Source organism: Leptopilina boulardi, unplaced genomic scaffold (assembly GCF_019393585.1).
Source record: "Leptopilina boulardi isolate dan_hultmark-lab unplaced genomic scaffold, ZJU_Lbou_2.1 LbouV2_121, whole genome shotgun sequence".
Classification (NCBI taxonomy): domain Eukaryota; kingdom Metazoa; phylum Arthropoda; class Insecta; order Hymenoptera; family Figitidae; genus Leptopilina; species Leptopilina boulardi.
In genome coordinates this window covers 1,797,244-1,921,489 of record NW_026137665.1, presented here as the reverse complement: position 1 = coordinate 1,921,489, position 124,246 = coordinate 1,797,244, and the positions used below count along the sequence as shown (strand labels likewise).

Genomic DNA, 124,246 nt, shown 5'->3' with positions numbered 1-124,246 from the left:
TTATTACCTTAATATTACAGTAATAATAATGCCTTAATAGTACCATGTAATATTAAAGTAACATTATCTGGTAATATTACCATGAGGCGGACATTTTAATATCACTGTAATATTACAGTAATGTTACCTGGTAATATTGCTGTAATATTACGTGCTACTTGGGTTGTTATCAAACGTCATAACCTAAAAATCCTAAACTTATAAATTCATGCAATAGCAAGAAATAAATGTATTATTAAAATTTGTATATAATAATTTTCAAAAAAATTTTATTATCGAATATTGTAATTAAATACCAAAGTAAAATAGTGTAAACTTTTATAAAAAATCAGCATTGTATTTGAATAATAATAATAATAATTATATAACTTTGTTTTGTGAAGAACATTTTTCTTCGATTAACGAAAAAATAGAAATGATCCATTGTAAACAGTAATCCATTATTGGCCATTCTCCCCTACTTGAATCTTTTTACATAATTACGGTTGAATTTTCATGCAAAAACAAAAAATGTAAAAATTAAAGTATATACAATTATAATATTATTTTTTTATATATACAAAATCTAGAGAAAAAATAATACACTAAAAATACACAGCTTATTCAAAAAAAAAAAAAAATTATATCTTTCAAATATAAAAAATGGTAGATCGAATATACATGGCGAGGATGAATTTCTAAAAAATATTGGATTTTTAAAAATTCAAAATAACAAATTCAATATGGCATTAATAATGAAAGTTTACATTTTTTTTATTTTATTTTTTGCTATTATTTTTCAGTTTAAAATAGATAATGATAAAAAAAAAAATAAATTATTTGCCAATTAAATAAAAATTTAAAAATGTTGAAATCGTCATTCTTTTCACATCTCTGAATAAAAATTAATATTGATTGTCGATTATTTACAAACTCTCATTGAAAAGTTAACCTAAAATATATGAAAAACAATTTTTGACAATTCTTACAAGAGATTTTTGATATTTAAAATATTCTATTTTTTTTTCTTATTTTTATTACTTTTAAAAAGGTTATGTTTGTTAATAGAAAAGAAAATTATTTGCCATCATTCAAGTTCAAATGACGTAAAGATGATTTTTACTAAAAAAAAATACCGGCGCCAAATTTTAACCTCTTTGTCATTTTCTGTAAATGTTAATTTAAAAATATACTTTTTAAAAGCTAAAACGCAAAACGCTGCCATGGGACTGCAGCCTAAGGAGTATTTTGTGAGAATCATCCATAATATAAGTTAAAGGTAAAATTAAATTCAAATGTTGTACAATATCTTTATTTATTGCTTCAATTTGAAAAATATAAAACATAAGTAATGAAATTCAACTTTTGTCAACAGAGTAAATTTCACAAAAAATATTAAACAATTTTTATCAACGTTGGAAAATTTTGTTATGTATATAAAAATGAAAAATAATGTAAATCAAAAACAAAAAAAAAACATGAAATTTAACTAGACTGGAAAAAAATTTATTTGATTTAAATAATCGTTTACTTGACTATTAATAAATAAATATTTACTAGAACAAAATAATTTTTATTTGAATTAAATAAATTGTATTTAATCCAATAATTTCTGTATTTAAAACAAATAACATTGAACTTAAATAATAATTATTTTAAAAAATAAATATTTGTAAATTAATATTAATTTGTTAGAAAAAAATAATTATTTGATAATAGTCAAGTAACCGAATACTTAAATCAAATAAAATTTTTTTTTTCCAGTGTTTAATCAGAAATTCATAGTTTTAAATATTTATAAATAATGAGTTATTTATTCAATGTATATTTCAGAATCATGTAATTAACGAAAATAAAATTTTACTTTTTTTCTACAAAACTGAAAGCAGATTTTTTTTCTTAAAAAAAAGAAACTAAATGTTTGTACCTACCGGCGGGTCAACATAACCTCAAAAACCTGTGAAAACTAAAAAATTGTTTTTAACGCAAACAAAAATATAATAAATATTAATTTCAAACAATTTTAGAAGATCTAGATTTATTAAAAATTGCAATTTTTGTCTGATTTAAAAGAAAAAAAAACTAAATGTTAAAATAATAATCATTGACAAAATATTTTGGAAAAAAATAATTTTTTTCGAAAGGAGTAAATCTAGATCTTCTAAAATTGTTTGAAATTAATATTTATTATATTTTTGTTTGCGTTAAAAACAATTTTTTAATTTTGACAGGTTTTTGAGGTTATGTTGACCCGCCACCCTCTTTAATTACATGATATATCGACAAAATACGAAAAAGTACTTTCTGCACTTTTTTATTTTTATATATATATTATATTTTTTTATATATTACATGCAATTTTTAAATAATTATTCTTTTTTAAATAATACTTTAGAAACATAAATGTAATTTAAAAAAATATTTTTTTTAAATTAAAAAAAAAATTGTTTTGTTCAAAAATATAAAATGAAATTTAACTTTTGCGATTGATATTAATTTTTTTGATACTAAAAATGTTTTTAGTAATTTTTGAAATATATTTTATAGAAATATTGTATAATATAAAGTAATATTATATATAATAGATAATAAATATATTATATATTTGATATATAATAATATTAATTAGAAAAAATATTGTTTTATATTAAATCTACAATAATATATAACTTATAACCAAATGTCACAACAGTAACAGCAATTGTATACCGGCCAATTTTGATCATTATATTCAAGAATTATTGAATTAATTAAACAATCTTTCTCGTGATTAGTTTTTGAAAGTATGTCTTTAAAATTTTTTTCACAATATTGACAAGAAAAGTTTTCACATTTTACAATTTCAATCTTTTTTTTGTTATTACATTTATGAGAAAACTTATGATGTCCAAATGTCTGATATCCACAGTAGCAACAATTATAAATCCAGTATTTTTTATTTTTTTCAATTATTACTGGATTTAGTATGCATTCCGATTCATGATGAGTTTTTGCAAATATTTTTTCAAATTCCTCTTCGCAATATTGACAAAAAATATTTTCATCTTGATTTTCATCTTTTTCAATTTTACGTTGTAGTGGGAGTTTCATTTTTTTTAAAAAGGAATAACTTTTAAATTTTTTATCTGAAACAAGTAAAACGTTATATTTTTGTTATTATAATAGTATTGTTAAAAATGGCATTTTTTATTTAAATTGAGTACATTGTACAAAAATAGAAGTTGCCGATAGTAAAAAAAAAAAAAATTTAAACAGAAACAGAACGAGACATTACAAATTTGTGATAACAAAAACAATACGTTAGCTTTTCCAAAACCACATAAAGAAAAAATACACAAACAAAAAGTAACACAAATATTTTGAAAAGAAAAAATTTAGTTTTCTTTCAATAAACTGGTTTTGAACGTTGTGGTGGAAAATAAAAAATTTAATCAATTGAAAGTAAATTTTAATGAGACAATAATTATTATATTATTCCATGCTTTTAAATCTCAATTAAGGAATAATAGCTAATTTAAATTAGTTATTCACTTTTTGCTTTTCAATTAGTAAACTTTAATTAATTAATGGTAAAATAATTTTTTTTCTATCGAATTAGTAAAATTAATAATAAAAAAAATGTTTACTATCGAATTAATAAAATTTAACTAATTCAAAAACAAAAAATGCGTCACTAATACAAATCAGTCAAAAAAAATTTTTAATAATACAAATTTAGATAAGGGCCAATAAGATTTAATAGAAAAAAAAATTAGGAAAAAATAATTAAAATTAACATTACATAAAAATAAATAAATAAAATCCAAATGTTTATACAAAATATTTTTATTTATTGCTTCAAATTTTTAAAAAATAAAATACAAATTACAATATGTATATCAAAATTTTGTTAATAGTCAAAATTTTTCTCAAACGAAAAATTTTTGTTGAAAAATTTTTTTTATATAAAACATTTTTTCAAATTTTTAATTTATAAAATATTAATAAAAAGCAGCATGCACATTCATAGGTCTTATTATTATTATTTTTATTTAAATAATAATTATTGTTACATTATTTAATTATTATTTAAATAAAAAGTTATTAAATAATTTTTTTTTATTTGCGTTTAATTTTTTTCACAACGGTTTTATATTCAGAAACTTATACAATGTAAACAATTTTTAAATTTTTAATAAGGACATAATATTTAAATAAATGTTTTATAATTAAACAATTTAAAAAAACTGTTAAAAACGAAAATTTTTTAAACAAATTATTTTTAAATCATACGTTCCAAGTCGAGAAAAACCTATATTTTAATTTTTGGGGCGCATGATTATTCCATAAAAATCATTAGTTAAAATTTTCATTTTAAAGAATTTTATTAGATAGAATTATTTTTTAGACGAATTTTTTATTTTTCCAATTAACATTTTATAGAATTACTTTTTAAACAAAATTTTTACTTAACATAATTCTTATATATATCGAAATTTTATTTGGCAGAATTCTTAAAACGCCGAATTTTCATTTGTCCGAAATTGCAAAAATGTCCGAACAAACAGACAGAAAGATTTCGTTGCGATTTTTAAAATCAACCAATCAAAAATTATCCATAAAATTGTGATTGGTTGATTTTAAAAATCGCGCCAAAATCGATTGTTTGTTCGGTCATTTGCAATTTCGGACAAATGAAAATTCGGCGTTTTAAGAATCCTATGCCAAATACAATTTCGGTTCCTAAGCATTCTGTTAATTAAAAATTCTTTAAAAAAGAAATTCTAATAAATGTTAATTTGAAAAATGAAAATTCGTGTAAAAAATAATTATATGTAATGAAATTGTTGAAAATGAAAATTCTCACTAATAATTTTTATGGGATAATCATGCACCCCTGGTTTTTTTTATCAACTGGATCACGAGAAAAAATTTTTTTTTTTTATTTAATTACGTTCAACCTTTAATTTTGAATTAAAATTTTTTGTTAAACACTAATTTCACCAATTTTAAACAAAAATATAAAAAATGAAATAATTATTATTTAACAACAAATTTTTGCACAAAATATATTTTGAAAATCATACTTTCAAAATTTGATAAAATTAATTTTATTCATGTAGTTTTATTTGTTGTTAAAAACAACTTTTTTGTTTTGGGCTAAGCTCCCTTAAGAAAGCTAAACATTTCAATTGTTTGTAAATTTAACAAATATTTTTTTAATATTTATATTATTTTTTGCTAAAAGTAAAAAAAAAATTAACAGTGAAAATTAAATTTTCTAATTTTAAATGATCCGTTTGAGAAATTTTGATCTACATACATTAAGTTATTATTAATAATCATAAATATAATAAATATTTAAAATCATTAAACGCAATTAAATATTAACAAAATGTAATAAGATTTTTTTTTTAAATTAATATTTAGAATAATATTATTAAAAAAAAAAATTCTCTTCACTCTTTTTTGTTATTGTTGCACTTACAATAAGCAAATTTATCACAAACAAATGTGGAAAGACCACAATCGAAGCAACTGTATATCCAATATTTCTTACTTTTTTCGACAATTTTTGGATTCAATGAACATTCCTCCTCGTGTTGGGTTTTTGCAATTTTTTCATTGAATTTTTTTTTGCAATATTGACAAATTACAAATTCAAGTACTTCATTAATTTTTTTTGATACTGCTGGGAGAAGTTTAATTTTCATAAAATGTGGTAAAGTTGGTAATTTTTTATCTGAAACAAATGAAATGTTATATTTTGTTATTGCAATGTTAAATGAAGTTTTTTTTGTAAATTTTATTGTAATTATTGTATTTTATTTATTTATAAAAAAAAGTTTCCGTTGAAAAAAAATTATTTTATTTAAATAATCGGTTACTTGACTATTATCAAATAAATATTTACTTGAACCAAATAATTTTTATTTAAGTCAATTAAATTTTATTTCAAATATAGAAATTATTGGATTAAATATGGTTTATTTGATTCAAATAAAAATTGTTTGATACAAATATGTAAATATTTATTTGATAAAGTAAAAATTAATTTTAAGTTATTTTAATTTATTATTTAAATGAAATAAATTTTTTTCAATGTATATAATAAAATTGTTCTGTAGGTATATACATTAAGACATTCCAAATTTGTTAAAACAATACCTACTTTAGCCTTTCTTCCAAAACCACAGAGAGAATAAAAAAAAACACAAATTCACAAAACAAAAACAAAAAAAAGAAACGAATATTTGGAAGAAAATTTTTTATTTCCTTTTAATTTAATGCATTTTTGAATTTTGTAGGAAATAAAAAATTTTAACAAAAGTAAATTTCGTTGAGACTTGCACAAATATTTAAGGAAAAAATAAATTAAATCCAAAAGTTGTATAATATATTTATATATTGTTCCAAATTAAAACACGAGGAAACAAAAATTAAACATAAGTGTAATACAATAAAAAAAAATAATCAAATTTAGTCAACAGACTAAATTTTAACAAAAAAAATTAGTAAATTTTTATCGAACCTTTTTTAAATTATAAGTATATAAAACAAATAATAAGTAATTTAAATCAAAACAGACAAATATATGTTCGTCTTACATTTTTTTAATCCTGTGATTTAACAAAAAAAAAAAAAAAAAAAATTATTCTTTACTCAGTATAACTAAAATCTTTGTTTTTTTTTTACTAAATGGAAACTAAAAATTAAATCGATAAAATATAATAAAGTTAAATCAACAGAATATAATAAAGTATTTTTTGAAATTAAACATATATAAAATGTTTAGAAGATTATTAATAAAAAAAAATTGTTTCTATTCACGGTTTTTTTTGGTTATTTTAAACCTGAAATATATAATGTTATTTTTTACCAATCACTAAATTACTGAAAAAAATAATCCATTTTTATCAACATTGGTAAAGAATAATAATATGGGGCATTTCATGTGAAATTTTTATTCAAAATTTCGTTTTTCGAAATTTCCATGAAAAAAAAGAAAATGTATTTTTTATTACTTTATTTAATAATTATATTATAAAAAAATAAATAAATAATAATAATTTTTATAAAATAAAGAAATATGTATTTTCTTAATTTTCATAAAGATTTCGAAAAGAATGTTTCAGTAAAAAAAAAATGTTTGAATGAAAATCTCACGTTGAATGTCCCATAATGTAGAAAAATAGTAGAATTACAAATATACGAACCGTTGAATTCTATTTGTAAAAAATTGTATGTCTATTTCAAATAGTAATTATTATTAATAATGAGAATAAATCTCATGTAATATTTTTTCTTTTTCAAATATTAGTTTAGAATTACATGTAATTCAATAATAAAATAAAATAATACCTTTTTTTCTATAAAACTAAAATCTAACTTTTTTTTTCTTACAAAAAGAAACTATGGACGTGAAATTTACCTATGAATTTTTAAATTCAGATAAATATTTTATTTATTTTTTTTACCAAATTTTTAAGTTATGAATTTTTTAAAATCTGGGTTTTTCGAGGTTTTTTTTTAAAGTAAACCTATTTTCAATGACATTGTAACTAAAAGTATTGAACTTAAAAATTTTTGCCAAGAAAAAAAAAGTTTCAATTTTACTTCAAATTTTTAAATACCTATGTTAACGAAAAAATTTTTTTGAATTTTTATATAAGAAATAACATTTTTTCATAAACGAATTAATTTTTTTTTTCTATGGACCCAAATTTCTTTTAATTTTTTTTTAATTTTTACATACCTTGAAGTACTAACAAATTTTCAAATGGGACCTGATCATCCTTTTTGTTAAAAAAAATATTTTTTTTTTAAATTTTCAAAATAAAAAGTTTTTTTTGGCACTTCAGTTTACTCACAGAAGAGTAAACTAAAAAAACATTTTGTTTTACAAAATGAAAAACGAAGAAAAAAAAATGTTTTTTAAAAAAATTCTTTAAACAAGAAGGATCATTTAGGCACTTATAAAAAAAAATTTTTAAAAAATGAATACAATTTTTTTCTGTAAAGTACGAAAAAATATATATTAATCCAAATTTAGAAAATCATTGATAAATTTCACGTTAAATCGCATATTAATTATTACATAAAACGAGTTATCGAAAAAAAAAAAATTACAAACTGCGTTTTGTTTTTTTTTTCTTAACAATTGGTGAATTTAATTTGCATTTCATTTCGTGATTAGTTTTTAATAATCTATTATTGAATTTTTTTTTGCAATATCGACAAGAAATATTTTCACTTTCTTTAATTTCAAATTTTTTTTTTTTGTTTCTACACGTAGAATGAATTTTACTACTACGACCAAATGCGGAAAAACCACAGTAACAGCAATTGTAAATCCAATAATTCTTTCTTTTTTCTATAACTATTGGATTTACCAAACATTCTATTTCGTGAATTTTTTTTTCCAAATCATAGTTAAATTTCTTTTTGCAAAATTCACAAATAATATCATCTTCTGTCTTGATTTCTCGTTTTATTGGAAGAAGCTTATTTTTTTTAAAAGGTGGTAAAGTTGAATTTTTTTCGCCTGGAACAAAAATAAAATATTAAATTTTGTTATTATTAAAATTTAATTTAAAAAAATTTTTTTCCCCAACATATTAGAACGAGACAATACAATTTTTTAAAAAACAATACTATTAATTTTTTCTCCAAAACCACATAAAGAAAAAAAAAGAGAGAAAAAAATAACACAAATATTTTTGAAAACAAAATTTAATAATAAACGAGTTTTAAACATTGTAAGAAAAAATCAAATTCCAATCAATTTAAAGTAAATTTTGATAAGAAATTTATGAGACACATATTTGAATGGGAAATTGAGGAAAAAAGTAACAATAAAAATATATATTAATTAAATTCAAAAGTTGTACAATATTTTTATTAACAAAAAAAATATATATATATATTATAAAAAAGCATACATGTAATATAGAATTATGCAAAATGATAAATTTTTATTACAGTTTGTTTTAAACAAAAACTGAATAATTTTTATTAACTCTGGTGCAACGCAGTCTGAAGAAATCTAAGAAACAAAAAATTATAGGTTATGTTTATGATAAGTTTTATCATTGATTAAAAGTTTCGTTTTAATTATATAAAATCAAAATTAATTTTCATCGAATATTTTGTTTGTAATTAAAACTGAAACGTCAATGATTTGATTAATTTTCACTTAAAATTATATCATAAACATAACCTATAATTTTTTCCTTCTAAGGTTCCTTTTCTTTAGCGCACGTCACATATTATGTAATTATGTATATATATAATATATAATTATATTATATTTGACAGAATTTAATTTTAAAATTTTCTTTTTTTTCGAATTATTATTTAACCGAATTTCTATATTACAAAATTATTATTTAAATTAAATTTTCATTTTACAGACCTTTCAATTCTTTGAATTTGATAAAATTATTATTTGCTTAATTTTTATTTTTACAGAATTGTCGCAATTAAAAGAATTATTTTACAAAATAAATATTAGAAATAAAATTATTTTCTAGTCGAATTTTTATTTTATTTTATTTCTACCAGATATTTATTCGTACAAAGTTCTGTTAAATAAATATTCGGTATTTTAATAATTCTTCCAAAATTTAAATTCAATGAAATAAAAAATTCTTGTAAAATGAAAATTCGTTTATTTTAAATGTAATTTCTTAAGTAATAAGAAATAATAATAATAATAATAATTCGAAGAAATAAAAATTCTAAAACTAAATTCTAGGTAACGAAATTCTAACAAATTCGCTTTAGACCTTATTAATTATTATTTATTTTTTTTTTATAAAAACAATTATCCTGAGAATTATAAATAGTACTGAGAAAAAAAATTTATTTGAATCAACCAAAAATTTATTTAGTTTAAAATATTTTTCGAAATTTTTTTTAGAAAATAAACTAAACGCTTCTTCAGACCAAATATAAATATTTATTTGTATCAAACAAATATTTTTAAATAACCAAAAAAAAAAATTGTATTAATATATAAAAAACAAAAAAAAAATTTTCTTTGAATGTAAAAAGAAATTTACTTTGATTTACATTTTTTTTCACAAGTTTTCTTACGATAATGCGCCTGTAAACTTTGTAGACGAAAAAAAGTTTCTTTACATTTATAGCAAATATGTGTTATACCACATTCATTTTTCTTATGAGAATTCAATGAATACTGAGAACCAAATGTTAATGCACAATTATTACAATTAAACATAAGTCCACTTTTTCTATTACATTGTGGATTTCTGGGACATTTATTTTCATGTAAATTTTTTCCAAATAATGTTGGAAATTTAAATTTACAATATTGACAAAAATTGTTTTTAATATCTTTAGTAAATTTTTTTAAATTTTTTGGATTCAATGAGCATTTTCTTTCGTGAACAGCTTTTCCACGTGATGTTTCATATTTTAATTTACAATATTGACAAATTGCACTTTTAACAATTGGCATTGATTGAAGTTCCTCAATTCTTCGGACAAATAATTGTGGCAATTTTGTATCACATTCATCTGTAACAAATGGAATTTTTTTTTATTAATATTGCAACAAGAATTGGGAATTTTTTTTTTTATATATGAAAATTAAGTGCAACATAAAATTTGTTAATGACTAGTTTTTTTTTTTTTTTTGCAAACTCACGAGGACATAATTAGAGATAAAACGTCACAAATATTTATTGTATTGTTCTTATTTTTATATTTCCAGTTGTGTTTTTATTTAATTTTCATACACATTGAAATTTTCTTGTATTTAAAATTTTAAATAATTGGAAAATAAGGAAAATAATTACACTAAAGCGTCAATCGAGAACACGTCAGTCGAAAACAGTGCTTTGGCACACTTGTGGGGAAGCGGGTAGAACTTAGGTTATGACTGACGCCAGTGTCGTACTTGTGATTTTTAAATTTAAGGTGTATTCAGTGCCCTGCTAGTGAAAATTCCCTAGATAAAGTTCACATTGTTGCGCAAGGCACTTCATACGGCCCTGAGTGTTTTTAATTTTTGAGCGATAAAAATCGCGTCAATCGAGAACAGCACTACTTACACATTCGTCTGTTCTCGATTGACGTTTTAGTGTATTTATTATAATATTATAGAGTTTTTTTTTATTATATTTCGATAAAAGTCGTTTCTAAATAATGTATAAAAAATTATTATACTTTTTGCAAACGTTGTTGAAGTTCACAAAATTTATGTGATCAAAAAAATATAAATTTTCCATTTAGAAAATAATAATTAATTTTTTGCCTAAAAATTTTTATTTCAAAAATTGTTGATCGAGAAACTTTGCAAAAAATTTTTTAGACAAAAAAATTTCAAGTAAAAATTATACAAGAAAAATATTTTTTTTTTTAGTCAGCACACACACAGAGAAAAGATTTCTTTGATTTAAAGAAACCAGTTTCAAAAATTCAAAAATAGCTTCTTAGTTTCAAAGAAAATTTCTTTGATTCAAAAAAATTTTCTTTGAATGAAAGAAAGAAATTTATGCATTAAATCGAAGAAATTCTAACATTGATATAGAGTCAAAGACACATTTATTTGAATTAAATAACAAATTTCTTTGAAACGAAGATAATTTTTTTTTTTTTGAATCAAAGATAATTTGTTTGAAACAAAAGAAAATAATTTCTTTGAAACAAAAGAAAATGATTTCTTTGAATCAAAGAAATATTTTCTCTCGGTGCAGAAATCATTTTAAAAATATTCAACCCATTAACATAACCTCAAACTCAAAATATAATTAAAATTGATTTCATCCAAATTTGAAAATTCCAGTTGTATAATTTAAAAAAAAAAATAATAATTTTAAGTTAAACTTTGTTGTTAAACAATAATTAATAAACATTTTGTGTTTTTTCTTAAAAGTTAGTAAACAATTACAATTTTTATAAACAATGGCTCATTTTAATCTCTTAAAGATTATCTACAATTCTGTTCGTTTTATTTGGTTAATAAATATTTTGTTAACAAATTGTTAAATAAATTTTATTTATTTAATAACTTTTGAACAACATTTTTTTAAATAAAATTCAACAAACATGATTGTAGAAATTTTCAAAGAATAAATGTGTATTATTAATTTATTTATTTATTATTATTTATTTATATTACCTTCTATTGTTTATAAAAATTGGATAAAAATTAGGTTCATTAACTTTAAAAAAAACGAAATATTTATTAATTATTATTTAACAACAAATTTTAATACAAAATATTTTTTTTTGAAAATTGTACTTTCAAATTTGGGTAAAATCAATGTTAAATATATTTTTAATTCTGTTAAAAACTATTTTTTAGTTTGAGGTTATGTTAATGGGTTGAACTTTCTTAATACAAATATTAAAAAGCAATTTTTTTAAACAAAAAATTAGTGATATTTGTTCAGAATGGATAAATTTAATATTATTGATTTAATAAGTAATTTAGGATAAAGTAAATAAAATATATTTTCAACGCTCACCTGTCAAATAATTGAGTTTTCCAATTTTTGTGAATTAATTATTAGAAAGTGGAATAAGAAATAAATTAAAAACTTACCAAATCTGGAGTAATTGCAATGTACTTACAGAATTTCTTAACACTTTTTTAATATTAATTTTGAAATATAAAAACTTTTTAATTGAAAATTGCCGCATCAATCGATTTTCAAAACGTTAAAAACTTTTTCTTTGAGAGAAAAACGGAAAATTGTAACACTTGGAAATTATTATTTTATTTTGTTTTTAATAAATAAACACTCACTAGAAAGTATATATTTATATTTTATCACTTATACTTTTCTTTTTAGGTTAATTTTTTGAAAATTGAAATTGATGGTTAATCATAGTGTGGTCAATAATTTTAACTGGACTGGAATTACATGTGTTAATCTGAAAAGAAAAATCGAGAAAAATAGAATTTTTAAACTCATATCTAAAATACACTAAAAGAAAAATACTTATATATTTATCTCAGAGATAAATTTAGGATCTCTATAAGGTAAATAATAATATTTACTTGTTCCGTCTGCAGGGACGTAGGAATGGATTTTTTTCTGAGGGGACAAAACCTGTATACATTTTGCATGTATATTTTTTTAAAGACTGGGGGGAAATTTATTTATTTATACATTACATAATTACGTAAATATTTTCCAAGTGTTAAACTTCTCCGTTGTTTTTCCAAAGAAAAGTTATTATAACATGTTTAAAAATTGGAAAAGGATTAGAATTTCTCAAATTAGATCACCTCAAATTTTCAAAAAGTATAAATAATTTTCAATGTTAATTCTTTTTTTTTTATATTCTACTGTAATCAAAATAAGTTTTTGAAAATATTATAGCAACAAAAAATGTTATGTGGTCACTCCTCTTAAATAAAAAAAAAAAAACATTTGACGAATTTAAAATCAAAATAATAGGTTTTTTACGTCTTTGGAACGTGGTATTTAAAAATATATAATTATTTTTTTAAAATTTTATTTAAATTTTTTATTTATAAAATATTAATAGAAAATTTTGTTCTTTATGTTCTATGTAAAATTTAAAAATTGTTTTAAAATTTGAAAAATTGTTTCTAATAAAAAAAATTTTATATTTAAGACAGCTAAAAATTTCAATTATTTATAACTTTAACAAATAATTTCTTTTTTGTTCTAATATTTTCAAAAATTCGATTTTATCACAGTAGGAGTAAAAAAAAACATATTCATTGAAAATTTAATTTGTTAATTTCAGGTGATTCGTTTGAGAAATTTTGATCCAAAAATAAAGTCAAAATTTTGAACTAAAAAGTTTTTATGGTAATATAAAGTTCAAATTAAAAAAAAAGTAAAAAAGTAGGTTATTTGTCAGGGGAAATAATTAATTTTTAGTCATTCTGAACAAATAACAATTTATTTTTTTGTACTTTTAAGAATTTATTTTTTTCGAATAATTTTACTATGGCTAAAAAAGTGAGTTTTACACCTTTTCTTTTTTTTTAAATTTATATTTAACAAAAAATGATAAAACAATTTTTTTTTAAATTAATTCTTTTTATTTTATATTCATAGAACCATAATATAGAATATTTCCTGTAAAGTATCATAATTTCTTTAAAATATTAGTGGAAAAAAGTTTTCGCATCACTTTTACGGAAATTACTTTTGCAATATCGACATAGACACCTGTCTTCTGTAATGACCTCTGGTGATTGATGCATCTCTAAACTTTAAACTGATATAGAGTTGTCAATTTGATTTATTACAAATTTGTTGTATATTTTATATATATATTTTTTTAATTATAATAAATAATTTTAATAATTAATTATAATATAATAAATATAATTATAATAAAATGTCATTTTTTAATTTTAGGTTGAATATATAAAACAATCAGTGTTATATATATATATATAATTTCACATTAGTGAAGAAAGATTTCTATTTATTTGAATAAATTTTATAATAGTCCATACATGTAATATATTATTTTTTTAAATATTATTTTTTACAGAATATAAATTTTTTTTATAATCACAGATAATAACAATAATGTTAAAATTATCTTAATAATAGTTAATTAGGGTCAGTTGAGGTAAATGGGGCCAAAATCGCTATTTTTCACAAATTACGTAAGTTTCTTCCTTTAAGGGTATGTGGGCAAAGGACGTTTTTTTGAGGTATATTAAGTTGGCGCAACCACATTATCGAAATTACTTTTTACCTATGCCATAATTAAGTGCTCATTTAGTGCTAATTTAATGCTGTACATTTTTTTTAAAAAAAACCGTGGTGGCGCCAGCTTAAAGTTAAGGTAGCGCCACCACATAAAAAAAAGCTGCAAAAAATTTTCTTATTGATACCATAATTTAGTGCTCATTTAGTGCTCTCCAAATATTATGTTCTTAATTAAAAATATGAGATTTTAAATGTTAGATTTGTCCAAAATCAAGTTTCAGACAAAAACAAGTTTAACCACTTACATTTTTTTAATTTAAAAATTTACAAATTAATCGATTGACTTGATACCAGTTACACGGGGGTTTTCGGGGTCGCTGATTAGGAATCCGGTATCATTTTTTCAAAATTTAAAATGGCGGAACCAATATGGCGGATGACAAAATTAAAAATTGACCGAATACGTTTGAAACTCGTTACTTGGAGGTTTTCTGGGTCGCTCATTACGAATCCGATGTTAAAAGTTAAAAGTCTTCACGACAGTACCGAAGGTGGATCAAAGGGCTCCCAAGAAGAGTTGACGGGTTTTAGTGGGTCGGGGCTGGTAGTAGTTCGCCAGCTTATTTTTGTTTATTGTTCTCCTTTTTTTTTACCAACCCCACATAACCTTGGCATGCGGAAGCCAAGGTATCTGTATACAGATTTTCCCAATAGTCCCTAAGCAAAACAAAAAAAAAAAAAAAAAAAAAAAAAACTCATCCTCTTTGCACAAAGAAAGATTTCTACTTGTGGAGCAAAAAATTTAAAATGGAGAAAAATTTATTGGCAAAAAATCTCCATTCTCTCTTTAGGGGATGGGAGTAATCATTTTTAAATTAAAAAATTTGATTTTCTTTTCGTTTTGAATTTTTTAGGACACAAGTAGCAACCTTTTCATCTGTAGAGAGGAGAAGTTTAAATCTTAATTTTTATTGGCAAAAAAAATTATTAGTAATACTAATTACTTTTTACCTATACCATAATTAAGTGCTCATTGAGTGCTAATTTAATTCCAAAAGCACAAATTTAATGCTGCACCCAGAGAATAGATTACTTTGATTTAAAGAAATCAGTTTCTTTGACTTGTTTTATTTCATTCAAAATAAAATTTTCTTTGAAACAAAAAAAAATTCTTATTTTAAAGGAAAATTTCTTTAATTCAAAAAAAATTTCTTTGAAAGAAGTTTGTGCATGAAATCAAAGAAATTATAACGTTGATAATTGGTCAAAGAAACATTTATTTGAATGAAATAAAATATTTCTTTGAAACAAAGATAATTTCTTTAAATCAAAAATAATTTGTTTGAAACAAATAAATTTAGTTCGAATCAAAGAAAAATTTTTCATAGAAATTGATTTCTTTACATCAAAGAAACCTTTTTTCTGTGTGTATATAGATATAAGATATCTCAAATTTTATATATGCAAATATTTATCAACATTTTTTTGGATAAAGGCGCATATTTTGAAATTGGTTTAGTAAGTATAATGTACTAAAATTTGTCTTTTCTGTCATAAATTTTAGGCACATTTGTATTTATGGAGATGGAGAAAGCGGAAGAAAAAATTAACATTGATAAAATTCCTACAAGCTTTCCTGATTTCGTTGAAAACACGGAAGATGAATACATTTTATTAGGAATTATAAGATTTATAAACGCAGCTTTAGATATGAAGGGTAATGCTGAAAAAAATAAAGAAAATATAAAAAATGTAATGGGTCATTATACGGCCATTTGCAAGCGTCAAAATAGTTGGGTTGAATTTGACGACATTAATGGTACCCAACGAAACTTGAAAAGTAAGGCAGCAAAATCTATATATGTTGCCTTACTTATTTATGCCAAAGTACCAAAAAAATAATAATTTTGCCAAAACAACCGAAAGGTTATAAAAAAATTTAAATCTTATTTAAACTTATTATAAATTTTATTTATAAAAAAATATATAATATAAAAATTTAATATAAATCTCCTATAATAATCTGCATTTTCATTCAATCTGTTCGCATTTAATGTTAATCAATTTTACGTATACATTGTTAGCCTATGTATAGTGCACATAAATGGCAGATTTCTCTCAATTACATATAAAATTTACTATAGATTTTTTAAACTAGTATAATACAGATATATATTTATAGGATTTTAAACTAATAAAATCAACAACATTTACCGTTTCGTTTAAGAGATATAAGAGTTTAAAAATTATTAATTTTGAGTTTGATGCATTGTAAGATTAGGGGAATCACTACTAACACTAGCATCAGCACGTGTATGTATAGAGGCGAACGATGTATTTAGTACAGTCAGGCAACAAAATTTGAAGCGACAAAGCTATAGTTACCCTAAACTTTTTTATAAAAGTTTTTTTTGTTTCAAAGAAAATTTTATTTTGAATGAAATAAAACAAGTCAAAGAAACTGATTTCTTTAAGAGCATTTGAACCTTCGTGACGTCACAAATCATGGCGCATGACACGCAAACTTCTCAGGTATGTGAAAAGCACAATTTTGAATATTTTTTAAAAAAACCTTTTGGAAAATGTTCAGAATAACATAGACTCTGTCTGTTATGTGCGGAAAATTCAAAATTTTGCGTTTAAAACGTTTTTTAAACAATGTTAAGGTCACAAATCATGGCGCATGACACGCAAACTTCTCAGGTATGTGAAAAACACAATTTTGAATATTTTTTAAAAAAACCTTTTGGAAAATGTTCAGAGAAACATAGACTATGTCTGTTATGTGCGAAAAATTCAAAATTTTGCGTTTAAAACGTTTTTTAAACAATGCCTACATATAAGCAATTCGTGTATTTTTCCTTACTTGTGACAACCAACTTAAACATTGTTTAAAAAACGTTTTATACGCAAAATTTTGAATTTTTCGCACATAACAGACATAGTCTATGTTTCTCTGAACATTTTCCAAAAGGTTTTTTTAAAAAATATTCAAAATTCTGTTTTTCACATACCTGAGAAGTTTGCGTGTCATGCGCCATGATTTGTGACCTTAACATTGTTTAAAAAACGTTTTAAACGCAAAATTTTGAATTTTCCGCACATAACAGACAGAGTCTATGTTATTCTGAACATTTTCCAAAAGGTTTTTTTAAAAAATATTCAAAATTGTGCTTTTCACATACCTGAGAAGTTTGCGTGTCATGCGCCATGATTTGTGACGTCACAAAGGTTCAAATGCTCTTAAATCAAAGTAATCTATTCTCTGGGTGCAGCATTAAATTTGTGCTATTGGCATTAAATTAGCACTCAATGAGCACTAAATTATGGCATAAATCAGAAAATTTTTTAGAGATTTTTTCTATGTGTTGGCGCTACCTTAACGTTAAGCTGGCGCCACGATGATTTTTTTTTAAAATGTACACCATTAAATTTGTGCTATTCGCATTAAAATGCACTAAATGAGTACTTAATTATGGTATAGGTAAAAAGTAATTAGTATTACCAATAATTTTTTTTTGCCAATAAAAATTAAGATTTAAACTTCTCCTCTCTACAGATGAAAAGGTTGCTACTTGTGTCCTAAAAAATTCAAAATGAAAAGAAAATCAAATTTTTTAATTTAACAATGATTACTTCCATCCCCTAAAGAGAGAATGGAGATTTTTTGCCAATAAATTTTTCTCCATTTTAAATTTTTTGCTCCACAAGTAGAAATCTTTCTTTGTGCAAAGAGGATGAGTTTATATCTTTTTTTAATTTCAAAATTTTTATTCGTGAAAAATTTAACATCGGATTCGTAATGAGCGACCCAGAAAACCTCCAAGTAACGAGTTTCAAACGTATTCGGTCAATTTTTAATTTTGTCATCCGCCATATTGGTTCCGCCATTTTAAATTTTGAAAAAATGATACCGGATTCCTAATCAGCGACCCCGAAAACCCCCGTGTAACTGGTATCAAGTCAATCGATTAATTTGTAAATTTTTAAATTAAAAAAATGTAAGTGGTTAAACTTGTTTTTGTCCGAAACTTGATTTTGGACAAATCTAACATTTATAATCTTATATTTTTAATTAAGAGCATAATATTTGGAGAGCAGTGTTGCCAATTACATGGAAATTTCCCGGAATACGGGAAATTTTGACAGCATTGGGAAATTTTACGGGAAATGAATAAATTACGGGAAATACTCTAATAATGCACAAATTCAATAGATTTTTAACTATAACTCAAGTTTTTTAACAGAATAAATTTTAAAAAAGTTTTAATGATTTATAAAACGATAATTAATTCAAAAATTAAAAATAAAATACAGAAAAACTCAATATAAATAGTAACAATAGCAATACAAATAATAATAATCTTTTATCAGAGCTTATATATTATATTATAATTCTAATAAATTACAATTTTATATGGTGGGAAATTTCATGGAAATTTAAGAAATTTTTCCGGGAAAAATCGGGAATTGTATACTAGACTGACGGGAAGTTGAGGGCGCTCACTCTGGCAACACTGTTGGAGAGCACTAAATTATGGTATCAATAAGAAAATTTTTTGCAGCTTTTTTTTATGTGGTGGCGCCACCACGGTTTTTTTTTTAAATATACAGCATTAAATTTGTGCTTTTGGCATTAAATTAGCACTTAATGAGCACTTAATTATAGCATAGGTAAAAAGTAATTTCGATAATGTGGTTTGAAACTTTCTCTGAAATAAAAAATGATTTCGGGTTAAAATTTTGGACAAATGATTTTGTTTGGTACAAGGAATCTCGCTGTTCTACTCATTTACCATAAGTTAAGGGCAAAAATTATAAAAATAAAGCATGCAATAAATAGTAAAATAATGTAGTGCGATTCCAGGTGAGATGTTGACTTTTTCGGAGTAGGTTAACCGATTGCAATGAAACTTTGGAATTTTGATATACATAATAAGACTAATCTTTAACGTAAATTGCAGCATAAAATATTTCTTTGTTTACGAGATTTGCAATAATAACAAAAAATTTTAAACTGCTATATCTTCCGTTCTAATAATCGGATTGAGGTCTACTTTTTTTTAAAATGTCAAGGAAAATGAGAGGAATAAATCTCTTTCAGAACAAATTTTTATAATTTTACAACTAAAAAAATTATTAAATAATAATTGAATAAATTTCACGCGACAATCTAAAATTCAATCACTTAAACGCTAAAATGATCTTAGAAGTGTTTTCTTTAATGTTCCAAAGGAATTCAATTGTAAATACAAGTTTAACTTGGTTAATTTTAATAATTTTCGAGTATAAACAATTGCAATTTCTGCTAGTTGACGTGCAGACGACATTGCGCACGCAGCATTCTCCCGTAGCCAATTTAGTCTACGAATCAGGTCAGCTGGTTACAGGAGAATGCTGCGTGCGCAATGTCGTCTGCACGTCAACTAGCAGAAAACGCAATTGTTTATATTCGTAAATTATTAAAATTAACCAAGTTAAACTTGTATTTACAATTGAATTCCTTTGGAACATTAAAGAAAACACTTCTAAGATCATTTTAGCGTTTAAGTGATTGAATTTTAGATTGTCGCGTGAAATTTATTTAATTATTATTTAATAATTTTTTTAGTTGTAAAATTATAAAAAATTGTTCTGAAAGAGATTTATTCCTCTCATTTTCCTTGACATTTTAAAAAAAAGTAGACCTCAATCTAGGTCACGTGGGAGGTTCTCATATACTCTTAAAAGGTAATATTTGCGGGTTTATTTTTTTTTAAGTTGTTATTTACATTTCCAGGATTAATTTTATGCAGCAGAAAAAAATTTAGATAATCTTTAAACGCATGAAACTGATTGTCCCCATTTACCCCAAAATTAAGAAAATTTCATAAAATTTGGGGTAAATGGAGACAGCATAGTTTCTAAGAAAGTTTTAAGAAAAAAGTTTCCTTAAGTATATTACTGTATTAAGGAATGAAAAAACTTGAAAAAAATTTGTAGTAAATATATAATAGTTGAACCAATTGAAATTTTTTTATTTTTTTTTATTTCAGTATTTTGTCTCGCATATGAATAAAAACAGACTTAAAAATCATACCAATTTTTTTCTTATTCCTTATGACTCCCATAACAGAAATTCAGTTGAATTTTTGATTTTTGTTAATTTGGTTAATAATGACAAGCTGTCCCCATTTACCCCAAAAATTTGAAAACTCAGGGTTAATGGGGACAGCTTATCATTATTCAACAAATTGATAAAAATCAAAAATTCAAGTGAATTTCTGTTATAGGAGTCATAAGGAATAAGAAAAAAATTTGGTATGATTTTTAAGTCTGTTTTTTTAGAAATGCTCGACAAAATACTGAAACAGTTTGATTTTCAAGTTTTGATGCATTGAGCGATAACTTTTTTTATCTTGCTGCTAATTATCAAGATAAAAGCTTGGCAATACTCAAAACCTTTTGCAGGTGATCTGAGGTTAAAATATTGACGTTGAACTTAATTTTAAAACTGTAAATTAAGCTCCAAAACCTCTTGTCCCCATTTACCCCAACTGACCCAATGTTTTAATATTAATAACGAGTTTTTTAAACTCTGTCGCAAAAAATTCTTTGGAATAAAATTTAAATGCATTTTTTTTTGCAATATTTATAACGAGTAAAATAATAAAAAAATATTATCAAATAAATATTTATTTATATCAAATAATTATTATTTGACTGAAATAACTATATTGACTCAAATAAAAATTATTTGAAAAGAAAAATTATTCGGTGTAACAATAAATATTTATTCGATAATATTAGTCATATGTAAACTTATGATTATTTGAAGCAAACAAAAATTATTTTCACTGATTTAACTGTGAACACATACTTTTACGTAAATGTTGTCGTAAATTATTTGAGTCAGAATATATTTTAAAACATATATGACATTTGTGAATGAAACCACAGTCAATTTTTTTATGCCTTCGAAAATTGTATTTACTACTGAAACTCGCGCCACATTCAGCACAATTAAATAATGAATTTTGTTTAATAATTCGAGGATTAAGAAAGCAACTATTATTTTCGTGACGTGTTTTAGCGTGACGTTTACTAAAAATTTTTGTACAAAATTGACATTTATATTCAATAGTTTCCACACGTCCTTCTTTATTAATTGTTAGAAGTCTTTTGATGTTTTTAACACTTAATTTTGGTAAATCTGCGTTGCATAAACTTTCTGTAACAAAAAGATTATAATTTCATTAATATAATAATAATTTATTTAAAATTTACAAAAACAATATTGTTTGAACTAATAAAAAAAAGAACATCAAGAATTTTTTTTATAATTTTTTTGTATATTTTAAATATAATGTAGCGAGCAAAACAAATTTCTAGGTACATATATGTATATATTTTTATATAATTATATATAATATGTAATATGCTTATTGGAATATAATTGTATAGCATCTACAATAAAAGCATCATTATAATTATGATATAAAGCACTTATTTGCAATTTATATGTGTAATTAATCATAAAATAAAATCATAAAACTGAATATTTTGCAAATTAAGGAGGTTCAACCCATTAACACAAAATAAAAAGTATTTTTTAACAGAACTAAAAATATATTTTCGAAAGAACAATTTTCCAAAAAAAAAAATATTTTTAATGAAAATTTGTTGTTAAATAATAATTAATAAATATTTTGTGTTTTTTTTTTTAAAGTTAGTGAACCTAATTTTTATCCAATTTTTATTAACAGCAGCTCATTTTATTCTTTGAAAAATTTTCTACAATGTTTGTTGAATTTTATTTAAAAACTGTTGTTCAAAGGTTATTAAATAAATAAAATTTGTTTATTTAACAATTTGTTAATAAAATATTTATTAACCAAATGAAACAAACAGAATTGTAGATATAATCTTTAAGAGATTAAAATGAGCCATTGTTCATAAAAATTGAATAAAAATTAGAATTGTTCACTAACTTTTCAGAAAAAATACAAAATGTTTATTTATTATTATTTAACAACAAATTTTAACTCAAAATAATTTTTTTCCAAAATTGTACAATTCAATTTGTTGAATTTGAGTGTAATAAATTTTATATATATTTTTAGTTCTGTTAAAAACTACATTTTAGTTTGAGGTTATGTTAATGGGTTGAACCTCCTTAATTAAACGAAGTACAATAATTCTTAATATTATCAAGATTTATTTTTATTAAAAGACCGGAGGCTTTAACTTAACCTCAAAACTGAAAATCGGTTTTTAATGCAATTAATACTTTAATAAAAATTATATTCAAATAATTTTAGAGAATTTAGTTTTATACACATTTTTAACCCAGTAAAAAAAAAAGTATAGACAGTAAGGAAAAAGTATAGACTCATAGCTTAGTGGCTATACCGTTCGGCATGTAATGACGGTATAGAGACGTTACGGTGTATACTTTTTTCTTACCGTGAATACGGTTCACCTGGATTGTTTGAATTGATGTGTATTAACGCGATTTGACATTGTCAATGAAAAAGCCGATTGTTTTGAAGTGTAATAATGCCGATTACGAGGAGGAGCGACGAAATTTTATCTAAAAGTTAAAAAGGTAAATGTGACAGGCACGAGACCTGCGAGAGTTGTTACCACTGGATTGAGGAAATGCATCATTACTGACAAAAAGTATTCGACAGAAACTTACCGACTGAAAGTTACTAGGAAGAGCGGCAAATTCAAATGGTCAAATTAAATTCGAATGAATATATACATAATTTAATGTAGTTTTTTTATTTTAAATCAAGTATAGTATTTTAAATAATTAAATACCGATATTAAATAATTAATGTTTATTATAAAAATTGACATATAGACATGAAAATTTTTTCATTTTTAGCATTTAAATCTGTGAAATAATGAAATATTGTAATTTTATTTTTTAATTTCATAAAATTTTTATTTTTTATTAATTATTAATAATTAAATTTTTTTCATAAAAATAAAAATGTACTGCAAAGAATATGTTTTATGCATTGAAAAATAAAAATTTGTTAAAATATATTATTTCTATATTTTGTAAATAAAGTTATTTATTAAAATAATTTTTTTATTTATAAAATTGAAATAGATTAAAAAATTAATGTTTTAAATTAAAAATTTTTTATTTGAATTAATATATGTAATTAACTATTATGAAAATTAATTAGTCGTTAAAATTTTTTTTTTTTTTTAATAATAACTAATGTTTTTTTACCTATAAACAAATTTAATTTTATTTTGAACAAAATTATATTTTTAATGATAAAAACTTTGTTATTTTACATAGAGACGAATAATATTATACTTTTTTTATTTGTGAGTGAGAAGTGACCAAAACCAAATAATTGTAAATCATCGTAAAAATATTTTAAAAGGGATAGAAACAAAACAATACATTTTAAAATTATACAACACAAGAATACTCGCAAATGCGATTGTAAAACGAAAAGTACGAAAGTAATATAATTTTAGGTTTATTACATCCTGCAGCCGTTAGGTGGCAGAAGCATGCAGGGAGCACAATGTCGCAGCTGTCATTATATTACTTTCGTACTTTTCGTTTTACAATCGCATTTTTGTATAGATTTGCACAATCTTTCGGATTTAAGAAATTTATAAGATAAGGATCCTTGGTATTTTTTCCGATTTTGAAAAAAGTGTCCGCGTTTTGAGAAAAAAGTATTTTAAACTCAATGTTTATCATTTTCACGTTCAGTGCCGTTTTTATAGGGCGATTATTGAATGCCAAAGAATTTCAGAGACCGTTCGACACTCTTAAACGATATTTTTTTATTTGTGAATTTCTTTTATATTTAAACGCATTCTTTTATCCTACAATAATTTTTAATGCTTATAATTTGTTTCATACGCGTATATGCGATTTGCGAGTATTCTTGTGTTGTATAATTTTAAAATGTATTGTTTTGTTTCTATCCCTTTTAAAATATTTTTACGATGATTTACAATTATTTGGTTTTGGTCACTTCTCACTCACAAATAAAAAAAGTATAATATTATTCGTCTCTATGTAAAATAACAAAGTTTTTATCATTAAAAATATAATTTTGTTCAAAATAAAATTAAATTTGTTTATAGGTAAAAAAACATTAGTTATTATTAAAAAAAAAAAAAAATTTTAACGACTAATTAATTTTCATAATAGTTAATTACATATATTAATTCAAATAAAAAATTTTTAATTTAAAACATTAATTTTTTAATCTATTTCAATTTTATAAATAAAAAAATTATTTTAATAAATAACTTTATTTACAAAATATAGAAATAATATATTTTAACAAATTTTTATTTTTCAATGCATAAAACATATTCTTTGCAGTACATTTTTATTTTTATGAAAAAAATTTAATTATTAATAATTAATAAAAAATAATAATTTTTTGTAATTAAAAAATAAAATTACAATATTTCATTATTTCACAGATTTAAATGCTAAAAATGAAAAAATTTTCATGTCTATATGTCAATTTTTATAATAAACATTAATTATTTAATATCGGTATTTAATTATTTAAAATACTATACTTGATTTAAAATAAAAAAACTACATTAAATTATGTATATATTCATTCGAATTTAATTTGACCATTTGAATTTGCCGCTCTTCCTAGTAACTTTCTGTCGGTAAGTTTCTGTCGAATACTTTTTGTCAGTAATGATGCATTTCCTCAATCCAGTGGTAACAACTCTCGCAGGTCTCGTGCCTGTCACATTTACCTTTTTAACTTTTAGATAAAATTTCGTCGCTCCTCCTCGTAATCGGCATTATTACACTTCAAAACAATCGGCTTTTTCATTGACAATGTCAAATCGCGTTAATACACATCAATTCAAACAATCCAGGTGAACCGTATTCACGGTAAGAAAAAAGTATACACCGTAACGTCTCTATACCGTCATTACATGCCGAACGGTATAGCCACTAAGCTATGAGTCTATACTTTTTCCTTACTGTCTATACTTTTTTTTTTACTGGGAACTCAATATAAATTTTTTCGAAAAGTCCAAAATTTTCCAAAGTCCAATCTTCCAAAATTGCGTTTGTAATTAATTTTTATTAAAATTTTTTTTCCATTGAAATCCATTTTTCAGTTTTGAGGTTATGTTCGGGTCTTTATATCCTCTTTAAGGGCATGTGATAGAAATAAAAATTCGTCTAAAAATAAATTCTAAAGGCACTCTCACAGCTTTTTGGCTGCCTGCCTGCAGGTTACCATGGCAACGTACGAGTGTGAGTGAGACAGAAAATTTGAATATTCAAATTTTTTAATTTTCTGTCGCACCCACTCTCATGCGTTGCCATGGTAACCGGCAGGCAGCCAAAAAGGTGTGAGAGTGCCTTAAGTAATGAAATTCCATTAAATGAAAATTCTAACAAATTAATTACAGAGCTTATTTATGCTTCCCTCATTTTTGAGGGGGGAAATTTTTTTAAAAGTATGAAATTAGATGACAGGGAGACTTTATACTAATTTTCATATCAATGAAATTTCATCTAAATTCATCGCAAGTATTTTTATGAGAAAATTTACGGAGAATATTTATATTTAAAATCACGTGACCTAATAAACACGCATGCCCTTAATAAGTTTTCTTTTTAATATTAGAAAACGAAATATTGCCATAATTCTTAATATTATTAAATCTTCTCGTTAAGAAGTTTTTTTTTGTAAATTATAATATTTATAAAATTTATATTATAATTATAGTAATAATATAAATTGATTAATATATTATAATACGAATTAATTTTCAATATTAAATTTTCTCCACATTAATACAAGTTTCTTGACGTATGTGCTTTAAAAGTTGACATGCATTTTCAAATATTTTATTGCATTTTTGGCATTTGCGAATTATTATATTATTTTGTTTATGTCTATTTATATCTTCTTGACGATTGAAACTGGAATTACAATCCTCGCAATGATGTGATAGCCATGGTCTTGATTTATAATTATTTGGATTTGAGTAGCATCTTAGTCTTTCATGTCTTTTTATCGAATTTAATGTATCAGAAAGTTTAAAACAAAATTTACATTTAAAATTTTTCGTATTTTCAGCAGCATTATCGATTGGAATAATTTTTTCCTTATTTTTTTCAATTGACAAATTCTGAATCTTGGTACTTTTTTTCTTATTTTTCCTCTTTTTCACTGATAAACTCTTCAACTCTGTAACAACAAATATTTGTATGTAAAAAAAAAATTAAATAAAAAAACAAGTATACCAGCAAAAAAATTCATAGGAAAGAAGCAGAGAATAGATTTTTTTTTATTATTGCACACTATATTGTATGAGAATTAGTTTATATTTTAATTACAAAAGCACATTATATTATATATATATATATATATATATATATATATATATATTAATCACATACAAATATAGCAAGTACATTCAATAAAATTACCATGTTTTGACAATGTAGGAAAAAAAATAATATCTAGCATTAAAAATAAAAACAAGAAATGATAAAGAATTTAAAGGAATTATTTTTTTTATATTTTAAAAATATTCTATTAAAAAAAATTTATTTATTAAAAATTATAAAAATTTAGGAAAATTTCGCCTGTAATACATCGACTAAAATGATTTTGATGCAGTTTCCCAAATATATTTTTCAAAAAAAAAAATTTTTTTTTGTTTTTTTTTAGAAATGAAACGAAAATTCAAAATAGAAGATTTATTTTAGCCTCATGCAGAGGAAAGAGTAGAAAAAAAATTAATAAACGAAATACAATAATTCTCAATATTATATTAAGGAGGTTTAATACTGAAACATAATCTTAAACTAAAAATATTTTTCTATATATATATATTCTATATATATATATATATATATATATATATATATATTAATCACATACAAATATAGCAAGTACATTCAATAAAATTACCATGTTTTGACAATGTAGGAAAAAAAATAATATCTAGCATTAAAAATAAAAACAAGAAATGATAAAGAATTTAAAGGAATTATTTTTTTTATATTTTAAAAATATTCTATTAAAAAAAATTTATTTATTAAAAATTATAAAGATTTAGGAAAATTTCGCCTGTAATACATCGACTAAAATGATTTTGATGCAGTTTCCTAAATATATTTTTCCAAAAAAAAATTTTTTTTTTGTTTCTTTTTTTTTAGAAATAAAACGAAAATTCAAAATAGAAGATTTATTTTAGCCTCATGCAGAGGAAAGAGTACAAAAAAAATTAATAAACGAAATACAATAATTCTCAATATTATATTAAGGAGGTTTAATACTGAAACATAATATTAAACTAAAAATATTTTTCTATTGAAAAATAAACAAAAATAAAAACATAAATCCGAAAAAATTGTGCGAATCGATACAAAAAAGCGATTGTAAAACAGAAAGTAATAAGTAACTTTATGCTCCCTGCATGCTTCTGCCATCTGACGGCGGCAGGCCGTAATGAAGCTGTCATTATAAATTACTTTCCTACTTTTCGTTTTTCAATCGCGTTTTTGTATGGATTTGCAAAATCTTTCGGATTTATGTTAATTTTAATAAATTACGAAATAACTATCAATTCGATTCAAAAAACAATATTCATTCAAATTAATATTATTGTAATAATTCTACACAATTTTGCTCGTTTCATTTTTTTTTTTTTTTTAATCTTCTCTTTAAAAATATTAAACATAACAAAAAATTATCTCTTTTACGTTGAATATTATTTAAATAAATTATTTTCAACAAAATATATAACAATATGAACAATATTAGTAAATTTTTATTAATATGCAACCCATGATTATTTCATAAAACTTATTAGTTAAAACTTTCATTATAAAGAATTCTTTTAGATAAAATTATTTTTTAGACGAATTATTATTTTTCGAATTAACATCTGACAAAATTTCTTTTTAAATAAATTTTTACTTTACAGAATTTATATTTCACAGAAGTTTTCTTTAGCAAAATTTTTATTTAAAAACAAAATTCTTATTTAACCGAATTTTAATTCACTAAAATTCTATCCAAATTACAATTTGTGAAAATAAAAATTCGATGAAATGGAAATTCTGACATTTAAAAATTTAAATCACTTCAAATTCTTTTTGAATAAGAATTATGCTAAATTAAAATTCGATTAAATTAAAAAAATTTTTTTTTAAATAAAGAATTGGGTAAAGAAAAATTTTGTAAAATAAAAATTAAATTAAATAAATTAAATAAATTAAAAATAAACTCTGTAATGACAAATAATTATATTAAAAAAATTTAAACAAGTTTAAATGAAAAAAATAGAATCAAATATTTATTTATGGAATTGATATGGAATTGACGCAGATGAATAGAATGAATATTTTTATTATTCACTGATTTACCAAGGGAATTAGTTTATTTTATAATTAAATAAATAATAAATATAAATTTTTTTCGTAAAAAAATTTTTGTCAATTTTTAAATCAATATTTATACCATTTTTTCTGTAAAGAATGAAAAAAAATATAATAATATTATAAACAAAAATTCAAATATTTATTTAAGCCACTGTTAAAAAATAATATTTATTTAACATTGTTTAGTACAAATTTTATTTCTGTTTTTGTTAGAAGATTCCCATTTGTTGTAACATCTGTTTTACGCACAATTTTTCATTTTGTTTTTTAATACTGAAAAACAATTTTTTTTTTAAGGTAAAATTGAAGTAGCTTCTAATCTTTAAATGATAATAAATATTGTCCAATAATTCTGCAACAGAATAAAAGCAACAATTAGAAAAATATTTCGAAAATAACATTTAAAAAAAATATTTCTCATTTAAATGCTTTACATAAAATAAAATTTTTATTATAGTCAATAATTTAAAAATATAAACAACGTTTATGATCAACGATTTGAAAACATATTTTTTAAGACGAAAAAGTTTTAAAAATTTCTATCTTAAAAAATATTTTTTTAATAATTTTTTTGTCTTTTTTTTTATCAAAAATATTTAATTGTAAAAAATATTTTTAAGAGAAAAATTCAAAGAATTTTTCCTTAAAAAAATATTTCTTTAAAAATCGTTGATCATAAACGTTGTGAATTTTAACATCGTAAATAAATTGTTTTCAAGAAGTAAATAAAACAAACATTTCAATTTATTTGCATTTATTTCGTACAAACAGTTTAATCACATGAAAAATTAATTCGTTTCTCAATTATCTCATTAAGTTAAAACGAAAATTAATTTTTTTTTTTTTATTTCAATTTTTCCAATAAAATTTTGTTTCTTTATACATATTTCTGAAATATGTAATTAGATATTCTTGTTCATTACAAAATGAGATAATTAATAATAATTTATATTGGTTACTTCAATATATTAAATGTTACGTGTCATCACTGTTAGTATAGATGTGTCTATATTGAATGAAAAAATATTAATATTATTATACGAATAATAAATAGTAAAACATGGAGTTTATTTCTAAAATTCTTAAACTATGATTCCTTATAAGAAAATTGATTAAATTAAAATTTAAAATAAATTCAAATTTTCAAGAGCATTGAGAACTCTTTTTAATTTTCTATAAGATTTTTCATATCTTTTTTGAAGTAGAACAGCTCCTAAAAATGTAAAAGCAACTTTTGCCTCAGATGCATAAGAAAGATTAAAAACCCAATAAACTGCCTGTAAATATAGCAGGCCGTCTATTGGTGTTCCGGTGAATTCAATTTTTCCATCAATATAAATTGAAACCAACAATGATGTTGAATCTTCAGCTCCAATGGCAATTAAACGTGGTGGATCTTGAATTCTTGGAAGTGCTACATCAAAAGATGTTCCGTCCTAAAAATAAAAAAAAATAAAATAAAAAAGAATTTTCAGTCTTAAATAATTTTCTTACGTTGATAAAAAAATATTCTTCACTTTAAGAGGATTCCTCTTCTTTTTCCTATTATTACTATCCTCAAAAATGGAAAGGAAAATGCAAAATATTATCAGTTTCTGGACTAATACTTTATATAATTTCAAATAGAAAATTGTCAAATTTTAGATAAAAAAAAAAAACGCATTTCAAATGAAGAATATTTTTTTTCGATGCAATTTTTAAGAATATATTTTATTGTAATATAAAATTATTTTTTATACATATATAATATACCTCAAATATTTCTATGATGTGTCTACTTCTATTTTCTTGTCCAAATCTAGCCTTGAAGTGAGTAGAAATTAATTGCAATGCTTGAACAGATAATTGACTTATTGTTTTATTCAGCCAAGTATTATCGTTTGGAGCAAAATAGTTCACCAATTTTGGTACAGCAATAGACCATCGATCTCTAAGCTCTGGCAGTGATAAGCCCACTATTGCTTCAAATTCATTAAGAACCTAAAAAAAAAAAACAAAAATTGATATAGAATATAAAGAATTTGGTTTTTTTTTATTAAATTTTTTATGTGAGTAGTGAAAGTAAAAGAAAAAAGAATTTAAAAAAAAATTGTAAATAATATATTAAAAAATAAAAAGAATTGACCTACCAATTGTTGAAATTTAAGAGCTGGATAATCTCGCAAATGCATTTCCACAGACGATGCACGTTTAGCATCCTCTTGTCTTTTTTTTCTACAACGAATAAGAAGATTTTTGAGAATATTTATCGATGGTGATTGTTTTGCCATTTCTTGATGCATCATTTTAATAATTTTTTCATGACATTTGGCTGGTGTATCTTCTGCAGACATTTTTCTTCTTTGCAATTTTAAATAATGAACATGATTTTTAGAGCATCTTTTCATTTGACTGACTAACGTTTCCTAAAAATAATTTTTACAAACATTAAATAAAATTTCAAAGAAATAATCGTTTTATTAATTTTATTTTTTTAATATAAAAGAGGAAAATAATAGTTTAATTCAAGTACAGAAAAGGATTTTAGAAGAATGAAGAAGAATATTTTTTTCTATACTGAGAATTACAAGTGAAATTATTCAGAATTTTTTTTTTAAACATTTTTTTCGAAATATTTTTATTAAAAATAAGAAAATATGTATTTTGTTATTTTTTATAAATATTTCGAAAAAAAATGTTCAAAAAAAAATTCTGAATACATAATTTCACCTGGAATGCTTCATATATCAAAGGGTGATTCTCCGCGTAGCGCACAACTTGCTTTTTTTCATGTTATGAAAGAAAAATTACAAATAATGTTCACATAATATTTCGATTCCAATGTAAAAAGGTAATTTCTGAGATTACAAATAAAAACCAATAGTTACTTTTGTTTTTAACATTATACATTATACAGAATTTCCACCGTCACTAGTGCAAGTTTAATACACAATGAAACAAACAAAATTAAAAATATTTATTATAAACTATCATAGCTCCGGTAAGTTTACTATAACTTACCAAATAAATTTCCATAAATTACCAAAATAAAATTTTTAATTGTCGTTCGCGCTATATATATTTTTGTAAATTACCGCGAAAATTTTCATAAATTACCGAAATTAAAAATTTTAATTGCGATTTATGCTTTACATATTTTTATGAATTATAGCCAAAATTTCTATAAATGACCGTATAAATTTCCATAAATTACCGAAATAAAATTTTTAATTGTCGTTCGCGCTATATGTATGTCTTTGTAAATTACCGCGGAAATTTCCGTAAATTACCAAAATTATAATTTTTAATTGTGATTCATGCTTTACATATTTTTATGAATTTTAGACAAATTTTTTATAAATTACCGCATAAATTTCCATGAATTAGCTCGAAAATTTCCGTAAATTACCGAAATAAAATTTTTAATTGTCGTTCGCGCTATATGTTTTTAGGGTTTCGTGGCCCATGGCCGAAAGCCTTATAGTTTCACTTTGGCGTCCGTCTGTCCGTAGTATATTTTGGGGCACCACAGCTCCCAAAATCAAATTTTAGGGCACAGATCCCAAATTAAAATTTTGGGGCACCACAGATCCCAAATTCAAATTTGTCTCAGTAATTGACATGTCCCAATAGCTGACATGTCCCAATAGTTGACATGTCCATATAGTTGACATGTCCCAGTAGTTGACATGTCCAAGAGTTGACATGTCTTAATAGTGGACATTATCGAATGGACATTTTCAAAAAAAGATAAATGATTAATTAATTTATAATAAAAATTTTGCTAAATAAATAAAATTTAATAGTACATAAAATTTATAAAATAAATTTTATTATTTATTTTTAAATTATTTATTTTTGATTTATTTTGTTTTTAATTAAAATTTAAAGCGCCACGAAACCCTAGATGTAGGTGCAATTGCGCCTAGTTCTTTTCCTATTTTTGTAAATTACCGCGAAAATTTCCATAAATTACCGCGGAAATTTCCGTAAATTACCAAAATAATATTTTTTAATTGTGATTTATGCTTTACATATTTTTATGAATTTTAGACAAAATTTCTATAAATTACAGCATAAATTTCCATAAATTACCTCGAAAATTTTCGTAAATTACCGAAATAAAAATTTTTAATTATCGTTCGCGCTATATATATATTTTTGTGAATTACGCCAATTCAAAAAGCAAAGAATTTTATTTTAATTTGTTTAAAAAAATTAAAAAATTATAAAAAAATTTTCCGGCCCACCATTGATATTTATTTCTTGACACTTTATCTTCAAAAATATGTATTGATATTTATAATTTCGATAAAAAAATATTTTTTAAGTTTCAGATACCAAATCATGCGCTACGCGGAGAATCACCGATAAATATAATATTTATAAACAATACTTACAACTCCAGCGGCAGTTCTCAATTCTAAAATAGGAAATTTTTGAAGAGCTCTTTGAGCAACATCACAATAATCAGCATCTTGCATTAAACCATTGTCTTCCATGCGTCTGACAATTTTTCTTATAATTTCATTTCTCATTTTATCGTCAGGTTTTACACCTTCATTGATGACTACCTGAATATCTTCCGGCCACGATAATGGGAAACAATTTTCAATTTTATTTGCCTGAAAGAATAATGAAATTGATGTAAAAAAAAAAATTATAAATATAAATAATTTTTTCTATTTTTTAAAAATAACTATATTCAATTTTTATTGTTTCATGAATAATTTTACATATATATCTATATATAATAAAGATATAATAATATTTAAATTAAATATATAAAATTATTAATACAACACGTACCCTTACAAATATATGACTTTCGGTAAAAAGTGATAAATCTTCTGTGGACGTTGAAGGAGTTGCATAATCAATAATACCGGTACTAACAAACATGGGAAATTGTAGAGTTTCCAAATTTTTAACTGATAATGTTGGATGTTCCCTACTACGTGAATCTTCTGAATCTATAACAAATGAAAAAAAAAAATTTATTTATTGGTAACAAATTGAAAAAAAAAGAAATATACAATAATCAAATGAATATGAAAGCAAAATTTACTTATTATTGCTGCGTGGTATTATTATAATAATTAAAAAATATTATCTAATACAAATTATTGCATATTATACAATATTATTTCTTTGAAAATTTATATTTTTTCATTAATTTATATAACAAATTAATCTGTTTAATATTTATTTCATTCAAAAAGCATACAAATAAATATACAATTTTATTTTCTTTTATATTAAAAAAATACTCGGTATAGAGTATTTCAACATATTATCCTCAATCTATAATGAAAAAATTTACATCAAGAATATATTTTTCTTATTATAAATAGAATTGTATCTGGATTAATTATTATTCTTGATTCAAGAATATTTTTTTTTTAGTGAAGTTAAAAATTATTTTTTTTAGAAATTTTTTTTTTTCTTAATTTATATATTAACTTTAATTTTTTTTTATGTAAATTTAATAATTTTTCTATCAATTTATTTAAAATGGGCACATTTTTGTTTCAAGGTTTCAAAGGTGAATTATTTTTCTTTATTGAGTACAATAATTTTTTATTATAATGTAGATGATTATAATAGTAAAAACGCGTTATTTATTGTAAATAAATATATCCATGATTAATATAATCATTTTAAATTATTACATGTAAATCTTATAATCAATTACAAAAGCGATATAAAATTATGAGAAGCTTGTGAATGAGCTCTTAAAATTAATTTGTTAGAATTTTCATTTTCCATGAATTATTTATTATACCTTGAATTTATTTTAGAATTATTATTTAATAATCATTCCATTCCGAATTTCTATATTAAAAAATTAATACTTAAACGAACTTTTTTACATTCCGTCAATTTGGGCTATTATACTCAAGAAAACGCTACTTTTTTTACTCAGTGCTTCACCAAAATTCAGAATTTGAAAGTTAAACATTGAAATTTTACTAAAATCTATATTTATTAAAAAAGGTAAAAATTTTTTAAAATTAACATTTTTTAGGTACTTTATTAATTCAAAACTGGCGCTGAGTATAATAGCCCCACTTGACGGAATAGTTTATTTTACTCCTTCAAATATTCTTTACAATTATTTTTTTTTAATTCTTTTTTAATTTTGTTAAGGGGAGGGACCGGTAAAATTTCAATCTATTGAAATTAATGCTATTTAGATTTGTCAAATTTTTTTCTGACAATATTTATTTAAAGTTATAATATACTCTGAAAAATTAAAAAACTTCATTAATAATTAAATAAAAAAATTTTTTCAAAAAATAAAATTTTTGTAAAATAAAAAAAATTGTTAAAAATTACGTTTTTTTTATTTTTTATAGTGGAATATAATTTCAGGTTATGAGAAAATGTCAAAAAAAAAAAAATTGTTACCTCTAAACAAGATCAATTATGTTTCGTTTAAATTTAAATGATTATTTCTTAAAAATTCAATTTCTTACACAATTTTTATTATTTTTTATCGACAATTTTTTTTGAGGCTTTTTTCATGGTTTTGAACAATCAATCGTATGGAATTTGAAAATTTTTAATATTTCTAAATGGACAACATTTTTTGTTATACATAATAATTTTAGATGCCAAATAATGCAAAAAAAAAAAATTGATAGCCTTTAACAACATTAATTTCGATGGGTTGAAATTTCACCGGTTCTTCACCCTTAAAAGTACTGTTTACAAAAATTGGATACAAATTGTAATTTTCTTCTGAACTGAAAGAAAAATGGCAAAATCATTTAATTGTTTCTTAATTCAATTTAAAAAGTCAAAATATTAACAAATCATTTTTTTATAAAAGATTTTGATCCAATATAATTTTTTTTGTCCTACCTGCACGGAAAGTGTGTTATTTCGTGCACTTGAGGCGGTCGCAAAGTAAGTGATTCCCGCCCAGAGATGGGGTGAGCGGGCGCAAAGTACATTCGCGCCCGCTGACGTCATAGATGCGGGCGCAAAGTACATTCGCGCCCGCTGACGTCATAGAAGCGGGCGCAAAATACATTCGCGCCCGCACCATTAAAAAAGTATTGTTTTCATTTTTTGTGACATAATAAACATACATAATATACGTAAACAACTACATGTAATTTACCTTAAGTATATTATCTTCCCAACCCTGATGGAACATTGAAACAAGCGGACTTGCATGCACTCAATAATACACTTTCCATGCAGACAGGACAAAAAATGTTGTTCGCAGCACGGGCGCAAAAGGTGATAGTGTCTCAGGCGAGATTATGAAGAAACCTCGGCGACTCTACGCTCCCTCGGCTTCGCCTCGGGCGCTTCGGGTCCCCTTGGTTTCTCTAATCTCGCCTTCGCCACAATCACCTATTTTGCGCCCTTGATACGAAAATAACTATTCTAAATTGTGTTTAAATCTTCCAAAATTGATGGAAATTAATTATTCTAATACTTTTTTTTTGCGAATTTTTAAATACCAAAATTTTGTTCGAATCGAATAGAATGATTTTGGGGCAAATATAAAAAAATAAGAACCAAACACTCATGATAATAATTTAATTTTCGTCAAAATGATTCCGCCGAACTTTTGTTCGGACAATTGAAAATTCTGTCATTTAAATTCCGTTTAATTGAAATTACATTAAAAATGATAATTCTAAATGAAAATTTAGGTAAATTAGAATTTTTTTTTTCAAATAAAAATTGTGTCAAACAGAAATTTTGTCAAATGAAAATTCTAAACTAATTATAATTTCAAAGCTTATTTCATGCTTCGAAAAAATTCAAAAAAAAATATATATATAACAATTTATACATAGAATTATTTACAATTGTAAATATAATTTTGTGCAAATACCAGCACGTAAATGTCTATTTAAACTGCTGCTTTCGGAAAAATTACGATTACAATATTGACAAATATGACTTCGTCCACAATCATGACGTTGATGTTGTCGTAGACGACCTTTACTCATATAACTAGCGTGACATTGTTCGCAAGGAAACATTGCCGGTTTATCTTTATCAAATGATTTTGAATAACAATTAAACATATGTTGATTTCGACTATTTACATTTGCAAAATTTTTTAAACAATAAAAACATTTTAAAAAAGAATCATTTACTCCTTCATTATCATCAGTTGTTAACTCCTTGTAGTTTGTCCTCCATGAGAATAATTTAAATTCTGAAACAGAAAAATTTTAAATAATCGTCAATTAAATATTTACAATAAAAAGGGGAAATAAATTTTAAATATTTACATTGAATAAGATATTAAGAAAAAAAAAATCTTTTTCATAATTTCCTATATATGAAATTAAAAATATTATTTATAAATTTGGTATACATTAATTTATTACTATATTACCTATTTAATTACAATTTATTATATATATATATATATTTTTTTTTTAATATAAATGACTGCAATTGCTATTTAAATGTGCTTTTAGAGTAGAATATTGTAAAAATGTTGATCCACATTTTTCACATTTATGAATTGTATTACAATCGTGTCGAATATGAAAATTTAAACTTTTTCTTTGCGTATAAGATGTACCGCAAGCACTGCATGTATGAAATTTGCGTTCTTTCATTTTAACACTTTGTGGATTCATTAAACATTGATGAAGTTCATGACGAGTCTGATAACGTTGTTGAGTAAATGATTTTTTACAAAATGAACATGAAAATAATCTCAATCCTAAATTTTCGAGTACCGATGTTTCATATTGTGTAAATGTTGAATCCAAATTATGAAAAGTTGTATTTATATTTCCTGAAACAATATAATTCATATTAAAATTAGTATTAAAAAAAAAATAATATTAAGGTCTAACAATTTCATACACTAAAAATTTAATTAAAACAAAAGCAAACAAATGAAAAAAAAAGAAACAAAATAATTATACCATGCAATGGAACATTAAATTTTACAAAATTATCACAATCTTGTGTAAATAGAAATATTATATGAAATATTATATAATAAAAATAATAATAATAATATATATGGTGTAACTTTATTTTATTATTATTTATTATAAAGATGTTTCAAATTTCGTGGCCTTTGCGGTACAATAAGTAGAAGTTATTTAAAAAAAAAAAAAAATGCTTATTTTTCTATTATTTTATTTCGAATGTATTTTCGCTATACAATATAGCTCATCAAGATTACAAAAAAGACAAGTATTTCGTTATTATAAATACCTAATAACATTTTCAATATCGAAACACACCTTCTCTCAACAATTTTTATCAAAATGGTATCTTTAGATAATCATGGAATATTCACGTTGCTAAGGAACCAATAACAGGTATGACAGAAATGGATGGAAATATATGATGTATTCCACACCAAAGTGTAAGTCCATCTGCAATTGCATCTCCGATTTTTTTGGAAATTTTTTTTTTTAGTACTAATTGAGACTAGCTTCCATGAATTTTTCAAATTTTTTTAGCAAGCCGCTTTCGAGTTATGGAATTTTGAAAATTGGAGAATTATCATGACTTTTAATTTTTGAATGCTCATTTTGCTCTTTGAAAGATATTCTACAATTCTGTTTGTTGAATTTTAATATTTTGTTCAAAAGTTAATAAACAAATAAAATTTTTATATTTCTTTTTTTTTTAAACAAAAACCATTATTTAACAAAAACACAAAATCAGAATTGTAGAGAATCTTTCAAAGAGAAAAATGAGCCATTGGATAAAAATTAAAATTGTTCACTTACTTTTAAGAAAAAAAAGAAAATGTTTATTAATTATTATTTAACAACAAATTTTTACTCAAAATATTTTTTTTTCAAAATTGTACAATTGAATCTGTCGAATTTGTGTGTAATAAATTTTAAATATATATTTTTAGTTTTGTTAAAAACTACTTTTTAGTTTGAGGTTATGTTAATGGGTTGAACCTCCTTTAATGAATTTCTAACATATAAATAATGACAAATATAATCCACAATGAAATATATGATGTATTCCACGCCAAAGTGTAAGTCCATCTGCAATTGCATCTCCGATTTTTTTGGAAATTTTTTTTTTCTTTTAGTACTAATTGAGACTAGTTTCCATGAATTTTTTCAAATTTTTTTAGCCAAAAAAATATTTTTAAAAAATTCCGAAAATATAGTAAATATTATTTGCCCATTATCAAGCTAGGCTTAAAAGTTTCGTAAAAAGAAGTAGTTTTTTTGAAAAAATTTTGAAAAAAATCGATCAATACGTCAAATGAGAAAAATGACTTTTTATCATTAAAACTCAAAAATTTGATATTAATATCATTTGAAAAAAAAAATCGATTTTTTTTTAAATTACGTTTAAAAACACACATTTTAAAAAAAAAGACTTTTAAAATTGATGCATTGTTAAGGAAGTTATGAGCATTCAAAAATTAAAACGATGCCTCCCGTTGATAAGATGCCCGTTCATTTGTCAGAATAATAAAATACCAACACGAGCTAAGTTCAAGATGAAGCTAGTTCAATTGTCAAAATAATAAAAGGCTAACTCAGTTTCCGTATAATATAATCCTATCTCGCATTAAATTCGAATTCAAGTTTTCGTAAATTAAAAAAAAAGTTTAAGTCGATCAGAATATTAATTCACACTTTTTAATGATTAATTAGTGATTAATAATTATTAATAAAATAAGAAATAGAATAAAAAACAAATTATAAAATAAATGAAAATAAAAAATATTATTAAAAAAGAAAAAAATTAATTTAGCCTTGAATTATTTATTACTAATATTATTTTTTTTATTATAATTTTTTTATTTTGTTAATCATTACAAAATATTAAATAATATTCCGATTGAGTTAAAAATTTTTTATTTTACGAAAACTTGAATTCAAACTAAACTCAATATATAACATTATATAATAATATTATATGTTATATTGAGTTTAGTTTGAATTCAAGTTTTCGAAAAATAAAAAATTTTTAACTCAATCGGAATATTATTTAATATTTTGTAATGATTAATTAATGATTAACAAAATTTGTGGATTATATTTGTCCTTATTTATATGTTAGAAATTCATTAAAGGAGGTTCAACCCATTAACAAAACCTCAAACTAAAAAGTAGTTTTTAACAAAACTAAAAATATATATTTAAAATTTATTACACCCAAATTCAACAGATTCAATTGTACAATTTTGAAAAAAAAATATTTTGAGTAAAAATTTGTTGTTAAATAATAATTAATAAACATTTTCTATTTTTTTTAAAAGTGAACAATTTTAATTTTTATCCAATTTTATAAACAATGGCTCATTTTTCTCTTTGAAAGATTCTCTACAATTCTGATTTTGTGTTTTTGTTAAATAATGGTTTTTGTTTAAAAAAGATGAAAAATAAAACTTTTATTTGTTTATTAACTTTTGAACAAAATATTAAAATTCAATAAACAGAATTGTAGAATATCTTTCAAAGAGCAAAATGAGCTATTGTTTGTAAGAATTGCATAAAAATTACAATTGTTTACTAACATTTAAGAAAAAATACAAAATGTACTTTGTAAAAATGTTTATTGAACAATAAATTAAAAAAAAAAAAAATGTTAATAATTTTTATTTTGAAAATTTCAGTATACATCTGTTAACTCAATTCATGTTCATCTATCATTATTTTTTAAGATAAGAATCCTTATAGTCATGCAATGAAGACATAGCTTTACAGTAATATAAGAGGCAGTCGTCGTAACAAATTGAGTGTACATAGCTTAATAGATCGACGTATTCGATCTTAATTTCAGTCCTACATTCCAAAATCTTTGAATGCAATTCGTCAAACTTGTCCCATATGCTTTTGAGGAGATCTATTTTTATATTAACGTAGTTGGGATCATTCCTTATTTTATCCTTATTGCATTCATCGAAGGTACTTTGTATAAAGTTAAAACGCTGCTGTTGCAAATTACGTAAAAAAAAGATCATGGACATGATCAAATGCTAGAAAAAAAATTAATCCTGTAAATAATATCGAGTTAAAATTACAAATGAATTATAATATATAATTTAATAAACGTAATATGTATTATATTATGTGCATCCATCTCTAAAACCTTTTTTTTTAGAGAAAAAATTTTTTTCACATTTTCATGTGAAATGTAGTTCAAATTTCGAATTTGGTTAAATATATTTTTTATCTTTTTTACATCTTAAATATTCAATAAAATAGATTTTTTTTATTTTGCTTAATAAAACAAGAACTTTTTACTGTGGTAAAATTATCTCACTAACATAAACTTTTTGAGAGCCTAAGGTAACGTCTGTAGCGGAGCGTCACATGTTTTTTTGTATATTTTAGAATAATTTTTTATTAAATTTAAATTTACCTTGTCAAAAATTATTATAATCGACGACACTGTTCTTAATACAAATAAATCGAAATATGATTTATTTTTGTAGAAAAATTAATATTTACTATATTTTATAATTATAAAATAATACACAGGGTGAATGTGACGATGTGCTCTAGTCAAAGATTCGACGTATAATGTGATGTCCTCTGGAATTAACGATTCTGGGTTTGGACGGTTGGTTGCCATTATCCCCACTCAACATTTGTCATAATTCTCGTTAACTACCGCACCCTGCTCTAGTAATAAATTGACTTTATTGTTAAAATTAAAAGTTACTAAATTTTTACTAGAGTAGGGTGCCGTACTTGACGAGAATTATGAGAAACGGCGAGTGGGGACAATGGAAACCAACTTCTGCTAAAGAAGGTTCTATAATAGGTGTAAAAAGCAAGTGCAAGTCAAAAAAAACTATGAGTGCAAGAGGGATAGATACTCTAGCTATCTCTCTTGCACTCATGGTTTTCTCGAATTTGCACTTGTCTTTTGCATCTATTGTAGAACCTCCTTTAGGCTGCAATCCCATGGCAGCGTTTTGCGTTGCGTTTTGTCACTAGACCATCAGTGTAAAAGAGATGCAGATATATGTTTGTTATGTTTACACTCAGGGTCTAGTGACAAAACGCAACGCAAAACGTTGCCATGGGACTGCAGCCTTAGGCTTAAACACGCTCGGTAGGTTTCCATTGTCCCCATTCGCCATTTGTCATAATTCTCGTCAACTACCACACCCTGCTCTAGTAAAATTGTAGTAACTTTCTTCTCAAAATTAAAAGTTACTAAATTTTTACTAGAGCACGGTGCGGTAGTTGACGAGAATTAAGACAAATCACGAGTGGGGACAGTGGAAACTAACCGCTCGTATAAACAGGTGTCAAATTTCTTGTGGTGGGCGGTGGGAAAGGGGTCATGTTTGTTCCAAAACGCTAGTTCCGAAACTTGCCACCGCAACTGAGGGCGCAATACAATAGAGGTGTGTGGGAAAATTATGTTACTTTTCGCAGAAGTTTTCTCCCACTAAATACGTGATACTCATTATTTAATTAACAACCACTTTATTAACAACTTAAGATGATATGATAATATTACATTAATTAGTTATTACTTGCGAGTCTATCTTCTCATATAAGTTAATTCTCTAAGCTATGCAGGTAGTTAAAGGAATGAACGTTCTATTTAAGGCCTAAGCAGAATGAAATCTCTAATCGTAAATCTTAAGCTTTTACATGAGAGAGAAAAGGACAAAAGATATTTCTATCCTTTTCTCTCTCATGTAAAAGCTTAAGATTTACGATTAGAGATTTCATTCTGCTTAGGCCTATTCGTATCCTCCCTCGGGTTACGCCGAGGGGCGAGGGAAAGGTACAATGGCTGCCAACCCCCACAGGTGTATGACTTGTTTACATTTATGTCTAGTTCTAACCTTAAATACTGAAACGTTTATTACAAAAGTTATTATATTTTTACGTGTTGTGTATTTTTACTGTTTGTGCGTTGTAAAAAACAAAATGCCTAGTTTGTGTTGTATAAACAAATGTAATAGAAAGAATTTCTGGTAAAATTTAGAAATATAAATTTCGCAAGTGGTCATTCTACTTGGTAATTGAATTTCCACATTTCTTAATATCATGAAAACTGCTAATAATGTCAATAATAATGTAAAATTCAGTTTTGGAAATAAGTAAAAATTCATCGAATTTATAATTTCATCTTTCATCCTATCTTTTTGAGGTTAGAACTAGACAAAAAAATAAGTTATACACCTCTATCGTGTTGCGCCCTCAGTTGCGATGGCAAGTTTCAGAACTAGCGTTTTGGAACAAACCATGGTCGGTAATCCCAATACTCCCACCACCAGAAATTAGAGACGGTTGGTTGCCATTGTTGCCACATCCTGCTCCAGTGAAAATTCAGTAAAGGCCAACGCACAATAGGTTCGCGAACGCCGTTCCCGAACGAATCGAACATAACCTCAATAATGGAAAAATGCATTAAATAAGGTTATGTTCGATTTTCCACTAGTGCAGGGTGCGGTAGTTGACGAGAATTATGACGAATGGAGATTTTGACTAGTGGGGACAATGGAAACAAAATGTAATTTTTTAATTAAAAAACACAGAATTTACAAAACATATGTATTTATTTAAATACTTATAGAAAATTTACTTTATTAAATATATTCTGCGAAATTTTCGAAACGTTTATATGTATATTACTATTTTATGTATTTAAAAAGATCCCATGATTATCTAAAGGCGGTTCCAGAATAGGTTCAATAGCCAAGTACAAGTGCAAGCGCAAATCTCATGAGTGCAAGAGAGATAGATATATAGACTACCTATCTCTTTCGCACTTATGAGATTGGCTCTTGGACTTGAACTTGTCTTTTGCACCTATTGTAGAACCTTCATAAAAGCACCATTTTGATAATAATTAAACTTTGTTGAGGAGAGGTGTGAGTAACTTACAGCATTATTATTGGAAATTATAAATTACATTTTGGGAAAAAACAATTTGAAATTTGAACAAAATGTAACATAACCTCAATTCAGTAACGTATTTTTTTTAAGAACGTCGTGTAGCATTATATTCTTTGACGCAAGCAACATGCGACAAATGTCGTCTTAAATTTCGAAGTTCGCTAAAATTTTTACCACACTTTTTACATGAATGAGTACGACCGCAATCGTATTTTTGATGTGCACGTAAATTATAATCGTGACTATAGCTTGCACCACATGAATTGCAAATAAAAAATTTATTAAATGTTTTAAATTTATTTTTACATTTTGGATTTAAGGAGCATTGAAATTTTTGATGTTTTGCTTTATCACAATAACGTTTAAAGCATCTTTCACAAAAATTACATTTATGACTTCCAATTACATTATTTGTTTGTTGATCGTAACATTCCAAATTTTGCGATTGAGAGATGAATAATGGATCTTGCATATTTGAAGAATTTAATTCTTCCCATATATTTGTATATTCTGAAACATATAATAAATGAATAATTAACAAAAATGTTGGAAATCAAAAATTTGCAATTAAAATTGACGATATACATTAACATGCATAAGAATTGTATTAATAACACGAATAACACTATGTGTAGAAAAAGAAAAAAATAATTGGGAAAATTTCTTATTAGACCTAGTTAAGGTATGACTTTAGGTATTGGGATCCGAAATCTTGTGTAACTACTCAACCCTGAACCCACTTGCGGCAACCATCTTGCAGTTTTGTCTCTTTCTTTATACATATGTTAGACAGAGACAAAGTAAAAAATGGCTACCGCAAGTGTGTCGACACCAGATGGCGTATCGCAGCTCTGCGGTTCCCAATAACCGTTTCCGAATTGAGATTTTTATCGCATTTCTGATAAAGTGTATACTCGGGAAGTATGCAGTGTCCTTTTTTCACGCGGTAAAACAAGGAAGGACACTGCATACTTCCCGAGTGTACACTTTATTAAGCATGCGCTAAAAATCCCAATTCGGAAACGGCCTATGCCTCTTTAGTGGCCTGACGTCAGGGGTACCAACGCAACTGCAAACCATCGTCTGCTTTTGATGTGTAGAATCAGCATAAGGCCTAGGCAAAATAGCTTCGCCAAAGGACTTTCGCGAACGTGAAACAGGAGTTAGAAAAGGACAGAGATTTATTTGTATCCTTTTCTATCTCATGCATCTCGTTCGCGAACGACTTTCGCGAATCTATTGTGCGTTGGCCTTTAGATCAGTTTCGATTCATCGACGGTTTGCAGTTGCATTGGTACCCCTGACGTCAGGCTACCAAAGAGGCATAACTAAAGTCATGCCTCGGCACATAGGCCGCCTAACTTTATACGCTTTATACGGTGAAAATCCGCTCTATGTGAAGCTCCACGAGAAGAGAGACCTTAGAAGCAAAAAATTTTTAGGTTATGTTTGTGATTTTCGGATTGAAAATATACAAAGAGGCTCCAACTCTTAATACAAACCACTGATGTTTTTGTTTTCATTAGATCCAAAATACTCAATAGAAATTGATTTTAAGTTTATATAATTAAAAAAACAAACATTTTATCAAGCTAAAACTATCACTAAACATAAACTAACATTTTTTGCCTTTAAGGTCCCTTTCCTCATGAAGCGTCATATATTATAGTATAATTTCAGTTTAATTTTAGTTTAAGATAACTTCAAAACAGAAAAATGGTTTTTAACGCAAACAAAATTTTAATAAAAATTAATTATAAACAGTTTTAAAAAATACATTTTTCGCTTCGGCGTCCGTCCGTCTGTCCGTCGTGCACTCGTATGGTTGCCATGGTAACAGTTACCATAACAACCGTTACCATAACAATTCACAAATAATGTAATTATAAATTATTTATTATATATACAAATAACTTTTGATCTGCATTTAAAAAGCCACGATTTTATAAATATACGTAAAAACGGTTTTTTGGCTCTAAAATGAAAATTTAGAGATGTTTGGAAAATATAAAATACATACCATTCTTTTCAGTTTTTTTGTGACCTATAACCACCATTAATCCGAAAAGAAATTTATTCTCTATATCACACCGTATAATTTACTATAAATCAAAGAAATAGTTAATAAATAAAACTATAAAATTATATAGAATTGTTAACATATATATATTTTTTTTTTTCAATAATTACAATATGAGTTATTACAATTTTTTAAATGAGATTTAAGACTTGTGATTCGTTTAAAAATTTGTTGACATTTATGACATTGATGAATTTTTCCACAATCGTGTCTTTTATGATAGGTGAGATTTTGTTTGTGGGAATATTTTGCATGACAAACATTGCAAATGAATGTTTGCTTTTTTCCAAACATAATTGATTGTGGATTTTCATAACAATGATATTTTTCATGACGTATTAAAAAACATTCTTCAGTGAAATATTGATTGCAGTAAAGACATTTTATGTATTTTGAATTTGTGACTTCTTGATTTGCTTTGTCTAGTGCAAATGATTTTACGCTTATTGATTGAGTCAAAAAATTTCCATCACCATCTGAAACAAATTAATTGGAAACATATAGTTAATAATAATATTAATAATAATAATAATTCAAATCAATGATTTCAATACATTTACATTTTCTATATATATTTGTAAAAAAAATTGCTCAAAATAAGAAAAATTAACTGAAAATAAAATACATAATCGTAATGGCTGGTACTCTTCCGTGTTGACATATGTAAATGTTTAAAAAAAAAATTTACAGTGATAACTGAATTTTGAATAATAGACTAGACCCAAATAACAGTTATAAAAGTTTTAGTAATAAACAACCACATTTTTAATAAATAATACAAACAAATAGCTGAAATAAATATTGTAAAAAATATTAATATTAATATGAAGCGTCTATTATCTGAAATTTCTTCTGCTCTCAGGGTTGGAAAATGAGGCTGCTACCAGCAGGGTTGCGTATGTAATATACCTCAAGTAAATAACAGAGTTTTTTACGTCTATTACATTTGTAAATTATCTTCAATTTTTCTAACGCAATGCATTTTTTTATGGTGGGGGGTATTTTACAAATGTAAAAAAACCTATGTAATTTACATAAAAAAAACTCTGAGTTACGCGTAACTGTGCAATCCTGCCTACCAGTCTTCTCCTCCTAGTTTTATACGTTCCCAACCCTGGTAGGGCAGGTCTGGTTGGTTTCCATTGTCCCCACTCGCCATTTATTCTAATTCTCGTCAACTACCGCACCCTGCCCTAATGAAAATTTAGTAACTTTATAGTAACTTTTAATTTTAACAATAAAGGTGCTTTTATACATCCAGTATTTTGGTCAAGCAATCGGCTGGATTGCATTTTCACGATTGTATCACTTTTGATTGGCTCTGACAAATATTACATTTTCACCTTGAAAATTTAATTTTGTTAGAGCCAATCAAAAGTGATACAACCGTGAAAATACAATCCAGCCGATTGCTTGACCAAAATATTAGAGGTATAAAAGCACCTTAAAGTCACTAAATTTTTACTAGAGCAGGGTGCGGTAGTTGACGAGAATTGAGCGTCACAATTCCAAAGCTATTGACGCTCGCTGCTACTCGACTACCAATAGAGTGTGCGTCAGAGCGTCGAACGAGTTATAGGCAGATATGGGTAGGTAGAAAACCTCGAGTATAATACAAGGTATTTTACGTGTAATATACACGTATTATACGATATTGACAAAAATTAATTATCGATGCTTTGATAAAATTTAAATTATATTAGTATTTCTCTTCTAAATTGAGAACAAAAGCACATTTAAAATATTAAAATTTTCTACGAAATTATTTCAAATAAGATAATATTATTTAACTCAACTGAAAGTTGTCAATTGACAAATATTTCAATATTTTATTTATTAATTAATACTTATTTACCAACAATAAATCAGAAAGTAAATAACAAAAAGAGGTTATGTTGCCAGTGATGTGGCTACAAAGTCAAAAACCTGGAATTTTACAGTATTATACGTATAATACGTCATTTATGTATTATACGTAGAAAACCTCCAGAAAAGAGCTTTTATCCATCTCTGGTTATAGGCCGCTTCCGAATTGGGATTTTTACCGCACTTTTGATAAAGTGTATACTCGGGAAGTATGCAGTGTCCTTGTTTTACCGTGCGAAAAAAAAGACACTGCATACTTCCCAAGTATACATTTTATCAAAAGTGCGACAAAAATCCCAATTCGGAAATGGCCATAGAATTGGGACGTTCAATTATGACAAATGGCGAGTGGGAACAATGGAAATTAGCCGACTGATAGCCAGAGATGGGTACGTAATTTACATCAGGTAATTTATATAGTTTTTTTACCATGTACTTTACGTCATTAGTTTTCTACAGTAATTTACGTGTATCAAATCTAACCTTAAATTTATGATTAAAGGCCTGAGCAGAATAGAAACGTAACCGGAAACGTAACTGCAATCGGAATAATGAGTTAGAGAAGGATAAACTTTTAATTACTTTGGTAATTAATTCATAACAATGATGAAAATGATAATAAATTCAAAGCTATAAGGTAAATGCGCTAGTGACATATTTTCCAACCCTGAGAGCAGGAGAAGGGATAAAGTTCCGAAAGAGGTCAAAATGAAAATAACATTGAAAAGTGAAATCAGTTTTTTTTTGTAAAATTACAACCCACACAGCACCCAAAATTCCCTGAAACTTGACAGAACTTCACATGATGAGATTAGGAAACTTTAGTGGCAAGGTTCATACAAGTTTGTGTCGATGTTTAAATGTCCACATGAAAAGAATATTCACACGAAACTTTGAGGAAATATTACACTATAAATATTCACGTGCAATGTTCAGTCAATGTTGTGTCAATATTGAAATTACATTTTCGCCTAGTTATAAAAATTTCATTTACTAATATAATAAGTATAGGTGAATATTGACACAACATTGACTGAACATTGCACGCGAATATTTATAGTGTAATATTTCCTCAAAGTTTCGTGTAAATATTCTTTTCATGTGGACATTTAAACATCGACACAAACTTGTATTAACCTTGCCACTAAAGTTTCCTAACCTCACCATGTGAGGTTCTGCCAAGTTTCAGGGAATTTTGGGTGCTGTGTTGGAAGTTGTAGTAGATTAAAGGCCTAAGCACAATAGAAAGGTAACCGGAATCGCAATCGCAAACGGAAGAATTAGTAAGAGAAGAACAACAATATATGACTATCCTTCTCTAACCCATTCTTCCGTTTACGATTACGATTGCGATTACGTTTCTATTCTGCTCAGGCCTTAGGGTACGGTCACACTATCTCATGCATGCTCTGTGTATGCATGCAGAAACATTTGGCCGGTCACACTTCAACGAAATCTAGTGAATGTTTAGTAACTTTCTAGTTACAATCGAAATTTTTAGAAAATTACTAGAAAGTTACTAAACATTCACTAGATTTCGTTGAAGTGTGACCGACCAAATGTTTTTGCATGCATGCACAGTGCATGCATGAGATAGGGTAACCGCACCATTAAGAGTATGAATTCACAATTTAAGGTTAGAAAACAGTTTTAAGGCCTAAGCAGAATAGCTTCGCGAAAGACGTTCGCGAACGTGAAACATGAGTTAGAAAAGGACAGAGATATATTCGTATCCTTTTCTATCTCATGCATCTCGTTCGCGAACGACTTTCGCGAAGCTATTGTGCGTTGGCCTTTATGGGGTAATAGAAAAATGAGTATCATTAAATCGCAATAATCAACTGTTTCTATTTACCCCTAAATTTTTCAACTTTGCTAAAATTTAGGGGTAAATATGAAACAGTCATTATTTCTTACAAAATTTATGAAAAAAATTCATTTGAAGTATGCAAATGTTAAAAAATACAAAGAATTACGTAAAAAATGGTGTTAGTTATAAAATAATTCAAACCAATAAATAATAATGCATTACATAAGTTTAAAAATAAATCATGTTAAATACTATATGTACTGATGAGAATATAGATGAATACTTTTTTCAATGCATTTTTATAATACTGAAAATTGTGTTGTAGTTGATAGAAACAATTTCCAGTTTTTAGGGGTAAATAGAATAACAGAATACTTAGAACCTATTGGGAATGATCTTAGGTTTAATGCCGTATTTATTTTTAAAATTTTTTATTTAACTGAAATAACTACTGTTTCGATTTACCCCTTGTTTCTATTTACCCCAACTGACCCTAATTAAAATTTTTTAATTTTTACAAAAAACTATCTTTAAATGCAAGTTTTTGATTATTAAAATCATTTTTTTGTAGTAATGTAATTTTTAATGCAATGTTTAATAAAAAAAACAACTTATTTAATAGTTTTATTTAATTTTATTTCGTTCTCACTACAGTGGAAATAAATCCACAGTATAACCAATTCAAAACTAATCAATAAATATTACAGAATGTGTATAGTAATGATTATTTTTCTATATGAAAAAAACATTATTCATATAATTTATTTCTCTTTGTAATAATTATTTTTTAAAAATAAAAGTTGAGAGAATTGTTTAATAATTCGTATGGATGGAAAAAAAAACAATTTTTTTTTTTTGTCTTTTTAGTGTGGTTGACGAATATTTCTATGTGGATCAGCAGTTAAATCGATAATATAAACTTGTTCATTTTGATGTCTTCTTCTTACATGCTCATAGGCATGGGATGTTTTTTTTGTACGAAATTCACAAAAAGGACATGCAAATCTCGGTGCTTGTTGACATTCATATTTTAAATGTCTTGTTAAGCATCCCTTTAATTTAAAAACACTGCTACATTTTGGACATGGAAATTTTCTTGATAAGACATCACTTATTCTAAAATTACTATTATTGCCATCAACTTCCGAGAAGAAGAAAAAATTTTCTTCTTGAATTGTAGCTCCGCCGTGATCTTCAAAAAGAAATTTAGATATTGCACCTAAAACAAGAAAAAAATTTAATTAACAAATAATTATTTTTGATTTAATAAAATATAAAAGTTAATTTCTTTTTTTTTTTTTCTTTTTTAATTGAAAATTACTAAAGACAAAACAAATTACTAACATAATTGAATACATTTATATATAACACTACCAACTTTTATCAATGAGGAAGAATTTTATTAATAATATTAATTATTATTTATTATTATTAATAATATAATAATATTAATAATACATTACTATTCTTGAAAAATTAATTTTCTTTCGTAAATTTTTTCATCGCGAAAATGTTCCTTTTTGTATCCATTAATTGGTGGTAAAATTTTAAAACGCCTTTCAATTCTAAAAATTGAGTTATTTAAATTTAAATTTTTGAGATTATTTAAAAAATTTTTAATTTTAATTTATTTTATTTTCCATTATTAAAAAGAGTTTTAAAATTTAAAAAATTTTAAAAATAGTTAAAATATTTTTTTTCGGAAACTGAAAATAATTAAAGAAAAACTAATTTTTGTCAAGAACAATAGAATATTTTAAAAAGAAATCAATTAAACACGACTTTCTTTGTAATTATATGAATTTATTTCATGTTGGCACCAAACATACATATTATTTTAACAAACAAAAAAAACCCCTTATTATTATGTAATATTTGAAATTATATATAAATATATATATATATATATATAAACATCATCAAAAAAATTCAATATTTTAGTATTCATTAAAATTTTAAATGCACCTAAAATTAATTTATCCTAAAGTCTCATAAGATGAGTATAAAAAGATTTTATGGTAACAAAAAGTGAAGAATAAAAAACGAGTATATATATATAATAATTATACCGTCGATAATATGAGTAATTATTATTATTATTATTAATATTTTTTTTTAAGTTAAAATTTATAAATGCAAATGACAATATTGTATAACGATTATTTTAGAAACATTTTTCAAATAGTATAAAAAATTATGCAATTTTATATTTATATTATACTGGTACAATTACATTTATCATGTATGAGTATGAGTCGGATTTATATAAAAAATTTTTCTGTGATAAAAAAAAAAATTTGTTTAATTATTTTGTTCATATTTTAGGCTTAATGATCTATTTAGTTTAGATTCTTCTCGAATTAGTCGTTGTCTTGCAAATCTAAACCATTCGGAACCAATATTTTGAAATTCAACTTCAGTCATGCCTGGAAAGCCAGTGCAAAAAGTATCTGAAATTTAAATTAATAATAATTAATATTGTATACACAATTATTTTTAATTTATACTAAAAAATAAAATATTTTAAAAAAAAATTTTTTTTAATTTTAATAATAAAAATTTTTAATTTCAAAATTTTTGTTAAAACAGAAATATTGTGCGCGATAGAAAAATTTTCGTTATTTTTATTTTATTTATAATATATCATTTTCCTTTGTTGAATTACCTTTCATAACTTGAACGAAGCCCAAATCAGACACTTTAATATTATTTTTTCGACCTTTCCAAGAGCATTGCAAGGCACAGGAATTTGTGAACATTTTTTTTAAAGCCCGATGAATATTTTCTTTCACTGAACGACCACCCATGTGAGTCAGCATTCTTCTCTAAAAATTCGTGATATATTAATAGTTAAAAATTATTTTTTCTTATTTTACAAAAAATCGTCAAATCAATTTTTTGAAATTTAAGCAATCAAACTGGAAATGTCTTAATATATTAACAATTTTAAAATCATTCTTTGGAAAAAAATTATTAATTAAAAATTTTTTTTTAAAAATGGGAAAAAAGTACAAAATCTTAAAAAAAAAAAAAAACGAAATAAATAATGAAATATACAGCAATATAAAATCGATTCTGATGAATTTTTGATAAAATTTAATAAAATAAATAAATTTTAATCTAGAAAAATTTTGTAGGATTTTATTTATTTATCCGAAATAATTTTTCTGTAGTAGATTTTGACAAATTTTTATTCAATAAACTAATTTCTATGTAATGGAATTTTAATTTTAAAATAAATTTACATTCTAATGAATAATTTTTTACATAATTTTGATTGAACTCAATTTATATTAAGGGAATTTTTATATTGTATAGAATTTATCTATAGTAATCGAATTTCCATTTTACATAATAGAATATTTATTTAAATTTAATCAATTGTAATAGTAGAAAATTTTTAATTTAAAATTAGGGCAATAAGTAAAAATTGTATTAAATCAAAACTTTTCTAAATGAAAATTCTGCTGTAAAATATAGAAATTTTATTAATTTCAAATTTAAATTTATAATAATAATAAAAAAATAATAATAATGATAATAATTTTTAAAAATTCTATAAATTTATTCAATAAGAATTACTTTTTATAGAAATTACGTTAAATATAAATTTTATTCAATAAAAATTTCTATATAAACTTTTAAAACTATAAAACCATAAGTTTTTTACTTTTTTAAAAGAAAAATATTTTCTAATTCATATTTTCTAGAAAAAAAGTTTTTTCGAATAAAATTCTTATTTAAAAAATAAAAAAAATTCCGAACTTTTGATTTCTAAATTAAATTTTTCTAAAAACATTAATTTTCTTAAATATTTACAAAAAAATTATTTTAATATTTTAATTTTAAAATATTTAAAAAAAAAAATAATATTTTGTGTTAAAAATTTATATTGTAGCAAATACTTCAAAAGGAATGTACATTATAATGTGTCATTATTTTGAGCAAAATTTTTATTTCCAATAAATAAGTTCTTATTTTTTTATTCTTGGCATTAAAAATAAAATAAATAATAATTTCAAAATAACCATTTTTGATGATAAAATTACTAAAATAAATTTTTAGCTTTCTTAAATGTCGAAAAAACTATTTCATTTATTTCAAAAAGTGATATTAGAAAGAAAAAATTAAAACGTTAAATAAAAAAAAATTTTGAATAGGAACCATCATTATAAAATAAAAATGTAGATAGATTAGTAATAAAAACAATGACTTTCGGGCAAAATAAAAAAAATAAAACAAAAAATAATATTAAAAGTAACAAAATTTGATAAAAATACAACAAAAAAAAATTACGAAAAAAGATAAACTAAAAAAATTAAATAAAGATAACAAAATTAGACAAAAATATGAAAAAATTGAATAAAATAAAAAAATTAAACCATATAATATATAGGTATATACAAACAGAAATAAACAAAAATAAAAAATAATAAAATAAAAATACAAAATTACCAAAAAACGATGAACATAAAAATTCAAAAAGTCATTCTTACAATCATCACTATATAAAAATATTCTCTAAATCTGAATTAGTAAAAATATTTACTAATTTGAATTAATGACTCACTTTTTGCTTCTGAATTAGTAAAATTTTACTAATTATTAGTAACTTTTACTAACAATTAATAAAATTTAACTAATTCTAAAGCAAAAAGTGAGTCATTAATTCAAATTAGTAAACATTTTTACTAATTCAGATTTAGAGAGTAGAATAAAAAAACTTTAAAAATAAAAAAGAAAAAAATTAACTTACAAATTGTACAACTGCTTCTTGATTTGTTGCAATTAACATCTCAAAGTGATTAATACTTTCAATATCATTCATTGGAAGAAACTGTATGAAAATTGGAAAATCATTATCATTTAGCACTACTTGAGGTTGAATGGGTTGCATTTGCGAAGACATATGTTGCATTTGTGAAGACATTTGTTGCACTTGCGAAGACTGTATTGGTTGTATTTGTTGCACCGGTTGTTGTAATCTTTCAGGACCTTCTAATTTATCATCGATTTTCTTGATGTCATAATGTATAATTGTAAATAAATTAAGTATCTTTTTGAAATATTCTGCAAAAATAAGAAAATATTTCTTTATAAATGCAATTTGCAATCGTATAACAAAAATGTTGCACTGAATATTTTTTTAATTGCCTCATTTTTGTAAATATAAATTTTTTCAAACTCACCCATTACATTAGGTCCTGAAATATTTTCGTTTTTACTTTTTTTCTCTGAATTTTTTTTATCTGTAACAGAAATAAATTGCGAATAATTATAGTTTTGTTTTAAGGTCAACAATTTTTGTTATAATTATTTGTTTTCAACAAAATTTTATTTTCACATTTTGATCTTGTCAGAGAAATAAAATTTATTAAAATAGTTATAAATAGTTATATAATAGGGTCAAAATTTCTCAAACGGTTCAGCTAAAATTATTAAAAAAAGTAATTAATTTTCAATGGGAATTTTATATTTATTTTAGTATGTATTAAACCAAGTCCACTGCTTAGCCGAAAGGCTGAAGCTTAATAAATTAATAATAATTAATTTTCTACACACGTTTATATAATAAAAAAAATTAATTTTGTTAAATTCTACACAGTTAAATTGAACATCGTTAAATTCTACACTAATTAGTTGTTGGATAATCAAAAAATTTTTTTTTTAAATTCTACACAATTAAATAAACTCTACACACGCTTATTATTTAAATATAAAAATAATTTTAATAAATTCCACAGAACTAAATTGCACACTGTTAAATTCTACCCAAATTTATTTTAAAAAATGGGAATTATTATTGTAAAATTTTACACATTCAAATTTAAACCGCTAAACTCTACACATTTTTTTTATTAGAAAAATTTGATTATTTTTAAGTATATACAGTTAAATGATTGATAAAATTATTTTTTAATTAAGCTAACTAAGTTAAATTTAATATAACATTATCCGAATATTATTTTTTGATATATATTTGCGTTTATTTATTAACGTAAAGCTAATTTTTTTACCAAATTTATAGAACTACTTTTTAATTTCTTTCAAATTTTTTTGCTAAAATATTGTAACGCATTACCGTTACTTTCCCACACAATAAAATTTTTTACTGTCAACGTCATTTTTTATAAATAAATAATTTCCTTACAATCACCTTTTAGAAAAATAAAGGTAAGTTAAATAAATTAATCAATGGCGTTTAACTTACCTTTATTTTTCTAAAAGGTGATTGTAAGGAAATTATTTATTTAAAAAATTATGTTAACAGTAAAAAATTTTAAATTGTGTGGGAAAGTAATGGCAATGCGTTACAATATTTTAGAAAAAAATTTGAAAGAAATTAAAAAATAGTTCTATAAATTTGGTAAAAAAATTAGCTTTACGTTAATAAATAATAATAGAATTTAAAAAAAAAAATTTTTAATTATCCAACAACTAATTAGTGTAGAATTTAACGATGTTCAATCTAACTGTGTAGAATTTAACAAAATTAATATTTTTTATTATATAAACGTGTGTAGAATTTAACAGTGCAGAATTTAACACAACTAATAAACTGCGAAGAAATTTATTTTGTAGAATTTAACTGTGTAGAATTTTATAGTAATAATTTAAATTTAAAAAAATTTTTTTAAACAAATTTGTGCAGAGTTTAACGGTGTTCAATTTAACTGTGTAGAATTTAACAAAATTATTTTTATTTTTAAATATAAACGTGTGTCGACTTTAACGGTGTACAATTTAACGAATTAATTTTTATTTTTAAATATGAATGTGTGTAGAGTTTGTCGGTGTGCAATTTAACTGTGTAGAATTTAACAAATAAATTGTGCAAAATTGAACTTGTGTAGAATACAAAATTGGAGAATTTAACATGTAGAATTTATACGGTGTAGAATCTAAATGTGTAGAACTTGAACCGCCCCATAATTTTTGTTTTAAAAAAATTGTTATTTTAAATAGTTTTTTAAATTGTTTATTTTACCACGTTCCAAGACGAAGGGACTTTTTGTTGAACTTCTTTTGTTTTCAAATTGGTCAACTGAATTTCGAAGAATTTTTTTTTAATTAAAACATAAAAATTTCAATTGTCCATAACTCTTTAACAACAACAAAAATTTTGGCCTAATATTTTCAGAAACTTATTTTGACTACACAAGGTGTAAAAAAAACCATTTAACATTGAAAATTAAATTTGTTAATTTTAGATAATCCGTTTGAGAAATTCTGATTCAATAAAAAATGTATTTATATTACCTTGATAATCCTCATTTTCTTGATCATCAATGTTCATTACAATTTCAGGATGATGTTGATTACTTTCACCAGAGATTGAAATCAGATCAACTTCAGTTAAATTTCTAAGTAATGGTCGTCCAATTCGACCTAAAAAAACGAAAATAAAAAAATGTATATTAGAATAAAAGAAAAATTCTGAATTTATAGCCTGAGAAAAATTTAGAAAAAATATTTTTAAAATAAAATGCATTTACATAAACTTATATAAAAAAAAATAAAGAAACAATAAATGTGCTTGAAACAATTTTATTCATCAAATTTTGTTATTGTGTATTTACAAACAATTAAGTAAACGTCATTTTTTTTTTATAAATAAATTAATTTAAATTTATAAAAATACGAGCATGATAAGCTTCGAAGCATTTGACACAAAGAAATGGTGTGTCTGGACACGAAATGCAAATTGTCGAAACTCGAGCTGCTCTACTTTGCGCATATCCAATACTTTTTTCCTCTTTTAAATTCATGTAGCAAAATTTACAACGGCTTCGTACCCTTATACTGAAACAAATTTATAAAAATAATTATATTCTGTTATTGAATCTATGAGAGATGTTAAGTGAAGTGATTAAGGTGTAACAATTTTTTATTTTTACTTATTTTTGGTAAACAAAATTTTTTTTTCAAAAAAGCATTTTACCAATCAAAAGGGCGTGAAAAAAGCTATCGAAACTGATATTGAAAAAAATTTTATTTCATTATTTAATTGAAAAAAATTATCGAAGTATGGAAAGAAATTTTTTTTCACCTTGATCACTTCATGTGAAATTCCCCATATATGGGGCAAAATTTCTCAAGTGATCCAACACCAAAAGTGCGAACAGTTTATTTTTTTTTCTTAAAGTCGTAACTATAATATAGTAAGGTTAAAATAATTTTTATTAAATGTCTTCAAAATTCAAAATCTAACCCCCTTTTTTGAAAATTAAAAATATTTTTGATTTCTTTTTTTTGAAAAATGACCCTTTTTATTAGATGCTCATAAATATTCCCCACATTAGAAGTGTCGGAATTTTTTTGATGTCAAAGTAAAAATTATTATTTTTTATGAAATATTTATTTTTTTTACTAAATTTAATTAATTAATGTCTCGAAAACAAAAAAACGACATTTTTTGTATTGAAAATATACATCGTAACCTTTATTTTAGGACAAAACAAAAATAAATAAAAAAAACTCAAAACTATTTTTAATTCCAGAAAAAAAGGGTTTAATTTTTTGAAAAAATGTTTATATCACTGAAAAGAGCAGGAAAAAACCTTTCGAAAATATAAATAGGTGAAATTTTTTTCAACCTTATTGTACAAAAGTTACGATTTTTCAAAAATTCGCTCTTCATATTTTACTAAAAACTTGAACCCTCTCCCCTTCCTACAGATTTTGATAAAACCTAACAATACTTTGTGATCGAAGTAATTACCCTTAGGGCTAAACTATTTTTTTTGCAAGTTTCAGCCTGATTTGAAAAAAAAAATTTTCTGGTGGATCACTTCATAAATTTTGCCCCATATATGGGGCATTCCACGCCAACTCAAAATTTTATCGATTATGATATTTTTTATTTGACTACAATTTTTTTTTATCTTTCCGTACTCTACGAAAAAGAGTTTCATGATATTTTTTGGATTTTTTTTTATCAAGCCCTTTACAATGAGATGTGGATTTTTCACAATTTCCAAAAAATTTTCAAAAATGTATATTTTATAAATGGCTTGTTTAAAAAAAAATCGAAAAAATTATGTAACTCATTTTTGTAAAGTACGAAAAGCCAAAAAAAAAAAATTTATCTAAATCAAAATTGTTAAAATCAATAAAATGTTAAGTTGGCGTGGAATGCCCCATATATGGGGCAAAATTTATGAAGTGATCCAACTAAAAAAAAAATTATTTTCAGATCGGGTTTAAACTTTTACAATAATTAATATTTTTTACCTATTTTTACATATTTTTTACACAATTTAAAAAAAAAACTAGAAAAATTGATACAGTTTTAAAAAAATTTTGAGCATGCAAAGAAAATCTTTGTTTAAAATTTTGAAAAATTCATATCTCATCGTAAATCGATTAATTAAAAAAAAATTCGAAAAAAATAATAAAACTTTTTTTCGGTTTTTTCGTAAAGTACGAAAAGATAGAAAAAATTTAGCCAAATCAAAAATGTAAAACATAATACATAATATGTTGAATTGGCGTTGATTTTCTATATATTTATATTTAAAAAATAAATCACTTACGGTTTCTTATACTTTCTTGACTTTATTGGGTAGTATTTCTCAAGTCTATGAAGAAAATGATTGCCATAGGCATAAAGACAATCGGATGATACATAATCACACAGGTTATCTGTAAAAATATATGAATTATTTTTTAATTTTAATAATAATTAATAAATTTTTTTTTTATTAAATAAACATATAACAAATATATAATAAATAAATACTTCAAAAATCCATAAAAATATAACTAAATGTGAAAGTACACGCAGAAAAAAGATTTCTTTGATTCAAAGAAATCAATTTTTTTGACAAAAAAGAATAAGAAAACAAATCAAAGAAATTGGTTTCTTTAAATCAAAGAAATCTTTTCTCTAGGTGTAGAATAATATACAGAGAAAAGCAATTATTTATAATGCCAATTATATTTGTTTGAATCGAATCTTTTATTTTAATATGAAATATATAATTGTTTATAAGTAGAATATATTTAAAAAAAAATTGTTTTAGAGAAAATGGATTTTTAAATAATCAATTTAATTTTATATAAGTAAATCCAAATGAAAAAATATAATGTATCTCAATGTTAAATAACACTTTATTTGTAGTAAAAAAATTTTTTATTTATAACGAAATAAATCCTAATTTAGTTCTTTGCTGGAGATAAATTTTTTTTTTTTTATAATGTACAAATTTAAATAAATTATATTTGTTTAGTCATTTCGAATAAAAATAATTCTCCATCTTTATATGTATATGTATAGTATTGATAATATTTATTATTGATATGCGTATGGATAATTAGCAGAATAATGAACTCTTTGATGATCTAACAAATGATGTCGTCGTTTAAATCGTTTGCTGCACAAACTACATTCAAATTTTGGTGAAACATTACATTCGAAGTTTATATGTCGTCTCAAATTTCCCTTCTGTGAATATGATTTTCCACATGTTGTACACAAAAATGGTGGACCTTTTCCTCGCAATATATCTAAAACATAATAATAAAATTCAAATGTTATTAAAGTAAAAAAAAAAAAAAATTCAAACATCAAAAAGTAACAAAATTGTAGTGGAATTTAAAAAATATAACACATATAAACATATATTTTTATGATTCTTTAAAAAATACGTTACGGCCTTTCTTCATCGTCCGTGCCTACGTTATTCAACGAGGAATAATTAACATAACCTCCATTTTTTAGCTTTCCTTTTATAATTTCATTAGCGTTCAGAAAACAAAAGGGAAAAAAAATTAAATTTTTTTTTATTCATTTTGATACTTTTTTTTTAATTATACAAAATATATTGGTTTGATAATTTTTAACTAAAAATATTATTTATTATTTCAAAATGCAAACGACCATCACCAAACGTAACTGCGCCTGCGCTACTATTACTCTTTCATTGGTAGAAAAAGGCGCTTTTATTTAAAATGCTTTAATATAAAAAAATGTTTGGAAAAAAAATGTAAATGTTAAATTTATTGTTGTTTTTATTATGTTTAGTCATTATGAATTTTAATAAAAATTATTTTACAATTATTATTACTTTAATCTCGTTATAATTAATTTGTTAATTTTAATTTTATTTAAATTTAAAAGTTAATTTTTATAAGAAAAAAGCTATTTTAAATTAGTAAAATTATTCCTAGTGAAAATTAATATAAAAAAAAATTTATAAAAATGATGATTAGAAAATAACATTACAAATAAAGATAAAAAAAATAAAATTTAAGACTTAACACTATTTTTTTTACTGTTTTCTAAACATTTTTATATATTAGTGCATTTTAAATGAGAGCGTCTTTATCTATACCAATGAAAAAGTTGTAGTAGCGCAGATCGTTTACATTTTTTTTTTGATAAAATTAGAAGCAGTATCATCAGTAAAGTTCTATAATATGTTTAGGAAAGTAAAAAAGACGAAATTAACAAAAATAATGAACAAATTTTTATTTTTATTTACAAATAATTAAACTCAAACTGTTCCAAAGAAGAAAATTACAATTTTGACTTGTATAAATAAACAATGTTTTAATTATTAATTTAGTAATTAATTAATTAACAAATAATTTTTTAATATTTTTATTCAAATTGAATATTTCCAAGAGGTAAATGTAAACTTTGATGTTCAGTTAAATGATGACCGTGTTTAAATTTTTTAAAACAAATATTACATTCAAATTTCCGTGAAACATTACATTCAAAATTAATATGTGCATGGGCGATTCTACAAACGAAAGACGAAAATGAAGAAAATATGGACACAACATTTTTTTCTCATTTAAGGTCTGAAAAGTACTTTAACTTCATGTTAATGACACTAAAAAAGATACCTGAAAGTGGCCAGACAAAATATTAAAAATTACAAAAATTATGGTTGTTTATAAACAATTTATCAAGGAAATTAAGATCGTGTATAGAAAATTCACATTAACACTAAAAATAATGGATGGATTTATACAAAATTTATTACTCGGGGGTTTTCGGGGTCGCTGATTATGAATCCGAGGTCAGTTTTTCAAAATTCAAAATGGCGGATGCAACATGGCGGAATTTTTTTTTAAATCGTTTGGATTTGCTTAAAACTCTCTACTCGGGGGTTTTTGGGGTCGCTGATTAAGAATCCGAGGTCAGTTTTTTAAAATTAAAAATGTCGGATCCAATATGGCGGACTTTTTTAAAAAATCGTTCGGATTTGCTTAAAACTCTCTACTCGGGGGTTTTTGGGGTCGCTGATTAAGAATCCGAGGTCAGTTTTTTAAAATTCAAAATGGCGGATCCAATATGGCGGACTTTTTTAAAAAAATCGTTCTAATTTGCTTGAAACTCTCTACTCGGGGGTTTTTGGGGTCGCTGAAAATGAATCTGAAATCAGTTTTTCAAAATTCAAAATGTCGGATGCAACATGGCGGAGAAATATTTAAAATCACTGGAAACTATACTTACTTCAGACAAATATATTAAGTTTTTTCAAAAGTTGTCCGCCATATTGGATTCGCCATTTTGAATTTTGAAAAACTGACCTCTGATTCGTAATTAGCGACACCGAAAACCCCCAAGTAATTATTTTCAGACAAATATATTAAGTTTTTTCAAAAGTTGTCCGCCATATTGGATTCGACATTTTGAATTTTGAAAAACTGACCTCTGATTCGTAATCAGCGACTCCAAAAACCCCCGAGTAGAGAGTTTTAAGCAAATCCAAACGATTAAAAAAAAAAAAATTCCGCCATATTGGATCCGCCATTTTTAATTTTGAAAAACTGACGTCGGATTCGAAATCAGCGACCCCGAAAACCTCCAAGTAAAGAATTTAGATTCATAAAAAAAAAAATTTTTTTTTTCAAAATTAATATACAAAATAAGCTTGACCGCTCATAATTCCCTCGTTTGTAGAATTACCCATGTCTTTTTAATGTGCTTTTATGTAAATATGATCGGCCACATTTCCTGCAAGAAAATGGTGGATATTCTCCTGAATATCTAAAACAAACAAAAATTAAATATTAATAAAATTAAAAAAAAAGTATATTAATAACATTTTAATGCTCTCATGGAATCAAATTAATATTGGAATTAAAACCTTACCAAATTATTTAAATAATAATAAACATATGGTTGTAATTAAAGAATTTGAAAATGACTTTTTTTTTATAAATTATTTTTTATTATTATATGTTTTATCATTTTTTTTTCTCACACATAGATTATATTTAATAATTATCATAATAATAATAAAATAATTTTTCAGTCCGTTCTATATTGAGGATGTTTAGAAGAAATGTGGTTTATCAAAACATAACGTCTATAATATGTCTTGTGACAAATATAACATGAATATTTTCGAACTTTGTCACATTCAAGACTTTGATGTCTCTTTAAATTATCCAATCTTGAATAACTTTTTCCACAAACACCACATTTGAAAGTTTGATTTTGTTCGTCCTCATTTGTTGGACTATAATATTTTTTTCCTAGAATTAATTGTCGTGAAGATGATCTTATACCAGCGAATAATCTACCTAAAACATAAATATTTTATTTATAAGTCATTTTATATAAATTTTATAAATAAAAATCTTTCTTTCAAAAAAAAATATATATATATATTTTACAAATATTTACAGTGCATTAGTTTATGGAATGATAGCTAGAAAATTATTTTATATAGTAGATGTTTTACCTGTTCCAAATATTTATTTTTATTTTGCTAATATTAATCATAATTTTAATTTTTTTTAATTACTAAAATTATTTTGGGATTTATTTTCGAAATTCAAGTTATAATGTATATTATTTATTTACTTAAATATTATACATAAATCGTCGTTTTTACAGGGTATAATAATTTAATATAATGAATAAATTATTAAGAAAATAAAATACACTTATATTATAAAGAATAGAAAATTAATATTGTAAAAACTAAAATATAGTTCTGATAAATTATACCGTCAACAACACACAGAATATTCGATATTCATTTATTAATATTATAAATATTTATGAAAGAAAAAATTCCTTTAATCTTCTTGGGACAAAAATGATCGTATTTCTCTCATTCGAGGAGTAAATTGTACTCCTGTGTTGATTCCATAATAGAATGATTGGACAAATTGGTAAAATGTTGAAAGAGTTTCATCAAATTTGAAATAAAATACCAAATGACTTTTGAATAGTTGATCAAACGCCATCGTAAAATTTGTTGCATCTGTTAATAATATTTTTCCGTTTATTGATATATAGTATGAACTGATGCAATTTCTATTTTTGCCAAGTGCAATAATATATGGATGATTATTAATAATGGGAATTTCATCCAATGAAGTTGTATTCTGTAATTTAAACAATTTTTCAATTACATTAAAACAATAAATTCTCATTTTTTCAAAATAAAATTTAATGTGCTCTAAAGAAAGGAATCTATTAAAAAAAAATTATATACCGTTAACCGGGGGGGTAATTATAACATTTTAGGGGCTATTATACCCATCGACGGTTTTTAATGAACAAAACCCTGTGAAATCTTATAATTTACATATTTCTGGTTTTTTTTTTGAACACAAAAGGATACAAAAGATTCACTATTTATTTATTTACCTTCAACGAAATAAAATTTTCGAAAAATAATTAATTTTTAAAAGTGAGTATAATTACCCAGAGAATCCTGATTTTTTAGTTTTTCGCATTTTTCTCTTAAAATAGTCAATAAAAAGTTAGCGTTGCGGTATCTTGATTAAAAGTTTATTTTTAATTATTTTTATAAAATCAAAATTAATTAGAATTTTTATTTTGAAGTATTTTATTAGAAATAATTATTTTTTAGACGAATTTAAAATTTTTGAATTAAATTTTATTTTCCTATTAAAATTTTTAAATAACAAAATTTTTAAATACCAAAGTTTTGTTTGTCAGAATTTTTATTTTACTGTCATTTTCTTTACAAGATTTTTTATTTAAAAGAATTTTAATTTTAACGAATTTTAATTTAATAGATTTGTCCTTCAATCGAATTTTATGTGATTCGAATTTTTAAAAGACAAAAAATTCCAATTCATCGAATTTTAATTATTAATTTTTGTTCGAATTTTTAATTGATTGAATTTCGGGACGCATGATTATGTTTTAAAAATCATTAGTTAGAATTTTCATTTTATGGAATTTCATTTATTATTTTTGAGCCGAATTTTTATTTGTTCGAATTGGTATTTTGTAGAATTTTCATCAAAACGATTTTCTATATTACAGAATTTTAATATAACCAAAAATTCACTTTGACAGAATATTCATTTGTTCGAATTTTTATTTGTTAAAATTTTTATTTGCTCGAATTTTTTTTTGCTTATTACGTTAACGTAATAGACATTTTAAAGAATTTTTATTGGGTAGAATTTCATTGCATAGAATTTTTTTTCAGATGAATTTTCATTTGTTCGAATTATTATTTGATATAATTTCCATATAATCGACTTTTTATACTACAGAATTTTTACTTAATCGAAAAATCATTTAACAGAATTTCTAATTGATAGAATTTTCATTTGTCCGAAATTGCAAATGACCGAAGCAACAATCGATTTTGGCGCGATTTTTAAAATCAACCAATTAAAAATTATCCATAAAAATTGTGATTGGTTGATTTTAAAAATCGCGCCCAAATCTTTCTGTCGACTGTTTGTTCGGCCATTTCCAATTTCGAACAAATGAAAATTCTAACAATTAGAAATTCTGTTAAATGATTTTTCGGTTAAGTAAAAATTATGTAGTATGAAAAATCGGTTATATGGAAATAATATCAAATAATAATTCGAACAAATAAAAATTCATCTGAAAGAATAAATATGACAAATGAAATTCCATAAAATGAAAATTCTAATTAATGATTTTTCTTCTTAGTCCCTCTGCTTTAGAGCACGTCACAAATTATCCCATAGTAAGAAGAAAAAAATTAAAAAGAATTGCAATTTTTTGAAAATTGTTTGTAAAACGTTTCGCCTTTAAAAAAAAATGTTTTACATACCATCTTTTAATCTTAACAATGACAAATTCTGTATAAATTTAAAAAAATGTTATTGAAAAGAATTGAATTTATTTTCAATTACTCTAAATGGATACAAAAGAATATTCAATAAAATTAAAAATTTTCAATTCTTTTTCATTTCTCGCTTTTTATTGGGATATTAAAGTTACCATAGAATATAAAAACAATTGTTAATTTTAATTTTATTTAATTATTACCTCTTCAAATGTCACTAGTTTGTCAGTCAGTATTATTTCTTGTTCAACTTTTTTCCTAGCTTTTGTTGACGGTGGGATCAATTTCATCAAAGTTATATAGGCCCTTGTTATGATGTCCCATTCTTTAAAAATAGCATATAATATTAAATTAAGAATATTTATAATAATTAAAACAAAATAATTATAATTTTGATAATTATATTCAATAATAATTTGATAATAATTATCCAAACGAAAAAATTTTAAAAAACATCACTTTTGTTGAATAATTTAAACTTGCTTATTTAAATAATTTTATTTTTCATTTAAAAATTAGTTGACAAAATAATTTAATTTTCAGCTTAAAAATTTATATTGAAAATGGTGATAAAAATAAAAAATTTCCTAAATGAATATGTTTTAATTGAAAAACAAAATATGCTTTTAGAAATAAGTTTTTAAAATAGGTGAGAATTTCTTAAACGTATCAACTAAAACAAACAAATTTAATTTTCAATGTTAAATCATTTTTTTCACTACTGTAATTATCATAAGTTTCTGAAAATATTAGAATAAAAAAATTTGTTTGTTTAAAGTTATAAACGATTAAAATTTTTAGCTGACTAAAAATTTTTTTTTTTTTGAGAGATTTATACTCAGAAATTTATATGCAGAATATAAAAAAAATTTTAATTTTACGTTTGACGTGAAGAACATATTTTTTTTTTTATTAATATTTTATAGATAAACAAATTTAAATAACTATTTAAAATAAAAATTATTTCTAAATACTATGTTCCAAGGCATGAAAACCTTATTTTAATTTATGAAAATTTTAGGTAATCCGTTTGAGAAATTCCGACCCAATTCGATACAAAAATGAGAAACAAACCTGTTTCTTTGTTGGTTTTAATATTGCTATTACGTGGTAAAAGAATATCAGCTGCTTTGAAAATTAATTCAGTATTCACTGGTCGACAATAATTCATTTCTGGAAACATTAAGGAAAAATCCAAATTTATCTGAAAGCAAAAAATAAAAGTAAAATATTTTTGATAATTAAATTTTTTTAAAAATATAAAATTGTATACACTTACTAAATAAGGAATATCAATAAATCGTGGAAAATTTTCTAAAATTTGTCTTCTATATGCACATCTCAATGGAAAAGTTGCTTTCATTGCCGCAATAATTTCGTGTTTTTGAGTAATTGAGCAGGCTGTTTTTAAAAATTCTATTCTCTGTGAATCATGAAATGATACTTGTTCCAATAATGGATCCTCATAATTTAATTCCGGTAAATTTTGCGTCACCGGTTCTGTTCTTACATTTGATTTTAAAAAATGAATTCTTCTTTTTTCACCTTTTCTTTTACGATTTATTGTTTTTAATCTCCATGATATATATCCACTTCTTGTTTCGGGATCAAAGAATATTTCCTAAAATTAAAAATGTCATAATAAATCATTTTAAAAAAATAATCTACATATTAAATTTACAATATATTATTTAATGTGTAAATATTTTTTTAAAAAACAAGCCTCGACTCGGATCGACTTTAAGGCACAAAAGAAGTTGTTTTTGGGCGATTTAAATTCCAAGAAAAGGCGAAAAAATCGATTTTTTTTCTAATAAATTTAATTAGTTAATAAATATTTTATTTAAAATAACTATTGTTATTAGATATTAAATTAATTTTATTCTTTATTAAGAATAATTCTGTAGGAATATTATCAAGAAAATTTATTTCGAATATTTATGAATTCGAACTAAGATAAATTTTCAAGTTTTAATTCAATAGGACAGATTTCTGAAAAAAAATTCTTAATGTTTCATTTTTAAAAATTTTTTTGAATTCTGATTTAAGCAAATTATTCGAATTCAAAATTTCGGCATAGTTTTTAGTTTTAATTGGACAACACAATTTCCTACCACAATTAAGTTTTAAACAGTTTTTATTCAAAATTTTTTTTTAGATAATTGAATTTTAGAAGATTTCAAATTGAATAAAATTTTTGAAAATTTGAATTGCTGTATAGTTTGTTTTAGATTTCTGATAATTGAAATTTTGAAAGTTTTTATTTGAAAATTTATTAAATAATTTAATTATCGAAAAATTTGAAAAAATTATTTGTTAAATATTATTTAATAATTAATTTAAGATAACATTTTTTTTTCAAATAATTGAAATTTGAAAGAGTTATAATTGAAATTATTAGAAATAATTAAATTTTAGAAAGTTTAAAAAATTTTTAAAGTAATTAAGTAAATTTTAGAAGGTTTTAAATGAAAAAATTTAGAAGCAATTGAATTTCAAGATTTGAAATTGAAATTTTTAAAAATCTTTTAAATTTTTGTGACAAATTAAATTTTAAAGAATTTTTAATTAAAAAATGTTTTAAATAATTGATTTTTTGAAGAACTTGATGGAATTTTTTGGTAATTTTATTTGATGAAATTGTTTATTTGTAAATTTCAAAAAATTATTTAATTTTTAAAAAATATTTATTTGAAAAACAATTTCATATAATTGAATTTTCGACGAATTTTATTAAAATTTTTGAAAATAATTAATTTAGCGAAGAATTTAAGTTAAAAATTTGTTAAGTAATTAAATTTTGAAAGATTTAATAAAATTTTAACTTTATTGAGTTTAAAATAATTAAATTTCATATATTTAATTAAAAAATATTAATATTAATTAAAAGCCAAGAAGAAGTCCTTATAAAATTTTATAATTTAATTATTATTAAAAATTAAATTTATTTAATTGGGGGACATTAAAAAAATTGTAATTTAAAAACAAATAATGTGAAAAAGTCGTACAATTCGAGGCCTGATAAAATAAAAATGAAAATTCATACATATCCTTCTTCAGATGCTGGATCTTTTAATTTTGGAAAACATTTGACAATTTCCTTGGCACAAAGTACTTTTTGTTCGGATGTTGGAAAATATCCATATCTAGCAACCATTGAATCTACAGCAATATTAACTAATTTTCGTCGATTAATTGCAGATAGACCATTTGTTTCATTATATTCGTGTATCAATTCAATACCACCTGGTGCACATTTTATCTGAAAAACAAATTTTTTCCAATTAATTTCAATTATGTAAGTTAAAAATTTCTGTTATCAAAAAAAATTTTTTCTTTTTTTTTTTTTGAGATTATTAATTAATTTTTAAATTTTCTTACCAATTCCTTAAATGAGTCAAGAGGATCAACCTCGACCCAGGCGAAATGCGAAAGATCTGAAACAAGAAAAATGAGAAAAGTTAATTTAAACAAATATTTTTTAACTAATCTTACGACTAACAATGACTACTAAATTTTATATAAATATAGAAATAAAACAAAGTTTTTATCATTCAAGGGAAAAAGTGTCGATATTTAAATTTAATATTATTTAGCTATATTATGTTAAAGGTAAATGAAAATATTTTATAATTCTTTATAATACAGTTTTAATAACAATTTCTGTATATTTACAAATAATTTTCATTATACTACTTGATTTAATAAATTTTCAAATTAAGTACTAAATTTATTTAATACTGAAAAAGTATTAATATAACTTCGATGTTCGAAGAAATTCGGTAAATTACAAAATATTTATATTATAATTAAAAATATATTACTTAAATTTTTTTTTTTAATTATATGGAATAAGTAAATGAGGGAAAAAAAGAGACATAATCAATGTAATCGTTTTCGTTCTCTTTCATAAAAATTATGAATTGTTCTTTGATGAATCCTTAAACAGTCAGATCGAAAGAATTTTTTTTGACAAATTTGACAATTAAAATTTGGTTCTTTATTGCCACATTTCAATTGATGTCGTCGTAAATTATGTAATAATGTATAAGAATGGCCACAATCGAAGCATTTAAATGAATTCTGCTCATTATTGTAATTTGTTTCATATGTTTGATGTTCCTCATAGTTTAATGATGACGTTGGAAAGTATTTATTCCTCTGGAATTCGTTTCCTTTGAGCCACTCTGGAGAGGAAAAAAATTTTATTTCATCAGTATCATAATTACATATAATATAAACATTAAAAATTATGAAAAAAAGTATATATAAATAATTCATATATATAGTATTCTATATTTATAATGTATTATATACTCGTGCACCAAGTTTTGACATGCAATTTATAAAATATCGCGTATTTATCAAAAACTTTCAAGTTAGAAAAAGAAGCGCTAGAAGAAAATATTTTCAAATTATAAATATAGAAATTGATTTTATATATAAATATAGAAACTTCTTTTTATTCTAATTAAATTTTTTTTCTAAATTGATAATTTACAGAAAATTGCAAAAGACAATAAAATTATTTAAGATTGTATTATATTTATTTATTTCTCCATAAAAGGGGTTTTCTGACAGTATTTTATTGAAATTTAATTCTTATAATGAATATACATTATTAAATTATTATTTTTTATTAAACTGACGATTATTTAAAATCTCTTACCTAAAAATATCTATTTATATAATTTATAATATATTATTAAATCACTAATATTAAAACAGAAATAACCTATATCGATTATTTAATTTAAATAACGGAATATGGAACGCATATAAAAATTCCCCAACATTAGATATGATGAAATTTTTTGGTGGTGTTGAATTGAAAAATACCGAATTTTTATAAAGTGTAGATTTTATGATAAACCGAATTTTCATAACGAAGAATTTCTATTTAGCTAAATTCTGATTTAAGGGTATGTGGGAACCTCCCACGTGACCTAGTATGGGAAAATGTGTTTTGGTAGTATACAAAAATCTTTATTTCATTTTAGAGTAAGCTCTAAAATGAAAAAAGACTATTTACTAGAAAATTATCTTCATAAACTCAATACATTAAGATTTAGAATTAGAAAAATGAAAAAAAAATTTTTTATAATTCTACACAAATAAATACTACATCAAGTAAATTTTACACAGCTATAAAAAATAAAAAATTAAATTCGACACAATTAAATTTTACACATGAAAATAATGTTTTCTTTATTTCCGATTATTTATAAAATTCTACACAATTAAACTCAACATTTATAAATTCTACACATCAAATTAAAATATTTTAATCCTACACAAATAAACTGTACACATTCAAAATTAAACATATTAAATGAAAATAATAAAATTCAAAACGAGAAAACTTTATACAAGAAAATACTCCACCGCTAACTGTACACGAGTAAATTCTCAATAAAATAAAATAAAAATATATTCTACACAATTAAATACTACATCGAAAAACCCTATACACAATAAACTATTAACTAGAAAATTATCTCCATAAACTCTATACATTAAGATTTAGATTTAGAAAAAAAAAAATTTTTTTTTATAATTCTACACAAATAAATATTACATTAGTAAATTCTACACAGCTATAAAAAATAATAAATTAAATTTGACACAATTAAATTCAACACATAAAAATAATCTTTCCTTTTGTGTCGAATTTAATTTATTATTTTTTATAGCTGTGTAGAATTTACTAATGTAATATTTATTTGTGTAGAATTATAAAAAAAATATTTTTATTTTTCTAATTCTAAATCTTAATGAGTTGAGTTTATGGAGATAATTTTCTAGTTAATAGTTTATTGTGTAGGGTTTTTCGATGTAGTATTTAATTGTGTAGAATATATTTTTATTTTATTTTATTGAGAATTTACTCGTGTACAGTTAGCGGTGGAGTATTTTCTTGTATAAAGTTTTCTCGTTTTGAATTTTATTATTTTCATTTAATATGTTTAATTTTGAATGTGTACAGTTTATTTGTGTAGGATTAAAATATTTTAATTTGATGTGTAGAATTTATAAATGTTGAGTTTAATTGTGTAGAATTTTATAAATAATCGGAAATAAAGAAAACATTATTTTCATGTATAAAATTTAATTGTGTCGAATTTAATTTTTTATTTTTTATAGCTGTGTAAAATTTACTGATGTAGTATTTATTTGTGTAGAATTATAAAAAAAATATTTTCATTTTTCTAATTCTAAATCTTAATGTGTTGAGTTTATTTGTGTAGAGTTTATGTAGATAATTTTCTAGTAAATAGTTTATTGTGTAGGGTATTTCGATGTAGTATTTAATTGTGAAGCATATATTTTTATTTAATTTTGTTGAGAATTGACTCGTGCAGTATTTTTTTGTCTAGAGTTTATTTGTGTTGAATTTGTACCGCCCTATTAAAAACGATAACTATAAAAATAATAATATTAAATTAAATATCACCAGTAAATTAATTAAAATACAATATTTAGAAACTGATACAGTTAACACAAAATTTTATGTTTTATATATTTTTCTGAATATTTTACTTTCTAAAAAACTAACCTCAAAAAATTTGCTTTATTGATTACAAATTTTATAAATATGAAGAAATTGTTAAATAATTATATTTGAAAAGAAACTTTTTTTGTACATTAAATCTGAATAATAAAATTTGTGATAATATTTATATCATGTTACATAAATAGTAGTTTAAATATTTTTTATTTTATTAAAGGGTGTCGTTCACTTTTTTCATACCATACATTTTTAAATAATTAATATTATAAACTTTTATTAAAGTGTTTTTTAATTTTAAACTTATGTACTATAAATTTTAACCCAAATTTTTTATTTGAAATTTATTTTATAACTAAATCTTTAATAAATTTCGATAAAATGTGATTTAAAGTTGAAAGTATGTCCAGAGTGTCGGTCACTGTACTCTTTACCCTAACCTTGTGTAGTGTGTACATCTGTCTGTCTGCTACATATACTTAGTGATACCTAGGGAATTTTGAAATTTAAAAATTTACCTAGGGAAATTTCAAGTTCATTGAAGGTGCTTCTACAATAACTCAGAATTTAGTTTAATAGAAATTCTTCGACATGAAAATTCGGCACATTATAAAATTAACTTTATAAAAATTCTGCTAAATAAAAATTCGATAATTTTTAATTCGACACTACAAAAAAATTACGACCGGTCTAATGAGGGAAATATTCATGCGTCCTCATTATATCGAATATATCGAATAATTTTTCAGTAATTTAGATCATTTCATTTTCAGATTTGTGAGATTACATTGTTTTTATAATTAAGGCCACGTGATACAATTCGGATGACATTAAAACATCTCATTTTTATAATTTTTAAATTAATATAGACATTCATTAAATAATTGAAATTATATCAAATAACTATATATATATATATATAATTATTTTTTATTAGATATAATTTTTTTAATAATTAAACACGAAATTTATTTTTATGGAAAATAAAAAAAAATAAGATAAAAATATATTTGCTTCAGAGAAAAATAATTATTTATTTTGAATAAAAAATATTTATTCAATACAAATAAATTTTTATTTAACCCTAAGACAAATAGTGAATTTAAAATTTCGGTTGGTTTCCATTGTCCCCACTCGCCATTTGTCATAATACTCGTCAACTACCACACCCTGCACTAGTAAAAATTTAGTGACATTATTGTTAAAATTAAAAGTAACTATAAATTTACTAAATTTTTACTAGTGCAGGGTGCTGTAGTTGACGAGAATTATGACAAATAGCGAGTGGGGAGAATGGAAACCAACCTTTCATTGCAGTATTTTTCTATTTTGAAAATTTTCTTCAAATTTCGACGAATTTAAGAAAGAATCATTTAAAAATTAGTCCAACTTCATATTTTTGAATCTTTAAATAAAAAAATTAAATAAAAATAAAATTTTAAAGTATTTTAAGCATTAAAAAATTTAAAAAAATTATAAAAGATCAGGTCTCTGTGGAATAAAAATTAAATTTTTACTCATCATATAAAGAAAAAGTTTTTATACTTTCTCTTATTATGATTCCTATTGTAAATTCCCGTATGAGATCCCATATAAGATCACTTATGGTTTCTCATATGAGATACTACATGAGATCTTACGAGAATCCTATATGGAAACTCATGTGGGAATTAACAGTAGGGATGAGAATTGAAAAATGTATAAGCAGCTGTTTTTTTTATCAAAAAATAAATAAATATCTTTATTATTTTAAAAATTAGATGAGATATTTTATTAATACGATGTAAAAGAGTACACGTGAGAATATTTCTAATAATTGTATGGAAATTATATATATATATATATACATAATTAAATATACAGGTATTTTTTTGCCACAAATTCGTATATGATTTATAGTAAATTCTTTTACATTTAGTTACTTTTACTATATTCAGAATTAAATAATTTCAGTGACATCATCATCATCTTCGCTTTCTTCTTCATCCTCTTCTTCTTCCTCTCGCTGTTGATTTGATAAACTTGAAATATCATCAGCAATAATAAATTCATTTTGTTCACTTCGACGTTCAAGACATTTTTTCATGTGTTTCTTTAAACTATTCAACCATATAAATTCTTTTGAACAAAATTCACATTTAAATTTTTGATAAGTGGTACCACAATTTTGTTTCTCCACTTTTATACGTTTATTTATAAATTTCTTACGGCACATTTTATGATGACGTCTCAAATTTTTTAACCAATCATAACGTTTTCCACACATTATACATTGATATCGATTAACAGAATTGTCTTTTATAATGAGTGGTGGAATTTTTTCCTGACATGCATCATTCGATGTTGATGGAACACTCTCCTCATTTTGTCGATTATTATTTGATGATGATTCATTTATAATTTGTGGACCTTCGAGAGCCAATTTTAATGGACAACGTTCCTGATGAACTTTTAATCCTTTCTTCCAACGATAAGCCTTACCACAATAGGGACAGACAAATTGTCTTTCATCACCATTCTCATCAACATAATGTACATCACCTGTACTTAAAATTGATTGACTCAATGTTTTGCCACAATGAAAAACATGACGTCTTAAACTTTTTAATTGAGAATATTCTCGACCACAACGATTGCATATAAAACTTTTTGATTGTAATTGACATTCTTGAGATGCGAATTCAGCTAATGGCGTTGAGCCTATTTGTAGAGGATCAGCTACCCAGATATTAATAGTATCTAAAACATAAATTCAATCGAATGTCATTTATTTAAAAAGTGAGAAAAAAAATATTTCATTTTGGTAAAAATATTTATTATATGATAACATTAAAAAAAAATTTTTAAGAACAACAAAAATTTTCCAAAAAGAAATAATTTATGAGTGCACTACACATTAAACTAAAAAATTTATTTGTATTTTGTACAAAAATTTTATTTTCTCCATTTAACAATATATCAGTTGCGTCTATTTTATGATGATTTTGTTTACACATGCCAAATATAGTTTACAATAATTTATAGAGAGGGGAAAATTTCACCGCAAAACAAAATTTATTTTCAGAGTTAATCTCTCTAAATCTAAAATAGTAAAATTCAACTTTGTCACACTTTTATTTTAAAATTATTCAACCAATTAACTTTAAATTTGGACAGTATATTTCTTGAATGTATATAGTTTTCGTGTGAACTAGGATTTTTAAATTCCATTAATATTTTAAAAACTTATGAACAATTTAAGTTGCAAAATTTTTGTCGAAAAATTCAAGTCTGCCATTCGTTTTTATTTTAATAAATATTTCTGATTTTAGTTTACACCATAGTCCAAATAGTACAGATTATGAAAAATTTTGTTTTTTTCATTTCAGATTAACTATTACAGAGAAAAAGTGTGACAAATTTTTAGAGTGTTTTTTATTAAAAAAAAGAAAAAAAAATTGTTTTCGACTCTTTCAGACATGTATTTTATTATAAAAAAAATTGGAAATTATAAATATTTTTTTTAACTATAAAAAAAATCTTTAAAAAAACCTCAAAATCATCGAAATCTACCCTTAATTTAATATGTGACGCTCCACGGTGAAAGGGTGCATAGCTGCTTAAAATTTTAGGTTATGTTCATGGTAGTTTTTGCTTTATTAAAGATTTATTTTTGATTATTTAACATCAAAAGCATTTTTTTACTGAAAATATTGCATCTAATAAATAATTAAATAATAATAGTTTGTACCGAAAACTAATCGCTTTTATTTATTTTTACTACAAAGTTTATTTCTGTCAAAAACAGCTAAGCACCCTTTCACCGTAGAGCGTCACATATATAGCAACTATGTTTTTCTTATATCAATAATAATACCAATTACGTTAAAATGTTTTAAAATTTTTTTTCATTAATTATTTAATTTGTTATTCAATATATTTCAATCCCATTAAATTATTTGAATTTACCCGCCACTTATGAAAAAATGGGAATAAACAATATGGCACTTCCGGTCTTCTAATTAAAGTATGGTAGGTGACACAATTTCGGTTGGTTGCCATTGTCCCTACTCGACATTTGTCATAAATCTCATCAACTACCGCACCCTGCTGTAGTGAAAATTTAGTAACTTTATTGGGATTGGCGGTCTAGTGACTTTTATCTACTTTATCAGATATTTTGGTTTTATTTCTCTTTCTATCGTGTTAATTGATGAAAGACGAAAAAGGAAAATAGGTAGGTAAACACCAGATGGCGTATTGCAGTTTAGTAAATCCCAACAGTAACTTTTAATTTTAACAAAAAAAGTCAATAAATTTTTACTAGAGCAGGTTGCGGTAGTTGACGAGAATTATGACAGATGGTTAGTGGGGACTCGAGTATAGGCCTGAGCCGAACAGGTTCGCGAAAGACGTTCGCGAACGTGACACATGAGTTAAAAAAGGACAGAGATATATTCGTATCCTTTTCTATCTCATGCATCTCGTTCGCGAACAACTTTTGCGAATCTATTGTGCGTTGGCCTTATAGGTCTGAACAGAATAGAAACGTAACAAGAATCGTAATCGCAAACGCAACCGGAAGAATGAGTTAGAATAGGATAGATATATATTGTTTGTTCTTCTCTAACTTATTATTCCGGTTACGTTTCTATTCTGCTTTGGCCTTATGACGTCAGATATCTGAAAGGAAGAAAAACAGATGACACAATCAAGGTTGCGTATGTAATATACCTCAGGTAAATAACATAGACTTTTTTACGTATATACGCGTAACTGTGCAATCCTGGTTATATATGTGACGCTCCACGGTGAAAGGGTGCTTAGCTGCTTAAAATTTTAGGTTATGTTCATGGTAGTTTTTGCTTTATTAAAGATTTATTTTTGATTATTTAACATCAAAAGAATTTTTTACTAAAAATATTGCATCTAATAAATAATTAAATAATAATAGTTTGTACCGAAAACTAATCGCTTTTATTTATTTTTACTGCAAAGTTTATTTCTGTCAAAAACAGCTAAGCACCCTTTCACCGTGTGGAGCGTCACATATTTGATTCAATTGCATTGGTACATTCTCTGAATTCATAATTAAATATAAATTTTGAGGTTAAAGGTATTTTTTACTAAGTTCATTTTACATTTAAACAGCATTATTAAAAAATAGCCAGTATGCATGTTATTAAAAAAAGATATAATATATATATATATTTTAAGTGGGAATTACCGCAGCAGTAAAATATTTCAAGTTAGTAAACAAACAAAAATATGAGTAAAATTGATAAAACTGGAAACATTGTTTTTCCCCAAAAGAATAACATTGTGTCGTCTGTTTGTTTTCTGTACAGCTATCTGACGTCACACCTAGAATCGACTCTGACGTCACAATGTGAAAATCATGGTTTGCAGTTGCGTTGGTAGCCCTGACTTCAGGCCTCGGCAAGTAAGCCGTCTAATTTTGTTCGGTGGAAATCCCCTCATTGCTACTTATATATCTGTATTGTGGAATCGCCTTTTTTATATAAAGAACAAATTACTATTTTAGTATAAATTCTTTTTATGCACAGTAGGTTGCATGTACATTTCGTAATGATGAAATAATTTTTAAAATTGTTGAATTTTACTAATTTCAGATTTAGAGAGATCTTTTTCAATATTACATATGAGTCAAAAATATATTTATACTCAAGTATTAAAAATTATAAAACATCAATCAGTATATCTTATTATAAAGCGTATATTTTAATTGAAAAAAAAAATTCTTAACATTAATTTACAAATTAGTAATTGATGTAAAATTTAAATAATACTGTTTAAAATACATATTTTACATAAAAAATACAATACAAAAAATTAGTTTTAAAAAAAAAATTTGTTTACAAAGAATTATTTTACAAAATTCTCATAATATAATATTGTTTGTTCAATATTTTTTCGTAGATAAAAATAAATTTTAAACTTATATTTATGAGTTTATAATAATAAAAAAAAATTAATTTAATTTTTAACTATTGTCCTTTCTAACATTATGAATTCTTCGTTGACAAGCTAAAATATGTGAATTTAATACAAATTTATGTTTAAATCGTCTATTACAAAGTGGACAGACTTCAGATCCTAAAACTCCACATTCTAAACGAATATGACGACTCAGTGATGTGGTTGCTTTATAAGTTTTTCCACATCGTGAACATGAAAATTTCTTATCCGAATCAACACTATTATTCATTTGTATCCAATTTTGTGATGGAATTTTGTATGTTGATCTTTCTTGTGAAATATCTGATGAGAAACTCCAATGTGCGTCATTATCCTTTGATGATGAATTTAGCAAATTAGCCAATAGAAAGTCTGAAATAAAAAATTATATTTTATCAGTATTAAGAATTTTTAAAATAAGAACCAAAAAAAAAAAAAATTAAATCGCTTGGCAAATTTAAGCAATATAAAGACAAAGAGAGAATTTTGTATGTAGATTAATTTTTATTAATATATTCTTAGTGTAACATATATTATTAGAAAAAGAAGAAAATTTTTTACAAAGAGTTTTATTAATAAAATTTAACACCTATAAATAATATGATAGTAATAAAGAACATATTTTATACATATAGACAATGTTTATATAATTATTATTTTCTACAGATTTTGGGTATAATAATTTTGTTTTATATTCTTTATGTTATAGAACGCTGATATAAGATTTTTACATATTTTTATCATTGATAGTATTTTTTTTTTTATTTTTATTTTAAATTTAAAAATGTTTTAATTTAATATTAATAGTAGTATATTTAACTGTAAGAATAATTTTTAAAACTAGAATTATAAATAATTATGGAATGTCTACGTTTAGCGTGTGATTGTAAATGATGTTTTCGTTGAAATTTTCTTCCACATTGAGTACAAATGTATGATGGCATTTTTCCACAATCCAAACGAAGATGTTGATTTAGAGATGTCCTTAATTTGTAATGTTTACCACAACGAAAACATATCCAAAGTTGTTCTAAAACGAAACAAAAAAAATAATCGAAAAATTAACAACACTTTGTCTTATAATGTGTGTACATCATTTTTGGATTTTATATTTTAAAGTTGAATAATGAGTGAAGTTTGGAAAAAAAAATATAAATTATTAGAGGACAATTGCAGGCAGTGAAATATTATGTATTTTATATATTCAACGTAACATTCAATTTTAATATAATATGGGATATATATTTGGCACACAGTTTTCTTGTGTGTATCAAATTGATACAAGAATTAAGATCAACTCATGCAACGTTTTGATTCGATATAAGGTATCAAATTGATCCAAATATTTGAATCATTTTCAAGAAATGATCCAGAATATGGGATCATTTTTTGATACCTGAATTGGTATCAAAGTATAACTGTCATGGCTGGCATGCTCTTATTGACAAGTTTATTAATTAATTTATTCACTGCACTGAATATTCAGATATTAAAAATAGTTTTATTATGAATTTTAAGAAAGAGAGAAGCGAAAACTTATAAATTGCGAGCAATTAAATAAGAAAAAATTTATTTCGAAATAAAACGAAATACACTAACCTTTATTTATGTTTATCACATAAGATTTAAGTTAAGTTCACAATCACAACACTTGAAAATTTTTAATTATTTTTATGGTTCAAATAATTATCAATAATTTATTTATTATAAATGAACAAAATTTAAGCAATGCACGCTTGATAAATATTTCTAATGCGTTGTCAATTAATGCAATTAAAAATTTCCTATTACACATTATCATAAACGACATATATGACATTTGTAAACAAACAGGGTTGGGAAACAAGAGCCCAAAATATATTCGTCCAAAGCGAATTTCAATCCTACCCAACTCTGCTTTGGACGAACATATTTTGGGCTCTTGTTTCCCAACCCTGTTTGTTTACAAATGTTATATATGTCGATTATGATATTGTGTAATTGGAAATTATTAATTGCATTAATTGACAACGCATTAGAAATATTTATCAAGCGTGCATTGCTTAAATTTTGTTCATTTATAATAAATAAATTATTGATAATTATTTAAACCATAAAAATAATTAAAAATTTTCAAGTGTTGTGATTGTGAACTTAACTTAAATCTTATGTGATAAACATAAATAAAGGTTAGTGTATTTGATTTTATTTCGAAATAAATTTTTTCTTATTTAATTGCTCGCAATTTACAAGTTTTTGCTTCTCTCTTTCTTAAAATTCATAATAAAAGTATTTTTAATATCCGAATATTCAGTGCAGTGAATAAATTAATTAATAAACTTGTCAATAAGAGCATGCCAGCCATGACAGTTATACTTTGATACCAATTCAGGTATCAAAAAATGATCCCATATTCTGGATCATTTCTTGAAAATGATTCAAATATTTGGATCAATTTGATATACCTTATGTCGAATCAAAACGTTGCATTCCAAAATGATACCATCAAGTTTACAGTGCAGTTTTTTATAATTTATATTGAAAATTTATTTTTAATCTATCAAAATCATAAGTAAATAATTATTTAGCTTTAAAAATATATTTTTATTTTATTTTTTACACATATGTGAAGAAAAATGATATGCAATATTAACTTGTATATTACTCTCTAAATCTGAATTAGTGAAAATTTTTAATTAATTTGAATTAGTGACTTAAGACACACTCACACCTTTTTGGCTGCCTGCCTGCCTGCAGGTTACTATGGCAACGCACGAGTGTAAGTGAGACAGAAAATTTGAATATTCAAATTTTTAAATTTTCTGTCGCACTCACTCTCATGCGTTGCCATGGTAACCTGCAGGCAGTCAAAAAGGTGTGAGAGCGCCTTTAGTTTTTGCTTATGAATTAGTAAAATGCAAGTAATTAATAGTAAGAAAAGAATTTTTACTTTCGAATTAATAAAATTTAATTAATTAAGGGGAGGTTACCTGTATCGATGGTGAAACTTTTTTTGAATCAAATGATTTGGTTGATCTGGGGAAGGTACCGCTCAAAGTAAAACATGGCGCGCAAGGTTTTACATATAAGCCGCTATTTTGAATTATTATTTTATGAAAAATATGAATTTTTTTTTATGTATTTACAGACAGCTTAAAATTTCAATTGTTTATTACTTTAACAAACAATTTTTATTATTTAATATTTTCCAGAAACTTATTTTAATCACACACCTAGAGAAATGATATATTTGTCTCACAGCCTAAAAAATATTTATTTGATTCAAATAAATTTTTATTTGATTTAAATAAAAAAATTTATTCACTCCAAATAAATAGGCTAGTAGGCTGTGAGACAAATATACGTTTATTTAACTCAAATATATATGTATTATATTTGGTTCAAATAAAACATTTCTATGGATGCAGTAAAATTATAAAAGAAAACTTTTTAAAATATTAAAAATAAATTACTTTTTGAAAATTTTTGGGTGATCTGTTGAAGAAATTCTGACCATTTCATTTTCATTTTCACTTAAACTAAAATGAATTTAAATTAAATTTAAATTATTTAATTTATTTTAAAATAATACTTAACTAGAAAAAATTGAGCTTATAACCTATTATAATTTATAAAATATAACAAAAGAAACATTCAAAATTTTCAATATTGTATTTAATGTAAATAATTTCATTTATTGTCAATGGAAATTTCTGATTATAATTGGGAGAAAAAAAAATTAAATATTTAACATAAAATCTTATTTCGAAACTATAAAAACTGTAAACAATGAACAAGTATACGTAACTGTAATTGTAAAAAAAAAACATTTTCATAAATTATAAAACAATGTAATGTGATTTTTAATATTTTATATAAATTTGGTCTTTTGGCATTAGAAAATATGAACTGGATTTTTTTTTTTTTTTAATTAACCACAAATTTATAAATTTGAATATCGACTTAATAAATTGTTAATGTCATCTATATGGCAGCGATGCTTATTTTTCAAATGTTCTTTCAAATGATGTTTATGGCGAAATTTTCTAAAACAAATAGTACAGGAAAATTGTGGTTCAACACCGCATTCAAATTTTAAATGAACATGGTATGTTCCTTTCCATTTGTAAGATTTTCCACACGCAACACACAAGTAGCGATCTGAAAATAAAAAAGAAAATTAATATTAGTAAAATATTTTTTTTTATTATTGTTCTTGTTATTTAAAGAAAAAAAAATGCTGTTGAATTTATTACAACATATATATAATATATATATATATTATTTATCAAAACACAAAAAAATAAAATTTCAAACATTTTATATTTAAGAATCATTTTTTTTTTTGCTCCGCAGCCCTTTTTTGAATATACATGCAAAATAATATTTATAATTCTTACGATAAACATTTTTTTTTGTAATAATTGCAAGCATTTTAAATTAAATTAACTTTGAATACATAATTAAAAAAAAAAGAAATAATTAACGAAATATTTTCTATTAAAATAATTTTGTTCGCATAAAGCAATTTTATTAAAATTGTATAAAAGCAATGAAATATGAAAATATGCAAGAAAAATGATTTATAAATTTTGATAAATTATTTTTCCATAGAGAAGTATAAAATTTTTGTAGCTTCAGTGATGAGTCTTCGTTCTTCAAATGATGATTTTCATTTATAGAAAGTATTTTAAAATATGTTTATTCATTCAAATAAAAATATACAATTCGGAAGAAACAATTATGTCTTTTAAAATTTTTAGTATAAAATAATACAATTTTTCAATTTTATGTATATACATAAGTTATTTTATTAAAATATTCAATATTTTATAAAATACGATTTTAATAAGGCACATGAGAAACTAATAAATTAACAATAACAAATATTTTCAGAACAATTGTTTTTTAATTTAATTTAATTTAATTTTTTTAATTAATTTTTATTCTTCTTTAATCTTCAGTGTCGAGTTTTTATTTGAAGTCACTAAACGTCGATAATTAAAGGATTAAATTATATTTAATTTTTTTTCTAAATTTAACTAACTATTTTTTATAATTGACAATTTTTTCCTAATACCCTAATTACTTTAATAATACCCAGATAGTACGGAAACTTGCAGCAAGCTTGCGGCAAGCTTACCGTGCAAGCTTATCAAGCTTGACGCAAGCTTGTCTGAGCTAGCGAAATGTTTCACCCAGGGAAAGCTTGCCGTGAAAGCTTGCTGTAAGCTTTCCTGGAAAGGTTGCTGCAATCTTGCCATGAAAGATTGCTACAAGATTGCTGCAAGCATACTAAGAATCATTGCGGCAAGTTTGCCGTGAAAGATTGCTGTAAGCTTGCTACGTAAGGTTGCAGGAGAATTTCAACAAGCTTCTGGAAAGGTTGCTGCAATTTAAAAAAAAAAAACATTTTAAATTAAAAAAAAATTTATTTGTTTTCTAAATTTTTTTAAAATTATTTAAAATGTATTTTTTAAAAATTGCAGCAACCTTTCCAGAAGCTTGTTGAAATTCTCCTGCAACCTTACGTAGCAAGCTTACAGCAATCTTTCACGGCAAGCTTGCCGCAATCATTCTTATAGTATGCTTGTAGCAATCTTTCATGGCAAGATTGCAGCAACCTTTCCTGGAAAGCTTACAGCAAGCTTTCAGGGCAAGCTTGCCCCGGGTGGGACATTTCGCTAGCTCAGACAAGCTTGCGCGGTAAGCTTGCCGCAAGCTTGCTGCAAGTTTCCGTGCTATCTGGGTAATTTGCTAAATAAAATGTAAATTTTTCTTTTTATGAAATATGGCAATTAAGAGAAAGAATGAAACAATAAAATTAGATATTAATTAACAAATAATGTTAATCTTTATAATGATATTGATCGGCATGTAAAACAGTTAAATGACGCTTGAAACTGCTTTTTTGTTTAAATCTTCTACCACAATATTTGCAAATATGTTGCGGTTCTTTATGACATTCTTCTCGTATATGTCGATTTAATGAAACTTTCCATAAGTAGCCCTTTCCACAAAGTGGGCAGATGAAGGGAAATTTATGTTGATGATTCAATCTTAATGGATCAAAAAGTTGTAATAGTTGAGCTGAAATCAAATTTTTTTTTTCATTTCAAATTTTTTTTGTTTCGAATTATAGAAATATATAATAATATAAAAATTTATATATTAAAACCAAACCCAAGGTAGTAAGTTCACTAATAAAAATGACAAAAAGTTAATTAATAAAAAGCAAATACATTTTTATTTTTTTTTTAAAGGCGCATTCAGACCTCTCGGCTGCCTGCCTGCCTGCTGCAGTTGCCATGGTAACATAATGGGAGTGAGTGAAACAGACGAAAAATTTAAATTTTCTGCTTCATTCACTCTTATCATGTTACCATGGTAACTACAGCAGGCAGGCAGGCAGCCGAGAGGTCTGAATGCGCCTTCAGGAAGACGATGACAGTAACATAACCTCAAATTGAAAACTGGTTTTTATAATGCAAACACAAATATTAGAAAAATTAATTTACAATAAATGGAAGATTAAATTATATGGATTTTAGAAAAAATTATATGTAATTTTTTTTAATGTTGTTAAAAAAATATTCAATAAAAACAATTTGAAATACTTATAATTTCTTTAGGCTGTTTCCACAATAGATAAATCGAATCGTCTATTGCAGACAATTTTTTTTCGGCCATTTACAATTTCTGACAAATGAAAATTCTATATCAATTAAAAATTCTGTTAAATGATTTTTCGGTTATATAAAAAATTCTGTAATATATAGAAAATCGTTTTGATGAAAATTTTGCAAAATATATACTAATTCGAACAAATAAAAATTCGACTCAAAAATAATTATGACCAATGTAATTCCCCATAAAATAACAATTCTAACTTGTAATGATTTATAGAATACAATCATGTGTCCTAAAATTGCAGTGTTTCAAAAAATAATTATTTGACGCAAGATAATGTAGTTCAACATAATTTTTTCCGAAAATTGTCTAATCATATATCTTCAAAAATTGATTGAAATTAATTTTTATTATATTTTAGTTTGTGCATTAAAAACATCTAGATAAAAATCATTTTTTAAATTGAGATTAAAAAAAAGAAATGTAACAAAAATTTAAAATAAATTTGCAAACATTTTGAGTGGAAGAAAAATTTCACTCTATATGTGAAACTGTTCCTGTGTAGAATGGAAAAAAAAATTACAATCGTCCATGCTTAAGAAAAAACTGTTTTTTTTATTTATATATTTTTTTGTTTTTAGTTAGTCAATTGTTATTTTTTTTTTTTATTTAGAAAACAAAAAATCTTCAGTTGTAGGGAACATTCTGAAAAAAATAAAATATTTATAAACAGGAAAATTATAAAATAAATTATTTTTTATAAGAGGGATTTCAGGTGAAGTGATCATGGTGAAAAAAAATTTCTCCAATCGATTTCTCATGTTCATACAAGGGTAATTTTTAGTTCTATTGGATTCTATTATTATTATTGTAATTGTTCGTAAAAAAAATGTTTCTATTCGGACGAATATTAGAGGTGAAAGTTTTTGAAATATTATTTAAATAATAATTTGTTTCTTATGTAATGAAAAAAAAATTCAATATCAGTTTCAATAGCTTTTTTGATGTCCTTTCGATTTGAAAAATGCATTTTTGAAAAAAAATATGTTGGCCTAAAAAAATTTGATTTTTTTTTTAAATGCATTTTACCAATCGAAAGGGCGTAAAAAATCTATCAAAACTGATATTGAAAAAAATATTTCAGTATTTATAATAAAAAAAAAAATTACGTAAACATGAGCGCGTTTAAAAAGAAACGTTTTTTCACCTTGATCACTTCACTTAAAATCCCCAATAAATAAATTTTTTTTTCTTTTTGAATAAAATTAAATTTTATTTGAAAATCTGATTACAAATTTAGTCCTTAATTTCTATGTAACTAAATTTAATTTTCATCTTACATTTTTAATTATTAATTTATTATACCACATAAATAACACTTGTAAGTGAAATTCAGTCATTTCTATATAATGTATAACTAAATTTTTTAAAATAAAGTCATAGAATATTAATTTAAAAAAATATAATATGTATAAAATAAAATAAAATTATAAAATTTTTAAATAAAAATAATTTTTCTAATTCAATATTAATATAAACGATCATTTCAAATGATTAAATTTTTTTTAAAAAAATCAATAATTTAAAGAATAATTTCATATATATATATATACAATAATCAACATAATATAATTAATATTGAAGTTGTTTCGGTGTTGAATGCGAAAAATTTGCATGTGTCGAAATAGGTGTCATTTGATGTATCGCTGTTTTGTGTTTAAGTAAATGATGTTTATGCATAAAACGATTAAAACAAATGTCACACGTGAATTGTGGCATTTTGCCACATTCAATTCTTTGATGTTTCAAAAGTGATTCCTTCCATTTGTATCCTTTGCCACAGGTTTCACAATTATAAAGTTTTTTCACTTCTAACGATGAATTTTCAACACTAGAAAATGTTTGATATGAAAATTGATACATATGCGTTGGATATTGTCGATGTATTTTGAAACCTGAAATAAAAAAACACAAATCATTGTTAGTCATTTTTTTTTTTTATTTAGGTAGAAAAAAACGAATTTTTGTACATATACAAAAACAACTATAAGAAACATTACTTAACGTGTATATACATTGTAATTTAAATAAATTTTTTAAATTTTGACAGACATTAAATTAAATAGGAAAAACATGAAATAATAATACATATATGTAAAAAAACATGTAAAATATTTTTTTTGAGTATTATCTAAATCACTGTAAACTTGATGGTATCATTTTGGAATGCAACGTTTTGATTCGATATAAGGTATCAAATTGATCCAAATATTTGGATCATTTTCATGAAATGATCCAGAATATGGGCTCATTTTTTGATACCTGAATTGGTATCAAAGTATAACTGTCATGGCTGGCATGCCCTTTATTGACAAGTTTATTAATTAATTTATTCACTGCACTGAATATTCAGATATTAAAAATACTTTTATTATGAATTTTAAGAAAGAGAGAAGCGAAAACTTATAAATTGCGAGCAATTAAATAAGAAAAAATTTATTTCGAAATAAAATGAAATACACTAATCTTTATTTATGTTTATCACATAAGATTTAAGTTAAGTTTCAACACTTGAAAATTTTTAATTATTTTTGTGGTTCAAATAATTATCAATAATTTATTTATTATAAATGAACAAAATTTAAGTAATGCACGCTTGATAAATATTTCTAATGCGTTGTCAATTAATGCAATTAATAATTTCCTATTACACAATATCATAATCGACATATATGACATTTGTAACCAAACAGGGTTGGGAAACATGAGCCCAAAATATGTTCGTCCAAAGCAGAGTTGGGTAGGATTGAAATTCGCTTTGGACGAATATATTTTGGGCTCTTGTTTCTCAACCCTGTTTGTTTACAAATGTCATATATATCGATTATGATATTGTGTAATAGGAAATTATTAATTGACAACGCATTAGAAATATTTATCAAGCGTGCATTGCTTAAATTTTGTTCATTTATAATAAATAAATTATTGATAATTATTTGAACCATAAAAATAATTAAAAATTTTCAAGTGTTGTGAACTTAACTTAAATCTTATGTGATAAATATAAATAAAGGTTAGTGTATTTGATTTTATTTCGAAATAAATTTTTTCTTATTTAATTGCTCGCAATTTATAAGTTTTCGCTTCTCTCTTTCTTAAAATTCATAATAGAAGTATTTTTAATATCTGAATATTCAGTGCAGTGAATAAATGAATTAATAAACTTGTCAATAAGAGCATGCCAGCCATGACAGTTATACTTTGATACCAATTCAGGTATCAAAAAATGAGCCCATATTCTGGATCATTTCTTGAAAATGATCCAAATATTTGGATCAATTTGATACCTTATATATCGAATCAAAACGTTGCATGAGTTGATCTTCATTCTTCCTAAGAAGAACGTAATATATCCTCAATATCAAGGTAATATTACACGTGAGATTCGTAATATAACGCTGTAATATTACAGTAATCTTACAGTGATCTTAAAATGTCCGCCTCAAGGTAATATTACCGGGAATATTACTGTAATATTAACGGTAATGTTACAGTAATATTACTGTAATATTAACGGTAATGTTACAGTAATATTACTGTAATATTAACGGTAATGTTACAGTAATATTAACGGTAATATTACAGACTGATTTGAGTTATTCATAAAGCATAAAAAACATAAATATATTATAAGTCAATTTGGCTTGTTGGTAAAACTCTGGACTCGTGTGCTTTGAGTTCGGGGTTCGATTCCCTGGATGGGTAGATTTTTTTCGTAAAGAAATGTTCCCATAATATTACTGTAATATTCTCTTGTAATATTACGGTATAATATTACTGCAATATTACTGTAATATTACCTTAATATTAGCGCGTAATATTACAGTAACATTACCGGTAATATTACCTTGAGGCGGACATTTTAAGATCACTGTAAGATTACTGTAATATTACAACGTTATATTACGAATCTTACATGTAATATTACCTTGATATTGAGGTTATATTACGTGCTTCTTGGGTTGTATCAATTTGATACACACAAGAAAAATGTGATTTGAATTAGAATTTGTTTACTAATTTAAATTAGTGAAAATTTCTATTAATTTCTAGAAATTTTTCATTATAACTTTAGTAAAAAAAAATATTACTAAATCAAATAGTAATATTTTACTAAAAAATTAATAAAAATTTCTACTAATGTTTAGTCATTTTTCATTGAAACTTTAGTTAAATATTACTAAATCAAATAGTAATATTTCACTATTAGTAAAAATTTCTACTAATTTGAATTAGTTAACAAATTCTCAATATTATTCAAATTTAGAGACTAAGCAGAAGGTATAATATATTTTTTGGTAAATTACTTTGTAACTTAAATTAATATTAAAAATAAATAACGCAACACAATTTAGTTTAAATTCTTTTATTTACATTTATTGTAAATTCAAAGAAAAAATTTTTTTTTTATTTTGCAAAAATATATCCGATTTCTTCTTTCAATTTTTACCTTTTGTTATCGAATGTTTACTTTCTAAATTATCATATAGAGTAACTGCAATACCTGTAAAAAATAAAAATAATTAGTACAAAGAAATATAAAATAAACTGTGGTTGGAAAAAATGTTTTGTTAAAAAAAATTTTTTTAAAAATAAAATAAAAATACAAAAATTAAAGAAAACTAAATAATTAAGATTTTTATATTACTGTTATTTTTGTAAATCTTAAAAAAAAACTTTCATAATTATCAAATCTCGATTTATTTTTATGTTAAAAGTAAATTATATTTAGTTTAGTTAAAAATAAATTATATTTAGTTTAATTAAAAGTAAATTACATTTAGTTCAGTTAAAAATAAATAATATTTAATTTCAACAAAGAGAATAATTTTATTTAACTTTATTTAATAAAAAAATAAATTGAATCGATTTTTCAAATCAAAGCAAAAATTTAAAAAAAAGTTTAAGTTAATTTATTTTAATTATTGAAAAAAAAATTCACAAGAGGAATTTGAAAAAAAAACTCGTAACACTTCGTCTTTCTGAACTTTATTTTGCTCTAAATATAATACAAAGCTCTATACAATTATATTGTATAAAACAAAAACAATTATTTATTTCGTAAAGAATGTTTTAACTCATTATAAATATCTTTTCGGTTTACAAATTTTTTTTAAGTGAAATAAAAATCAAAATGGTACAATAGATTTGAAAAACAATGTAATATTTTTTTTTTTATAAAAAAATACGTCGTGTTCAAAATGCAAAACAAAGTAGAAAGATAATTATTTTTTTTTTAGCATAATTAATAATAATTTTCTATATATAATATTACAATAATATAAAAGACAAAAATAGTCATCCGTTGGCAAATACATGGCGAAAAAAAAAACGTAAAATTACAAGCTTTTGTTTATTATATGTACGTATATGAGGCGCTGAGCAAAAACAAAATTGTTTAGACATTTAAAATAATACTTGTAATTTGTTTTTGTATATTTAATGAAAAAATTAAATTAGGTGTAGACTTGTACTATATGTGTAAAAGCTAAATAAAAAAAGCTAACAAGTTTTGAAAACTAAAATTACAAATATAAATCAATTTGAAAAATTTTCTTTTTCATCGCGTATTAAACAAAAAATCTGTGAATATTAAAAAAAAAATTCTAATGAGAATTTTTTTTTACTTGAAATCATGTCGTCAAAATTATAAAATTAAATGCTAAAAAAATTATAATATTTACATTTTTGAATGTTAATAATATGAAATAAAATATAAAAAAAAAGTAAAGCATATAAAAATCGACAGCATCTTAAACATATTAAAAGTCATAGAAAATGTAAAAAAAAAAATAAATAAAAATGGCAGTATATCATCAGAGATTATTATTATATATGGACGTTGACAAAGTGGAGCGCATGAAAATTACCTATACAAAATACATTAGTTAAAAATTTTATTTCGCAGAATTCATAACTTTACTTTTTATTTAAAAGAATTCTAATTTTACAGAATTTTATTTTAGCAGAATTTTAATTTATCAGAATTTTTATTCAATATAAAATTTTTACAATGCTGAAGTTCACAACGATTACGATCAACGATTTTTTAAATAAAATATTTTTTTCAATGCAAAATTCTACGAATTTTCAACTTACGAATATATTTTGTGCAATATTTACTGATAAAAAAAAAACGAAAATTCGGCAAAATGTAAATTCTGATTTTTAAAAATTTGAATCATTTAAAATTCTTTTTGAATGAAAATTCTGCTAAATTAAAATTCGATTAAATTAGAATTATTTTCAACAAATTTGATAACAAAAATTCTGTGAAATAAAAATTTTGTTAAATAAAAATTCGGTGACTTTTAAAAATTCGTTTAAATGAAAATTCAACTAAAACAAAATTTTACCCTCTGAATTTCTTTGAAACGAAAATTTTTTATGTAATTTTCATCCGCCCAGGCAAATTGTTGCTCACAATAAAATTAATGAAAGAAGTACAGAGAAATACTTTTTCTGTCAAGGAAGTTTTTTTTTTTTCTAAACATAACAATCAAACTTCAAAAAAATCACTCGAGACAAAACAATTAAAAATTGCACCATTTCTCATACATACACTACAAAAGCGCAGTTATTTACTTTCTTAAACAGAATTTCATACAAACAATTTCCGTACTTCTCAAAAACTATTCTGCAAAATGTCATTTATTATTATAATACTATTTAATTAAAAAAAAAAAATCTGGACTTACTCAGCGCCTCTTTGTTTTTTATAATAGCCTAAAATCTAAATTGTATCTGAAGGCACTTAATACAAGGCTCTCACATTTTTATTTAAAAATCTAATCGCTATAGCTTTTTTCGCGTGAAAAATGGAATTTTTTTTTTTTCGTACATGGTGTCATTTGTTTATACGGTTTTGCCTCACAAGTACAATAATATAATATGTTTATATATATATAATCAAAAGCAAATTTAAAATCGACATTAACGATAATAACATAACTTCGGCTCGTTATGGAAAATAGTCCTAACATATAACAAAATCATTTTAACATTGTTTATCTCGAAATTTGATTCCCAAAAAACAATTTTTTTATTTAAAGAAAAAAAAAATTTTTTTTCAGAGCTATGCTCTGCTATAGGTGTTGTGTTCAAAAAATAAAATTTTCTCTAAAAAAAAAAACATACTTTTTAAACATTTTTAAAAATAATTTGTCAATTTTATAATTTCAATTTTTTGTCGTAAAAAATCGGGACAAAATTTGTTTTAAAAATCATTAATTAGAATTATCATTTTATGGAATTTCATTTGTCATAATTATTTTTGAGTCGAATTTTTATTTCTTCGAATTAGTATCATAGAAAAAAGTTGGACTCATATTTGTTGTATCTCAAAATGAATTCATGCTAAATGACATAGAACGTGGCGCCATCTGCCTGTCTCATTTTTGATGCGTATCAAATTGAATATAAATTTTGTACTCAATTTGAGATTAGGTTTTTTTTCTGTGATTTTGCAGAATTTTCATCAAAACGATTTTCTATATTACAGAATTTTTATATAACTGAAAATTCACTTCACAGAATTTTTTTTTCTTCGAAATTTTATTTGTCAGAATTTTTATTTACTGGAATTTTCATTTAACATAATGGACATTTTAAAGAATTTTTATTCAGTAGAATTTCATTGCATATCATTTTCTTCCAGATGAATTTCCATTTGTTCAAAATTATTATTTGATAGAATTTCCATACAACAGAATTTTTACTTAACCGAAAAATTATTTAACAGAATTTCTAATTGATAGAATTTTCATTTGTCCGAAATTGCAAATGGCTAAACAAACAATCGACAGAAAGATTTCGGCGCGATTTTTAAAATTTATCAATCAAAAATTACTGATAAAATTGTGATTGGTTGATTTTAAAAATTGCGCCGAAATCTTTCTGTCGATTATTTGTTCGGCCATTTGCAATTTTGGACAAATGAAAATTGTATCAATTAGAAATTCTGTTAAATGATTTTTCGGTTAAGTAAAAATTCTGTAGTATGAAAAATCAGTTAAATGGAAATTCTATCAAACAATAATTCGAACAAATGGAAATTCATCTGAAAGAAAATTTTATTCAATGAAATTCTACACAATAAATATTCTTTAAAATCCCTATTATGTTAAATGAAAATTCGAGCAAATTGTGAAGTGAATTTTCGGTTATATAAAAATTGTGTAATATAGAAAATCGTTTTGATGAAAATTCTGCAAAAATACTAATTCGAAGAAATAAAAATTCAACTCAAAAATAATTATGACAAATGATTTTCCATAAAACGACAATTTTAACTAATGATTTTTAGAACATAATCATGTGTCCCAAAAAATCATACAAGTAAAAATGCATCTTAAAAAAAAACAGAATGTAATTTTATCACATTATGTAGATGAAATAATAATGTTCGTTTCACGAATACAATATAAATTTAGTTTTTAATATCACCATAAATGTTTTTTATATTAAAATAAAATGCGACGATCTCTTCTTTTTTTGCAAAATTTAGGTGTTTTCGTCGTGAAAATTAAATTTTTCTTTTTAAATAACGAAGTTATTAAAATTTTATTCATAACGCACCAGATTAATTTTTTTAAAAATTAATTAATAAATCCAATTTTTTTCCATATTATTATAATGAATCCAACACCAAGAGATATAATTTTTAAACCGCCAATATTTTCGCATTTTATAATTAGATTTCTAATTAAGCATATATAATAATTAATAAGCCAGACTATACAATGTCTTTAATTAATAATTATAAAAAAAACGGATACAAGTAGAGGTTTATAATTTGCTTAAATTTCTAATATCTCTTTTTCCTTCCAGTATATAATTATAATTATATTTCATTTTAACAAATTTTTAATCTCGTTTTTAATAATTGTATAATTATTTTCAAGGCACGTGTATTTCAAAAGACGTCTTGAATATTTTGTTTTGTTTTAAAAAACAATTTTTCGCTTTTTCGCAAAAAGTCAAGCTTTAAGAAAAAAATTTAGATTTTTCTATAAAAAATTATGTTCTCTATAAAAATTCTGTAGAAAAAGAGGTGCACTGGAAGAAATTTCTAAATTTTTTTTATTCTTTTGTTTCTATATCTTATTAATAGTCTAATAATCTCCATTTGGATGATGATAATATTATCGACGATATAATTATAATATTGATTATAAATCGTCATTAGACGTTTATTTTTTTTTTAAGGCCTCTCGAGGCACTTAAGTGTTTTTTTTGTGTCTTCAAGATATTTCTTTATTTTAGTATAATATATAAATTGTATAATTATAAACAATTGTATATATTGTTTATAAATCCTACCGCTTTCATTCTTATTTCAAAGAAAATAAAAAAAAAAAACACTAGAAATTCTAAAATATTTTTCATTACCTAGGGATATTTTTAAAGAAGCATTCTATGTAGATCTTAAAAAATAATAATTATATATATATGTATAAAAAAAAGATGGCGTAGAACTAAGTTTACAATCTTCTGAGACTTTTTTTTCCTTAAATATATGAGTAGTTTTCATAAAACTATTGTCTATGTGCGATGTCATGAGAAATTTATTTATTTTTTGAAGTAATTTTTCCAATTTACTTGAAACTTTGTAATATTATATTTATGATAAGTGTAATTTGAAATTTATATCCAGGGATTATTATTAAAGTAAACTCGATCAGTAAAAAGGTAAAACAAAACAAATTTATGTCATTATTTGAAGTTTTGCTACATTTCGATGGCACACAAATAACTATTAATAGTTATTTGTGTGCCATCGAAATGTAGCAAAACTTCAAATAATGACATAAATTTGTTTTGTTTTACCTTTTTACTGATCGAGTTTACTTTTTTTTTTATTAAAGTTTGCGATTACGAAATTGAAAAAATTTTGATGGAAATATTCTTTGCGTTACACTGTTTTATATTTCAGAAAAACAAAATGGTAAAATCTTCGATTTTTATTGAAAAACTTTAGACTGTTTGACAAAACTTTTGCAATTGACTAAGGTCTAAGCACAATAGAAACGTTTCAGGAACCGTAATCGCAAATGGAAGAATTAGTAAGAGAAGAACAACAATATATGACTATCCTTCTCTAACTCATTCTTCCGTTTACGATTGCGATTGCAATTACGTTTCTATTCTGCTCAGGCCTTTAATCAGCTGACAGAAACTGCGCGCGTTGTTTACGATATTAAGGTGATTCTCCAATGGAAATTTTAATGGGTTGGCTTCCATTGTTCTCACTCGACATTTGTCATAATTCTCGTCAACAACCACACCCTGCTCTCGTGAAAATTTAGTGACTTTATAGTAACTTTTAGTTTCAATTAGAATTTCACTAAATTTTCACTAGAGCAGGGTGCGGTTGTTGACCAAGAATTTCATTAGAGCCAATCAAAATCAATGATTCTCCGTGAAAATTCAATCCAGCTGATTGCTTGACCAAAATACTAGAGGTATAAAAGCACTTTTAACCCGCAGCTATTATTGAAGATGAAGCCTAATGGCAGAAAAAGCTCATTGGTAAAAAAAGGCGCTTTTATTTAAAATTCTTTAATTTAAAAAACCGTTTAGAAAACAATAAACCAAATTGTGATTGTCAAATTTATTAAAAATAATTTAAATGATATTTTATCGATTATTCCGAGTCAAAGCACAGAAAATTAAAAGGCATTAAAATAAGCTGCAACGCTTCTTATTTTTATCCAATTTTGCTTATTTTAATCCATTTTGGTATTAAAATAAGCAAAATTGGATTAAAATAAGAAGCGTTGCAGCTTATTTTAATGCATTTTAATTTTCTGTGAGTAGAAAATACCATCGAGGGATAAATTCAAAGTTATATATTTAAAATTTATTGTTTTCATGTTTAATTATGATATTTTTTAATGAACATTAATTTTTAAAAATTATTTTGAAATTAATTTTTAGTAGGAATTGGAATTGACTAAAGTTTAATACGCCATCTGGTGTTTACCTACTTTGGACAAACATTTTCCTTTATCGTCTTTCTTTAATTAACACGAGCGAAAGAGAAATAAAAACCAAAATGTCTGACGAAGTAGGTAAAAGTCACTAGACCGCCAATCCCAATAATTTTGCTTATTAATTTTCACGTCAACTACCGCACCCTGCTCTAGTAAAAATTTAGTAACTTTTAATTTTAACAATAAAGTCAGTAAATTCTTACTAGAGCAGGGTGCGGTAGTTGACGAGAATTATCACAAATGGCGAGTGGTGACAATGGAAATTACAACCAATTTTGTAAATGGCAGAGCAGAATAGAAACGTAACCGGAATCGCAAACGCAACCGAAAGAATGAGTTAGAGAAGGATAGATAGATTGTTTGTCCTTCTTTAACTTATTCTTCCGGTTGCGTTTACGATTCTAGTTATGTTTCTATTCTGCTCAGGCCTTAAAGCATATTTTGTAACTAGATAATGAGTGTGAAAGAAATAAAGATATACGTTTGTTCTCCTCGCACTCATGGTCTAGTTACAAAAATTTGACGCTTTAAGGCCTAAGCACAATAGAATCGTAACCGGTATCGTAATTGCAAACGGAAGAATTAGTAAGAGAAGAACAACAATATATGACTATCCTTCTCTAACCCATTCTTTCGTTAACTAAAAATTCGCTATAGAGTTATGTGTCAATAAACAATTGTTTTTACTAAAAAAAAGTTGATTTTCTGAAACTTTATAATAAATATTACCGCAAGTTTCAAAATAAATTGGTGAAATTTTTCCGAAAAATCGTAAATTCCTCCTAGACTTGCACCTATAAAAAAAAGAGGACGTTTGTGTAATGTGTTTCGCATAATAAAAATAAGTTTACGAAAAAAAAAACACCCAGAAGCAAAAACGAAAGTATTTTTTTGTATTGTATTTTTTTATGTATTACTATTATTATACATAAATATATTTCTATTTGTATATTCGGTGGTACTGAGGGGGGGTATTTGGGTTTAAGACTACTTAGTATATATAATATATAATACATTTTGTGTACAGCCCTAGGGAATATCTTGCAGTCCATCATCATTGAAATATTGATGATTTTGATTCTTGGCCTATAGTAATTGTAAAAGGGGGGAATGGGGGGTAATCAAGCGTAAAAAATATCGACAGGAACAATACTACTTTAATAAATTAATACTTGTTTAGCGTTCTGGGACTTTTTTTTTTTTCATAATTTTTTCTAATAATTTTCATCGATCCAAATATTATTAATGCAAAATTTTTAAATGCTATTTTATTATATTTATATGAAAAAACAGTCTTTTGTTCCAAGTCACTTGGAATATGGAAATGATTCGGTTTTTTTATCAGCTAAAATATTATAGTTCTTGACTAAAAAAAAAAAAAAAGCTTAGTAAAGTGGACTCTATTATAAAAATATATAACTAAATGCATTATATAGGAATCACTCGTTTCTTGTATATTTATTTTCTATTTATATATATTTATATGACAGTCTGAGAAGTGAGAATCACAAAATTATATATTGTATAATATGTCTTGTTTATATAAACCTAGCTTTAAAATAATAAAAAATACCTATTATATGTATCTGTAGAAAAATATTCTTAAACTCTATTTTTTTTTTTTTTATTCATGTTTGCTTTAATAAGGAACTTAAGCTGGAAGAAAAATCTCATTTAATATTAATATATTGTTGAGAAAATTAATTATTTCCAATATTATTGCACGGAAAAAACAAACTAACTATTTTAGCACCAAATTGCTTTATCCTTTAATAGTATATAATTTCGTTTACCTATTAAAGTATGAAATAATGCTTTTTTAGTTTAAAGTAAGTCCATACTAAATAAGTATAATGGTTATACTCTTATAGTAATAGTGACGTACTTTAAAAGCATAAAATGTAAAATAGCAAGAGCTTCTTCCTTTTTGGTGGACAAATTCTTGTAACCTGCGTTTTGGCCTATATCGATATATCGAAATATCGATGGTTGGAAAGGGAGGGAGGCGTGGCCAATACGCAGGTTGCAAGAATTTATCCACCAAAAAGGAAGAAGCTCTTGCTATTTTACATTTTATGCTTTTAAAGTACGTCACTAATGACACTGAAGTTACCAACGTTGAATCGACGAAAAGAATTTTCTTTTTCCTAAGATTGAATATTTCCTCGCCTTAATTGAGAATTTTTAGTATTTAAGAATGTATTCGGGACCAAAATAAAGAAGTTTCAATTAAAAAAAATTGGTCCTTGGCCTTTAAACTAATCTGAAAACGAAAAATTCGTTCGTCGATTCGTCGAATCAACGTTGGTAACTTCAGCGTCATCGTCACTATTACTATAAGAGTATAACCATTATACTTATTTAATATGGACTTACTTTAAACTAAAAAAGCATTATTTCATACTTTAATAGGTAAACGAAATTGCATACTAATAAAGGATAAAGTAGTTTGGTGCTAAAATAGTTAGTTTGTTTTTTCTGTGTGCCATTTTGAAAGAAAAAATTGGCATAAATTATAAAATTTTGTTTTCAACGAATTCCTCATTTTTTTTTTTTTGGAATAATTTAAGATTTTTGTTTCCATCATGAAATATTCTATCTAGTTTGCATTAATTGGATCGATGAAAAAAATTTCACGATATTATTGAAAAAAAATATGAATTTTTATAAAAATAAACACACAAAACGTCCAACGCAAAAAATTTGCTTGCTGAGAATATTTGTTACAAAAGTTTTTTTAGATTTAAAAAACTCGGGGTGATCTTTTTAAATTTTTTATGAATATATTATACTTATGTCTAATCGATATTTAAATATATATATATATAACTTATTTGTAAATTTTTTTTTTTTTTTTAGTAAAATTCTCACAGGCACGATGATATCTAATTTTTTTTCAATTTATAGTTTAAAAAAGATTTAAAAATAATAAAAAAAAAAGTTGTACTAATTTTTAAAAACTATATCATATATTTATTATATTATTTATTTTAATTTTTAAAAAAACAATACATTAACAAGTATCACTCGTAAGATCCCATCTTCATGTATAAAGCTACTCAATTCTTGTTCCATTTATCACAGATCCATTCCATTTTTTTTTCTCATTTTTAAATAAACCCTATAAGATCATGAAAATTTTTTTTTTTTTATATATTGACTTAAAAATTAGTATCGAAATTTTAGAAATATAAATTTTTTTTCATCGTGCCTACTATTTTTTAATTTTAACCTAATTTTTTTAGTCTAATCATTTTTAAAAAGATATATATATATATATAATTTTACGTACTCTAGAATTAGTTATTTTTAAATAACCCAAAAAGTACAATATATAATGGTTATAATATCATCATCCGAATTTGGAAATATTTTATTTAAAAAAAAAAAAAAAATAATAATCTTCATAGAACGATTTAATTTTTTTTTCAATAAAGTTGAAATTATATAGTTTGGAAAATAATTATAAAATCCTTATAGGATTATAAATAATTATTTCTTATAAAAATTACGAGTCTTTGTGAAGATTATATATATTTCCATTTTTTTATTCCACTTTTTTTTTTTAGTTTCATTTTTTATTTCAAAATTAAAAGTAATTTTTCAATAAAATATTTAATTTTCAGATTACCCCGAGTGAATAATAATAATAATAATAAAAAATGTAAATTGTATTCTCTTTTTCGAATAGACTACAAATTAGAGCAAATAGAAAGAGAGTTAAAAACATTTAAAATCGAAAAAAGAGGACAATTTTTTGTTTTTACTATTATATACTTTCCTATTAAACGCGCAGAGGAAAAGATTTTGTAAATATTTTCTTCCTTTTTTTTTGTCACTATCAAAAATTTCTTTCATTTATTGAGAAGTAAACTCTTTTTTCATTTTGTAATTTTTTTTTTTTTTGTTAAAAAATTCTAGTAAATTTCTATAAAAAATGAGTTGAAACTCTAAAAACTAGTTTCCTTTTTTTTTGAATTAATTTGAATAATAATAATAATAATAATAACTAAATATAAATAATAAATAGTAACTATTATTATCAATTATTATTAATAACAATTATGATAATTATTATTCATTAATATAATAATTATTTTCAATTATAATAATTATTTTTAATTATTATCTTTCTAAATTTGAATTAGTGAAAAGTGAGCTACTAATTCGAATTAGTAAGAATTTTTTACTAATTTTTAGTAATTTAGTAGTTGATTTAGTAGTTTTAAATTTTTTACTAAAGTTTTAGTAAAAAGTGACTAAAAATTAGTAAAAATTCTTATACTAATTTAAATTTTTCACTAATTCAGATTTAGAGAGATAATAATTATTTTTAATTATAATAATTCATATTATTGTAAATAATTCAATATTAGTTCGTCTGTATTAATTTCTTAAAATCAAGAAAAAATTATGACAATTTATTTCTAAATAAACGAAAGATCTAATAAAGCCATGAATATTAAAAAAAAAAGCTATAAGACAAAAATTGTCTTATATTTTGATATTCAAAATTGTAAAATTTTTGCGAAGCTCTCGCATATCTTCTAAATTACTTTTTTTTATATCATTCGATGATAGATAGTGATTTTTTGATGAAAAAAAAAATGTTTTTTTTCTTTCTTTTTCTTTTTTTTTTATACCAGTTCCTGCTGGTAAAGTTTTTCTTTGTGCATACGCTCCATGTGACGAGCGATGTGCATTTTTTGTTTCGCCTTATAACTGCAATGTGGACAATGAAATTGTGGTGGTCTACCGCATTCCCATTTTTGATGATTTCGAAGGCTGCTTTTTAATTTATAAACCCGGCCACAAGCCTGACAGCTGAATCCCTCAGGATTTGATGATGACAAACTTAATCCTTTTCCCAAACTTGATGTTGATCGCCACATTATTGAGGGTACTACGGACAATCTTTGAATAGCCGCTGCCCATTTCAAACTTGTGATACTTAAATCTTCAGCTGGAACACAAGATTCCAGTTTTGTTAGTGTTTTATTAAAATTTGTTTAAAAAAATAAAAAAAAAATTTTTTTTTTTTTGAAAAATTAAAAAGAAAATTTTCTTCTGATATGCTGGAGAAAAAAGAGAATTTTTGTTTAAATTTTAAAGCGAATTCCCAAGTTAATGTGTTTTGCATTCCAAGAGGGTAGAAAAAAGTTTTTTTTTTTTTTTTTTGAGACTACTGAGTAGAAAAAAAATTTAAGATTCTAATTATATGCATGCTATTGTGCGTCTTTTTTTTAAATTAATGATTGAGGAAAATTAAAAGAAAACAAAATTTTTTTAATTATTTCTTTTTTTGTACCAATTTTCCAAACTAATTAAAACTTCTTAAGGTTTTTCTATAGTTGAAAAATTTGATTTTCTTTAAATTTCAAACAAATGTTTTTTTTGTATTTTTTAGCTGTGGTAATAATTTTAGAACCATTTGCAATGACAGAAAACGAAATTTTTTAAAGAAAATTTATTTGATTTAAAAAAAAAATTGTTTAATTTAAAGAAATACTTTTTCAATTTCAGAGTTTTATTTAGAATAAAAAAAATTTCTTTAAATTAAAGAAAACATTTCTTTGATCCTATATAAAAAAAAAATACTTTTTTGATTCGAAGAAACATTTTTCTGAGTGTATATTATAAATAATACAATAATAATATTAATAATAATAAGAATATTTTTTTAAAAAATTACTCATCCAACTTAATCCAAATGTAAAAATTAAAATTTGGACCAATAATTGAATTTATGGCATTGCAGAAATTTTTGAAATTTTTATCACAGTTAATAAATATATAAACATTTTTTTAAATCACCCTTGTAAAAATAAGTTGTATATTTTATATTAACGAAGTATATGTAGTTTTTTTTTAAATGGTAATTTGGAAAAAAATTTGGAAGAAAAATTTTCTAAAAGTTAGTTAAGCATGCCTAGTTTCTACAATTTTAAGAAAATAGTTCGCCTAAGAAACTCTTTAACTAAAGCTGAGAGTAATGCAAAAATTTTATAAAAATAATTTTCTATAAAATATACATAATTTTTTTTTTTTTTTTTTTGTAAACCTAAGAAACTTTTTTATTCAGTAATAGAGGAAAAATTTTGAATAAAAAGATAATTAAATTTTAAGTCAATAATATATGAAAATAATTTTTAATAATATATAGGGAATAACGGGGCAAAGGTTTTTCTTTTTTTTTTATCCCTGTTTTAAAAATATTACATAATTTATAACAATAATTTAGAAATAGAGGGAATTTTTTTTTATTAAATCAAATTGTTGTATGGAAAAGAAATATATACTATAATTTTTAAAATTTATTTATTCTTTTTTTTGGGATTTTCTGAATAAAAATATAACTCCTAATTAGGTCCTGATGTATTTTTTGTCAAATTTCTTAATTCAAATCAATTAATCGTGTTGTTATTCCAATCCTTTGATCATCCTTATTGGCTTCTTACCTAAAAATAAAAAAAATATGTATTTAGATGTGTTCAGAAAAAAAATTGTTTTCTAAAAAATAAATAAATAAATTATTTAAATGATTAAACAAATGTATAAGACAAATATTATTTATTTGACTCAATATATAGAATACATTTTTATTATTGACAAATTTTAATATACAAGTGTTGTTGTATTTTCATTAAACTATTATAATTAGATACACTATTTTTTGTGTTTGCGCTTTGTTTTATTATTTTGAAGATATAAATATAGATTATCATTTTTTTCTAAATTTTAGTAAGAAAAAGTTATTGCATTATATTTCAGTATTTAATTTTAAAGAAATTTTTATTTTTTTATTTCAATTCATATATTTTTTTTTAAATTCACTAATCCGAGAATCTAAAATATTTAAAGAAATTAAGATTTACGTCCTTAATTTCTAGTTTTTTTTTCTTTGGCGATTATTTGGTTTCTTTTTAGTTCGCTTATATTTATAAATAATTCAGTAAGTTTAGAACAAGAAATTTCAATTTAAATATTAAATAATTTCAAAAACTAAAATCGAATATTAAAATTGTTTCCCTTAATACATAGACTTATTGAAAATTTACAAAAATCTTGCACTTTGACTTGCTTGGATTCACAAAAAACGTAGTTTTGTGTTTAAAAAAAATATTTTAAAAAATTAAAAAAATTTTTTTTTTAATATTTTAAAAAAATATTTGATATTTTTATTTATTTGCTTTATTATTTATTTTTTGTATTTTATTTAACATTTTAAGTTAACTCAATATTACACGGAAAAATATTATTACCAAACAAATGTGTCAATATTAATTCAAAAAGCAGAAAATTATTTTTCCAATCACTTGTTCATCTTAGCTGGTAGGTTAATGTTCTCAATTTCTGTGCGTCGAACCCGGGTTCGATTCTTCGTACCTCAATGATTTTTTCCGGTATAATAATATTAAATTAACTTAATGAGATAGATCAAACTTAAAGAATGGTTCTTTAACGCAAACAAAAATTTAATAAAAAATAATTTCTAACAATTTTAGAAGATTTAGTTATATAATTTTCGAAAAAAAAAATATAACAATCGTAAACTTTTTTCAATTATTAAAAAAATATATTGTTAAAAAATTATATTTTTTTTGATTATTTTTTTATAATATTACGCCAACCCCCCGTTTTTTTTTATTTTTTTTGTAGATGTCCTTATGACCTATTTTGAGTTTGTTTGGCCAATTTCTGGAATTTAAAACTATTATTAATATTTTATTATTTATTTTTTTAAATGTTATTTATGATTTTTATTAATAATAATTTTTATTATTTTTAATTTTTAAAACAAAATTTATCTAATTTTTTTCATTTTCCTGACAAAATTTGACCTACATTTTAGGTTATGTTCGTTTTTTGGTATTTTTCCTCCAAAATTTGACCTAAATTTTGTGGTTATGTTTGTTTTTTGGCCGTTTTTTGCCAAATTTTTGCCTAAATTTTGAAGTTACGTTTGTTTCTTTGACGTCTCCCGTCAAAATAACATAACCTCAATATTTAGATCATTTTTGGCCGAAAATCCACCACCCTCTCAACGTAAGGAAGGGGGGGTGGGCTTGCGACTATATTCAGAGTTTTGAAACGAACATAACCTCTAAATTTAGGTGATTTTTGGCAGGAAATCCACTCCCTCAACGGGGTTGGAGGGAGGGGAGGGGGGATTTGCGGCTATATTCAGAGTCTTGAAACAGCGGTGGCGATATCTTTTTGTAATATAGGTAGATTTATTAAATAATTTTTTAACATACATTTAACAACTAAATAAAGTTTACGATTGTAGAGAATGTTTCAATAAGTAAATGTTGTGGACCTCCAAAAAAATTTTTTAATCCCATTTTTATCGTTTTTTGAAACAAAAAAAGTGGAATTTAAAAAAAAATTTTTTAGACGGTCCAGAACATAAAAATCACCCCCCCCTCCCCAGATAGCACGTAACCTTGCGGCAATCTTACCATGCAAGCTTGGGTCAGGTGGGACATTTCAAGATTGCGGCAATTTTTCCATGCAAAGTTGGCAATATTGCGCGGTAAGCTTGCCGCAAGGTTGCTGCATTCTTACATGCTATCTGGGCCTGTATATTAGATACACATTCATATAAAGTTACGTGTATATATTATATAATATAAAAAACGAAAAATATTTCACATTATTCCGGAAATACGTGAACAATTTGTTCAATAATTTTTGGTTGAGCTTTATGAAGATTTCGCAAATGTCTAGTTAAATGATGTTTACGCATAAATCGTTGTAAACAAATTAGACATTGAAATTTTGGTACAGTTCCACATTCTTTTTCATGTCTTCGCCATGATCGTGCCCTTTTATATTTATTGCCACATTTGCTACATGTATAATTGACATTATCATTAACTTGACTAACAATACGTTGTTGTTGTCGAATATTAAACGGAAGAACATTATCATTTAATATTCTTATTTCCAATGGTAAATCTTCAATTTCTTCATTATTCTTGAAATATATTCCTGAAAGAGAAACAATATTTTAATTCTGTTCTAATTGTATATTAAAAAAAAAATTATGTAAAAACATTACCAATTTTGCTTCACATTTATTATATATCTACTTTTTTGTTATTCTTAACCTAAAAAAAAATCATATACATATACAATACACAAAAATGCTCTTTCCTGATCTAAAACATAAATAAAAAAAATAAGCAAAATAAGTGCATAATTATTATAAAAATGATCAATGAAAATTTTGGTGCAGCAGTTGCTCCAAACGAAAAATTTCTATATTCAATTAACTTCATAGTAAATATTTACCATGAGTTTTTTTTATGAGTGAAGTTAACTGAATATAGAAATTTTTCGTTTGGGACAGCTGCTGCACCAAAATTATTTTTTCAGTTTGCAAAACAAATATAAGGAAAAAGGATTGAATAAAAAAAGCTTCTTTTGAATAATTCCCTCAACAGTGTACCTTTTATTATTAATAAAAAAAAAAACAATTATAAAGGTAACGACAAATATTAAATTCCCATAACGTATACAATGTTACCTTAACCCAGGACAAAAATACAATATATATTTAGTTTACAAAAAGTTTCTCTCTTAAAAATTAATAAATATAAAAGCATCGTGTAAGTATATAAAAAAAAAAACTTTATCCGCAAAATATTTTTAATAAAATTAAATCAGAACTTACACTGAAAAAAAATTAATTAAATAAATTCACTAAAAAATTTTACAAACAGTTTTTGTAAATATATTTTTTTTTTTTGTTGGTAAAAAATCAAATATTAAAAAATAGAATGAGTATATTATAAAACTTGTGGAGTGTCAACGCTGCTTACTCTTAAATACTGATTTAAAAAAATACTGCTTTTATATAACGAAGAAACATTAACATTTCCATTTTTCGATGAGATATATATATATATATATAATTTTTTCATTTAAAAAAAAAAATCTTAATATTTACCCTTTTCCATATACAAAAGTACAAAGTGCATTTTATATAATCAGACCAGTGACGTCTATATTATCATTATTATGTACAATTTATAACTTATATTCTAAAAAATAATTTTTTTCCCCCTTTTTCATTAAAAAATATTTGTTCTGTTTTTTCTAAAATTTTCAATGATATAAAAAATTTTGTATTGATAATAATCTCTTTTTATAATTAATCATTATGATAATAATCTTCATTTTTTTTTCATTTTAATTCTACAAACCTAATCAACGTAGACGTAGTAAAAGAAATACATTCACATTATTAGAAAAAATTCTTTGAAAATTTTAAAACTTTTTTTTTTTTAAAGATTTACAATAAGTATAAATGTAATTAAAAAAAGAACCTTAGAAAATAATTTAAGCGAAAATTTCAAATGAGACGCATAAATGTTTCTTTAAATTTCAAGTTTAATTTTCAAATTTGCATTTGACCCAATTTTTATTTAACATTCTTTTTATTTAGTTTAATATTTGTGAAATCTTATTCGTATTTGGCCTAAATTTATTTTGACTTAATTTTTATGTGACCTAATATTTTTGTAACCTAATTTGTATTTGGCCTAAACTCATTGTGACCTAATTATTATATGGACAAAATATTATTGCAAGCTAATTCGTATTTGGACAAATTCTTATGTTGTCTAATCTTTAATTAACCTAATTCAAAGACTTAACCTTTGTAGGACCTAATTCTTAGTCAGTTTACTTATTTGACTTAATTGCCACTTGACCTAATCATTTTTTTGCTCAATTTGATTTAAGAATTAGATTAATTAAAAATTAGGCAAAATAAGAAATAGGTCAAAAATGAAGAGCTCCACCGAATAACGATCTATGGCAAAATTGAAAAGTTATGTTATTTAAGCAATTTTTATATTGCTCTTTATTGTTTTTTAGAATTTGTTTTTATTTTATTTTTAATAATGGATTATTTCTGTGGTACGTTTTTTGTTTTAATTTTAATTTTTTAGTTTTATTATTAATTTATTTATTTTACCTTATTATTAATTAATTTATTTTCATTTCATTATCAATTTATTTATTTATTTTAAATGTTTTTTGATCATTAATTGAAATTTAATTTCTGACTCCAGATATGGGTGTTTTTTGGATGTTCATCCTTTTATTTTATATTATTTCATTGACCATCGTGAGAATGACTGACTGCTAATTTTAGTTTTATCGTTTTATTTAGTAAATTGTTATTATGTTTATTTTATTTATTTTCTTATTTTCATGTTTTATCTATAATTATTGTATTTATTATTATTTTGTATTAAATGTATATATATTTGTATTTTTGTTTTTGATTTAATTTTATAATTTTTTGTATTGTTAGACTCCCTGAAGAGGAAATCAATGTGATTTCGAAACGTTGGAGAAAATATTAAAATCCATTTGTCCGAATGTTATCGTTTTTATTATGAAACCAATTGAAAAGTTTGGTTATGAGCTTTTAAAAAAATTTAAATTTTCATTAAATTGGTAACAACTGTATGTGAATTATTAGTAATAGAATTAGTAATAGTTATTAAATTTCATGAAAATTTAAGTTTTTTTAAAACGCTCATAACCAAACTTTTCGATCGTTATTGGGTGGAGCTCTTCAAATAATGTTTATTCTACACGTGAATATGATTATCAATAATTTAATTAAAAAATGAACAAAATTTAAGCAATGCACGCTTGATAAATATTTCTAATGCGTTGTCAATTAATGCAATTAATAATTTCCTATTACACAATATCTTAATTGCCAGATGACATTTGTTAACAAGCAGGGTTGGGAAGCAAGAGCCCAAAATTATGTTCGTCCAAAGCAAGGTTGGGTAGGACTTAAATTTTGTCCAACAATAATTTTCGGAAAGTGTACGAATATATTTTTGGGCTTTTGCATCCCAACCCTGCTTGTTTACAAATATCATCTGGTAATTTAGATATTGTATGACATAAAATTATTATAATTGCATTAATTGATAAAGCATGAAAAATATTTATCCAGTGTGCAATGTTTAAAATTTGTTAATTCATAATTAAATTATTAAATAGTTGATAATCATTTGAACCATAAAAAGAATTAAATAAAAATTAGATTAAACGAAAATGTGGCTAAATATATGAATTCGGTCAAATAATATTTAGGCTTAATACAAATCAGGTTAAATAAATATTAGACCAAATACGAATTAGACAAGATAAAAATTTGTTTAAAAAGAAACAACAATATTGTTACAATCGAATTGAGTCATATTAATTATTAAAGCCATTTGTAATTTAAAGAAAATTCATGCTTCTGTTCATAATGTTAGCACACCATGAGGCAAGGGATATGCAATAAATAATATTTATCTAGATATATTTGCATCAAATTAAAACCACACCATAATATATATATATTGACTTGATTAAAAAAAAAAAAAAAAAAAAAGAATCCCACAATACCTTCTAAAACTAATTTTAAATTCTATAAAAAATTGGACCCATTGTTTCATTTAATTTGATATTCGTAAAAATTGAAAAATTATAATCTTAAAAACGAAAAAAATTAAATAACTAAAATCTAAATGTACAACAAACAAATTTTTGTTTGTTTGAAAAAAAAAGAACTTGATATTTAATTTTCAACTGGAATGTCATCTAATTCGCCTTTTTGATGATGTCGTTTATAATGAACAGTTAGATTTCCTCTTTGTCTTGCTTTATAGGGACACTCGGGACATTGAAATGAAGGTGCTTTCCCACCACATTCAACCATTTCATGTCTTCTCATCGTTGATTTCCATCGATAACCTTTGCCACAAAATTTACATCTAAATAGTCGTTCATCTTCTGATCTTCCGGCAAAAAATCTTTTTCTATCCCATGGTTGTGGTAAAACTTCAAATGAATCGGGAAATACAACTTCGCGCGATGATCTTTCATTGCCCTCAAAATTATTATTACTACTATTACTGTCTGAGTCAACATTACGATTTTCTCGATTTTGACTTGTTTGTCGTTGTCTTTGTTGTTGTTGTTGTTCCATTACATTTTTTAATGTTGTAATTTTTTTACGTGAATTTCGTTTATATTGTGATCTTAATAATGATATGAGAGCACGAGGACCTGAAACAAATAATCAAACAAAGGCAAAGAAACCAAATTAAAAATAATGTCAAAAGCAAAACAAAAGAAAAATTAAAAAAAAAAAAATTAGAACAAAAACAAATGTGAACAGAAGATATATATTTTTTTAAAATTATAAATAATTGAGAAGATTTATGAGAGGTGATGTGACTTTTTATTATAAAGTGCAAATGCCAATTATTCAACTAAATAACCAACCCCAAAAAAAACCCAGCATAAAGGCATAACCAAGAATGGAAAATATCTAAGGAAATTTTTTATATAAAAAGTGTTAAAAGTAAATTTCCAAACCTTAAGTAATAGAGATAAAAGTATATAATATTACGGAAAGAAATTTTTAGCCTTTTCCTTCTACCCCTGAATTATTATTATTATTATACATTTTCTCATTAAGAAAATATAGTTTTTTTTTAATAATTCATTTATTCTACAAAATTTAAATACTGTTGCTAATAAATTACACAGAAAAAAAATAATCCAGATTCTATAGGAACAGAGTACCCTTTCTATATTTTCATAAAAAAAAATTTTTACCTGGAATATTTTTTTCGAAATCTATAACAAAAATAGGAAAACACATCTTTTTTTGATTTAATAACAAATATGAAAGTTATGATATTTTTTAATTTAACGTACAAGTCCAATTTTTTTTTTTTGAGGTTAGGAAAAAGCATGACGTTATGGAACAAATTTGACTTCAATGTTCGTTAACCCTAGTAGATTTTAGTAAGGCAGCACATCGAAACTAAATTTTCGTAAAATTTCCGACAGTATTTACTTGAAAACAAAACAATAAAATACTTTTTCCTTTAGGATATTTGATTATTGTCAAGAAATACACCAGCTAAAACTTTTTTTGAGTTAAAATAATGAAAAAAAAATTAATGACGATAAATTAAATATGAGCATATTTTTTTTATGAAAACTTTTATGATATTTTCTCGGAAATAACAAAAAAGAATGCTATTTTCATTTGGAGAATTAATAAACGCTAAAAAATACACCAGCTAAGATTCACCAATCATAAAAATAACAACAAAAACTTTTTTTAACATCACATATTAACACTATTGGTTGGCTTCCATTGCCCCCACTCGCCATTTGTCATAATTCTCATCAACTACCGCACCCTGCTCTAGTAAAAATTTAGTGACTTTATTGTTATAATTAAAAGTTACTAAATTTTTTTACTAAAGCAGGGTGCGGTAGTTGACGAAAATTATCACAAACGGCGAGTGGGGGCAATGGAAGCCAACCAATAGTGTTAATATGTGATGTTAAAAAAAAGTTTTTGTTGTTATTTTTATGATTGGTGAATCTTAGCTGGTGTATTTTTTAACGTTTATTAATTCTCCAAATGAAAATTGCATTCTTTTTTGTTATTTCCGAGAAAATATCGTAAAAGTTTTCGTAAGAAAATATGCTCATATTTAATTTAACGTCATTAATTTTTTTTTTCATTATTTTAACTCAAAAAAAGTTTTAGCTGGTGTATTTCTTGACAATGATCAATTATCCTAAAGGAAAAAGCATTTTATTGTTTTGTTTTCAAGTAAATACTGTGGAAAATTTTGCGAAATTTTAGTTTCGATATAGATGCTGCTGCATTACTAGGACCTACTTTTTTTATTAAAAAAAAATTTGTTTTATTGCCATATATAAAATCAGCAATGTTTTTTGAGGTTAGAAAAATTTTCTGTCGTCATAAAACAAATTTGACTTTAAATTTGTGTCCAATGCACCAAAATAGATAAAGAAAAAATTATTACTCTGTTCCATCGAATTTGGATACTTTTTTTCATTTTTTGTATAGCTGTATTTTATAAATAATGAAACTAAAATTTTTGGGAAAAGGATATGGTTTATAATGAAAACAAAAGAGTGTTTAATTAAAAAACCATAAAACAATAAACAATAACTTGAGAAAACTTTTTTAATATATTATTAAATTATTAAAATTATTAAAATATTATTATAAACACTTATTCAATTAGTACATTTTTTTTCTGCAAATTTTCTTAAAATAATTCCTTGTTATGAATAGTTTTAACATGAACAAATAAAGTATCTTTTCTTTTTCCACTATAAGAACAATAAGAACATGAAAATCCTGGCAATTTATTGCATTCAAATTTTATGTGACGAGATAAGGATGACTTCAAATTATAAGAACGACCACAATCATTGCAAAAAAAATTTCGAACTCTCGTCCAATGTCGAAGAAATGTCCGACACAAAAATTCACCTGAAATAATATATAAAATGTTAGTAAAAATAAATTCAATAATTTTTTTTATACATAGGGTAACTGCACCAGTGGTGGATCAATTAAGCCTACTAAATTTATTATTTTGACTTTAAAGGTGTACAGATTTTTTCAGATGAAAAATATAGGGTAATCTTTACAATAGTATGAATTAACAAGTCTTCCAGGACACTATCGTGTAGTTTTCGACCTGCTTGTAACGTTTACACCCCCTCACACCCACATTCAACAATAAAATGACATTGCTCCAGTCGTGGATCATTTACCCCTTTACACTACACAAAAATAACTTAATGATGTAAATTTTTTTCCAAAAGTATTCTATATGGAAAGAATTGATTACTTTCTACTCTAAAAATTAAAAAAATTTAGACTAAACAATTATTTTTTAAGATTTCATGTGAAAAAGCATAAAATCAACAATTGTTGTATTGCTTTGTTTTCCTAAATATTTTCAAATGATTTTATTTCATAAAACTTATCTATTCACCTCCCCTAAACGATTGAAACATTTAGTTCAATTAGAAATAGCTTATTTTAACCTTTTTAACGCTGTTGATCCACCATTGGTGCCTGATCCACCACTGGTGCATTTACCCTATATAAATAAATTTTAATTTTCTAATTCTTCTTTTTGTTATTATTAAATTTTATTATTATCATTATTATTACTATTATTATTATTATTATTATTATTATTTGTGAAGAAAAATTATTTACTTTTTTCATTATTTTATTAATTTTAAAAATGTATCATAAAATAAATATATAATTATTTTCAAGTATTGAAAAATCTTTATTAGAATTTTTAAAGATACATTATTATATTTAAACCACAGAGCAAAAGTTACAAATGTTATATTATTAGCAAAAAAAAAAATTCACCATTAAAAACAAAATTGTAATAAGTAAAAGTATAGGTATATTTTTTTATCACTTCTTTTTTTTTTTTATAGAAAACCATGTGATTTTCGCATATGTCTTAATAAATTAACGCGTTTAGATGCTCTTTTTTGACAAAATAAACATTGATATTTAGGTGGGGGTTTTATAAAACGTGATTTTTTTTGTATCAATCCCAAATTCATTGCCACTCGTTTGCAATTTGGATAATTTTCATAATGACGCATTAAACTCTGCTTCCATTTGTGACTCTGGAAACATCCTTCGCAAATGTTTTTTGAATCTGTAAAAGAAAAACATAATAAAATTTTGTTAATAAAATTTTTGTATACGAAAACAAAAAAGAAATTCAATGTTAGAATAAGTTTTCAATAACAAAGAAAAAACACATGAAAACAATTAAAAACTGTTTTTTTTTCATTTTTACCTTTTAGGAATAGTATGTTTTTAGTAAAAAGTAAATCTGAATGGTAGTAATAATATTAAAAAGTAAATAAGTAGAAGTTTATCGTTTATTATGTCAATAATATGTGTATAATACATGAATTGTATTTTATTATATACGTATTAATTTGCGATAGTTCAGTAATGAAGTAAGTATTGTAACATTAATAACGAGATTAAGCTTTAAATTTCACATTTTTGAAAAACAAACTTCAGCTTTTTAGTAGTTTTATATTTTACAAAAAACCAAGTTGACAATTGTTTCAAAGTTTAAAATTTGTTAAATTTTATTCATCCAACTGCATATTTGTTGTCATGACGATTTGACGGTATTTTGAAAAAGTTGTGACACTTCTATAAAAATTTTATTAGTTCGTGCTTTATAGTGTATACATTAGATAATCCGGGTAATCCCTACAGTAGATGGATTTGCAAACGTGATACATGAGATGGAAAAGGATAGTGATATACTTCTATCCCTATCTGTCTCATGCAACACGTTGTCAATGACCGTATCTAAACGCAACTGCGCTTGCGCAACGATAATTCTCTCATTGGCAAGAAAAAACGCGCTTAAATATAAAATGTTTTATTATATTTATATTTTTTTTTATTATATTTATTTTCTTAATGTATTTAAGTATATAACAACAATAATAACAATGATAATAATTATAATTTTACTTAATTTAATTGTATTTATTATTATTGTATTATTATTATAATTATGATAACGATAATAACAATTAGTAATTAGTAGTAAAAAAATAATTAAAAATGATAATATAATAATATTATTATTATTATTTATACTTAAGTACATTAAGAAAATTAATATTTATTAGAAAGTATTGTAATTATAATGAAACTATAATTTCTTGTTGCGCATTTAGACACGGTCATTGGCAACACTGCTGTGCTGTATGAGATAGAAAAGGATAGAAATTTATCTCGATAGTCGATCCTTTTCCATCTCATGTATCACGTTTGCAAATTAGTAAACAAACATCCCTAACCTAAAAAGTTATTTTGTTTTGTTTTGACGTTTTCGTGATTCTTTAACAAAGTAAACATCATGAAAATACTTTAATTATTTATTGAATAAAATACTAAAATAAACTTTTCAATGTAAAATAAAAAAAAACGACAGCTGATATTACATAATTTAAAATCACCATAGAAAAACATAAAAAAAAAGAATAGTGGTCTGACAGACCGGAAAAAGTGCAAAACGTAATTTTTTTTAGCATCCAGCAGTTTGTAGATTAAAAGAAATTATTCCACATTATATTTATTAAATAAAATATTAATATTGTGATAATCGAAATTATTACATAGATATAAATAGTTATAATTTTTTATTAATATTATTATTCGGTTTGCTGTTTTAAAATTCTTGAATTTGATCACTATCTTCATATTCCATTTTGACAGTAACTTCTTCAAAATTTGATTCATTATTCGTTTGCTTTTTATCTTTTTTTTTATTTTTTGATAAATTCACTTGCTGATTATTTTCTATTAAATGTTCATACAAACGTGGACGATTTCTATTATCATTCGTTTGCTGATTGTCTCCTAATAAATGTTCAAGCAAACGTGGACGACTTTTATTTTCAATTGTTAGCTGATTGTCATCTACTAAATGTTCATACAAATGTTGACGATTTCCAATTTTAATAATTGACGCTGGTGTAGAATAACTTATATCATGAATTCGAACAAGGCTTCCTGATTTGTTTAAACAAATTTGACCTGGAGTATCACATACAGTATGATGTGATGCTTTAACAGGTAATGGATATTTTGTTTTAGATTTGTTTTTTTTAGGAATACGTTTTTGAAGATTTTCTATTATTCTCGTCTTTAACTTATTTCCATCAGTATCTAAAACAAAATAACAAATTATAATTAATAAAAATATAAGCACATTAATGAGACAAAAATTTTACATTTAAAAAAAAATATAGTATAAAGGGTTTATAATAACAAATAAAATTACATTTTAATTCTTAAAAACTAAAACGAAGCCATAAATTAAATACAAAAAATAAACATGTAAATAAATATTAAAAAAAAGTGTGAATAAACCTTTTTTGAATTTTATGAAAATGTAATAAAAATGAGAAATTTCTTTAAACATTATCATTAAATCTAATTCTAACATAAAACATAAATTTTTGCAGGTGGGGAAAAAATTATTCCTAGAGTTTCATTGATATAATTTAAAAAATATATGTATTTACGATAATAGGTCAATTTTTTTTTATTAACAATATAGAAAAATATAAAATTATACATATTTAAAACAATAATGATAGAACATCCAAGCGCATGTCCTATCGGTAGGTCCAATGAATCAGATGCCTTGTAACACCTTGTAAAAAAATTACCACTCGCCATTTGTCATAATTCTCGTCAACTACCACACCCTGCTCTAGTGAAAATTTAATAACTTTTAATTTTAACAATAAAGTCACTAAATTTTCACTAGAGCAGGGTGCGGTAGTTGACGAGAATTATGACAAATGGCGAGTTGGGACAATGGAAGCCAACCTTCTGTCCAACATAACAATATTAGTTTCCCATCTCTGTAATTTGTTGAAAGATATTATGTTGGTTTTCATTGTCCCCACTCACCATTTGTCATAATTCTCGTCATCTACCGCACCCTGCTCTAGTGAAAATTTAGTGACTTTATTGTTAAAATTAAAAGTTACTAAATTTTCACTAGAGCGTCTTGTAACGGTCGTAGGCAACTTTGCCTACAGTTTAATTTAGAAATTTTACTGAAAAGCATTTTTTTACCTTTCAAACAATAGCATATGTGACGCTCTACGAGGGAAGGGACTTCACGCAAAAAAAATTTTAGGTTATGTTTTATCCACAAAGTAGTATAAGGAGCTCCCACTCTATGGGTACATTAGAAAATTGTTGATGACGATTTTTCTTTTCTATTCGAGTCGTGCTTAGTTAGCGATACTAGCGCTCTTGTGGGAAAACTGTTGCAACTCAGGTGAGTGATGAATTATTACAAATGGCAGACATATGAATTTATTTAATTTAAAAATAATCGCGTATATCTGCGCATGCGTTTTTTGTTTAGCAAACGAAAAAAGTGAAAATTCTTGAGTGGTTTTACCTTGATAAAAAGTTTTTTTTTAATTAAGTAAAATCAAAATTAGATTTTTCTTTTATTTTCACTCCAAAAATCACAAACAAAACCTAAATTTTTGGACGTAAGGTCCCTTCTCTCGTGATAAATTTAAGTTTGTCTTTATCTGGATTCATATTAATTTTTTAATATGATTTCCTACCAGTAGGACGTTGAACGTTCTATCTATATAAGTGACTTAATTATATAATTTCTTTTTATCTATTTACACAAATAACTTATAGTTGTTCTAATACTATTTATAAAGAATAATACAGATTCTACACAGAAAAAATCTGGTCTCATAACAAAGCACCACAAAAATGAGTCCAAATTTTTTTGTTCATAATATCAAATTTAAAATGAATTAAATAATTCATTTAGAGGTGCATGATGTCTTCTTTTATGATTATCCAAACACCATTTATGAGGAGTTTTATAATTACAAAGATCACAATTAAATTTTGGTTTTGCATTAATACATTCAAATTTTCGATGCCTCCAAAGTGATCTTTGTACGGCATATGTTTTTCCACAATTATCACAGACAAAAGATCTTTTTCTTGTATCCATGTTGGATGTTGTTTGCATTAATGTTGTATCATCGTTGAAATTAGAATTCATTGGATATTCAGTTGTTGAATTGTATGACCAAAATTCATCTGAAACAAGGAACAAAAAAATTGAATAAAAATATAAATCTGAAAATAAAATTAAAAACAGTGTTTGAAAAATTATGTGTAAAAATTATGAAATTTTAAAATAAAAATGTATACTCAACTAAGATTATATACCTAACAAGAAGTCCTAAAATATTGTTTTTACATATTTCATTAAATACTTTATTTTCTAATGTTTTCCTCTTCATTTTACAAATGTTTTACAAGTCTTAAATTTTTTTTTACATTTTTATAATGAAAGTTTTTTTTAGATTTTAAATAAATCTTTTACATAATTTTTGTTTTACAATTACTTAACTAATTCTATACAACAATATGGAAGAAGATTGCTGGTAAAAAATAAAAAAAAAAAATACAAGAACTTTTTGTAACTTACAAAATTGTATTTTAAAGTTACCTTTTTCAAGGTGCTCAAAAAACAATAACAGGTATGACAAAAATAGGTGTAAATATTTCAATGTGGATTATATTCATCAATATTTATAGGTTAGAAATTGGTTTTAATAAAAAACATAAATTTCTTTTTCACAAGTTGTAAAGAGTGAAATATTATCTTTTTCTTAAATTGTATGAAGATGAAAATTATTTATTTCGAAGAAAGTCCAGTGGTTAATTGATTTATTATCATAAACATAACCTCAAAACTTAGACTATAAGGATCAAAAGTCAACAAAAATTTTTGTTTATTAAACTAATCGACTAAGTTTTAAGGTTATGTTCATGACAATACATTAACCACTGGACTTTTTTCAAAATAAAAAATTTTATTTATACAATTTATATTCAGAAAAAAGTTTTTGTTGATTCAAAGAAATCTTATTTAACTTGTTTTGTTTCATTCAAAATAAAATTTTCTTTAAAATAAAAGCAGAGTTTTTGAATAGAAGAATGTTTCTTTGATTTAATTAAATTTTTTTGGAAAGAAATAAAAATTTTTTTGAATCAAAGAAAATTGTGCTTTAAAACAAAGAAAATGATTTCTTTAAATCAGTAAAAAAAATTTCCTCGGTGTGTATAAAATTTGAAAGATCTTTATACGTTACCTGACCATCCCTGGTTTCTTTACAATAAGGCAGTCCAACTTGTGACATAGCGTGACGTCACTTTTCAAAATGGCGGCTTGTCAGACGACATATTAATGCATTGAAGTCAATGGAGCGAATCAGTTTTTTTAACATAACTTTTGAAAAATTTATTTTTGAACCCAAGTGTAATTGTAAAATATTTTTTATTTATCAAGATCTATTTTTTAAAATAATAAAAATTAATTTTTTGATTTTATTATTTTAAAAAATAGATCTCGATAAATAAAAAATATTTTACACTTACACTTGGGTTCAAAAATAAATTTTTCAAAAGTTATATTAAAAAAATTGATTCGCTCCATTGACTTCAATGCATTGATATGTCTTACGACAAGCCGCCATTTTGAAAAGTGACGTCACGCTATGTCACAAGTTGGACTGCCTTATATATTAGTAAAGGTGCATTTTTACCTCCAGTATTTTGGTCAAGCAATTGACTGCATTGAATTTTCACGGTTGTATCACTGATTTTGATTGACCCTAACAAATATTCCATTTTCACAGTGAAAATTGAATATTGTTAGAGCCAATCAAATTCAGTGATTCATCGTGAAAATTCAATGCAGTCAATTGCTTGACAAAAATACTGGAGGTATAAAAGCACCTTTACGATTGGTTTCCAATGTCCCCACTCAACATTTGTCATAATTCTTGTCAACTACCGTACCCTGCTCTAGTAAAATTTTACTGACTTTATTGTTAAAATTAAAAGTTACTATAAAGTTATTACATTTTTGCAAGAGCAGGGTACGGTAGTTGACGAGAATTATGACAAATGGCGAGTAGAGACAATGGAAACCAACCTAACCTTTAACGCCAAAGCAGAATAGAAAAGTAAACGGAGTCGTAACCGCAAACGTAACCCGAATAATGAGTTAGAGAAGGACAATCACTATATCTATCCTTTTCTAACTCATTCTTCCTGTTGCGTTTGCGGTTACGATTCCGGTTACATTTCTATTCTGCTCAGGCAGAATACACATTAAAATATTTACACCCATTTTTGTCATATCTGTTATTGCTTCTTCAGCCTCCATGATTCACCTTTTATAAATTGCACATTAAAATATTAACAATAATAATATTAATTTAATATTATAAATTATTAACATTCACAAATGATGAATGTTCTTTTATGATATGATATTTTAATAAAGTGTTTAGTCTAGCTCTATGAGTACAAAAAGGACAAGGATAAAGTGGTTCCATTTTGCAAAAGTAGTTCATATGTTTTCTCAAACTTCTCCAGTCACTGTATGGTTTTTTACATTTCAAACATAAAAGATATGTCTTGCAACGTTGCCATATTTCACGGGGTAGAGTATCACAATAAAGTTGATGATGAAATTCTGAAACAATTCAATTTTTTTTCTTTTATTAATATTAAATGAGAAAATACATTTTTTTTTGTATTTGCTTACAAAAATAAATCACTCAAGTTTTGAACAAAAAAAAAAAATCGTTCACTAGAATAATTGTAAACAATTTTGTTTAATATATTATATATAATCTATATTTAATCTTATATTCTCCATGCAAATAAATATTTTTAAAAATTTGTATATAAAATTTAAAAAAAAAAATTTGTGTCTTTTGTGTAAATATAATAATATAATTACAAATGTTTTTTATATAGAAATTTTTTTTTTTTAGATTTTATGAATAGAATGTAAATGACGTTGAAGATGCATTTTTTGACTAAAAGCCCATTCGCACAAGTGACAGAAAAAATTTTTACGTCCTCCACATTCTAGTCTCACATGTTTTGCCAAATTATGTTGTAATGTATATGATTTTTCACAATTTGAACATTGAAATCTCCTCTTGTTATTTGAAGATGTAGATTTACTAATTCTTCTCTCTTGATTTTGTTGATTTACATACAAATTCAAAAACGAATTGTGTTCTGGAAAAAAAAATTTTTTTTTTGTAAATTAGAACTAATTTTTTTTTTTTTATTACATACAAATTATTTCGATGCAAAAAAAAAAAACCCAGTTAACACATTTACTATAAACTTACTAATTTACTATATACATTCCATTCTGAAAAATAAATACATATTTTTTGAAAATGAATACAAAAAAAATTGAAATTTTTACAAGGCAAATGGGAATATTATTTTTTGTATTTTGATGTGCTGAAAACGAATTTAAAGTCAAATTTACTTCACAACATTAGAATTTCTTTCTAACCTCAAAAATAGCGAAGTCCAATCGAAGACGTATCACGACCAATAGTAAGCCTTCATGTGCACATGCGCAATAACGTAATAAATATTTCAGGTTAGGTCAAAAAATAAACTTGTGAAAAGTTAATTATAATAATAAAATGTTTTACATTTTATTATTATATCATAATTTTGCCTATGTTTCGAACTGAAACCAATTTATCTTCAGGGCTAAAAATTTAAACAAAATATCACATTTAATAATTTTTCAATTGAAACAATTTAAATATAATAAATATCTGTTTTAATTTTTGAGTAATCGTTGGTTTGCTATTTTTATGTATTATGATTATTGAAAGATATTTATTATATTTATTTAAACTGTTTTGATTGAAAAATTATTTAATGTCGTATTTTTGTATGAAATGTTTGTAGCTTTTAAAATGAACAGATTCGAGTTCGAAACGGAGGCAAAATTCTAATATAGTAATAAATCAAATATGACCAAAAAATCCGTTTTAAAACATTATTATTTCCAGTCGTTAAATTAATTAATATTATTATTAATAAGGATTTATTATATATAATTTAAATATTCCCGCCTCTTTCTTTGAAACTTTGAAACGTTTCATGAAGCATTGAAACTTTCATTCAACGAAAATTTCATGAAACTTTACAACCCTAATCGTTGATTACGAATTTGAGGTTAGGTTTTTAAAATTCAATATAGCGGTTGATTTTTTACGTTTTTTAAAATAAATTTATATTTGTACACTGAAAAAACTATATTTTTAGTTCAACCATATTATGTTTAATTTAAACTTAATCTTTCAATATAATGTTTAAATGTGAAATTAGAATTTAATTAGATATTTACTTAAATAAACATATGGAATTTTCGGTTTAATTAGCATTTTATAGCACGAAACTTCAAAGAGCATTTTATTACACAAACGATTGAATTAGATTCATATTACACACAATTTTCAATAAGAAATCATATAGCACACACTTTTAAATTAGCATTTTATTCCACTGGCTTTTCAATTAACATGAGAGGGGGGGGCGTCGATTTCATTTAAATATCAATTTTTTTTATTCAAAGATATAATATTCTTAATAGGTTAAATATATTAAGTTTAAATGAAAAATAATTCTTTGGTTGAATATTTTATTTGTATTATAGTGCGCACTTTGGATTAAAAAAAACCCTGTCATCTCCAAACGATACACGAAAAATAATTTTTTTGGTTAAGAATTACAAATCAAAATTTTATCGACAAATATAACACAATCAGTGAAACCACGGAGTGAAACATCCGAATTGTGACACTTTCCAGGGAATGGTAACTTTTTTCGATACAGGGCAGGGAACTAGAATAGAGAAAAAGCAGGGTGGGACAGGTGTCAAATATATAAAGATATGGCATATTTCGGACGTTCTACTGGATTTCCAGTGAAAATTTACCAAAATTTATGGAGTATTTACACCTTCGGCAAAAAATTTTCTTCACTTTGCATTTTCCGAAATACTCATACCTGATTGGTTGTCCACAATGAATCAGATTCTGGACAACCAATTAGATAAGTGTATTTCGGAAAATGCAAAGTGAAGAAATTTTTTGCCGAAGGTGTAAATGCTCCATTACTATTTATCAAGCATAATAAAGATGCTTTTATACCTCCAGTATTTTGTAGTCAATCAATCGACTGGATTGAATTTTCACGAGGAATCACTGAATTTTATTGGCTCTAACAATATTCAATTTTCATGGTGAAAATGGAATATTTGTTAGAGCCAATCAAATTCAGTGATTCATCGTGAAAATTCATTGCAGTCAATTGCTTGACCAAAATACTGGAGGTATAAAAGCACCTTTAGGTTGTTTAAGTTGGGTGGGGAGAAATCCAAAATGGCGATTAAACGGTGAACAAACAAACATAAGAAATTTACAGGATGAAGCCGAATTTTTTTAATATCTCGCTTAAATGAAATTTTGTAACCTAAGGGTATTAGGATTTTAGTTTCTAATTTTAAACACCTATTTAATGCAATAATAAAATTTATTAAAAAAAATAAAATCGTTTTTTATTATTGCATTAAATAGGTAATTAAAAATAGAAACTAAAATCCTAATACACTTAGGTTCCAAAATTTCATTTAAGCGAGATATTAAAAAAATTCGACTTTATCCTGTACATTTCTTGTTTGTTATTGTTTGTGCACCGCTTAATCGCCATTTTGAATTTCTCTCCACCCAACTTGAACAACCCAATATGCCTAAGCAGAATGAAATCTCTAATCGTAAATCTCAAGGCCAGGTCCAAGTCGTGTCAGTTTCAATGGAACAGCTGACTCGACTTGGACCTGGCCTTAAGCTTTTACATGAGAGAGAAAAGGACAAAAGATATTTCTATCCTTTTCTCTCTCATGTAAAAGCTTAAGATTTACGATTAGAGATTTCATTCTGCTTAGGCCTAATTTTCATTTAAACAAATAATTTCGTGATTCGTCGATATTTTTGAGGTCAATAAGAAATCCTGACTTTAAATGTGAGCAAATCTGACTTTAAATTCGTTTGCAGCGCATCAAAATAGCCAGAAATTCTTTTTCACATTTGCCTTGTAAATATTTCAATTTTTCTTGTAGTCCTGTGTAATTATAATCTTTTTATTTGTTTTATTTATTTACATAATAAACGGGCAAAAAAACAGATAATCCCTTTTGTTAATAATAATAATAATAATTATACTGTTAATAAATAATAAATAAATATTTTTTATTATATAATAATAATAAATTATAATGTTAATTGAATTTCAATTATCGGTGTATAATTTTTATTTCTCAACACATGTAAAAATACATTTTTTTGTCATATACAATTGTATAGTTATATAATAAAATACACAATTAACATTTTTCCATATAATTCAAATATTATTAATGTACAATTTTAATTTGTAATTTTTTAGTTTTATTTTTAAATCAAAATTTTTAATTTTTTTAATTTATGAAGAAAAAATTTAAGCCTTCATTTTTAAACTAAATTAGAAAAAAAATTTAAAAACCCCTTTTATTTAAATAAACTTTATGAATACTAAATAAATGCTGTTGTAAATTCAATTTTCTAGTAAAGCCACGATTACAAATATTGCATACAAAAGTTTTTTTTCCACCGCATTCCATTTTTCTGTGCCTTTTTAAATTGCCTTCTTGTGAATATGATTTATCACAATTTGGACAATGATATCTTATTTTTCCTCCTTGACCATCTTGATTTGAAAGTTCTTGATTTACAAAATAACCAGTCCCTGATGGTGCAGTCATTAACCAACATGAGTCTGAAAAAAAATAATTTTTAATTAGTATAATTATGAATTAGAAATATTTTATTTATAATAATTAAAGTGATTGTAAAAACAATTCATGTAATTTTTAAATAGAAGATCATTTCAAAAAAAAAAATTTTATACTACAAATTAATTAATTACTTAATTACTATTAATTAATTTTATACAGCTTCAAATTAACCATTAAATTAAATTTTTTTTCCATTTTTCAGGATCAATGTTTCAGTGATAATTTTGACATTTAATTAACCTGAAATGAAAAATAGGAATATTTGAAATAAAATTGTTAATTTATCAAAAAACTTTATTTTTCTTTTTTTTTTCGTTTTTGACTTGATTTTCTAATGAAAATTAATTAATAAACCTTAATTGCTAATTTGAAAAATAAAATAACCGAAATAGAATAAATATATATATATAATAAATAATAGAAGAATTAATAAATATAATAAATAATAGAAGAATTAATAAATAAAATACATTATTCATAATTTTTATTAATAAACAATGAAATAAAGACACCTGGTATTTTTAAATGTAATTTTTTTTAATAACAAAATTTTTCTACAGATTTTAATTGATTATGTAGAGTAAATTGAAATCTACTATACGATTTGATAACTATTTTTTAAAATGCACATTCGTAGTTTTAAAGTGGTTAATTCTAAATCATGTTTAATATTTTTTTTTATTGTTTTTTTAGACCAAATAAAGAGACAGATATTTTTTTTTTGTTTTTGCAAAAAATGTGCAAAGTAACGAGCATTTGAATATTTTAAAGCAAAAAGTAATTTTTAAGTGAAACGGCTGAAAATTTTTTTCAAAAATTTGTATTTTACAATTTTTGTTTTTTTAATTTTAGCTCGATTTTAGTATTTTAAAATTTTTAGAATTTTAAAAATTATTTTTTTGAGACAATTGAGTATTTGATATTTCAAAAAAATAACTGCCATTTTTTGATAATTATCAAAATTTTTCACATTTCCAAAATTGGAACGAAATATATTAGCATAGAAAACATTACTGAAATTAATAAACACAGTTGAAAAATATTGATTTTTGAAAAAAGTAGAGAAAATTAAAAAAAAAAAAATTTTGCAACCGTTTGACTCAAAAACTACTTTTTGCCCTTAAAATTTTTAAATGCTCGTAATTTTGAGAAAAATTTTTTTTTAGCAAAACAAAAATATAATATGTATCTCCTTTATTTGGCCTAAAAAACAATTTAAAAAATATATTAAACATTATTAA

At 23.8% G+C, this 124,246-nt stretch overlaps 7 protein-coding genes and 2 long non-coding RNA genes across 9 annotated transcripts; all 9 read right to left on the bottom strand.

Moving 5' to 3' along the window:
* Positions 1–29,792: 29,792 nt before the first annotated feature.
* LOC127286250 (uncharacterized) lies at positions 29,793–34,031 on the bottom strand. The gene is made up of 5 exons (XM_051312627.1): positions 33,838–34,031; positions 33,429–33,653; positions 31,179–31,454; positions 30,802–31,029; positions 29,793–30,485 (listed from the first exon to the last, which is right to left on the bottom strand). The coding sequence occupies exons 1-5, from the start codon at positions 33,928–33,930 to the stop codon at positions 30,174–30,176; spliced, it is 1,134 nt and encodes a 377-aa protein (XP_051168584.1). The 5' UTR covers positions 33,931–34,031; the 3' UTR covers positions 29,793–30,173.
* Positions 34,032–34,565: 534 nt separating this feature from the next.
* On the bottom strand, positions 34,566–37,812 carry LOC127286596 (uncharacterized). Its single transcript, XR_007843764.1, has 2 exons — positions 37,400–37,812; positions 34,566–37,216 (listed from the first exon to the last, which is right to left on the bottom strand). It is a non-coding gene; the product is annotated as an uncharacterized LOC127286596 (long non-coding RNA).
* A 14,011-nt stretch (positions 37,813–51,823) lies between these two features.
* Positions 51,824–57,024, bottom strand: LOC127286385 (uncharacterized). The gene is made up of 5 exons (XM_051312791.1): positions 56,897–57,024; positions 54,826–54,885; positions 54,393–54,706; positions 52,302–52,461; positions 51,824–52,086 (listed from the first exon to the last, which is right to left on the bottom strand). The coding sequence occupies exons 1-5, from the start codon at positions 56,931–56,933 to the stop codon at positions 51,938–51,940; spliced, it is 720 nt and encodes a 239-aa protein (XP_051168748.1). The 5' UTR covers positions 56,934–57,024; the 3' UTR covers positions 51,824–51,937.
* Positions 57,025–57,168: 144 nt separating this feature from the next.
* LOC127286561 (uncharacterized) lies at positions 57,169–59,278 on the bottom strand. The gene is made up of 2 exons (XR_007843758.1): positions 59,173–59,278; positions 57,169–57,439 (listed from the first exon to the last, which is right to left on the bottom strand). It is a non-coding gene; the product is annotated as an uncharacterized LOC127286561 (long non-coding RNA).
* A 3,595-nt stretch (positions 59,279–62,873) lies between these two features.
* Positions 62,874–63,291, bottom strand: LOC127284879 (zinc finger protein 772-like). Its single transcript, XM_051310590.1, has 2 exons — positions 63,285–63,291; positions 62,874–63,181 (listed from the first exon to the last, which is right to left on the bottom strand). The coding sequence occupies exons 1-2, from the start codon at positions 63,289–63,291 to the stop codon at positions 62,907–62,909; spliced, it is 282 nt and encodes a 93-aa protein (XP_051166547.1). The 3' UTR covers positions 62,874–62,906.
* Positions 63,292–63,440: 149 nt separating this feature from the next.
* LOC127284874 (uncharacterized) lies at positions 63,441–73,514 on the bottom strand. The gene is made up of 7 exons (XM_051310578.1): positions 73,508–73,514; positions 69,076–69,131; positions 68,741–68,956; positions 66,974–67,315; positions 66,769–66,898; positions 65,898–66,019; positions 63,441–63,994 (listed from the first exon to the last, which is right to left on the bottom strand). The coding sequence occupies exons 1-7, from the start codon at positions 73,512–73,514 to the stop codon at positions 63,683–63,685; spliced, it is 1,185 nt and encodes a 394-aa protein (XP_051166535.1). The 3' UTR covers positions 63,441–63,682.
* Positions 71,602–84,517, bottom strand: LOC127284867 (zinc finger protein 425-like). The gene is made up of 5 exons (XM_051310566.1): positions 84,430–84,517; positions 84,068–84,229; positions 79,032–79,190; positions 78,278–78,532; positions 71,602–74,941 (listed from the first exon to the last, which is right to left on the bottom strand). Exons 1-5 carry the CDS (start codon positions 84,515–84,517, stop codon positions 74,142–74,144), a joined length of 1,464 nt encoding a protein of 487 aa, XP_051166523.1. The 3' UTR covers positions 71,602–74,141.
* Positions 84,518–86,401: 1,884 nt separating this feature from the next.
* LOC127284858 (zinc finger protein 595-like) lies at positions 86,402–104,385 on the bottom strand. Its single transcript, XM_051310558.1, has 3 exons — positions 104,370–104,385; positions 100,502–100,786; positions 86,402–86,724 (listed from the first exon to the last, which is right to left on the bottom strand). Exons 1-3 carry the CDS (start codon positions 104,383–104,385, stop codon positions 86,402–86,404), a joined length of 624 nt encoding a protein of 207 aa, XP_051166515.1.
* On the bottom strand, positions 102,377–105,809 carry LOC127284854 (longitudinals lacking protein, isoforms A/B/D/L-like). Its single transcript, XM_051310552.1, has 2 exons — positions 105,779–105,809; positions 102,377–104,817 (listed from the first exon to the last, which is right to left on the bottom strand). Exons 1-2 carry the CDS (start codon positions 105,807–105,809, stop codon positions 104,480–104,482), a joined length of 369 nt encoding a protein of 122 aa, XP_051166509.1. The 3' UTR covers positions 102,377–104,479.
* Positions 105,810–124,246: the final 18,437 nt, after the last annotated feature.

What these genes read in the sequence shown, in the direction of transcription:
- LOC127284858 (XM_051310558.1), bottom strand. An exon ending in CATCGCTCGTCACATGGAGC is followed by an intron (nt 86,725 to 100,501) that starts GTATGCACAAAG and finishes TTTTTATTTCAG; the next exon opens with GTTTCAAAATACATCGACAA.
- LOC127284854 (XM_051310552.1), bottom strand. Translation starts at nt 105,809, where the DNA reads ATGCACTTTGTACTTTTGTATATGGAAAAGG. An exon ending in ACTTTTGTATATGGAAAAGG is followed by an intron (nt 104,818 to 105,778) that starts GTAAATATTAAG and finishes TTTCTCTTTCAG; the next exon opens with GAATATATTTCAAGAATAAT.
- LOC127284874 (XM_051310578.1), bottom strand. An exon ending in TTGACTCATTTAAGGAATTG is followed by an intron (nt 68,957 to 69,075) that starts GTAAGAAAATTT and finishes TTTGTTTTTCAG; the next exon opens with ATAAAATGTGCACCAGGTGG. An exon ending in CAGCATCTGAAGAAGGATAT is followed by an intron (nt 67,316 to 68,740) that starts GTATGAATTTTC and finishes TTTTAATTTTAG; the next exon opens with GAAATATTCTTTGATCCCGA.
- LOC127286250 (XM_051312627.1), bottom strand. Translation starts at nt 33,930, where the DNA reads ATGTTTGTTAGTACCGGTATTATTGATTATGCAACTCCTTCAACGTCC. An exon ending in TGAGAACTGCCGCTGGAGTT is followed by an intron (nt 31,455 to 33,428) that starts GTAAGTATTGTT and finishes AATTATTTTTAG; the next exon opens with GAAACGTTAGTCAGTCAAAT. An exon ending in ACATCATAGAAATATTTGAG is followed by an intron (nt 30,486 to 30,801) that starts GTATATTATATA and finishes TTTTATTTTTAG; the next exon opens with GACGGAACATCTTTTGATGT.
- LOC127284867 (XM_051310566.1), bottom strand. Translation starts at nt 84,517, where the DNA reads ATGATAAGAGTGAATGAAGCAGAAAATTTAAATTTTTCGTCTGTTTCA. An exon ending in TTTACAATCACACGCTAAAC is followed by an intron (nt 78,533 to 79,031) that starts GTAGACATTCCA and finishes TTTTTATTTCAG; the next exon opens with ACTTTCTATTGGCTAATTTG. An exon ending in ATCTGAAGTCTGTCCACTTT is followed by an intron (nt 74,942 to 78,277) that starts GTAATAGACGAT and finishes TTTATGTTTTAG; the next exon opens with ATACTATTAATATCTGGGTA.
- LOC127286385 (XM_051312791.1), bottom strand. Translation starts at nt 56,933, where the DNA reads ATGAACATTGATGATCAAGAAAATGAGGATTATCAAG. An exon ending in TTCAGGACCTAATGTAATGG is followed by an intron (nt 54,707 to 54,825) that starts GTGAGTTTGAAA and finishes TTATTTTTGCAG; the next exon opens with AATATTTCAAAAAGATACTT. An exon ending in AAGAAGCAGTTGTACAATTT is followed by an intron (nt 52,462 to 54,392) that starts GTAAGTTAATTT and finishes ACGAATTTTTAG; the next exon opens with AGAAGAATGCTGACTCACAT.